At 44.9% G+C, this 144,179-nt stretch overlaps 3 protein-coding genes and 1 pseudogene across 5 annotated transcripts in view; 2 read left to right on the forward strand and 2 right to left on the reverse strand.

Annotated features, from left to right (window-relative positions):
- Nucleotides 1–6,030: 6,030 nt before the first annotated feature.
- Nucleotides 6,031–102,492, forward strand: LOC124234346 (calcipressin-1). The gene is made up of 4 exons (XM_046651680.1): nucleotides 6,031–6,281; nucleotides 95,952–96,125; nucleotides 97,544–97,703; nucleotides 100,734–102,492. The coding sequence occupies exons 1-4, from the start codon at nucleotides 6,039–6,041 to the stop codon at nucleotides 100,904–100,906; spliced, it is 750 nt and encodes a 249-aa protein (XP_046507636.1). The 5' UTR covers nucleotides 6,031–6,038; the 3' UTR covers nucleotides 100,907–102,492.
- A 24,594-nt stretch (nucleotides 102,493–127,086) lies between these two features.
- LOC124234387 (transmembrane protein 106C-like) lies at nucleotides 127,087–127,837 on the reverse strand (annotated as a pseudogene).
- An 11,220-nt stretch (nucleotides 127,838–139,057) lies between these two features.
- LOC124234244 (potassium voltage-gated channel subfamily E member 1-like) overlaps nucleotides 139,058–144,179 on the forward strand; it is an 11,935-nt gene continuing 6,813 nt past the window's right edge. Inside the window, exon 1 of one of the 3 annotated variants that reach the window (XM_046651486.1) lies at nucleotides 139,058–139,099. The gene's annotated coding sequence lies outside the window, so the exon portion shown is untranslated. Of the gene's footprint in view, nucleotides 139,100–139,244; nucleotides 139,649–144,179 lie in introns of those variants that run through there. The other 2 variants (XM_046651487.1, XM_046651488.1) reach the window with 2 other exon arrangements.
- Nucleotides 139,183–140,370, reverse strand: LOC124234388 (uncharacterized). The gene is made up of 2 exons (XM_046651749.1): nucleotides 140,298–140,370; nucleotides 139,183–139,712 (listed from the first exon to the last, which is right to left on the reverse strand). Exons 1-2 carry the CDS (start codon nucleotides 140,368–140,370, stop codon nucleotides 139,183–139,185), a joined length of 603 nt encoding a protein of 200 aa, XP_046507705.1.

The following is a 144,179-nucleotide window of genomic DNA, read 5'->3' on the forward strand; positions in this document are numbered from 1 at the left end:
GCCCCTGCCACACTGGCCTTTGAACCCTTCCTTCAACAGGCTAGGCAGCTGCTGCCTCAGGGCCTTTGCACTTGCTCCTCTGCCTGGAATGCGTTTCCCTAGAAGTGGGCATGGCACTCTCTCCCCTCCTCAGGTCATGGTCTTCCCTGGCTGACCTAGCTGAAATCCTTTCCCCCATACACACATGCACGTGCGCACACACACACACACACATTTCTAATCCCTCTTTCCTGGTTTACTTTTTGTTTCTTCGTACTTATCACCATACATCTATGTGTTATATTTAATTATGACCAACATCTACAAGTTGTATTGGTTTATCTTATCTATTGTCCCCCCATTACCACCACTAGAAAGTACACTTTATGAGGGCAGGGATTTTTGTCTGGTTTTTGAACCGCTATATCCCTACCATCCCAATGAGAATGGGAGTCCCCAAAGTCAAAGTCAGGGAGGGGTCAGTCCTGAATGAAGCTGGCTTAGTGTCGTCACTTTAGCCCTGCTCCTGGTGAGCTCACGAGCGCTAAGTCATCATTATTCAACACACTAGGCACTGTTAGGTGTTATAGGCAAATAAGATCTTACACAAATAACACAATTAGTTAAAACCAAAGAAAGAACCCATCACAGTGGTTTAAAATCATCCCCAAAGAAAGGCACTGGAAGAGGTTCCAATGATGCTCTACCCCAACCCTAAAGTTAAATCTCTCCTGTTGGAATAATGACAATGACATCAGCTGGATCTCAGGACAGGCTACCCCAGCACACACAGGTGGCTTCCAAGGACAGACTGTCAATACAATGGGTACGAGGTGGGACAAGTCATTAATATATCATCCACCTTTCAATCTAAAGAACTCATGACTGGCACAATATCTAACCAGTCCCTAGACCCAGATCCTGCCCTGGTATTCATCCCCTAGAAGCTGGCCAGAGGGGAAGATCTGTTTACCTGCTACCCCACGGTTAAGAGGCTTTAACACAGAAGAGAAGGGAGCCTGCAAGTGGGACATCCAGGACCAAGAGCAGAATTATAATCCTTCCACTCTGGGCCCCTCCTCTGTGACAGGCATAGGTTGGATATGGTTTCTAGTCCCCACAACACTTTTGAAAGGAAGCTATTGACATCACCTTTCTATACACGAGGAGTTAGAGACTGGAAGAGATCAAGTGACTTCCCCAAGGCCACAGAGATAACAAAGGACAGGACCGGAGTTTAGACCAGATCTTCTGAGCTTGTGGAGTGATACAGGAGATGGTGCGATGCTATGACAGGAGCGACAACTTAGCTCAACACCAAGGGAGACATTTTGAGCAGTGAGAACCCCCTGCAAATGCGTGGGCTGCAAACTTTCAGAAGTGGACACCCACTTGCTTATGTGCCCATTCACCACCTCGGATGGTCCCAAGATGGCCCAAAATGACAACCTGGCTTCTGGATAGCCAGTGAGGTTCAGTCTCTAGGACCTTCCCAAAGCCTGGCTGCATTCCTGCCTTTGGCTAACATGAGATGCTCTACAGCCTTAATTTAAATTCCCTCTTGTTTAAACTGGCCCCAGAGGTTTGGGTTACTTGCAACCAGAAGAATCGTAACTCACATAAAAGCCACACAAGTGTCAGCAACTTTGAAAGAGAGCTTAGAGTAATGTAAAAGGCAGTGAACATTCCTTCTAAACTTGGAAAGGCAAAGCAACCAAACTCCAATATTTCCCCCAACACCTAATTTATAACTCGGGCTTTCTGATTTAAAAAGCATCAGAAGATCACAAAAAATAACAGATTTTAAGAGCAGATTTTAAGAATGAATCTTGAGTAGAGAAAAAAGTTCCTTTCTCAGACAAACCAAAGCAACACTAACAACAAAATAGCATATATTTTTATTCATTTTACCGGAGGTAACAAAATAGAAACTTTGAGTTATTTAATGTATCTATGCGTTCCAGCGTCTTTGGAACAGTTCATTCTTTGTGACAGCAAACACTCAGAACATCAGCTATTTGCCTTCTATCTTAAATAAATTTCTTAAATGTCTATAATTTCCCAGAATGTGCAGAAATGGTTCATTTAATAATCATTCAGCGAGTGCCTACTGCACACAGCCCCTTTCAATTTCCAGAACAAAATAGGAAGCAATTGACAGCGTCATACAGTGAAAACTTTCCCACCTGGCAAGTGAATAAGCTAGTTTATCTGCGCACAGGCGTGTTTCCATAACTGGCCTGCATTCAATGTATGAAACAGGTGCTAAGAACCAAAATAACCAAACTTGGCTTTTTAGTGCCTCTTCTCCTTTTATATTCGGTAATTGCCAAGGCTGACATGGAGGAAGTGTAGGGGGAGGAAAATGAATGGGAGGTGGTAGGATATATTAATTAAAATGTGTGCCCCTTTCCCCATTTCAGAGTCAGAATTCACAGAAACACTGAGAGTAGGGTTGGCTCCTGCCCCTTCTGGGTAGCTGAGATCTGGATCAATCTATTCCTGTGAGCCAACAAGAAGGAAAGGCTCTCTAGTGAGACAGATGCCGAAGCTGGAAGCAGAGACAGATCTTAGATTCCCATGCCACAGCTGGAAAAAGAGGGACAGTGAACAATTCCCAGAGACGCTTGAGGAATTTTGTACACGTTCTATGGTGGAACAGCTCTTAAAAGATTACCCTCAAGTTTAATTGATTTTACCTCGGAAATGTCTGCGATCATACGTAAGCAGCATGTTCTGCTTGGTTTCTGCCTGCGCTGTTGACAGCTCACATTTTCTCTGTTTTTTCCCTCCTTGGGAGCCTCCACTGATTGTTGGTGTTCATTGTTAGTGTCAGTGAGGGCATAAGCCAGAGCATCTGCCCTCCTTAAACTTATAAGGCATGACGAAGATGGAACTTACTATAAAGTTTTATTTTCTAAGTGGAAAGAAGCAGCTGACGTTTTATTACTAAATATGTCACCTGCAATAGGGCAAGAACCTTGAGCACCCAGATGTGGAAGGCATGACATTAATCCTATTGATTGGGAGCTTCCATCACTTCGCGCTGATATTTTGAGAGCTGGCTCTCTCTCAGGCATCATGCCCAGCGCTGGCCCTGAGTATCCGAGAGGGGGCCCTGCATGGCAGGCTGTGCTGGGGAGACGCAGCTCTTCCTTAGGACCGTCTCTTTGAACCTCAAGCACCTCCTACCTTCTGCTCTCAAACTCCTTACCTTTCTCTCACCTCTCCATTTCCTCTGCTTTATTGTCTCTCTCCTCTGCTTTTCTCCACCATTTTTCGTTGGTTCCTTCCCATTTTTCTGTTTCCTGTAGCCCCGGGGGCAGAGGCATCTTGGGAATGAGAGCAGGAGGATGGCCTGCTTTGCCATTTGCTGCCTGCTTGCTTATGGGAAGGTCATTCAATCGCTTTGAGCCTCAGTTGTAAGAATCTAGAGTGACAGTACCTTTTTGTGAGGATCATGCGTGCTATTTTATGTGTGTCTTAACTATTTAAGAGCTACCGAGATGAAGTCGGCATTATTACTGGAGTCATACAGACAACTGAGAAATGTCACCGCCTTTCCTTTGCTGCCTGGAGAGTGAGAGGAGAGAGAGAAAGGTGGGAATCCAAAATCACTGCAGGGATGTGTGACTTGGTCTGTCTTGGTGATGACTAACTGCATTCCAAACCCTATTACAGTCATGTCTTGAATAACGACAAGGATTCATTCTGAGAAATGCGTCCTTAGGCGATTTCCTCTCTTAGCTCAGTGGCTAGCCAGCTGTGATGGCCTGCTCTGCGTACATTTCAGGGTTCTGTTTTGCTGGTACTTTCTTTTGCTCTCACACGCTTTGTCCACCAGGCCCACTCTGCATGCTGTAAGCGGCTTAGGGTAAGCCAGGATTGAAAGAGCGTGCTGTCCTAAGGGTGATGACAGCACGGACCCACCCAGCAACGGGGTAGCTGGGAGTTGTTTTTCCAAAACTGGTGCCTCATCCTCTTTGTTACCCTTTCCAGAATGTCTGACTGAGTTCATAGAGAGTTTTCAACTCTGCAATGTCATCCACTCTGCCACAGTTAGTCTAACCCCTCGTGGCCTTTATCACATTCTCTTTTTCGTAAATACCAGCTTTATTAAGATATAATTCACATCCCATAAAATTCACCCTCTGAAGTGCAATTCAGTGAGTTGTGGTATATTCATGGAGCTGTGCAAACATCACCACAATCCAAGTTTTGAACATTTTCTTCACCTTACACCGTTTAGCAGTCACTTCCCTTCCCGCCTCTCCCAGCCAGCCCCTGGCAACCACTAATCTACCTTCTGTCTCTAAGAACTTTCCTATTCTGGACATTTCACAGAAATGCAATCATACAATATGTGCCTTTTGTGACTGGCTTCTTTCACTTAGCGTAATGTTTTTGAGGTTCATCCATGTTGTAGAATTTATCAGTACTTCACTCCTTTTTGTGGTTGCATAATTTCCCATTGTGTGGATAGACATCTGGTTTACCCATTCATCAGTTGATGAACACCTGGGTTATTTCCACTTCTGGGTTATTATGAATAATGATGCTATGAACCTTCATATATACATTTTTGTGTCGACACACATTTTCATTTCTCTTGGGTCTATATCTAGGAGTGGAATTGTTGGGTCATGTGATAACTCTAAGTTTAACTTTTTGAAGAACTGCCAAACTGTTTTTCCAAAACAGCTGCACTGTTTTACACTCCCACCAGCAACATACGATCGTTCCAATTTCTCCAGGTCCTCACATCACATTCCATTTTATGAGTTATCTCTGCATGCATATTACTACTCCCCTTGGATTTAAGCTTGCAGAGGGCACAAAATGCCCTGAGATTGTCATAATAGCAACCATAGCACATGGCATGTTCTGAATTAATCTCAGCTGTCAGTTGACATACTTTTTATTATAATCTCTTACAGTTCCTAACTAGAGGGTAAGCCTATTTTAGGAGAAAATACAAGTCTAATTTCACATCTTTCAAAGAACCCTGCACATAAACAGAACTGTCTTTCATTGGGCCCTTCCTGGATTCTTACCATATATGACCTCATTTTTCAGATGAGGAAACTGAAATTCAGGTTACTTGTCCAAGTAACTAACGTCAAAGCTGAAATTCAGACCCACGTTTTCACTCTCCCACATTGTCTTTTGCAGTGAAAGAATTCTATCTGTTTTGCAGGAAGGGAGAGAGGGAGAGTGAGACGCTTATTTAAGGACCTCTGCTTTCCTTCTATAAACACTCCAAAGGCAAGAACCAATGTTTTACTTCCTTTATCTCCTATTGTACATAGTACAAGGTGGAAATTAAAAAAGTTACTTCTGATTATATAAATTTTGAACAACGATATAATGACTAATACGCTGAAATATAAAAGTAAGGCGTAGTTATGGTCTAGTTCAATTCCCTACTTGCGACTATATCTGATAATATACGGTAAGCATCTAACCACTTGCCAATGGCCACGGAGCCATAGCCAGGACTATATCTCGCTTAAATCCACAGAAGTTGGCCTATGTGCCTCAAAGCGTCACCTCAAGGGAACCACAGAAGCGCTGCCTCTCCAGCCATCATTCCAGCGCCCAAAACACTGCCTGGCGCTTTTCTGCCGGCATCAGCTGTCAGAAGAGCGGAACTGGCTAAAGAGGCCTCTGCCCCTAACCAACATGGCCGCATTGAGGCTTCAGAGTGAGGGCGGCAGAGTGAGGATCACGTGAGGAGAATCCTCTTCTCTTATTGGCTTTTCCTCCTGGAAGGGCGGAACACAATAACCCAGCGGGGGCCGGCCTTAAAGGGCCCACGGCTAAATCCGCCAGAGCTCCGCCCTCGGGGCTGGGCGGGCGGGACGCCGCGCGGAACGGCGGCAGGCGGGACCGGCGCGCGGAGGCCGTCTCTCCGGGAGTCCCGGTGACCGCCGCCGGCTGCGACGCGACCCCGAGGGGGTTAACCGCGGAGTCGGCTGACGGCAGAGCGCGAGGATCCTGCGCGCGAGCCCGGCTCAGCCGACGGGGGCGCACGGGGGCGCGCCCAGGCGGACGCGGGGATGGAGGACGGCGTGGCCGGGACCCGGGTCGGGGCGGCGGCCGAGGCTGCCGAGGCGCGAGCGGGGCCCGGGGTGACGCTGCGGCCCTTCGCGCCTTTCTCGGGGGCGGCCGAGGCCGACGAAGGCGGCGGCGACTGGAGCTTCATCGACTGTGAGATGGAGGAGGTGGACCTGCAGGACCTGCCCAGCGCCACCATCGCCTGCCACCTGGACCCGCGCGTGTTCGTGGACGGCCTGTGCCGGGTGAGGGCCGTGCCGTGGGGCCGTCGGGCGGAGGGCGGACACTTGTTGCCCGGAGGAGGCGGCGCAGGTCGCAGCGCCGAGGTCCTGGCCGGCCCGGGCAGCCGGCGGGGCGGGGAGGCGACCCTCGGGGACGCGGCGATGCCCCCGGCTGCCCGGCCGCGGTCCCCGTCTGTCCCAGCGAGGGTAGGGGCGCGCTCCCCTATAGTCCCGGGTTCCCTGCACCTGCCGGGCCACCCGCGCAGCCCGTCCAAGGGAGTGTCAGGGGTTCGCCTTTGGGGGTAACCGCCTCCCCGCGATGCCCCTGCCCCCGGGTGTTTCCTCGGGCGGGGAGGGGGCGATGGAGTGGGAGATAATCAGGGGATGAATTAGCCCCAAAGTGGCCGAGAGCTTCTACTGTCCCCCTGGGGCTTTAACCGTCGCCGTGCCCTTACTCATTAGAGGAGGGGGTCGCCTCATTCATAGGGAAGCAGACGTTGAGCGGCGACGTGACTCACTGTTCAGAAATAGGACGAGGTCCCTGCGTTCTCAATCTGCACCATTGGAAGGAAATCCAATGTTTGGGTGAGGATCCGTGGTTGCTCATTATCCTGCAGTTGGCCAGTTTTGGTCGAATGGTGTTGGGGGGGAAGGGGTCCATTTGTTAGGCCTTCAGAATATTTAGTGAGGAGTCTTGCTCCCTGAAGGGGTGACATGCCACCATCGGGGACACTCAGTACCTGGGGAGTTGATTTTTTATTTTTCAAATTCACACAGTTTAGACACTTGGAGGGTGAGGGAGCAGATAATGAGTAATCAATGGTGGTGGTGGTGGGGAGGAGGAATTTATTTCAAATCGGCAATTAGCATGCAGAAGAAAATTTGGACAACGTAGGCGTTGCAGAATGAAGCCTGTCTTTGAGAGATATGCTCCATTAGGAGAGCAGCTGTTTAAAAAAGCAATGCTTTCCATGCTTGGCTCTGGGTCTGCACATACTGTCAATGAACTGTAGTCGAAGGCTGCTGCCAAGAGGAACACCACTGTAGAACAGAGAATGGTGCCCTTAATCCCATTTATTTATAATTTATATGCCCGTCTACTTTCAGAAAGGCTTTACAGTGGCTGCGTGCTTAGGTAAGCTTCCGTGCATGCTTTCTAAAGCAACAATTGTCACAAATACAGGGTCTCCCTTATCTTACTCTAAAACCTTTTCTCTGCCTGAGGCAAAGGTCTAACCAGCATTTCAAGTCTTTCTTAGGGGTCCTAGGCTCTCTTTCATGGAGCAAGGTCAGCTTATATAAGAGTGCACTTATTACCTTGATGTCTAGCCATTCATACTGTTGCATTTGTCTCATTCATTCATTTGTTTATTCTTTTGCTGTTTATTGAATGCTTACTTGTTCCAGGCACTGTTTTAGGCCCAGTGGAGACAGTGGTGAACGCCATGAGCTGCCTGTGGTTGAGGGGAAATAGACAATAGAAAAAAGTAAGTGAACAGGGTCACTTCAGATAGTGATAAGTGCAGTGGAGACAATAAAGCAGGATAATGTGATGGAGAGGGACCAAGGAGGAGATGGGGCTGGGTCATATCAATCAGGGCCTAACAGGGACGTTTGGAGGTTCAAGAGGTTTTAATGAAGAACTGATTAATTGGGCCCGGACTGAGGGGATCAGCAAGGGGTGTTGGACCAAGGGGAGGAAGTAGTGTTGCTGGAACCCTAGGAGAGGAGCCGCCTGGCAGGAGCTGCTGATGTGAAGGTGTGGAATTGAGATGCTGAAGCCAGGAGTGGCAGGGAAGAAATACCCTGCTCGACTTGGCCCGGCTTTCTGATCCCGTTGGCAGAACCCAGCTGGCAGCCAGGAGGCAGGGGAGCCCAAGCCATACAGTCCATAGATGGGGTCAGCCTTCCAGGGCCAGGAGAAGGAGGGAGAGAGGCAGAGAATGGCTCTGGGGACAGTGCAGGTCAAGAGGACGTGCAGAGAGGAGTCAACATGGGGCCAATTCAATCTCAGGGGCTGGGAACTGAATGACCCCCGAAGGCCTCTTTGCACAGCTTGGACTTGGCTCACAGGATGAAGCTCCTTGTGTAGATTTTGTGTGGCCGGCGTCCAGGCAGAGGGAATAGCAAACAGGAAAGTTCTGGTGCAGGAATGAACTGAGTGTATTCAGAGGGCACAAAGGGGCCCCCATGGCAGAGTGAGAGGTGGGGGTGGTGGCCCAGCTTGGACGCAGCCAGGGAATGGTTCCATGGAGGACCTTGGAGGCCATGGTAGGGATTCAGATGTTATGCTAATTGCAAAGCTGGGTGGAGAATGTCTTTAGGGAAGGAGGGTGCGTCGGGAAGAAGAGAGGAAGCAAGGAGACCCCCTAGGAGGTTCTTGACATTCGTTGTCCAGGGGAGCCGTTAAGGTGTTTGGACTAGGTTGGTGGCATTGGTGACGGAGCAAAGGAGCCTCTGTTGGAAACTGGCCTCTCCACTAGGAGGGTCAGGGGCTTCCGATGGGGGCAATAGGAGCTTTGCCTGTTGAACCTGTAAAAGGTAAACAATCGGTGAAGAGGGGAAAACCCACTGGGCTAAGGAAGTCAGAGTCCCTGAAGACGACGAGCCCTGTGATGGGCTCAGACAAGGAGATGGGAGCAGATGTGACTGCAGGCCATTGGGAAGCCGTCCTAGAAAGAGATCTTTCTCATCTAGCTGAAGCCATCCCTCTGGGTGGAAAGATGTGGCCTCTGAGGTTTCAGTCTGGCAGCTTTATTATTTTAAAGGCCATTCTTCCTTAAGGCTGGCCTGTCACCTTTGGGTGCTGTTGTGAAAGTGTGATTCTACTTCAGGTTGGTTGTGTCTGACCCTTGCGTAGGCAGACCCTTAACGGCGTTGCTGACAGAAGTCCCTGTGCTGGTGGTCTGGCCATCCCCTCTCCTTAACCAGTCTGTTGGAGGGCCCCCTGGGTGAGTGATGGTGTCTTAGCCTGCTGGGCTCCTCTGACAAAACACCACAACAGACCAAGTGGCTTAGAAACAGCAGAAGTTGAGTGCTCACAGTTGATCGGGTGAGGGCCCTCCTCCGGGTCGCAGCCTTCTCGCTGTGCCCTCACGTGGTGGAAGGGATGAAGGAGCTCTTCCGGGTCTCTTTTATAAAGGGACTAATACCATTCATGAGGATTCCGCCCTCATGACCTCATCACCTCCCACAGGCCACACCTGCTGATACCATAACCTTCAGGGGTTAGAATTTCAGCATATGAATTCGAGGGGGACACAAGCATCCAGACCACGGCAGATGGTGTGAAGGAAAAAGGTTGTGTCAAACCTGTTTACATTTGTTCATACTGTTCTCTAACCTTAGTCTTAGAGGAATGTAAGAAGTTGACCTGAACTCCCAATTTATTAGAGAATTTGCATCCAAAGCTGTTTTCTAACTATAACAGTTGGGTCTGATATGTAAATTTGTTTTTGTTAGCCAGATCATCATCAATATTGTAAATAATTTATACTGAATATGTTCATTAAATGTTTATCTAAAAAATAACTGTATCGTCATTAATTTCAAGTAATATTATTAGAGAGATCCACACTGTTACAAAGGAATGCAAACTTTTATTAAAATAAGATGATTTTCTGTTGTGCAAATATTCCATTACTTTGTTCTTTCTGGGCCTTTTTTCTTTTTACTGAGAAAGCAGAGCACTGCTGCTCTGAACCAGTAATTACATGTGCTTTGGGTTGTTGGCAGTGGTTCGTTGGTTCCCTAGAATAAGAGTTTATTCAGTTGTCACCAAGCTAACCAGACATTTAAGGGTTCTCAAATAATATTGTTAGTTTCCAGGCAGTAAATATAGTTCCATACAGTAATGGAAACGAGTACCATTTTTTCGGTTGTCTGAAACATGGATCTGTATTTGATAGAGCTTTGCATGAATGCCAAGTTGGAAAATGCTAATCCTAGAAAAATTTACTCTCCTCTAGTGAATAAACTCATTTTTCTTAAAGCACATGCCCGCTTAAGATTTTTGCTACTTCCATGACTTTCTTTTAATAACATGAAATATTCTGATAGGCATAAAAGAAGTTTGAGTGACTTCTTTAAATTCTTTGTATCAGTGAAGATGCTGAGCGGTTCACATCTTAGCAGCACTTGGAATCCCTGGGGAGCTTTGCAAAACCCCCATACATTGGGGCTGCACACCAATTCAATCTCAGGGGCTGGGAACCACCTAGAAAGTTCCCCCAGGTGATTCTCATAGGGAGTCAAGGCTGAGGACCATTGTCCTAGCCAGAAGGGGTTTTGCCTGACCAGTGGCATTGTTGTGTCATGAAAAGATCTTTGGGTTCCACTTGTAGCCAGATCTGTGCCTCAGTTTCCTCGAGCTTCAAATGGGAGTCAGGCTCTTCTTGGTCTGGCACCTCCCTTCTCCTGATTGGCATGTGACCTTCTAGCCTGACAGCAGGATGATGGGCCGTCAGCCAGAGAGCTGGAGTCCTTAGACAGGTGACACATGAGATAAGAGCATTTTACTCTATCGTGGGGCTGCCCCCACCCGCCTTTGTATGCATCCTCTTCACAATGCTGCTCGCTCTCCCTCCAAATGTTAGATCCCAGACTCTTTCTCCCAAAATTTGTTTTTTGGTAGACAAGCTATCATTCAGTAGTAATTTGACTATTGACATGTTTTTAAGATCCAACTGCTGATACGCAGTTTCTGCTCAGAAGGTTGTATCTACTTGGCTGTGTTTCTGCCTGTTTCTATTATAAGTCAGTCGGTGGCAGCTTGTTGTAAAATGTGACATTCCATCAGGATAGTAACAGTTGGATCCTATTACAGTGTAAAATCCAGGCGTTTTTAGGCCATTTTCACTTTTCATCCCGGTGTCATAGTCATGTTTCTCGGACTTAAATTAGCACAAAATTTCCCCCTTAAGCCTCCTTAAGAGTGAAGCAATATTAAACTAATATGACATGGTTTAATCTACTTGGGAATGTTCAGAATGTTGTATGTTAAAAAAAACTACATAATATAAACATGCAAAATTTTTAGAAGTTATATGCTATTTCCCTAATTTTAGAATTTCTGACTCTTAAATAAATCAAATTTTTCTTTTACATCCATGAGGTTCTTTTAATCCCTCCTTCCACTCCACTCCCAAGCAAGAGTCTGGGGTTTTTTTCAGCTCAGTGGGCCACCACTATACAAGGCTGAAAGCATGCTTTTCTTCAGTAGCAGTAGCTTTAAATGGTTTCCCCACAACTCCAGGCTTTTCAAGCCCCAAGACGATTACATAAGGGAACAAAAAATTAGGCTTTGTGATAGAACAGAATAGCTAAAGCAGAGGCTGTTTGATTTCAGTGTTTATATTTCAGGCTGTATTCTTTCTTTCTTTCCCTTTTTTAAAAATGTCATCAGACAACACAGCCCGCTCTTTTTCGTACGTGTCACTGAGGGACCTGTTTGCCCTGTTCTGTGACTGCCTCACTCTCGTTACAGTAATAATAATTGTGCACATCAGAGTGTGTGCTGGGGGGAGGTAGAGCCCTCAGTGCGTGTTTTCTATTGTTAGGACTCATTTCAAGGGCCTTGGGGGACTGCTGATCATTTGCAATACAATCTAGTTGTGACAGAGTTTTTTCCTTTGTGAAAATACTAATCACCATCAAAACCTGGGGATGCTGACAGTTAATGAGACGTGAATGACTCTGCCACGTCCTCTGAGCATTGCCAGGCTGTGCCATGGCAATAGGAAGTAAAAAGGGCTCTTCCACCCTTCTTGGGAAAAACAAACATTTTCAAAATATAACATCAGGAAAATATTAATTACCTTAACTCAGACTTTGACGTTGGAGAGAGGGTTGGCATCATGTTATATAGATTTCAATCATGGTCAAAATCCTTTACCTATATTTGATTTGGTTGGTGTAGAGTGTTGTTATTTATTTTTTTAACCTCTAAAGATTTAATTGGGTTTCATATGCTCACATTCCCCCTTGAAGTGTGTACTTGAGGAGGGTGTGGATCTTAAGCATACCTTTACCACTTATGCCTCGTGACTCTGGGGAAGCTATTTATCCTACCTGTGCCTTAGTTTCCCTACCTGTAAAATGGGGTGCTAATAGTACGTAATATCTTAGGATGTAAGTGCTTATCATAAAGTGCTTATCACAGTGACTAAGACATAGTAAACCATAACATAGCTTAAAAATAGTCTAGATGATTGTATTACAGATAAAAACATAGAAATAATATAGATAAATAAAAACAATATAGATTGTTAATTACTGCTGTGTAACTAACTCAAAACAGTGGTTTAGAACAATAAACACTTATCTCACAGTTTCTGTGGGTCAGCAATCCAGGGATAGCTCACCTTCGTGCCTCTGCCTCAAAGTCTGCAATAAAGTATCAGCTGCGGTCTCATCTGAAGGCTCGACTGAAGGAGTATCCACTTCCGGGCTCACGTGGTTGTTGGCAGGATTGCACTTCTGATAGGTTGTTGGACTGAGAGCCTCAGTTCCTTGGTGGCTGTGGGCTGGAGGCCTCCCTCAGTTCCTTGCCACATGGACATCTCCATTGGGCAGCTTACACCATGGCACTTGCTGCCGTGAGAGCAAGCAAGCAAGAGCATGCAAGACGGAATGGAATTCATAGTGTTTGCGTAACTTAATCTCAGAGGGGTATCCACCACCGTGGCTGTGTTGTCCTCGTTAGAAGGGCGTCCATGGTACAGGTCACCCTGAAGGAGGCTCAGGCCAGGGCGTGAATGCCAGGAGGAGGAGATCACTGAGGACCCCACAGCCTGCCTGCCACGGTAGCTGTTTATTAGGACATTGTTTTCTTTGTAAACTTTTCTGACTTCTGTGGAGCAGTGAATGTTCAGAAATGTTTGTTAAGGTGTTTTCTCATCTGATTTTTTTTTAGCTTCAACTATAAAAGAATTCTATAAAAGAATACAGTTTTAGGCTCCACATCTTAGTATAAAATACCTCATTGGTAGGATTATAGCTGGGTTATTAAGTTTCTAAAGTGTCAAGAGCTGTTAGCCACTGCATTTCCGAAAGAAGAGCTCAGGAAACCACACCTGTAACTTGGGCAGGCCCAGTACTTTTCCTCGCATACTAATTTCAGCAGGTGCGCTGTGTACGAAATTCCCATGTGTGATCAGAATTAACACCATAGGAAGAGGAGTTTGAGGCTAGCCTGCATTCAGAATTGAAAGACAAAAACGTTATTTAATTCAGATAGCTAATTTTGGATTTTTTTCACTCCCCATAACAATAGCTTGTTTTACTTTATCACCTTCATATTTTTGGTTAAACTTTCTGCTTTATTTTGAAGATGATAAAGTAATTTCTGTTCATTAATGTGAAGTGCTTTGTGTGTAATACATATATCATTTCATCTTTTTACAAGAACTCCCTGAAGTAAGTACTATTTTCATCCCCATTCTACAGAGTTGGAAAGTGAGGCCAGGGGAGGCCCAGTGACCCATCTCAGGTCACGTAGCCAGTAAGCGTTGGTCCTGTGATTCAAACCTAGTTTTAGCCAACTCGAGAGCCTGTCCTGTAATCAGCTTACAATATGCAGTAAGGTACATGAATTTTTCATATCTTTCACATCTTATTTAAACCCTAGGACAGCTCTGTGAAGAAACTATTTTTAGCCACAGGAAACTCAGGTTCAGATGAGTTACAACTCTTGTTCTTCCAGTTATTTATTTATATTTGATGGGCGTATTTGAATGGCGGCCCTGGTGATGTTCTTGTGTGTAAATGGAAGGCCACGCCTGGGCATTGGAGCCAGACAGATCGGATTTGAATCCTGGCTCCATCACTTCACTGTTTCATTCATTTATTCAACAAATATTTTCTGAGGGCCTGTTGTGTTCTGAGCTCTGTGCTGGTTGCAAGACCAGCTGTGAGACCCCAGGTGAGTCAGTCCGGGTCCCCAAGCCCGGCCTGCTCAGGTGCAGAATGAGGACAGTGTATGGTGAGGTAGGTCAGTGTGAGGGGGGCACAGCCCGGGACAGCCCTGGGTGAATGACGGACACCATCCCTCCCTTTATGGAGCCCACAGGCTAGCAGGGAAGATTTTTAATTTTTTTTGTTGTGTGTTATGTAAATAACCAAAGAGCTTAATGGATCCATACTAAACCACGTGTCCTTGGGCACGTTATTCAGCCCCACCTCAGTTGCTTCACCTGCAAAGTGAGCTGGTCGAACTGTCTCTGTGAGGCCATTTCCGGCTCTCACAGCTGGATGGCTCTGGTTGGACTCTTCCATCAGCGAAACACGGCCTGGCCCCATGGCCCCTTGCTCCCCTGCATCCCCAGAACGTAAGATCAGGCTTTTCCAAGTAGGAATTTGCTCCGGAAGAGAGTTTCTCTAGTGTGATTCTAGTTCTCTTCCATCCAGCCCTTCCAGCCTTGCACCTGGGGGAAGACAGAGCTTGACCTCCACCCTTCCTAGGTTTTCAGCCGCGGATCTTTAACGAAAAGACAGATTAACGAGAGAAAAACAGTTATTAACGCACGCAGTGTACATGGTGCGGGAGAAACCTCAGCGAAATGTAACGCAAAGTGGAGGCTTCAAACTCGGCTTACGTGCCTCTTCAGCAAAGAACAGTAAATTCGTAGAGAAATAACAGGACGGAGCTGAGCAGTTTTAGGCTTCCAAGCGGCAGCAAAGCGTAGGAAGGTAAATATGTGGGAGGAAACCAATAGAACAAAGTTTGCTTGCAGATTCCTCTGGGCTGATAAGAGTCTAGAGTCATCTCCAGCAAAAGGAGAATTTATATCCTACCTTTAGGCAGAGAAGGCAGAGAGGATAGAGCAAGCTGCTGCTTAATTGCCTTCAGCTCAAAATAACTTTATGTCAGGGAGGCATATTTTGGGGTGACATTCGAATTTCCCTCACACCCCCTCTCCAGCCTTGTCCTGCATTGTTCAGTGGGAGGCCTGTCTGCTGGTTTGTGGCTAGAGAGGAGGTAAATTTGTCACTTAAACTTGGTCTTGAATTGGTCTTGGAAATTTACCTAGGACGGGTCTGAGAGGAACCTGTGTCAGAGAGGGTATAACTGAGCCCAGCACAATTCTGTCCAGGCACCATTTGAGGATTTGCCAAAGACACAGCCTCGCAAAGCCACAACGCTTGAGTGAAACGTTTTTTTAACTCTGTCGATTATTGGGAGCTTTTCCAAATCTCCTGATAGCGTTTACTTATTGATAGGGTGACGGTATGTCCCGGTTTGTCCGTCTGGTTTATGCCTGTCATCCGGGGAAAATTATTCGTAGTACCCCCTTTTAAGCATGGATGATAAATTATATGGTTGGTAGTTACACAATTAATCATAAGCACCCTATTGATTTAGCACTTAGCATTTGTGCCACATATTTCATGTCCATCATTTCGTTTAATCCTTCTTACAACCTTCTAAGGGAAATACTATAGTTGCCCATTTTATAGAGGAAGAAACTGCCTTCTCCCTTTGCAAAATTAGTCAGCTCATGGATTCCCGCGGGAGCCAGGTGTCTGACCTGGGGTTTCTGGAACCTCGGCAGGGAGGGCCCTCAGACCCCAGCCTTGCCTTTGTCCGGGGAGGAGTCAAGGTGCGGACAGGTGGTGACGATTTCTCATCGGTGCTCACTAGATAAGGACAGAACTCAAACTTACCCGCCGGTCTGCTTCCTCCCAGCTGGCTGATTTTTATATCACTCATTTAATTCTCTGTGAAATAATGTCCTCCGCTCTTCCACCCCCACCCCACTCAAAAGAACCCAGGGCGTGCAAATAATGAGGAGGGCATCTAGGGTCACGTCGGCTAGAACAGGCAAACTGTAACAACACATGGGATGGCCCGTCCTCGGCGCCACTGGCCCTGGGTCTGTGCGGCCGCTGCTCGAGGAGGGGCGGCGAGCTTCGCCTCGAGAGCGAGTCCGATGCTGTTGAGAACGGCAGCGGTGACCACCAGGGGGCGGTAACCACACGTGTGTCCTGCGATGGAGGCGGGTGGTTGACTTACACTTCTTTCAGGCGTCAAAGACAACGCGCATCTTCAGAAGGCAGGAGCCATGCCCTGTGCTGCACAGGAAGCTACTGTAAAGATAAGTTTGCAGTCGAAACTTGAAAGCGGAGAGACAGCCCCCAGCAGAAAACCAGGGCAGTGAGGGAGCCCACGTCCCTCGCTGGACCCGTCCCTGCTGCTGGGCCGTGGGACCCCCTTTGGTTAAACAGGAAACACAGGGGCGCTGTGTTCGCCTGACGGAGTGACCCTCCTACTCCAACTAAGCGTGGGTACAAGTTTGTGACCTTCTCTGCCGTATGCTCACATTGATTGCAATTTATTTGGACTCTGACTCAAATTATCACCATAAAGAAATACCAAGAGAGAACTCAGAGGAAACAGAAGCTTCATTTCAGGGACAGGGGGAGTTTTCTGAGCCGGCTTCAGATATTAGGGCACCACGTGGATTACTTTTAAAAGGCAAAGGTTGTGGTGGTGGATAGGTCTCCAGACCTGCGTGATGGGGAGTGTTCTCTCCCATGGGAGCCCTGTCCTTGGATGATTCCAGAATTACCTGCTGCTCAGGGCATATAGTGACAGTATTCTTCTGGGCTGGAGGAGGGACTCTGGGGAACCCAGATCTTGGCTCCACCAGCACAACTATCTTTGCATCCTAAGCTGCAGATCGCAGACGGTGATGGAGACCCCCTCAGGCCTGGGTCAGCAGTCTGTAATCTGCTTTGCAGCCCCTAAAAACAGACCACTCATCGGAAAAATTCACTGGGTTGCATACAGGTCAGGAACTGGCCTAAAGACACTTGTAGATGTTTGGCAACTTCAGGGTCGGTTTGTATCTGTACCTCTCTTTCTAGAATTGCTGAATCCAGGATGTGTCTGTCCAGCTCGAGCACCTGCTTTTCCCCTGACACAGTATTTCCAGACTGGTTTTCATTTTCAAAATCAGTGCTGAATTTGTGTAATTCTTTAAAGTGAATCATAAATTTGCAAGGGGCTAACACTCTAATGCACTCTGTTTTGTCAAGTACTCATTTAATCCTCGCAGTGTACTGGGAAATACTGTTAACAGATCATAAGATACTTTGTAACCTCCACATTTAGAGTATTTCGGTTCATTAGAGCACGTTTGGGAAAGTGAGCTGGTCCTCAGCACCGTGAACCTGCCTGAGACTTTGGCATAAGGTGAGGTGGGGTGGGGGGTAGAGAGGTTGTCTGTTGAAGTGGTGACTTCCTGCATTTATTCAGGGGGTGGTTGCGCAGAGGACGGAACGGAGCATTGCGTGCTGTTAGTGGTTCGGAAAGAAGCAGTACCAGCCGGCCGCCTCGAGGGCTGGAGCTGAAATTCTAAGCACCTTCATCTTCTATCTGCAAAAGGAGGGTTGGTGGTGGCTTCACCTTACTAGGATGCTGTGAGAATTAAATACAGCACGACAATGTTTGTGATAGTATCTGAAGGCAGGAGATACTCTGAAAATATTTGTTTAGTCTCTATCAAGGACTCTGTTTTAATGTCAATATATCATTAGAGGTTTTATATTGGGTTGCTGTTTAATTTTTGTTTGTCCATTTATTTCCTTTTCATTTATTTTCTTTTCCTCCTTTATCTACTAGGTAGCACAGGAGCCACGTTGGCAAGATCGTCTGCTTGCAGGTTTTCTTACTGTGGTACTAATCCTATTTTTATGGGTCAGCCGAGAGTGGAAATGTATGCAGTGTGTTTGCATATTACCCCTGAGTGTCCACCCTTCTTTATGGACAGATACCTACCTTAGTTTGGAGTTGTGCATTTTAAAAGGCAGACGATGCAGCAGTTAGGAGGTGGGTCCCAGACCCAAGTGGGCCTGAATTCAAATCCCAGCTCAGACAGCAGCTGGCTGTGTGACCTTGGACAAGTAGCTTAACTTCTCTGTGCTTCAGTCTCTTCTTTTGTAAAATGAGATAAGAAAAGTACCTACCTTACGGGGTTGTTGCGTGATGAAAAGAGAGCATATAAATAAAGGGCTAAGAAGAATACCAGGCTCGTAGTAACTGTTTAATACTATACGTGTTAGCAATTTTATCAAAATGCAAAGATTACAGTGTATATATTGCTCACTGCTATTTATCTTATGCCTAAGACAGTGCCTGCCACATTGTAGGCACGTAATAAATATTTACTCAGCAATGGAAGTAAAACACTGACATAAAAAATGAGAGTATTGCTGTTTAAGTCTGTTAGATATTAAGCCTTATTTTCCCATGAGTAATTTAGGCTCTTCCAGAAGTTGCAAAAATTATTTTAAGCCAGTGGAGTCTTCGCCTTCAAAATTATTGCAGTGATGTCTGTGTGTGTGTGTGTGTGTGTGTGTGTTGCAGGCACACACACTTCTGTGCACGTGTATGAAATTAACAGGCTTTGATATTGCTGAACATTTAGGAAGACTGACATGGCTTGTTATCACTTGTAAATGCTTAGAAAAAGCGTGTTTTAACATGGAATGAGCATGGCTACAAAGTTATAAACAACTCAAGGACCTAAACACTTTTAAAAATAAATAAAAGAATGGATATAAAAACCCCATGAACTCCAAAGCATAAAATCACTATTGCTGATGATAAGACATCCTAGGCTTCCTAGCACAATTTTAAAAAAAAAATATCTTGTAATTGAAAAATAAATACCATGTTTCCCCGACCGGACCAGCCCTTTCTCCCTCCCCTCCCTCCCTCCCTCCCTCCCTCTCTTGCTCTCTTCCTCTTCCCTTCCTCCCTCCCTTCTCTCATTGTTCTTTGGATGCCTTCTAGGAGACACAGGGATCATTCCTTGGCATCTGCTGAATCTCCACCTACTGCACCAGCCAGCCTCTAGCACTCCTGATAGAAGGCAGCTGGTCACCCTTTGCCCAGTCTTGTCCTAAGAGGGCAAAATCAACTTGTGATCTGATCTCTGAATGCCACCCTGGTTTCCATTAGATTGTGCCAGGAAAGATGACCTTCTTTAATGAAATGCATGCTGTCTTCTTGGGAACTCAGTAGCCTGCTGTGCTTTTAATTAAAATGTACCAATCTCCAAAAACTTGATTCTTACCCCCGAAGCGGCATGTCACCCAGCAGTCTGTTCCCAGTTACAGGAATGCAGGATGATTACATCATAGGGCAGCCCCAGTGCGGACTGAAGGTTGGAGCAAGGGGCCTTAGCATGGTGTAACCTGGGCTCATAGTACTTGGGGCCAGTTGTCTGTGCTTAGGTCCAGGATAACTCAACCCCTTATGCAGCCTGCTTGCAAGCTGACTTTAGCAAAAAGTTACCCACTGTTGTATTAGCTCTACACTGTACTGGGTGTAAGGGTGTTTAATGGCATTGGGGAACACAACTCATAATAACTACCATTTGCTGAGTACCAATTTACAGGTCATTACATTTGTCTAGATTGCTGTGTGATTAGAAGAGTAATTCATTATAAAAGTAATATTTGGTTGTAAAAGTCAATAAAAGCCTTTACTAAAAATTCCCCATCCTCTTCTCTCAACCTGTTCTTAGAAATAGCCTTTGTTAAGTTTTATATGTACTCTTTCATGTGTTTCTATGCATGTTTAAACATATATATGGTATATATAAAGAGAGATCAATGCAATTAAATATATACAGTGTATATACATTTATATGATATCATACTATATACACTCTTTTGCTACTTGCTGTTTAAAAATATTGTGAACATCTTCTTTTCTTTTGATAGATTTCATTGTAAGAACGAAACATAATTTAACCAGCAGTTCCTGTTGCTAGCCTTGGGTTGTTCCTAGTTTTTTCCCATTATAAACAATGTTGCAAGCAGCATCCTTATACATATTATCTTTGTTTACTTCTGTAAATATGTTTGTAGAGACACATTCCTAGAAGTGGAATTTCTGAGTCAGAGGCTATGCTTATTTTGCATTTTGATACATACTGCCAATCTGTTCTCCAAAATGTTTTTACTAATTTATATTACTGCCTGCACTGCATAAGAGTTCCTTTCTCCCACGTTCTTGTCAATACTGGGGATTATAAATCATTTTGGATCATTGCCAAGATCCTTGATGGATGAAAATAGTCTCTCTGTGTTTTAATTTGTTCTTCCTTAATTACGAACAAGGCTGGCCATCTTTCATGCTTGTAGGTCATTTGTTGTTGCTTTTTTTGTCCTGTAAATTGATTGTTTATATCTTTTGCTTCTTTTCTGATAAGTTTTTGGTCTGTACTTAGGAATTTGTAAGATTTTTGTACATTAAGGAAATTGTTATTTTATCATGTATATTGCAGATATTTTTCCCACTTTGCCATTTGATTTTATGGTGTTTTTAGCTCACAGAAATGTTTATTCTTTTCGTTTGTAGTTCAGATATAGAATTTTGCCTTCCTGTGTCTCGGCTTGTCTCATACCTAGCGTGTCCTTCCTGGGCCAAGATGTTAGGAGTAAGTTTTTTCTACTACTTTTACATTTAATTTTTGATGTTTGCCTTCAATTCACTGGATGTTTTGGTATAAGGAGTAAGTTAGGTTCCTGGTTTGCTTTTTTCATGTTCCCAGAGTCCCAAATCCTGCAGATTGGAAGTACCACCTAAATCGTCAAATATCCTTGAATCAGGACTTTTCTGTTGATCTTTTTGTCCATTCTGAACCAGGTTCATACTATTTTGAATGCCTGTGACCTTACATTTTCGCCTTATTTGACAATGAATAGGGTGAATCCTCCCCTGTTCTTTTTCAGAATTTATTTCCCTGGCCAGTTTCATTTTTATTCTTCTTCGTGAACTTTAGAATCATTCTGTCATGTTCAAACTATCCTTCACTCCCCTACAAAGAACGAAAACAAAAATACAACAACCAAACCTGTTGGTATTTTGAGTGGAATTACATTGGGTTTATACTTACTTGAGGAGAACTGACATCTTTGACTATTATGTTCCTATAATTTAATGTTCCTATCATTTATTAATATTCTTAATAATTTAAGCCATCTTTTGTGCCACTCAGTTTGACATTTTCTTCACATAGATCCCATTTCTTTAGTTTGTAATTTATGTTTTAGATCCTTCAGTATAAATATTTTTATGTAAACTTAAGAAATGCATTAAATTATGAGATCTCTTTTTCCACTTTACTCACCTTTACTTTCATGTGAAGGGAAGTGATGTTTCTATGTATTAACTTTGTAACGAAACACCATAGTAAAGCCTCTTACTATTTCTAATAGTGTTCCAGTTGATTCTTTTGCGGGTTTTTTTTGCATATAAAATCGTATCCTCTGCAAATAGTGATGATTTTGCCATCTTCTTTACAATATCTGTGTTTTATTCTCTCATTCACATGGCACTTCAACATTAAATTACAGTGGCAACAGATGGCATCCTTGTCTTGTACCCAACTTGTAAGGGAAACGTGCTCGTGTCTCACCACTGACCGTAACCTTGGCGTGGCGCTGTGGTATCGTAACTCACCTCAGGTATCGGACAAACACTTCCCTGTTCTAGACCTGGTCACACACAACAGACACACCCAGCTTTCTCTCCCTGCCTTTTTGTAGGCTCTAACCCAGCATTCAGTTATCCTTTTAAAGAAGTGACTTCCAGAATGTTCTATGAACCATATGTCTCCATCTGCTGTCTCCATGCTGCCTTATGGAACTCTGCATGGATGGAAATGTTCTGGATCTGCACTGCCCAGTGCAGTAGCCACCGAGTGTTTGAAATGTGGCAGATACAACTGAGGAACTGAATTTTTAGTTTTGTTTAAAGTTTAATCGCTTTTAATTGAAAAAGCCACATGTGGTTGGTCACTACAGACTCGGGCATCATGGGTCCCTCATGTCATGAAAGGATAGGATGTGAGCACTAAGAACGACCTAGTGGCCACTCAGTGTGCCCAGAGAGGTTGAGATGAGCCCCAAATCACACAGCAAGTTCCTGACTAAACTGAACCTCGAAGGCCAGGCTCCTTGTTCTCATCCTGAGCTTTCCCACTATGCTTGACCCTCACTTTACTCCTCGCCTCCCATTTTCCTTCTCTAAATGACAGCCAGAGTCCCAGGATGTGCAGCCTATAAGCACTCAGTGAGCGTGCCTCAGCACCGCTGACCCTTCACTGAGTGTGGGCTGACTCCACGACGTGCAGCTGTGAGTTTCCGGCTGTCACCTTCCTCTGCACTCACAGTCCTTTCCCAGTCAGGGCAGGGCAGTGGGCCTGGGAGGCCAGTTCCCGGCTGGTGGTCCAGGTTCTGCGTCTGGCCTCTGCAGCAGGACTGAAAGCACTGTTGGGCCCTGGTCTCATGTTCCAGCATCCGCAGGAAATATTAGTTCTGTACGCTTTTGGTCCACATGTATTTTCTAGTCCTTTTCCTGAAGGATTATAAACATCCGTGCTTCCAACAGGATAGCAGCGTGTTGCTCCTATCCGCTATGACTAAACTAAACCTACAGAGAACTCAGGTCTGCTGAGTCAGGGAGTGGGCTGGGAGAAGAAAGAACGGAGAACCTTCCAGAAGGCCCTCAGCAGGGCTCCAGCATAGAAGTCAGGTCTCAGTGATGAAGATACCACGGCGATGCTCGAGTGTCCCTTTGAAGTCTTCCTCCTTCATCTACCCTGCCTGTCACACCTGGGGGCTCCTGGCTCAGTCACTTGGGGCCACTGCTGGTACATCCTTAGCTTTCCCTTCCAGCCATCAGTCACATGAAGCAGGGTGACCTCCCCTCCAAGGAGCTCTTGGCTTTTTCTGGCCGATAGGAAGACCCTCCCCTTGCATCTGAAGGTCACTGGTCAGAGCGTAGCAGTTAAGACTACCGGCCCACCTGGGTTTCCTTCCAGCTCTGCTGCTCCCTCGCAGTGTGACTCTGGGCAACTCACTCACCCACTCTGATCCCTAGCTTGCTCGCCTGGAAGATGATAACGGCCCCTCACAGGGCTCTGGTGAAGATTACTTGAGTCCATACAGGGAAAGTGCTCCGAGGTCCAGCTCACCAGGATGTCCTGCACAAATGTCTTCACCCAGGTGATGGCTCTGCCTGCTCCGAGGGCAGGGGACCTCCAGGCTCACTCGCCCCGCCCCTCAGTGAGAGTACTCAGTGCAGGCGTATCTGGGGGGCATTGTCTGGGTGTATGCGGATGGCTGCACCAGTGTCCCCAGAGAGTCCACTTTCCTGGCCTGACCACACGTATGTCCCGGCTCGGCAGAGTGGTGGCCAGTTTATCTGACAGTAGGGTCCCAAACCCCTTGGGGACAGCTGGTCCAACCCGAGTGGGCTTGTTCAGAGCTGTCGGGACCCATTGGGTGGCACGTCCCAGCGGCCATGAAGGCGCATCCGTGTCTGAGCCTGTTGCCAGTTCAGAAGTCAGCTCCTCAGGTGGGAAGAGGCCCCGGCCTCCCGGGAGCCTGAGAACCCCCCAGTGTTTCTCTTTCTCAGCACAGGCTTCTGCAGCGGCTTAGACGGAAGCAGCCACCTGCAGGGCCTGGCCTTCAGGACCCCCCTCCCCGGATGCTGGAATCTATGATGAATAGATGGATCGTGTACACTCTTAGCAGAGTCAGTCATTTACTAAAAGGTCAAACTCAGCTTGATCAGAACACAAAATTGCCAGGATTCTGTTCTTTCTGCGGGTGTTGTCCATTTTTTGTTTTATGATGGGGGAAGAGCCTGGGGGTACTTTCTTCGAGCTTAAAAACTAGGTCACTTTGGGGCTGGCCGGTGGCATAGTGGTTAAGTTCACACGCTCGGCTTTGGCAGCCCAGGGTTCACAGGTTGGGATCCTGGGCAGGCAAGTACACACCACTCATCAAGCCATGCTGTGGCAGCGTCCCATGTGCAAAACAGAACAAGATTTCCACTGATGTTAGCTCAGGGACAATCTTCCTCAGGTGAAAAGAGGAAGATTGGCCACAGATGTTAGCTCAGGACCAATCTTCCTCAAGCGAAACGAGGAAGATTGGCATGTCCGTTGCCAATCATCCTCACCAAAAAAGTCAAATTTTTCCTCCCCCTCTGGGGACCCTCTCTTCCTGCCTCCCACCATACCTGCAGAAGGGAAATGGCTATGGTGACTTTCCCCAACCGTTTACTCAGCTCCTACCGTGTGCTGGTTCGGTGGCAATTGGCTCATGTGTGTGCTTAAGTGAACGCTTTTACAGTGTTCGTCCTGTGCGAGGCGCTGTTGTGCACGCTTAGACGTGGATGCATTGAATCCTCACGCAAACCCGGTAAGGGGGATACCACCGTCGTCCCCATTTTAGGGATGGAGTAACTGAGGCAACTGAGGTGGAGTAACCTGCTCCATGTTGCACAGCTCAGTTGTGGGAGGGGCCGGATTTGAACCCAGACTATCTTGTCCCAGAGTCGGCGCTCTTAACCACTACCCCCTGCTGCCTCCGCTCCCTCCCTCATTTAGTTTGTGGCCGCATCCCTGGGAGGTGCGCACTTGTTGCAGGAGCCCTGGAGAGTTCGTGCGCAGACCATAACCTGCCTGGGATTCAGACGCAGCCCCCGAGGCCCTGACTCCCGACACTGCTCTTCCCCGTGTCCCCGGCTGCCCATCCATCATTGCCCCTGAGCCCTGGACTCTGCCTCGCCGCTGCCCCTCCTCAAGTCAAATGCAGCTAACTGACCTTAGGGGGTTCGAGGCTCCCTTAAAGGGGCGCCTCTCCTCTTCCTTTTGTAGAACGTTCTGGGGTTTTTTTTCCGTTAAGTCTCAGGCTGCAAAGTTGTTCTGTCTTCCCACATGCTGTGGACTTGTTCTCTTTCGTCTGGACAGTTCGTATCTTCCGCCTGTCCAGCTATGAGGCTGTTTATTTTAGGTAGGTCCACTTTCCAACTCAAGAGTTGGGACAGAAATTCCTCTGAACTCATCAATTGATACATAACATTTTTGTACCTTTTCTATTTTGCAACAACTCTGAAAATAATCCCTACCCATGATCCTGAATAATAGGATAAGAATGCAGATTTTGTCCACCCCCCAGCCCTCCAGCCTCAGAATACAAACAAGTGTAAACTAGCAGTTTTTTCCCTACATGTAGTATGGAATTATAAGTCTGTCTGGGGCAGCAGTTGCCCAGGGCATAAGCCACTCCTCTAGCCTGTGCACCTGTTCCTTGAGGGCAGGGACCGTATGTGGTTCACCCTGTCCTCCGGCCTGGACCTGGTATGCGGGAACCTTCATTCAGTGACTGTCAAGGGAACGACAGTGGGCAGCTCACATACATTCAATGGGAAGGGACACCCAGGGAAGACAGAAACTAGCCCTGAACTTCCATGCAGAGAATGCCCTCGATTGTTTTCCAGACACTTTCCCATCTGTGTATTTATCAAGCCTATTTCCTATTCTGAAAACTGTGCCCATCCTTTCTCCAGGCTTCAGTTGGCTCAGCAGCCAGAGGGCCCCTGAGCCCACCATATAACTCATCGAGGCCCAGTTCCTTAATCTCTTGGAGGTTCTATGTCTTTGTCTATAAAGCAGACACTGTTGTTCCTATTCAGGCTGCCTCTTTCTTGCTCCCTCCCTTCCCAAGAGAAAGGCCAAGTGGGCTCATGTGTTAGAGCCATTCTCAGTCTTAGTAAATGCAAAAGATCGCAGAAATACCAGCTTGGTTAGCATCCTTTCAGACTTCCCTAAAAGGAAGCTTGCGACTCAAGCTGGCATCTCAGCCCATGTCACAAGCCAGATCTTATTCATAACCATTAATTATTTTATAATTTGTGATGAGGCACTTAGAGGGTTAGCCAAGTGAGGATCAGCTTTGCATATGAGCTTTGCAAAATAGCCTGGTTCTTGAACGGCAGTTCCAGGCACTATGCAAGCAGAGTTGGGTGAGGGCTAATTAGCGTTACGTTGAAACACATGAAATGCCAATATCTGAGCATTTTTGACTTAAAACTACTGGCACTTCACTATTATGCCTCTCTCTGTGATCAGATTTCTCATAGGAGACCATCTCATACAGAGCTGCTTTCATAGCTAAAGCAAGGTTGAGGACACCCTGTGAAGTCCTCGTCTGAATACACCAGGGTCAAATTTTATCGTAATCTAGATGAGGGAAGATTTAGCTCATTTTGGAAAGAGGGCCACCATCATTGATTTGTGATACTGGTCAGTGTTGGCACGTAACTGTGCTCTGGGGTCTTCTGTGGATTGAAGCCCTCGTGACTGCTCGGATCCCAGCGCCCGTCCTCTGTCTTCATGTTCCACGTGCGCTTAAAAGAAACAGCAGTACCGTCCCTTCCCGCGTCCTCCTGTCACTCCAATTAAGTCAAGCTGTTGAGGTTTTCCTGTAATTGTAGATCGATGTCTCCGCATTAATTACTGGAGTACACGGAAGTTATATAGGAAAATCAGGTCAGGGACAAGACGGCCTCAGCCAAGAAATGCTTTTCTTTGGAATCAGAAAATTCAAGTAATAGATGATTGGGATCTGTTCACTTTTTAAGGCTACACGAATTAATGTGGGGCGTTGATAAACAATTCTCTCCTTACTGACTTTGAGTCCCAGTGTAGACTAATGACAGGCACCTAGATGGAAAAGGCGGCTCGGGTGGCAAAGGGGGCCGGGATTTGTGTGGGAGAGTGAGGGAACAAATTGTCCTGTTAGACTGACTTGCCATCTAATCCCAGTGCTGGGAAAATGGGACTTACCCCCCTGCTTGAACTTTAATCACCTCCTGACCAGTGTTTTATTCAGAAGAACAGCAGCCTAAATACTGATCCTTGGGTTTTATCGAATCTTTTTTTAGCCAGTCAATCAGAGGGCAGTGCCAACAGAGTGTGGGCGTGTGCTTGGGTGCCATCCTCCTGAAATCATGAAGATGGTGCCGATGGTAGGGTTGGCCTTAGCCCAGCAGGAGAGCTACCTGCCGATGAGGCCAGAAGAGGGGTCCCGACTCCTCCTGACGTCCAGGTGTGCTGCGAGGCTGGGAGCTTCCCCGACGTCCCCTCCCCCAAGCAGAACTTCTCTACAGATGGAAGTTCAGACATCTGAGTCAGTCTGGGTAGTTTTCTCAGGTTTTCTGGCTCCTCATCATTTGTCTCTCATCTATCTAAGCCCAGACAGAGGAAGGTTTGGTAAAGAGTGTGGGATCTGAAATTCTGGCAGGGGGCAAGGGGCGGGAGCACATCTTCATTACATTTGATGGCGCCCTACAGCTCGGACCCCAGTCATGCTGCTCTTTGCTCCGTGACCCCGTATGTTGTACTGGGGGCAGGGGCCGGGGGAGGACAAGAGAGGATGGGTCAAACGAGGTGATGGCTCATTCTGTGGACTCATGTAAAATAGTGGACATCTGGGTATTAACCTGACAATCATAAAATTCAACTTGTAGGGATCTTGAGCCCTTTAGATCAATTCATGGAATTGGACTTCAGTGGCTCAAGCCCCATGTAATCTTAAAGTCGTTGTGTGGAAGCTCAGCTTTAATTCCGCTCCCCTTTATTCACTCCTTCCAGGTTTTCCCAGGTCTCCCTGGACAGCATAGCCGGCTGGCCCCTCCTCACTGCCTCCTGTCGTTCCTGCCTCAGCCCTTTGTGCCTGCACTGCCCTCCTGCTGAGATAGTTTTTGCCCAGAAAGCCATAGCTGGCTGCCTCACCTCCTTCTGGTGTTGGCTCAAGTGTCACCTTCTCAGGGAGACCGTCCCCAGCTATCCTGTTCCAGTCGTACCTCCCTCCTCTGCATCCTGTCCCCGACCCTACTTTTTATTCCTCCGTGCCACTTCTCACCACACGACACACTGTATGTTTTACTTATTATTTATTGTCCATCTCTTCCTTCCAGACTGTGAACTGCACACTGGAGCTGTGCCTGGTACACAGTAGGTGCCTAAATAAATATTTATCAAATGAGGGAACGAATCCTTCCTGACAGATTTCCACTGGCTCTGGCTGGGTGGCGCCCTGGCAGCGAGGACCGAATCCGGCTTCTCTCTGGCTTCCACGCTCTTCATCAGGACATAGCTTCCGTGGGTCCCGGCAGGTCTCTTGTTTGGAACACTGCACAGGCGTCACCTGTCCTCAGATTATAAGAGAACAGCTTGATTGGTCTTTACTAGATAAATACTTATCATCACCTCCCAGGTCAAGACAGAGAATATAGTTGGGCCCAGAAATGTCTAGACCGTCCCAATCCAGTCTTTCTGATCACTTCATTCTACAGTAATTGGCTAGATAGAGTCTGAGTTTCGACATGGCCATAGTTTTACTTATCCGTGAGATTCCAAGCTTCTCAAGGGTGGGAAACGTGTCTTCTGGTTCTTTTGTAACCTCCCTTCTGTGGCCTTGCACACGGGGACCATCACGGATGTGACAGATCAGCCTTTGTCCCTGGCTTCACCAGCGTAGGCAGAAATGCTGGGTAAAGACACAGCGTCCTGGAATGTCAGCGCCCTGCAGGGTGCTAGGTGCTGGTCGGCGCTGGGATGGGAGGAGGTTTGTTATGTGTCAGGATAATATGGAGAAAATACTCGGTTGAAGAGATGCAGTTCAGAAGGGGAATTCAGGACACTTTCCCCTGTAGGTTTCTGGTCCTTACTCCCTTGTAGATCAGGGTGCTGAAGTTAATATCCTGTGAGGCCTGCTCAGTAAACATTCGCTTATTCATTCACTTGTTCGTCCAACAAATATTTATCGAACCCTTCTGACGGTGTACCCAGACCCAGGGGAAAACAAAGCCATGTCTTTGTCCTCACGGAATGTACCTTCCCACGGGAACGACAGATAATATTTTCTAAGTGTATTGGTTGTAGATGATGATTACTGCTCTGAGTAAAGCCAATGAGGGGCTGCGGTAAACAAGAACAAGAGGCTCCTAATGGGAGCCCAGAAGGTCTCTCTGAGGAAGAGATGTTTAAGCTGAGGTTTGAGGGAGGCAAAGAGCCAGGTAAGGTCCAGGCAAAGGGAATGTGGTGCAGAGGCCTCTGGTAGAAAGAGCATGGTGTGTTCACACATGAAGCCAGTGTGCACAGAAACTAGTGAGCACAGAGAAAATGGGTAAGAATTGAAAAGTGTTTGCTTGACTTCTGTATTAGTCAGGGTTCTCCAGAGAAACAAAACTAAATAGGAGAGAAAGAGGGAGACAGACAGATAGATAGATGAATAGATGGATGGATATAGATATATAGATAGGCAAAACTAATCCCTTATAAGTGTGTATATATATATATATATATATATATATATATGTATGTATAAATATGTACATATGTTTATAGGCTATCCTAGAGACAGAGATTAGTTTTGCTTGTTTGGAACTTTATATAAATGGAAACACATGTTTTTAATTATTTGTGTCTGATTTCTTTTGTCCAACATAATCTTCATAAAATTCATCCGTGTTGCATGTGGTATTAGTCAGAGTTCAGAGCCAGTAGGATGTGTATATATATAGAGAGAGGGATTTATTTTAAGGAACTGGCTCACACAATTATAGAGGCTGGCAAGTCCAAAATTTGCAAGGGGGGCCAGCAGGCTGGAGACCCACGGACAAGCTGATGTCACCATTCAAGTCCAAAGGCCATCAGGCCAGAGACCCAGCAGACACACGATGTTGCAGAATTCACTCTTGCTTCGGGGAGGTCAGCCTTTTTGTTCCACTGAGGCCTTCAACTAATTGGATGAGGCCCACCACATTAGGGACGGCAATCTGCTTACTCAAAGTCCACCAGTTTAAACGTCAGTCTCCAAAAACACCCTCACAGAAGCATCCACAATAACGTTTGACCATATATCTGGGTACTGTGGCGCAGCCAAATTGACACATGAAATTAACCATCACACATAGAGTAATCGTTCATTTTCGTGGTTGTTTCTAATCTATGATGTGAATACATCACAATTTATTTATTGTTCTACTGTGGATGGCCATTTGGATGTTTTCCAGTTTGGGGGTATCATAACAGTGCTGCTGTAGCATTCTCCTACGTGTCTTCTGACATACACATATTGACATTTCCCAGATTGTGGTGCAGTGTTCTTTGTTATAACTCCAGTTTTGCTTTACTATTATTTTCGTTTTGGAATTTTATATCTATATTCATGAGAGACAGAGGTCAATAGTTTTCTTTCTTATATCCTTGTCAGTTTTTAGGATCAAAGTTAGGTTAAAATCATAAAACTAGTGGAAAGACTTCCCCTTTTTATCTCTTCTATTGAAGAATTTCTGTAAGATTGATGTTATTTCTTACTTAAATGTTCGGAAGATTTTACTGATCTTCTGTGAGGGCCTGGGGTCTTCTTGTGAGAAACTTTTTAGTTAGAGATTCAATTTCTTTAATAGATATACACCTAATTGATTTTCTCTTCTGTCAGTTTTGTAACTTGTATTTTTCTAGGAATTTGACCATTTCATTTAAAATTTCAAATATGTTGTCGAAAAATTTTTATTCTATTTTTATAGGCTTTTTAACATCTCTAGGACCTATAGTCATGTCTCCTTTTTCAATCTTGGTGATGGCAGCTTGTTTTTCCTTTCCTTTTTCTTCATCGTCCTGTCAGAGGTTTATTGAATGTGTTAATGTTTTCAAAGAGCCCACGCTTGACTGTTATTTTTTTCCTATTGTATATTTGTTTTTTATTTCAATGTTTTCTACTCTTTTTCTTTTCCTTCTACTTTCTTTGGGCTATGTTTACCATTCTGTTTTCCTGCTTTTTGAGATTAATATGTAAATCGTTGATTTTCAGTCTCTCTTTCCAATATATGCATATAAGGCTACACATTTCCCTCTAAATATGGCTTTGGTTGCATCTTAGAAGTTTGGTATGTCATATCTTCATTATCTCTCACTTCAGATATTTTCTGATTTCCATTGTAATTTCTAAAGTGCACTGCTTTGTTTACTAACATTTGGGGGTTTTCTAGGTATCTTTTATGTTATTGGTTCACAACATAATTCCACTATGTGATCAGAAGATGCTCTATCCCAGTCCCCTGACATTTTTTCAGAATTGCTTTATGGCTCAACAAAGAGCCAGTTTCCTGTGTACTTGAGAAGAATGTGCATTCCACAGTTGTTAGGTGCACTTAACAATTTATAGTCAATTGGGTTAAATTTGATATTTGTGTTGTTCATATCATCCCTTGCCTTACTGAGTTTTGTTTGTTGTATCAGTTGCTGAGAGAAGCGTGTTAAAATTTCCAACTATGATTTGGATTTATTTCTCCTTTCTGATCTGGCAGCTTTATATGTATATTTATTTGAGGCTATATTATCAGGTACATACAAATTTAGAATGGTTATATCTCCCAGGCAGATTGGCCCTTTTATCATTATTAAATGTCTTTCTTTTCTGCTAAAATGCTTCTTGTCTTCAAGTCTGTTTGCATGATATGAGTATACCTATGCCAGCTTTTTCTGATTAGTATTTATATGATACATCTTTTTCCACTCTCCAATTTTCTGTCATCTTACTATTTATCTTCCAGTTGTTCCACTTTCCTTTCTTGCCTTCTTTTGAATTAGTTTTTATTTTTTCATTATTTCACTGTTCCCCCTCTACTAATTTATCTGTTCTTTACTGTTCTTTTAGTGGTTATTCTAAAGGTTCCAATATGCATCCTTGACTTATAAAGGTCTAACATGAATTAAAAAGTAGAATAATATCTTAGCATATGCTGCTTCTGTAGCTAATGCATTATTCAGGGAATGCCTATAAATTTGCTTCTTTTTTTTTTTTTTGGAGGAAGATTAGCCCTGAGCTAACATCCACTGGCAATCCTCCTCTTTTTGCTGAGGAACATTGGCTCTGAGCTAACATTGGTGCCCATCTTCCTCTATGTTACATGTGGGATGCCTGCCACAGCATCGCTTGATAAACAGTGCATAAGTCCACGCCCAGAATCTGAACCTGTGAATCCCAAGCCACTGAAGCAGAGCACACGAACTTAACCGCCACCGGGCTAGCCCCAAATTTGCTTCTTTTTTTTTGTATATCAGTAGGGTTCCTAAAGACCTCTCAGAGGTGTTAATGTTATAAATAATCACCAAAATGAGTTAAAAGAGTGAAGTTGAAATCTTACATAATCTTTAGAAATTATTCAACTTTTTTGAAATTCTGTTACTAATTTTCCTAGAAAAAGGGAATATTTGTTTTAAACAAGGATAATTTATAAATGATTTTTATAATAATCAAAGTACACAGTTTATGTAAAATTTTAAAACACTGCTCTTTCAGCATGCAGAAGTAGTATCTATTCCACGCGTATCAAAGCAGGGTCCTCAGAAAACAGTTCTTCTTTTAGTTGCTAATGCCACACATTTGCATGAAGCTGTGGGGACGAGTGGTCAGTGTGCATTTAATTTTGTCATTTGGATTCACGATGCTCTTAGGAATCCTCCGGTGAAAGTCAGACTTAAAAAACATACAGGTTTATTTTCAAGGAGACTCCGTCACCAGGCAAGCAGGTACACGCTCCTGCACGGCTTGACGACGCCTGGCCTGGGAGCTCTTTTGAATTTGTAACACATGATCCAGAGTTAAAAGCAACTTATGATCTTCTCATTCTTTACCTCCTTTGGACTGATGTCCTCTGCATCCTTTGTAATTTTCCCCTTGCCCGTCCCTAATTACACCGTCTCACCTAGCAATTTGATGAAAACCTTAATAGGTGTTAATATCAACAGGATTATATTTCGCAGAGGAATGTAATTTTCCACTGCAGTCAGCGATGGAAGAAGAGAAGGGGAAAGAAAACCTTTTGCAGGAAGGATATATTTGAGGAGTTATTCACAAGAACGAACTATAATTATGAAGCCTTATTTTTACAAAGTACAAATTTTTTTTAACCTCGGTAATGTCTGTTTTCTTAGATGGGAGAAACATTAGGAAAGAGAGACACTCTGGTGTTAGGTGACTTATTTTTCATTATCATTTTTGCTTTGAAGTTGTCTGGTGAATTCATTCTGAATGAGACATTTTGGGTGTTTCTAGCTAAGTGAGTTTCTGATTTCCCTTTGGATTCTTAGCATCTTCCGAGGGTTAGGGAGGGAGGTTAAGAGAGATTGCTTGAAATAAGGTGTGAGATTTTTTCTGCCTCTAGAATATAGGCAAAAGGTTAAAGTCAACAAATTGTTGTGTGATGACAGTCAGCAGGCTGGGCACTCCAGATGGCTCTTGCAAGCTGTCTTTGGCCAGCCCTGTCCCCGGGAACCTGGACAGGAACAGCAGTGTGCATGCTCTTCAGCAGGAAGTTCAAAGAAAAGTTGTCCTGAGGTAATTGGAAGTAAACAATAGCTGTTAGTTGGATTTCATAATCTATGTGAATTTTGCGTGTGTGTGTGTGTGGGCACGTGTGTGTGTAATTTTTTTTTTTTAATGGTTAGCCTTCAGGTCTCTGCAGTGGCTGATCTGGTCACAGGACCTCTGTAAATTGTGGCTCAGTTTATCAACCTATGCAGATTCAAAGCAAAATAGAGGCTCTTTGTATCAATCCGCTAGGGCTGCCGTGTCAAAGTACCTGGGGCTGGGCGGCTTAAACAACGTACATTTATTTTCTTACAGTTTTGATGGTTGAAGTCCAAGGTCAAGCTGTTGCAGGTTAGGTTTCTCCTGAGGCCTCTCTCCTTGGCTTGCAGAGGGCTGCCTTCCTGCTGTGTCCTCGAGTGCTCTTTCCCCGGTGCATGTGTCTGACGTCCCTCTGTGTATCATCTCTTCTTATGAGGACTCTAGTCAGATTAGATTAGGGCCCACCCTAAGGGCCTCATTTTAACTTCTTTACCTCTTTAAAGGCCCTGTCTTCAAATACAGTCACATTCTGAGATAGTGGGGGTTAGGAATTCAACATATGAATTTGGTGGGGGGCGGGGGGGGGGCGCGGGGTACAATTCAACCCATAATACTATTAGGGTAATCTTAGCTCTCTAGTGGAAATAGAGAGTAGAAGGTGGTTACCGGGGGCCCAGGGGTGTGGGCAAGATGGGGAGACGTTGGTCAAAGGGTACTCACTTTCACTTATAAGATGAATAAGTTCTGGAGACCTAGTATACGGCATGGTGATTACAGTTAATAATACCGTATTGTATACTTGAAATCTGCTGAGAGTAGATCTTAAGTGTCCTCATCACACACAGACACCCCCGACACACACAAAGGGAGTATCTATGTGAGGTGCTGGATATGAGAATTAGCTTGATTGTAGGAATCATTTCACAACGTATTTGTATATCAATTCATCATGTCGTATGCCTTAATTATATACAATTTTCATTTGTCAATCATACCTCAGTATAACTGGTGGGAATAAAAAGAGTCTCTGCAGGAATTTATTAGCACTGTTCTTCCTAAAACCAGCATCAGGTTGTTCTCTCTTTGATACTAAGGACTCCAGACCCAATTCCAACGTGTGTGTGTGGAGGGTTTCCCTATACCACCAATTCTCGGACACCAGGAACTCAATCCTGACACCGTCTACCCAGTGGCTGCGTCAGATTCCACAGGGGAAGGGCTCAAGTCCTATAAGACGGCCCTCCCTCCTCCGCCACACACACATACACTTCAGATGTCAGTTGCAAGTCCAGGTTGTCACCTGTGCTTCTGATTGACCAACTATAGATTGACGTTTCCAACGGCCCCTCCGTGGGTTTGAGTAATTTGCTAGAGTGGCTCACAGAACTCATTTACTTACTAAATCACCGGCTTACTATAAAAGGATATAACTCAGGAACAGACAGATGGAAGAGATGCATAGGGCAAGGTATGGGGAAGGGCGCGGAGCTTCCATGCTCTCTGAGGGTGCCACTCACCGAATGGCCCTATGTTCACCAACCGGAAGCTCTCCACAGCCTGGCCTTTTGGGTTTTTATGGTGGCTTCGTTGCATAGGCACGACTGATTAAATCAGTGGCTCTTGGTGACCCGGCCCCCTCCCCTCCTTGGAGGTCAGGGGGATGGGCTGAAAGTTTCCACCCTCTGATCACCCTGTTGGTTCCCCTGGCAACCATCCCATTGGTCGGAGCTGTGCAGCAGTGGCCTCATTAACATAACAAAAGACACCTTTATGCTCTTATCGCTTTGGAAATTCCAAAGGTTTTAGGAGTTTCACGCCAGAAACAGGACTAAGGCCAAATACATATTTCTTATTATAAATCACATGATCACAGATACACTTTAAAATGGCACCAACCTCCATCTGGCAGCCACTTGGCTCCTTTCTCTGCACCCCACATCCAGCGCAGGTGCAAGACTAAATGATTCGTCTGGCTTGGAAGAGAGCAGCCCTGTTGGCATTTGGATAAGAAATTCAGAGCCGGGAGGTCACTGAAGAGGCTGGTCCCTGATTCTGTGACCTAGATGGACACGCACCTGCTTCACAAGAATGCCGCTGAGCCCCTGGGAGACGCCCTCTCACCGTGCACGCTCAAACAACACCTAGGCCACTTCCTGATCTTGCTGGTTTTTTTTTTAAGATTTTTCTTTCTTGTTAAACTCTATTGAAACTGTCATGCTAGGTATCCTGATTGTGTTTAATATTTTTTAGGGCCGATATGCAAGAGAGGCTTTTCAATTTTAGTGATTTTTTTTTTTCGTTAGCAATGGCACTGATGTCTGGGGATGACTGCTATTTTTCTTTTGGGCTTCTTGCGACGTCCATGGTCAGAATCCAGCAAATGGAGAGAGGAGAGTTGGGGCCTTCGAGGGCTGGGAATTTCCTCTTCCTCCTCCTCTTTCTTCCTCTTCTTCCATTTAGGAAAACTTTCCAAGTAAAGGGAAAGATGGGGTATGAATAATACTTTCTCAGATTGAAAAGATCTTTAAGCAGCAGTATCAATTCATTCTTTGACTCTGGGAAATAATCGCTTTTCTTTTGTTCTGTTTTGTTTTGTTTTGTTTTGAGGAAGATCAGCCCTGAGCTAACTACTCCCAATCCTCCTCTTTTTGCTGAGGAAGACTGGCCCTGAGCTAACATCCGTGCCCATCTTCCTCTACTTTGTATGTGGGACGCCTACCACAGCATGGCTTGACAAGCTGTGCCATGTCCGCACCCAGGATCCAAACCGGCGAACCTCGGATTGCCGAGAAGCGGAACGTGCAACCTTAACCGCCGTGCCACCGGGCCGGCCCCTCGTTCTGTTTTTTAATAAACCTTTTCTCCTTGCCTTCCTTGCTCTGCTCAGTCCTGGAACTAACTGTGCAGGGTCAGTCAGGACCCTAGAAGCAGCACCTTCATTTGATTGAGATGTTAGAATAGGTATTTTTCAATTCTAAGACACTCTTGGAAAAAAATTAGGAGGTAAGTTCAAGCGTGTTGGTTACTTAAACTTTCCAGCTTGAACACGTTTCCAGCTGCTCTTTCCCACAGAGACTAAGACATCTGTGGAGCAGCTCTGGGCCTGTCTGTAGAAGGGCCTAGAACTTCCAACTCGCTGCTCAGTGCTTTTGTTTTTCCGGGTGCTTCTCCTAGTGCTTGTCTAAAAGACATTTTTGAAGCTTTAGCCTAAAATTCTCCTCTCCCTCCTCCTCACCAGTTTGGCTCACAAACGTCCCCTGTTGTCACTTGCCTTTCTATGCTTTTCCTTTACTTACAACAACTTTTATATGTAAGTGAATGGAACACAGGCAGCGTCACGGAAAGTTCACAGGTCTCAGGTTTAGACTCACAGGTCTCGGGTTTGGATCCCTGCTCCCTGCAACCTTGGGCAGGTCATTAAACCTCTCTGGGGTTGGATTTCCTCATCTGTGAAGTGGGGAGAATACTGCACACCTCTCAGGATCACACACGGAGATGAGGGGCCAAGAAGCATCCAGAGAGAGCTCTGCTGGACGCTTGGTGGGCAATTAGCACCGGCAGTCACCACACCCATCCCTCCTCCCCGCTTCGGTTCTCAGGAGAACGCCCCATCCCGTGCCTGTTTTTGCAAGCACTGTCTTCTTCAGCTGCTTCGGGTTGCAGCATATAATTCCTGCAGCCCAAAGGACGTGCCTGGATAACAGCCTAAGTGAGCTGCAGTGATATGTGAACACGAGCCCCGATCTGATTATTCTGCAGTCATTCAACCCCAGGCAAGAATGGATTCATACTTTCCACTGCCGCCTGCGCCAGCCGGTTTCCATATCAGCCGGAGCCTCAGGAAGATGGAAGGACACACTGTCATTCTTTCCATTCACACTGACCCTGCTCGCTATCAGGCCTGAATACCAGCACGTTCAGCCAAAGGAAGTGGCAAGTGCTGACCAGGCTGTGCAGACATCTGTTTCCAGCACACTTGAGGATAGATAAGATGCCTCTTGATGCTCTAAAGCTGGACTCGCCTTCCCTATGAAAGCAGAACCAATAGAGCCCCTTTCTCCTTGGGAATCCTTGGTCAGGTTCTCTTATTCTGAGCTGTTGAAGTAATTACAGTGCAGACGCTTTGAGTCTGAAAGTAATGCAATGTGACATTCTCCCCTCTGTTCCCTGGCGCCTGGTGTTAGCTGTAAAGAGTCAGATTGATGGCAAATTCCATATGAGTTCTTCCCAACAGCCCGGGGAGACAGATTGGTGGTTGTTCGTTCTATTTTACAGAGTAGAAAGGCAATTTAAAAGAAAAAAACAAAAATTCTTCTGCTCAGGGTCGTCATGACAAACCAGTGGTCCAGATGGAATGAGAGCACGTGGCCCTCGACCTGCCAAGCCACCACCTCCCGCCTCTCACCTCAGGGATGTTGCTGACACTCTGTTTCAGTTTGAAAAAATTCATCCAAGGGAAACGAGAGACAGGGCTATTTTAGGACCCCTGACTAATTCATTTTATTCTGTTTTCTGTAAAGCAAAGAGCTATTCATCAGCGAGTATAAGCAATGTCTGTGTAAGGTAACCACACTGTTGGGTTTAGGGTCATGGTTATGGAACTGGTCATGAGCATTTATTAAATACATGCATTGAATCATCTAGTGTTAGAGCTGGGAGAGACTTGAGTAATCATTTCATTCAGTGGCTCCCAAATCTGACTATTTATCAGAGTCACCCAGAGAGCTTATTAAAAATTCGGATACCCCAGTGCTATCCCAGGCCCAGGGTCAACGTTAGCACTGCATTTGTAACAAGCTCCCCAAGTGGTTCCTAAACAGCCAGGCTAAAAATCTCCGAAGTTCCCACATTTGAGAATCATTGAACACAAATCCTTCTTTTTTTTCATTCGCTCATTTTGTGTTTGTTTGCTTGCTGTTTTTGTTGTTTCTCAGGTGAGGAACCTTGGACCCAAGTGCCAGGTGAGCTTGCCTGGGGTCACCCAACTAGTCAGTGTTAGAGTTGGGACCAGAAGCCCAGCTCTGCTCTTGCTAGGGCATCAGTGTGAACAGAGCCTGAGAGGGTGGCCAGCGGAGGCTGATGACCAAAGCACTGTGTGCAGGGCCATGCAGACCACTCCTGGGAACGTTCTGTAACATGCCCAAGGCTCCTGCAAAGTCTCTGGTCAGGAAGGACCCACTAGGCTCAGGAGATTCTCGGGCCATCTACAAAGCCGTCTCTCCCGCTCTGGGCAGACCCATCTCCCCAGGGCCCAGGCAGGGCCCAAGAAGACCAGAGCGGATGCTAGGGCTTAGCCCTGAAATAGAGCTGACCTGTCCAGTCTACCTGCCGCCCAGTGACAGCAACGTGCCTGGGAGTCCTGCTCTCAGACAACCAGTTCACTTGCCCTCACCAATGATCTTTACTTGTCAGTGGCATCAGTTAAATGGCCCACTTTTAAATGATTGTCCAATAGGCTTTGGATGGGGCACAAGCTATCTGATTACTTATTTGGCTCAGTTGAGACATGATAAGAACACGTCATCTGGTTTGTCTCAGATTTCTAGGTGGTCTGGATAATTGTTACTCACAGCAGGAGACCTACTAACCTATGATGTAATCCATTTCTTCATTTCCTCCTGCAAGATAATTCTGATGTCTTTCCTCCATCCTTCCCCTTCCTGGAATTTCTCATATTCTGACTTATTTCCAGATCAAATAGGTAGAAACGTATTTTTCCAGATTGTGCCTATCCCTGGTACTCCTTTAACATGAAGTGCAGTATGATATCCTCATTTGTTTACCCAAATCATATATTTTGGGGGGAAAAATCATGAAGTATGTAGTCAGATACAAGGGTCAAGGACAATATAAAATCTATTCCCGTAGCACACTTCTTGCTCTTTCACAATTTTGAATTATCACTTCCACAGTTGCTTGTCCTCAGGACTCTGACCTTGGCTGGCTGGGCTTCCTTATCCTATTCAACCACTTTTAACAGTGTGCTGACACACCCAGACCCCTCTGCCGGGCTCCACACCCAGCTAGCCCCTTCTCAGCGGACCTTCCACTTGGACGCTCTGCGGGCATTTCAAACTCCATGTATCCAAACCTAGGCCATCGTCTTCACTCCTGGACTTCCTGTTCTTCTTTTGTGCTCTCCCATCCACTCAGTTGTTCATGCCCAAAACAGAGGAGACGTTGCTGACACCTTCTCTCTCATCCTCATTTATTCAGCCAAAAGTTCTGTCGATTTCACATCTAACCCTGCTTTCCATCTGTTTCTACTTTCCTGTCCCCACTACAAGGGCCGTAATTCAGTCTCTTAGACTGCCTCTTGCCTGGGTTCCTGCAAAGCCTCCCTCCTAGCTTGCCTGCTGTGCTCTGGCCACGTCCGATCTACCTGTGGTCTGCTCCCTGAGACCTCTCTGAAGAACTATTTACTTATCTCACTACCCTGCTTTGAACAACTCTTCCACACTGAACCATTTTCTATAAGCTAAAGTTCAAAGTCCTTACTTTGCAAAAAAGGCCTTTCCTTTGGCAACTGCTTCTATCTCTGCCCCATTCCCTAATACGGGATGTTAATGGAGGGGTGCAGAACCACTTGGGGTCCCCAGACACAGCGGAGGGCTGTGTGATGGAATGCGGCCTGCTGTTGGCTCTGCCTGGGATGCCTCCCCCAACTTCTGCATCTAATTGACCCCTGCCGTTCCTTTGGATAGCTTTTTAAAATCGTTTTTAAAATCAACTTCATATTTTAGAGCAGTTTTATGTTCACAGCAAAATTGAGCAGAAGGTGCAGAGATTTCCCATATACCCCCTACGCCCACACAGGCACAACCTCCCCCACTATCAACATCCCACACCAGAGTGGCACCTTTGCTACCATCAATGAACCTACACTGACACATCATAATCCCCCAAAGTCTGTAGTTTACATTAGGGCCCATTCTTAGTGTGGTGGTGTGCATTCTATGGGTCTGGACAAATGACATGTGTCCACCCTTATAGTGTCGGACAGAGTATTTTCACTGCCCTAAAAATCCTCTGTGCTCAGTCTGTTCATCCCAGATAGCCTTTTCTCAGTAGAGGTCATCTCTCTTCCCAACTAACTTCTGATCTTCTCCAATGAAGAAACTCTCTTAGTCCTGCCAGCTCCTAGCCCAGTTGCTTGCCATGTTATGTTATTAATAAGTGTTTGATCAATGAATGAATGAGTTAGCAAGTTGTTTAAAAACCAAGTCATATACTTGAACCAAAGGGGAAAACAGAATTCATTAGGTCTCCTCGGGTCTTCTCCGTCCCCCAACCATTTGTATTATAAAATTCATTTGACTGCGATAGATTTCCTGCCAAGCAGCAATTAGGCCCCCTGGAAATCTGCCCAGTTTAGACTTTAAAACATTCATGTGTATTTACCAAAATATGCAGACTTCCAGGGCTAGTACATTATTCTCAATCAAAAGCAATTTATTCCTTCTAAAGACCATACTTGCTGGCTGGTTTTGGTTTTGTTTTTAATAAAATTCATCATTCTTCCTTAAAAAGAAAGGCTGAGTTTAAGAGCACACAGGACAGTCATAGACGGATTTGAAGTAAAAGGAGAGGTCCGTTGAGCCTGTAACCCCTAACAGCCGCCCACCCCACACTTCGCTTGTGTCTGAGTTGGATGGTGTCCCAGAGGCCCTTTTCTCCTTGTCACAGGCTCCTCTGGAAGCTGTCCAGAGCCCTGCCCTCCGAGAGGCCCCAGTTCTCATTGCTGGAAACAACAAGTCAGGGAGAGGACATGGCCCCCAGGCTGGAGCAGCGCAGGTGCGAACCTGCAGAGCTCCCAGACTTGATTATCACACTGATATGACAAAGACAGGGCAAAACCCTTCATGGTGTTGGGAAACAGAAGGAAGAACTAGGAGGCCAATTACGGAGTCATGGAAGTTTATCATTGGGTGGCACTGAGGGAGCATCTAAGGTGCGCCTCATTGTTGAGCTCTTGGACTCGAATCAGAATCTTCCTCGAGCTCTCTGACACGTTATACTTCTTCTCCAGCCATCACATCTGGGGTGCAGCATTTAGAGACTTTTGTAGGACCCTGGCTCTCTCGCTCACTCACAGTAACCAAGAGTTAACGATCCCAGACAGTGTGATGGAAAGAACCCAAACTCTGGTGCTACCCAGGCCTGGATTGGGCCAACTCAAGTTCTTTGAGTTTGTTTCCTCATCCTTAAAATGACGCCTACCTCAAAGAGTTGATGTGAGGATTACATGAGATGATGAGTTGGAGGGTCCCTCAGCAAAATGCTGTCTCATCTACTCTTCTGTATTTCTGCAGGCGGATTTCTTGCACAGTCCTTCTGGTTAGTGGAATTATGCTTAGGAAGTCCTAATCTCTGATCTTTCTATGTTAAACGCCTTTTAGAAAATACTTTTATGGCACATGTTCTCTGTCACCTCCAGGCATAGATTCTTGGGGCCTTAGGTCTGACCTTGTTTAAGATGGGCTCACCTCAAGAGCAAGCCATGATGTTTGGCATGTACAAGAAGCTTCATAATTGGGAAAGAAGAGAGGGAGGGAGGAAGAGAAGGAGGAGAGTCAGGAAGAGGGAAATGCTATGACTAGCAGGTTGAGTGTGGCAGTTCCAGGCAGGGACAAGGAGAAGAACTGTGCATTTTCCTGTGGAGTGTCGCTGTCCATGCTGAGGGTGGGCCCGGGCCATTTGGGGCCACCCAGGCAAGGATGGCAATGGTGGCCGGGGAGCTGTTGCAGAGAGAGGCTCACTCTGACCACCTCTCTGAAAAGCCCAGGACCAGTTTTCATGGAGTGACCCACGATGCTGTTCGAAAAGTCACTTGATATAAATGGACCAGTTGGAGCAGATCCCCTCAGATTCTGGAATCGAGAGTTTCCATCTTCCTTTTCCTGTCATTTCTTCTTGACTCCCTTCCGCCTATCCAGTTCCACCTTCCAGCAGCCATCATTTTTCATTTAGGTGGTTAACATTAACATTCTATGCTGTAACCGTTATCTATGTTTTACTCATAAGTTGATTCTAATACCTGAGAATCAGGAAGTAGGGTTTATGCTATTATAGCTATAAAAATATTCTTCAATGCTGGGTCAAGCTATTGGTTGGGATCATGTTTCCTTCTAAGTAGGTCCAATTTCACGACCCAGGAGGCACTTGAAGAGAATGTATTTAGCATCAAAGGCAAATGGATACTCCTTTTACACACTCAGAAAGCTGTCAGCTTAAAACTGTGTCCTGTTATGCTTTACTTCATATTTAGACCTGACGTTTTTGAATAGCATTTTAATTTTTCTTCGGGTTTCTGGGGTTTTTTTTCCCCATGTGTCATGTGATTTAATATAGTCTTGAGTTTTTGTATCTTCTCAATTATGGGAAACATGCTGTTATTCACATTTCCCATTCTGGAAAGAGAGGACAAAAAGTAAACTGTCTGATTTCTTGAAAATATCTTAAAATATATGTATTTCACCTTCACACTTGAGCCCTAATTTCTCTGCATGAGGAATTCTATCGTGAGCACTGTTTCCTCTCAAACTTGGAGGGAAAGCTCATGGTCTTCCAGGGTCTGGTTTTGCTGATGTGAAGATTGATGTCAGTGTGATTTGCACACTTCTGTAGGTGACTCACTTTTTTCTCTCCTAAAACATCTCTCTTCCTCTTTGATATTCTGAAACGCTTTGTAGGTGTGCCTACGTTGGGTCTCTATTCATGTTAGTCTTCCTTTGGTGAGTTCTCTCCCATCTGAAGACTCATCCTTTTAGACTCCAAGAATGCTTTTTTTAGCATCTCCAATCTCTTGCCCTTCATTTACTTCTCTTCTTTCTGGAACCCTAGTAATTGAATGTTGAGCCTCCTAAATTGGTACTCTATAACCCTTATCTTTTCTATCTTTATGTGTTTTCACGATGCAGATAATTTTGGCAATTTTCTACGAATCAGAGAAGCAATGTATATTGCAACAGCAATAACAAAAATTATAAGTAGGAGTCATTATAAGATGGAATAAGGCCTTGGAGGAGGCAGGAGGGACCAGAACTGACGGAACAAATGAAGGCTTTAAGTTTGGGAAGGAGGAAGGATGCTTCTCATTGACATGATAGAGAAAGAGCCAAGAATGAGTCAAGATTCAGAAAAATGTTGTAGTACACAGGGGAGAAATGAATTCAAGTTCCTTGGCCTTGATAGTCTTATAAAGTAGAAGTTGAGGTTGTCTGCTTTGACTGAAGACTCGGGACGTAAAACGGCATGAAATGTCTGCAGAGGCAACAAATAAGTGAATGGAAGTTTGACCCAGAAGCCTTGAAGACTCATCTGAAGTTATATAGGATTTTTTTCTGTAGTGGGACCAGTTGGCCTGGTTTTGTAACCTCCAATAATTAGAACCTGTGAACAGGAGTGGGACTGAAATTTGGCAAGGCAAGCATGGTAACAGGACAATGAGGAGGGAGTTCAACCAAGGCAAAATATTTTTATCAGTGATATTAATATGAGACGTGAGCTAAATGATCTTGACTTTATCCAAGTCCGTGACTTAATGTTCTCTCTGTGGCCCTCCCCCAATCACCATCATCATGCCAAAGTTTGTCCCAGGAAGAAGTGAAACAAGGAAGTTGGAAACTTTTGGTCCCAAAATTTGACGATCTCTGCTAAAATCTTTCCATTTACATCAAGTCCATTTTCACACAGCATCCTTGGATCGTTGTTGTGAAGCCAAAGTCTCACCCGAAAGTAATTTCCTCTTTTATGCAGACTTTCCAGCTGACGTTTGCTTGTACCTAGGGGCAGAATCCAGATAAGCCAAATTCACCCACTTTCATGCACTTTAGAATGTTGAACCTGGAAGAAACGTTAGAGATCAAGCTCAGTGGTTTTGAAATGGTCTCATTTTGGGGTTTTGTTTTTGTTTTTAGTGAAATATCTTTTCAAAATGAACTCTTCCGCTGAACTCGACACATACACAGAGCAAATTGGAGCTGCCCCGTTGTGCAGTAGGGTCTGCCCTGGAGCCCCACGCTGAGTCCCCTTCACTTCCTGTACCATCTCCATAGCCTCCTAGGACGTCCCCCTGTTTTATGATGAATGAAAGTGAGCCCAGAAGAGGGTAAGTGGGGTCAGAACTGCACCCTGGCCTCCTCTGTTCTGTTCACTGTGCTCTTCTCCCTGCCATCTGAGAAGCAGTGGGTCCTGGACCCAAAAGGCATGTGGATGAATCCAGACCTTTGATATTCTAGCTCCTCATGGGGATGGAAGGAGCTTTCTCAGGAGAGCTTTAATCCGAGGCTTTTTTACTGGAGGCTCTTGTGAAATCTCTCGGTCAGAAGGGAGTTAACTGCTTGTGTTCTCACCCCACACATGCCCATGTGCCCTTTAGATAAAGTGCAGGTTAATTCTGTGGATTTTCCAGGCTACCATCCAAGGAACCGCTGGGTACTGTGTTCCCTCATCACAAAGAGGGCTCTTCTTGCAAGAGGATGATCATTCTCTGCCTTTTCCTGGTCCCCAATTATGTTAGTGATCATTAAATTAGGTCTTGACAGGCACGCAAGTAAAAGCAGTTTGCTGTAATTTACCAAATTAAATAAATTGTCTGAATGATCAATTGTGAAGTCATTTAAGATTTTGATCTGTATTCTCTGCATAGTTTTAATTTAAAATGAACTCATTGGCATTCTTAGGGAAATGTGAATTCTTTAATTAAAAGTACATTCATGTTTTAACATAATACTTATTTTTAAGAGGTAGGTGTAAGTTTAATTCTTCTCTTTTATTTTTTGGTGAGGAAGATTGTCCCTGAGCTAACATCTGTGCCAGTCTTCCTCTATTTTGTATGTGGGATGCCACCATAGCACAGCTTGATGGGCAATGTGTAGGTCCACGCCTGGGATCCGAACCTGTGAACCCCAAGCCACTGGAGTGGAGGGAAAGAACTTAACCACTGCACCACAGCTGGCCCTAAGTTTAATTTTTATAGAATACATTTAATCAAATTTTAAGTGGTGATTTATTTTTATTTTTTCAGGAGAAGTTTGTCAGAAAACCGACATATGTTTTGACATATTTAAATATGTTCCATTCATTTATAAAGCAACTTCCCTCTGAGAACTCTCCATAATCAAGATTAGTTTGTGTGGGTCTTTGTTAAAGTTTGCAACTTGCTTGAATCTGTGACTGGGGAAAGGATTTTTTAAAAATATATATCATTTATACAAAGTCATGTAAATCTCTATAAACAAAGCATATTCTAGCACTGTACCAAAAGCAATTTGCAGCTCTTCTTTTCAAATTATATTTGGAGAAGGTTCACTAAGTACATGAGAAAATTAGATGGAGGGTTATGGTCATGTTCTATTTTTGGTTTATAATAGTGTTACTAGGTTGATCACGCACTTCATATACCAAAGTTTGGTTTCAAGTGTTAAAAAAAAAAAAAAGAAACCAAATTCACCATCATCAAAGGGCAGAGATGCATCATCAGAAAAATGTGTTATAAAGGCAATATATAGAGATTGTGACTCCTAAAAGAGTTTTAAGCCATGTAGCATAGAGTACGTGGACAACATGCTTTATATATTTTAGTGGTGGAGTGCTCGTTCAAGATGTCCGCCATGTTGCTCGATAGTCTAAACGCCTATTGCCTAAGAAGTTGTCGTTTACATCTTGTTCTTAGGACTTCTTTCCATATTTACTAGACCTCTTACACTGCTGGTACTTTAACGGAAGTTATGTGCTGAAGCAAATCATCTAGTTTTTTTGAAAATTCTTGTGCCAAAAAAGCTTCCTTCTTTCTGTCTTTCTCTCTCTCTCTTTCCTTCCTTCCTTTCTTCCTTCTTTTCTTTTTCTCTCTCTCTTTCCTTCCTTCCTTCTTTCTCTCTTGCTTTCCTTCCTTCTTTTTATCTTCTTTTTAAAATGATTATTCCCTTACTTGATTTGTTCTCTTTTATTTTCTCCAGAGCATATTTTACCTCTAACAATTTTTTACTCTGAATTTTTAGAAATGGACTTTTTCATTGTCTAGGATCTTCCAGATGGACTGGTTATCTTTAAAATCTCTACAAGCACCACGCTATTGAAAACCCAACCGTGCTCATATGGGGCCCCAGTGGTCAGGGGCATCGACCCGCCCCTTCCGTGTCCTCTGTCACTCAGCTTCAGTCTGTGGTTGGACAATGCTACAGGCTTCCCAGGGGAAGCAATGGGAGTACCACCATCTTCACACTGGTGCTTCCTCCAGCCCCTCTTGCCTCCAACCGAGGCCCCTAGACCTTGCCCAGTGGTCTTTGGCTCCAGAAAGGAATTAACTGATGACCTCAGGCAAGGCCTTTCACCTGTGTGAGATTGTTTCCTCCTCCGCAAATGGAAATAACATGTATCTCATAACCAAGATGAGAAATTGTAAAAGGTAGTATATTTGAACACCTACACACGGTTGCTGGCACATAGGATGCGCTGACATTGTTAGTTGCTTTCCCTTCTGTTTCTTTCCTCTTCTCTCCGGTTATCTGTCCATCCCCACCCCCTCACTGGCCCCATCCCAGCAGCTCTGCCGGTGGCTTCCCCACCTTAAGCAGTGCCTGGAGGGTGCACCCGCAGCAGGAGCTGCTCCACCTTTTTCTAAAGGTGCAGAGAGGAGAGACCTTCCATCCACAGCTCTGGGTATTCCTTCCCATGGGACAGTGCTCAAAAATGGGTTTCTAATCTAAGATATGTAACTACGCAAAGAACCACCACAGAATAAAGGTAACATTAATTTGTTACTATTTGTATTAAATTATTTTTTAAAAACTTAAAGGAAATAGGCTCTTATTTGAGGTTCAGTCTTTCAGGATTTATGGCAAGTCCTACACAGCAGTTGTCCCGACTTCAAAAATAAATTTTGTTCCCAAAAAACCTTTCTGCAAACCTGCCATTTAGAGTTTGTTAGGCATTTTCCCACCTGCCCCTGAAAAGGCAGGTCCAAACACACCCTGTTTAGTTGGTTCCGCCCCACTTGTCCCTGAGCGCTGTTCCTTAGAGAAACAACACTCTTTTCTGCTTAGAGCCCCTCACCCTTCACATACAATCAATATGAGATTCCTCCGACTGAGGCAAGGAGACCCATCTAAGCAGCACAGTCAGCTGCAAATGTCAAGGAATTAAGCTGGCGCCAATACACCTATGCTCCCTGGCATTGCTGCCATCTCTTACCAGCAAACACACTTCTTACACTCAGTTACAACTTCACCTTGTTGCTGTAGGGGAGGAAGACATTTCCTCTACCCGCTCTGGGTCCTTCTGCTGGACAACGAATTACATTCACATGAGACAGAATAATAGGAGACAATTAAACAAAGCTTTATAGCATGTGTACACAGGAGAGGCTCAGGCAAACTGAGCAACTCAGCCAAGTGGCCAAGGCTGCGTGTTTAAGGATCTCCAGCTACAGACAAGGAGGACGTATGGGGTAGTGGTTTGGGTCTTCAAAAGGGAGGAAGGCAACTCACCTGGAAGCGGAAAAGCAAATGTTTGGTAAATAGAACTTTGATAAGAGTGGGCTTAGCAAGGATCCTCCCAGTCTACCGGGACCCAAAGTTATCAATGGTGATGGCTTGCCCTGGGGACAGGCCTTTAATTTAAATTTCTTTTAGGCAGTTAGAGGGGAAAGGGCTAATGTTCTTGCTGAGTCTGAGCCTTTATTGTCTTCAGCTGGAAATAATCCGCATACCACAGTGGCACATGTTGGGGCAGCCTGCCCTGGACCCCATCATTGCAAAGTTGGAAAAGTGGATTCTCAAAGTTAACCGAAAGGTTAAAAGACGCTTGAGGTCAAACTCTTAACAGAAAATCTAATGAAATCGCAAGATCTTTTGATGGGTTTGATGGGGGGAGAGGTTGTGCCAAATATAGAGCGCCCTTCTCTCGCCTAACGTGAGCACAGAAAAGCGTGTAGGTTTCAAGACGGAATTCCGACTACTGGGGCCTCAGTAGCCAGCTGAAGTGCTGGATGAAGCAGGTGGTGGGCTTTCAGTCTCCATATCAAACTTGCTCTTAGTGGGACCTTGGTGTACTTTCAAAGTTGGAGCTCCGGTCGTCAGTGGAAGACTCATGTCCTGGTGGAAGGTGTTTTAAGTGCCTTGCCACACAGATCTCCCAACACCTCCCCTATTCTCAGAGCTAAGCCCTTTCTACACAGTTATCCATCAAGTGGAATTTGGTCTGAGATCGACCCACCAAATGCATGAGAGGCATAGGATCAGCTCTATTTCACTCTGATTATTTCCACCCACATAGCAGGCGGACCTCTGGACTATAAAAGGCAAAAGGGAGGTACATGATTCCTCCCCTTTTTTTCCTCTTATGTTCCTATTTCATTACACCAGCAATGCAGGGACAAGTAGAAAATTCCGATGAAGCCCGTGGATGCTACAGACTTCTTTGGTTGTAGGTTAAAACTTACAGAGATTTCCCCAAGCATTTTCCCTGTCAGTACCTAGGCTGAAGTTCTGAGTTTCAAAGTGGATTTGAGAGTATTCTGAATGGCTGTCTTTTTCTACACACGGATGCCTCTTAGAGCTTGGGTTCTCAATCTTTTAAGCATTCAGAATTTCTTTCTAGTGGAAATGACCTGACCTTTTCTAACTTTAAAGCATTTGTTTCGTGCCTACATAAAAGCTCAAACTGCAGAAACATGTAGAACCATCATGCGGTTTGCTGGTGGAGGCGTGGGTAGAAGGCAAAGCAATACCATTTATCAGATTTTTAGTTTAAAGCCGCAGAGAACACTGAAGCGAGGGTGCTAAGTGTGATTCTCACCTCTCTCAACCCCCACCTCAGGTGAGGTCTGAGTCTCTCGCTGGTCCCCTGTGTCTCCTCCAGGTCAGATGCGCTCTGACCGTATCCTGTTCTACCCTGGGGAACATGTGATTAGTCCATAACGGCATATGTGCGCATGTGCACCCAGGAAAACACGCATGCATGTGTGTGTGTGTGCGCGTGTCTGCACGCACTGAGAAGGGAGATCGGAAAAGGAGCTGAGAAGAAAAAGCAAGGAGAGTCTGGTTCATTGTAACTGAGAAGCTACAGGACAAAGAAACCATGTTCTTTTGGGGAGTAGGGAGCATGGCGGTGCTTGTCTTATAACCAAGACCTCCTGTAGACCCAGCACTGGGCGCTAGCCAGAGCTTCCCCACTGGAGCCCTCCTCTGTCCACACCCCTGTGTCGTTAAGGGGACATGCCACCCATTCCCTACACCCCGTCCATTTACACCACATCCTGGGTACTGGGGACCCTGGAGTTCCTTCCTAGAATGGCCCAAATCCACTTCCAAGGTCTGAATGGACCTCTTCCCCAAATCTGTGGACCAAGCCACAGGTGATGCCCTTTAGGCCAAAGAGTGCTGAGGAGCAGCTGTCTCCTGGGGCTGTGGGCAGAGCTTCAACGTCTCATCAGGGGTGCCGACCTGGAGTGGACAAGGCCCCTTGGGGAGTGACCCCAGGGCGTGGGGTGCAGGCGTGCTAGGGAGAGAAGGGGTCAGTTCTCTCTCCCCTGTCACATTCCATGGAGGGGCTCCAAGGAGTTTGAGAGTCTTGGAAGGCCATGAGCCTGGCCTTCCAGGTTACCATGACTGTCTTTGTCAACTTGAGCTGCCATAGCAAAATGCCATGGACCAAGTGACTTATAAACAACAGAAATGTATTTGTCACTGTCCTGGAGGCTGGAAGTCTGAGATGAGGGTGCCAGCATGGTGGGATTCTGGTGAGGCCCTCTTCCGGATTGCAGAGGACCAACCTCTCCTTGTGTCCTCACATGGCAGAAGGAGCGAGCTAGCTCTCAGACCTCTTCTTGTAAGGGCGCTAATCCCGTTCATCACGGCTCCACCCTTATGACCTAGTCACCTCCTAAAGGCCTCACCTCCAAACACCATCACATTGGGATTAGGGCTTCAGCATATGAATGTGGTGGGATCATAAACATTCAGTCCATTGCAATGCCCATCTTTTTTTTTCCAGATAGGAAGATAACGACATATTTTATTCAAAATTTATTATTGATGTATAACTTTTAACCATTTAGGCACCTGGTACATGGGCCTACATTTGTTCAGCCTGCTATAAACCCAAGTGCTGTAAGATTGAGCAGGTCTGGAGTTCTTCACACAGAATTTGGAGACCCGCGGTTGGGAAAAGACTTTCCACGTCCAGAAGCCATCTGCGCTGAGCCGCCTGGACATGCCCATGTCCACACCGCATAGTTGCCCAGCCTCCGCACCCAGAAAAGGGCAGCTTCCTCTGTCCTACGGAGCCCATTTCATCTTTGCATGGCTCTGAAATAGTTCCCCCTTCTCTTAAGCCAAAAATATCCCCATTTCCACCGTGGCATTATCTAGTACATTCCAGAAAGATGGCAGGTCAGGGGAGAAGTCCAAAGTGTTTCTGGATGAGCTTAGTAACCAGTCCTCCCCATCTAGCAGACAGGGTGCGGCTCCACTGAGGCGATAAGCATGGAAAGGCTTTAAACCATATCGTGCCATTCAAACAGGAGGTGGTAGCACTCTTTCTGTGGGCCCGCTTGGTGGTCTGCACGCGCACGTGCTCATATGTATGATGGTGACATGAACCTCACCCTTATGGAGCTTCAGTGAAATGCATAAAGAAGTCATTGTTGAGGAAACACGACAAAGCCCTTTGAATCGAAAGGCATGTCATCTCTCTGTGGCTGTAGCTCTTATTAAATGTAAGTTGCAAAATTTTTGGAGAGCACATAGAAGGAAGGCCATTGGATTCATCTAACGGTGCCTTTTAAAAATGACAAAAGATAGAGGTGTCGGTCAGGAGGAGGTTCTAGTGCTATTTAATGGTACCCTTTCTTGTGTCGGCAGTGTTTCTAATCTCTTGTAGTGTGTGACACATGTATGCTCATCTCAGCGATCTTCCCCCAGTTATGGCTGTCTGATTGTACAATATGGCCGTTTCCCAGCTGCTGAACCCTCGCCATCCCAATTACCATGTCAATGGAGCAGCAGCCCAGGCTTGGGGGTGGGGGTGGGCTAAGAGACGCTGGTGCTAAGCCGCGAGTTGGAGCAGGCGGCCCTGTGTGGACCATGCCAGCCTCTGAGAGCCTGGCAGCTGTGTCGAGTTTTCAATCAGAGCTTCTCCAACAATCTGTGAGGATGACCTGCTTTGTTTTAATTTCCAATCTCTTGCCAACTAATAAATACGGTATAATAGAAATAAATTACTAGAAGAATGAAGTAGAACAGAAAGACGTAAAAAACAGAAGCATTAACTTTTTATGATTAGATGCAACAGACATGAAATTTTTCTGATAAATTGCTTTAAAAGTTTCTAAATGCTTACTCCCGGTTTCCGTTCTTACCTCACTACAGACTGGCCTCTGTCCACAGACCACACTTGGGTAGCACTCTCCTAAAGGACAAGTAGAGGTCAAAGCCGGAATTTGAAATGATAAGTATGTATATTTATAATTATAACGTTTTCATAAACTTTTCAGGGGAAAAAAAAAGAAAATCAATGCACACCATATTCGACTTGCATTACTTTTAATTTATTTTTAAACCTTTTCTGGTGAACAAGGACACGTTTTACATCATTGTAATCCCTAACTGTGTTTATATTCTGCTTTTTTTGACTGCCCTTTTCTCACACCTACATCCCCAGAGCCGCTGCCTGGGTCCTGATCCTCTTCACCTGCCACCTGGGCGCTGTCCTGGCTTCCACGCTGTTCTCCCCTCTCCCCTCTGCTCTCTGTTCAGGTCAAGCCCCGAGAGGTGCTCAGCGTGGTCTTCCCGAGTCACAGACCTAGTCTCATTCCTTCCAATGGTCTCTCAGTTCTTACAGGACGGTGTCTGCGTTCCTCCACAGTCTGATCTGGCCCCTGATTGCCTCTCTGGCTTCATTTCTCATTTATTTCTTGTGCTATAATCCTTCCTACCCTACCCCAACCCAGCCACACTGAACTCCTTGCAGGCCTGGAAGATCCCTGCCTTTTCATGCCTCCCTGCCCGTGGCAGTGATAAACCACGAGTGCCCAGCACTCAGTCAATGCTAGCTGTTTGTTCTTATGGAGAATTCCCCGTTCTGCTGCATTTCCCGGGATATTTTTCTATCATAAACAGCACTGGCTTAAGCATCTTTATCCAATCTATTTTTTAATACAAGAATTAATTCCCCCAAATGGAATTAGAGAGTCCAAGATTATGGACCCTATGTAAACATTGTTGCATGTTGCCAATTTGTTTTCCAGAGAGGATGAGCCACTTTTCAGCATCAACATCAAGAAATCATGAATTTTAACTCAGAAATATTGTGCCAATATTGGCCCCAATTAAGTTTTGCACTAGAGTATATGATGTCTTCTTCAGTTTGTAATAGCTAATGTCACCCTATTGGTTTTCTGCTTTGGATGTTAGTTCTGCAAAGGCAAGGGCCTTATCTTCCAATGTTCTTTCACCCTGAAAACAATGGACACATAATCAATACATGATGGCAATGATGTTGATGACGCCAAGTCTTCTGCTGAGGTGAGAAGAAGTTAAGATAAAAGGTTCGTTGATGGAAAATGTCTTCCCTATGTGTCCAGCAAAGGTGGAAATGAAGAGTATCAAAAATAGCCAGCTCAGTACATAAGATATGCCTGGACGTGGTGGCGGCAGAAGGTTGACATGGATGCGCCGTCAACATGGTTTTATTTGGGGTGAGAATATCCTAACACTTGCACTTATTGCAGGATTGTTGGCACTGTGAGCACGTCACATGTACACTGAATCCTCACGACAGCTGTACGAGCTAGGACCAGAGTGCTGTTAGCCCTTTTTATGGATGAGAAAGCTAAAGCCCAGAGACATTAAATAACTTGCCCAAGGTGGCAAGTACTCAGCACGGGACAATGAAGCCAGGATTCGATCCTGGGTGGCCCAGAGCCCCAACATCAGCCTGGGACAATGCTGTGTTTAACCTCTGCATTTACCCGACTTGATGTGTAAGTTCTCTCTGTGGCAGTTATCATTATGGGTATTGTTGTTGTTATTATTACACAAAAGTTGCAAGTTCAATTCAAGTAAATTTTTTTCTGAGACTTTTGAAAGTCGTTGCCAACCTGATGCTGCAGCATCCCTGAATACAGTAGAATATCTCCTTAAGACAAAGCCATGCTTCTAGGTCATCATAATAAAACTGTCAGGGTCCGTACTTAACACTGACACAGTACTGCCACCCAGCCCTGAGACTCCGTGTAAACTTCCCCGTTTGACCCAGTCATGTCCTTTGTAGCAACAGGATCCAGTTGCACATTGTCAATAGCTGCCTCATCTCTTGAGTCTCCTTCAGCCTAGAACAGCTCCTGTCTTTCCTGGGCTTCATGACCTGGACGCTTTTGGAGGGTACAGGCCCGTCATTTTCTGGAATGCTCTCAGTCTGGGTTGGTCTGACGTTTCCTTGCGACTAGATTCAGGGCATGCATCTGGTTTTTTTTTTCAATTGTGGCAAAATACATATAACAGAAAACTTACCATCTTAACCATTTTTAAATGAGCGGTTCAGTAGTGTTAAGTATATTCACGTTGTTGTGCAAAAGTGTTCTTTCGTATGCGTCCTAGGCGTCTCAGGTAGGTAAGAGCCCCCTGGGAGGACGAAGGCTCTGCTGGCATTGCCACCACTCCCTCCAGTTCTCCCACTGCTGTCATCCCGAGGCCGTTTGCGAGTGCTTCCCCAGGGCATTTGTCACATGGCTTTCTTCACTTGCTGCCCTTTCTTCTGGCTCTGCTGGAAAATACACTTTCTTGGGAATGCCTGGTACGTAGTAGTTATCCAATCAGTGATGACCAAGTGGAACAGAATATACATGGGAAATTATCAAAGGTAGCGTGATTTGATTTTCCGGGAGCATAAGAAGGTCCCCCAACTGATGTCACTGCAGAGTGAATCAGTGCTCCATAAAGTCTTTTATTGATTTTTAGCCAAAATGTGACCTTAGGAGATGACCCATGAGGGAAATGGAGCGAGATGATTGTTTTATGTGCCTTCATAATGAAATTCACAGAGCGTGTGGCCAGATGTTCTTAAAGTGCTTGTTCTGCATGACCTCACAGAAACTATGAGACCGGTCTGGGAGTGCCCGACTCAGTCAACGCAGTCACATTTAAGAAACTGTAATGGAGTGCTGCACTAGAGTACTGGAGTGATAAACAATCTGGAATTTTCTGGGTAGATCCCTGAATTGGAAAAGATAGGATCTTGAGCCTTTTAAGGAGCCAAATTCCTGAATCCTATGTACCTGTGGAAAACGCAGTCGGGCAGGAGCTGATGCTGTGTGCTGCTTCTCTTCTGAGCACAGAACTGTGGCGGCCCCCTGACAGGGGCCAATATTGACAGAATATTTCTGAGGGAAAATTCAGGTTTTATTGGCATTGACACTGTGTATTAACTTCTCTTCTTTTCGTAAACAGATTACTTAGGTAACTAACTTTTGTGTAAAATAGTCCAGGAAGAGGTAAACGTTTTCCAGAAATTGCTAGTTGTTGCAATTCTGCCTTCAGGTTTTTGAACGAGCCAGGTAAAACTAGCACAATATTTTTAACTCTTGGAGGAAAATAAGACTATTCAGATGTATTTTTGTTTACCTACAGATCCTTAGACTAGTATTTAAAATCCATAGGATATGCAGGCAGATCGCTATTTCTGACATCAGAAATAATCCAACCATGGCTTACAAATATAGTTCGGGGTTTATTTTTCTTTGTACTAAAAATAAAAGTTTTAAAGTAACCACTTGCCAAAAAGAGTTTCCTGGTGCTTGAGTAAATGGCATAGATTGGGAACTTTTATCCTGTGTTTATACCGATTATGATTTCAACATATGTTTGTTTGTAACTATAGTCAGAGCGGCTTTGCTACACGTCGCTCTTTTTCCTTTCTTTATTTCACTGCTAATTCTTCCTTTAGCTTTCCCCACACTCTGTTTGTGCTTCCTAGCTGATGTATCATTCTTCTGATGTCTTTGTGAAATCACGTCGATATTTCCAATTTTTAACACATTATTTTCTTTTTGTTGTCACTCCAACCAAATTTTCTTCTGGCACATTTCAAAGTGTTATATTCAGTATTAAAATTATTAAAGAATTGCAAAATAGTTTCCATTATAAAACCCCATTTTCATCGTTAGAAACTTCACAACAATCCTCCTTTTGTTAAGATGTTTTCCAGTCGATGGCTGTCCCACAAAAATCAATGACCTTGAGATGAATATCAATGTGGATATTCATTGTTTGCTTCTCTTCTTTTTCCTCAATTTTTATTCTTATTCTCTATTACCTGTTTGTAAAAGATGGAGAAACAATAAAGAAAGACCCTGCTTTTAAATTCTTACAGAAGTCTAGGTTGGTATCCTTATGTGGAGCAGTTCACTGAGGGAGCCTTCTTGCAGAAACTTCCAGTGTGGGAGTCTTCCTTACTAGCACCTTCATGTGCTGCCTGCCTCTGTGCCAGTAGGTGCCTTTCATCAGCTACACCTCCAGACTAAAGCGTGCTTGTTCGAGTCATAAATCCTGCAACTTCTATAAGCTTAAGCAGGTTCTGGGTTTGTCTTAGGGCTCTAGAAAATGCCTAGAACCTAACTTCTTGTATTAGAAGATAAATTTGGGGGAAAGATTTTTTTTTAGTTATCTTAACCCCTTCTCAGTTCAGAGCCTGAGCCCTGAATGAGCTCTCCAATGATCCCTTTGAATAGTGTTTACTGACTCACCACCCACAGGGGCGCCCACATTTCCTTGGCGTTTGGTGATTGCGACATCACAGACCCGCGCTCGTGTGGTTTGGACCCACACATCATGCAGCAGAAGGCAGTGGTAAACCACTACTGTATTTTCCCTTTTTGTTTTTCTTTTGAAATATGAGATAGTGGTGGAAGATGAGGTGGCCCAGGTTGGAAGGCATTCACTTCCTTAGGAAGAACAATGAATAAGCACGAATAGCACTGTTGCTGATGATGCAGCCAGTCTCAAGCCCAAAGGACGTCTAGCAGCTGAAGCGCACGAAGGTGAAAGCAAGGTCCGACGCTGTACCACACACACGGTTGGAACAAGGACCCTGAGAAGCATGAACCAAAGTAAACTGGAAACGGTACAGCAGGAAAGGGAATATTTAAATATCACAGTGCTTGGTGTTGCGAATGCAAATGGACTGGAATGGGACATGTTCAGTGAGACAACTACACAGTGTTCTGCTCTGGAAATGACAAACGCAAAAGAAACAGAGTGGCTCTAATACTGAGGCAGGAGGGAACACAGGCAATTAGCGGCTCTAATGCAGGGTCAGACCAAATAATATATCCATCAGACTTCAGGGAAAACCTTCTAACATAACCATCATCCACGTCTGTGCTCCAACTACGGAAGCTGAGGAAGATGAAAGTTTTTATGCAAGTATCCAAGAAGAAATTGATCATACACCCAAACAAGGTACCCTGATGCTTATAGGTGACTGAATGCATAGGTAGGAAAGAAAGCAGAATCAAACATCGGTGGAAAATTTGGACAAGGGGTCAGAAACAAAGCAGGAGACCGGCTTGTGTATTTCTGCGAAGCCAACTCCCTGTCCATCGCAAATACATGGTTGGAGCAACAGAACAGACAACTGTCTGCACGGACATCACCAGATGGCTGATATAGAAATCAAACAGGCAGGAGATGGAGAAGCTGTATTCTCTCTGCCAGAACAAGACCAGGAGCAAATTGTGGTACTGGCCCTGAACTGTTAATATCAAATATCAGAGCAAAGCTGGAGAAGAGCACAAAAAGAATCGCGGCGCCAAAGCATAACATAAACCACATTCCCGATGAATTTAAAGTCCACGGAAAAACCAGATTTGCATGGGTAAACTTAATGGACCAAGAACCAGAGGAACTAGGCACTGAAATCAGAAATATTATTAAGGAAGAATGCGAAAAGACAACGCCTGAGTAAAAAGAAAGCAAAAATTGAGATGAATGACAGAAGAAACTCTAAAAATCATACAGGAGAGGTGAAAAGCAAAAGTAAAAAGTGACAAAAGCAGCATTAGAATCCTGAATGCAGTTTTTCAGGCTGTCACACACAGATAAAGAGAACCACCACGATGGCCAATGCAAAAAGATAGAAGAGAACAACGAAAAAGGAAGAACAAGAGGTCTCTTCCAGAACATTCAAGAAATCAAAGGGAAATGGCAACCTAGATTAGGGATGCTGAACAGCCAACAGGGAAGCTCACTCTCAGGTCAAGAGAAATTAGAGAGAAGGTGGAACAGTCTACTGATGGTCTATACAGAAGAGACAAAAGGATGACAGATGCCTTTACAGAAGATTCCACTGATGAAGAACTAGGAATTCTAGAAAGCGAAGTGAAAGTTGTGCTGAAAGTACTGGGAAGAAATGTCACCGGGGTGGATGGGACATTGATAGAATTATTTCAAGCTACAGAGGCTGAATCTGTCAAAATCCTAACAAGAATAAGCCAATAAATCTGGAAAACAAAACAATGACCTACAGCCTGGAAACACTCCACATACATCCCAATCCCCAAGAAAGGAGATGCCAAGGATTGCCGTAACTATGGGACCATTTCCCGTGCAAGTAAAATGAGGCTCAAGGTGCTGCCACGAAGGCTTTGACCTTATATGGAACAAGAAATGCCTGATGTCCAAGCTGGGTTTTGAAAAGGGAGAGGCACGTGAGATCTAATTGTGATTATTCATTGGCTGCTGGAGTGCCCAGAGAATTTCAGAAGAAGGTTGGTCTCTGTTTTACAGACGACAGTAAAGCCTTTGACTGCGTGGATCATGAAAAGCTATGGGCTGCTCTGAAAGAAATGAGCATGCTCAGTACTTGATTGTCCTGATGCGTAATTTGATGGTGGACAAGGAGCCACCGTCAGGACAGAATAGGGACAGACAGAATGATTTGCTTTACGCAAAAGTGTCAGACAGGGGTGCATTTTCTCTCCCTGTTTAATATGTACACAGAACATATCGTATGAAAAACTGGGCTAGACTCAGAGGAAGGAGGAGTGAAAATTGGTGGAAGAAATATCAACAATCTAAGGTATGCAGATGACACCATCTCTCCGGCAGAAAGCAGCAATGTCTTGAAATGACTTCTGACAAAAGTAAAACAAGAAAGTGCCCAAGCAGGACTACATTTGAACATCAAGAAGACAAAAATCATGACTATAGAAGAGCTACACAACTTTAACGTGGACCAAGAAGACATTGAAATGGTTGAAGATTTTGTTTACCTTGGTTCAGTCATCAATTTAAAGGGAGACTGCAGCCAAGAAATCAAGAGAAGACAGAGACTCACGAGGGCAGCAATGAAAGAATTAGGAAAGGCCATCAGGTGTAAGGAAGTGTCCTTAGAGACCAAGGCCAAGATTATCCACACCCTCATACTCCCAATTACTACATACAGGTGTGAAAACTGAGCAGTGAAGAAGGCTGGTAGGAAAAAAATTGATTTATTTGAAATATGGTATGAGAGGAGAGCTCTACCCTGGTCTTCCCGAAAGCTGAACAAGTGGGTCCTAGAGCAATTTAAGCCTGAACTATTGCTGGATGCAAAAATGATAAACTGGGAAAGAATAAACAAATGGGACTTCAACAGACTAAAGAGCTTCTTCAAGGCAAGGGAAAACAGGATTGAAACAAAAAAACAGCCCATTAATTGGGAAAAAATATTCACAAGTTATTTATCCGACAAAGGGTTAATCTCCATAATATACAAAGAACTCACACAACTCAACAATAAAAAAATCAAACAACCCAATTACAAAATGGGCAGAGGACATGAACAGACATTTCTCCAAAGAAGATATACGGATGGCCAATAGACACATGAAAAGATGCTCATCATCACTAATCATCAGGGAAATGCAAATCAAAACTACACTAAGATATCACCTTACACCGGTTAGAATGGCAAAAATACCCAAAACCAAGAGTGACAAATGTTGGAGAGTCTGTGGAGAAAAGGGAACCCTCATACACTGTTGGTGGGAATGCAAACTGGTGCAGCCACTATGGAAAACAGTATGGAGATTCCTCAAAAAGTTAAGACTAGAAATACCTTATGACCCAGCCATCCCACTACTGGGTATCTATCCTAAGAACCTGAAACCAGCAATCCCAAAAGTTCCATGCACCCCTATGTTCATCGCAGCATTATTCACAATAGCCAAGTCATGGAACCAACCTAAGTGCCCAGTAACTGATGATTGGATAAAGAAGATGTGGTATATATATACAATGGAATACTACTCAGCCATAAAAAAGGACAAAGTCATCCCATTCACACCAACATGGATAGACCTTGAGGGTATTATGTTGAGTGAAATAAGCCAGACAGAGAAAGACGAACTCTGTATGACTCCACTCATAGGTGGAAGTTAACATATAGACAAGGAGAACTGATCGGTGGTTGCCAGGGGAAGCGGGGGGGAGGGCACTAGGGGTGAAGTGGTGTACCTACAACATGACTAATAATGATGTACAACTGTAATTTCACAAGGATGTTAACTGTCATAACTTTAATAAAAAAAATTACTCCTTGAAAAAAAAAATGATAAACTGAGGCTGTCCTACTTTGGGCACATCAAGAGAAGGCAGGATTCCTTGGAAAAGGCAGTGAGGCTGGGAAAAGTAGAAGGCAGCAGGAGAAGAGGAAGACCGAATATAAGATGGATTGACTCCATGTAGGAAGCCATAGGCAGGAGTCTACAGGAGCTGAGCAGGGCTGTTGAGGACAAGACATTGCTGACATCACTCATTCATTGGGTCACCAGGAATTGGAGCTGACTTGACGGCATATAACAACAACTGAGTCACCACGGAAATCTGAGGATGTCCTCTACCTCAACTGTGCCTTTTTTGGTTCTATCTTAAGTGTTTACAGCAAGGCGTGTTTGGGTACAGCCATCCTGGGTGACAGTCAGAGGCATGACTGTGCATGTTGATGTTGTCAGTTATGAGCTGTATGACCTTGGGCAAGAAATCTAAGCTCACCGAGCCTCATTTCTGCAAAGGTGGGGTTAAGAATGCCTTCCCTATGTCCTCTCAAGGGTTTAGGGCAACTTAAATGAGTTAATACATGTGAAAAGACCTTGTAAACTGCAAAGTGTAAGTTGAATGTAACTTAGAATTATCATCACTCAGAGCCTGCATAATAAACTGGAAAATGTGAGCTACACTCTCAGAAGAACATCAGGGCCTTTGTGGGATCCAGTGCTGGATATTTTGACTGACCGAATCCACTGGAACAAGGGGATATTCAGAGCATGGCATTTAAAGCATTAGGCTGATTAGAGTATTACCAGGAGGACATTGGTGCACCTTACAAACGAATTCTCCATCCTCTCCCTTGCCCAGGAAAGTTATGGAAACGCCTGTGTAATAGGATTCATCACGGAGCTCTCCGTTAACTTGCACTTGTCTGAACTCATTCATGAGCATGTCAGCCATGATCCAGAAAAAACAGAGTCTGATGAGAGTTCTTACAGAAAGAATCCTGTGCTGTAAATCAAACAGATTGTATTAAACTTCCTGACACTACTTAATTGTCAGGCTAGTTTTCTTTTCTTCTTTTTTCCCCTAACCCTGGCCTTATTCCGAATTTTCCACTGATTCCTGGCATAAGCAGGCTACATTTATCCGTCTTTGCATTCTCACAGTTTCCAGTGACTCCAATGGGAATTTCATGCAGCTAGGATGACAGCAATTTATGATCTTTTTTTACTATTATGATGATTACTTGGAAGCCTATTTTTAGTATTCAGGTGAAACGTTTTTATAGTGCTCCATTAGCGTAGATATTAATACACTCGAGTATTAATAACTCTGCCTGCTTTCCCACACTTCGTTCCGTTATATGAGCTGAATTATGTTATACATATTATGATCTTTCCCGTCCCTGCTGTCATGCTTTTGGATTCCCTGGACTGAGAGCAGTGGAGCTGAAGGAGCCCTTACCACTGATTTTGCAACAGATGAGACTGAGACCCAGGGAGGTGAAATATTCTGCCCAGTGCAACACAAGTTGTTTGTTTGTTTGTTTTTTCCTCTCCCCAAAGCCCGAGTACCTAGTTGTATATCTTGGTTGTAAGTCATTCTAATTCCTCTATGTGGGTTGCCGCCTCAGCTTGACTTGGTGAGCAGTGCTAGGTCCTAGGTCCGTGCCCAAGATCCTAACCTGCGAACCCCAGGCCACCTAAGCGGCAGTGCACGAACTTAACCACTCGGCCGAAGGGCCGGCCCCAAGCAACACAACTTGTTTTTGCCCAATCTTGGGCTAGAAACCAAAACTGACTCCCGGACCGGCATCCTCTCCACCAGAGTCGAACTCGGCTATTCAAAATCCTTAGATAGCCAGGTTTTCTGAAGAGAAGTGTCTACAGTATTTTGATCGTTAGAAGTTTAATGTTTAACCATTTGGGGTTTGATGTCTAAAATGGACAGTCCAACCCTGCCTTCTTAAATAGGGATGAAAGGGGTTTTTTCTTGATAATTTCCTTTCTTGATAATTCTTGATGATGCCTTTTCTAGATCATTCCAGGTTATCAATCACCCTGAGCCTCAGTCACTGTGTTTTGCTATTGGTGGAGATGGTGTGGTGTATAAGATGGAAAAACAGGGCCTGAGCTCTCTTAGAAAAGGTCACGGGCCTTGAAGACATTTTGATCTTTGTCTTCCTCGAACATATTTCTTTGTTAGTTTGTCAGTGCAGGACGCCTGTGCGAGGTAACATCTTCCATAGAGTGGCCAAATGTCTCTGGAACTGTCAGCAGCATTGAAAGCATTATGCTTTTTCCATTGGTAGTACATGGGGCCACAGGCACCTCCTTGACAGCTTGAACTTGTCATCGTAGTTTGCCACCGGGTGTGATGGATCATTCTTCACTATTGTAAGAATTTGTGTTAGGCTGGGTACAATTTCATCATCACTTTGCTTCAGATTCTGAGGCCAAGTCAAACATCCAAGAGAATTAGGCATGACATGTGGTCTTAGTTCTTCATGTGCAGAAAAAAGTATAGTGCATATCTCATAGAGTAGTTTGAGGATGAAAAGAGAATGTTTGCTGCATACCTGCCTCAGTACCTGGCAGAGAGTAAGCTGTCAATTTATGATAGCTGCTGTTGCCCATTATCTTCATCAGCATCCGTATCACCATTTGCTACTAAATCTGTTAATGTCATCTTCTGTGAAAATTGGACACCACTTTTCTCATTTTTTAAGTACATTAAATGTGAAAGTTGTCTTAGTGTTTATTTTTTAAAATTATCTGGAAATTTAAAAACCCACCACCGGATACTTGCTAATATGCATCTTAGTGTGTCATTCAGTTTAGCATCTTCGCCAGGCTTGGAAAAGGTACATTGTAATGGTTAAAGCTGTGTGCTGGGATGTCCAAGTTGGGTTGGGTTCCATTTCTGGCCTTCCCCTTGAGTTACTCCCTGACTTGAGCAATCACATTGGTCATTTCATAGATGAAATAACATACCAATTGCCACCTCCATGCCTCCTTGGATTGTTGTGGGAGTTGGGCGTTAGTCCTTCTGAAATGGGTGGAATGAGCCGTGCAAGCATGAGGTGGCTGAGTGGCGGATCTGGTCGAAGGGGCGTTACCTTTACAGATACTGTAATGGCTCCCGTGTGGTCTTCCCAGCTGTGAATATTTCATCAACAGTGCGGTATGGGCACCCTTCTCTTCATGGCCCTTAGACCTCTAGGTCATGTGACTGATAGAGGTCTGTTACACAGTAAGAAAGAAAAGCTACATAGTACTTGGTCTTCACCTGAAACGTGGGCTGAGACGTTTCTCTGCTGATATTGTCCAGCAATTTGAAAATTGTTCTAAATACTTTCCCTACTATCTGTATTACCATGATTGTAAAAATAATCTCAATATTTTCCCTACTGACTGTATTGTCATAGTTGCAAAAATAACTCATGTCCAAGAGAGTTCTGTTGTATACTTTTACTGTCAGAGTAGGAAATTTTTCATCAGAGACCTGGCTTTCTTGAAAAATTGTTAAAACTCAAATTATAGATTTTCAACTTGTGCGAATTATACATTTTATTATGAAAGCCATCTTAGACCATATATGTCGATTTAGAATTAGTATGGGTAGTGCTGACCTTATTTTAAATCCTTTATCAACTCTTCACTACTTTTGTTTTTGCCTTTTAACTTTTTGTAAATACTTTATTATGGAGGCTTGTAAACGCGTACAGAAGGAGAGAGGGCAGTCTAATGAACCCCAAGTACTCAGCACCCAGCTTCAACAGTGACCAACACATGGAACTCCCCCCCCATCCTCATACCATGGGGTAATTTTAAACATACCCCCAGGCATCATATTATTTCAACTGTATGCATCTCTAAGAGGTAAGGATTTTTTTTTCTTAAAAAAAAGATAAAAGTCCTTTCTCAATATCAAATACCCATTCTGTGTTCAAATTTCCTCAGTTGCCTCATGAAGCTATTTTTGTAATTAGCGTGTCTGAAGCAGAATCCATCAAATGCGCCCGGTGAATTTGGTTATATATCTCTTCTGTCTCTTAATATCTGGGTTCCCCATCCATAGTCGTTTGCATTTGAAGACACTGGATCCTTTGTCTGATAGAACATCCCACAATCTGGAGGCAGTGATTGCATCCCTTTAGCATCCTTTAGCACATCCTTTCCTCCTTCTGTTTACTGTAATCTCATAAGTCTGGGAGACTGGTCAAAATCAGAGTGTTTTGTTCATTTTGGTTTTGTTTATCTGAGATGTCGTGTTACTGACTGCTGTTGCACCTCGAGAGGCACACAATGACTGGTTGTCTCTCCTTTGGTGTGTCAGATGGATCCATTCCAGGATCACAGTGTGATCAGTCTGATCCAGCTTATAAAATTCCCTATTAACTTTTCCGCTGATGGTTTCAGCAGCCATTGCTGACCCTTGCCTCCAGACCCTTCATTTCACTAGAGTTTCAGCACTTGAAACCTAACTTTCAGCACCCAATGCATGATTCATTTTGAAAGATTTTCCAAAAATATTCCTCAGTGGGTATTAGAAACACTGAGTGATTCTAATAAAATAGATTTTTTTTGGTAAAAGCAATTCAAAATGTTTTCACATCTTTATATAGAAACATGCTTTTCAAGAAGCTAATTAGAAAAACAATAACAATTCTGTCTCAAAGAAAGAAGGTATGAGAAATAATTAGTAAAAGGTTGACTTGTGTACTCTCTTCCCATAAGCTCCAACTAAAGATTTGAAATGTGCATTGTTTCCAAGAGTTTGTTTATTTTATGTTTGGGTTTTTTTTTGGGGGGTGGGGAGAAGATTAGCCCTGAGCTAACTACTGCCAATCGTCCTCTTTTTGCTGAGGAAGACTGCCCCTGAGCTAACATCCATGCCCATCTTCCTCTACTTTATATGTGGGACACCTACCACAGCATGGCTTTTGCCAAGAGGTGCCATGTCTGCACCCGGGATCCGAACTGGTGAACCCTGGGCTGCTGAGAAGCGGAACATGCAAACTTAACCGCTGCGCCACCGGGCCGGCCCCTATGTTTGTTTTTATTTAGGGAATAGAGAACACAGTAATTTTAAAGCATTTGTCTCCCTTAAAACACAGGCAAATCTAGGCAATTTAAAATACTTGATGTTCCTTTTGCTAATAATGTAAAAAAGAAAAATCAGTGATTAAATATTGAAATGACCCTTTAAATAAAGCCTAACGGTGTGCAACCTTATAGAGCAGGAACACCTGTGCTGCTTCTAATTCCCTTTGCGCCTCATCCTGCTTCTAGACTTCAGATCTCTCTTTGGTCTGGAAGGATTTCTGCTTTATAGCTTCTTTGTTGCATTACCAGGAGATCTGATTCTGGAACTGACGTCGGTAAGTTTTGGTCATGAGCCCCGCACTGTGCTACAGGCCCATCTACTAGAGTATATGATGTCCCAGAGAACCCAGAAACGGTGGTCTATCTTATAAATTAATGGCCAAAAGTTTATTTGGGACATAGGGTTAAGAATTTAAAATTGTACCTAGGTTTCTGGGTTTTATATATCGTTTCAATTTTTATATGGCATAGCCTTCATCAGAATCATTTCAGGAAATGAGAAAAGTAGGATAGGGTTATGAGTCAGCCATGGAAAACTGCAGCATGGAATGAATTAGTCAGAAGAAGGGTTTCGGTGGCCAGCGTGAGCTGTGTGCTATCAGGAAGTGGCGTGACTTTCCATGATTTTACATACTGTAAATCATGTGGCCTAATGCTCCAGACACCTGGAGTTTCTTCTTTTCTTTTTTAATCATAAGTTTTGAAATAAAATTGAGAGGTACTATGGAGCAAAAGCGCCACAGCCCTCTCAGTAGTCGGCAATCCCTACTGTCAGCTCCAATGGATCTCCCCCACTCCTCCCACTCCATCCCGGATAGGGGCACTCACACGAAAGACCCTGGAGCTGCCAGGTCAAGTCCGATCAACGACTGGCCTTGACAGTCTCTGCTACAAAGGGCGGCATCTGGCTCTTTCTTTGATTTCTAACACTTTTTGTCATACCCTGGTCTTGCTGCTTATAAAACCAGGCCATTTCTGGTCCGCAGGAGAGTTGCTTCTCCCTGTGTTATGCTGTGTTTTAGAAAGGGACTCTGAAATGCAGATGCAGGCCGTGTGTTCCTATCTTCCATCAGCCTGTTAAAGAGAAAAGAAAAACTTGTGGAAATGGGTGGATTAAGAGTTTTAGTCGTGTGATGTCTGTAAAATGAAATCTCTAGAGGAAAATGCCGGAAATATATAGACAACCACTAAAACTGGAGAGAAATACGTTTGTTGTATTATTGGCAATGCAAGTCAATTAAAATATAATCAAGTAATCAAGTCACCTCTTCTCTGTCTGTTATGCTTGATAGGTACATACAACATTTAAGAATTATGGCTTGGGAGATATATATGTATGTGTATATAATTATTTATATACGTATATATGATAATGTAGTCATTTATTTATATATAAAAAATATATACATATTTTTAACCAGCATATCTAATGGAATAATTCACATTTTTTAACCACCATATCTAATGGAATAATTCAGTTAAGAATGGAGCCTGCATGTGAGTACTGACATTCCCCATTGAACATCAGTGAAATTTCCAGTTGACTCTGATGCGCTTGGCAACCTGGTAAACATTTTCTCTGGAAGAATCCTGTAAACCGCGTTTGCCTGGTTTGCCATTTGTGGCAATCTGGCAGGATTCCTGTGGAGAAGTGTTGGTGCACGGTTAACCCAGGACAGTTTAATATTCTTGTCACATGGTATCGCTGAACAATCAAGGCAGCCATGCTTGGCACGTTCTGTCTCCCCTCTGCCTTAGACCAGTGCTTCTCAAACCTTACCTTGTGCCGTCGACTGAATATCCAGGTCCCCTGAAATTCGTATGTTGAAATCCTAATGCCCAACATGCTGGTGTTAGGAAGTGGGGCCTTTGAGGGGTGATGAGGTCATGAAGGTGGAGCCCTCATGAGTGGGATTAGTGCCCTCATAAAAGAGACCCCACAGAGCTCCCTAGCCCCTTCCGCCGTGTGAGGACACAGTGAGAAGATGGCACTCTATGAACCAGGAAGCAGACCCTCACCAGACACCAAATCTGCCGGTGCCTTGATGTTGGAATCTAGCCTCTAGAACTGTGAGAAAGAAACATCTATTGTTTATAAGTGGCCCAGTCTACGGTAGTCTGTTACAGCAGCCAAACAGACTAGGACAGTGTGCATAGGCATCACCTGGGCATCTTGTTCAAATGCAGACTCTGCTTCAGTAGATCTCAGGTGGGGCCTGGTGCTCTGCATTTCTCACAAGCTCACAGGTGATGCCTGTGCTGCTGGCTCAGGGCCACCCTGTGCGTATCCAGGCCAGAGCTAGATAAAGGAACTATGTCTGCAGAGTTAGCAAGATGCCAAACCCTAAAAGGTGTCGCTGCCTGATACAGAGCCCTTCTTTGTTCACAACCTCAAGTCTCTTTACATCATGTTAACCCTCCCCCACCCAGCAGGACTGGGAAACACCCCAGGATGGAGGGACCCTCATAGCAGCATAGCGTGAGTCCCCTGCCTCCCTTCCCACCCAGCATCTCAAACCGCACTGCGTGCAGCACATGACCGTCTGCCCCAAACTCTGCCAAAGCCTCATAAAGGTCTGGCGGTTCCTTCCCTTTCTCCATTGACTGGCCCCTTTCTAGTATGAAGACGATTTCTAGAACTGCTGGTCATCTAAGTCTTCTCGTGGGACCCATGGGCCCTACTCTTAAGTATTAATTCTAAGATTTTTTTACACAGCCCACTTGTCTTCATCCTCCGACATACAGAGAAAGGGCTCAGAAAGTGCAGAAAGGCAAGAAGGGATTTCAACATGAGTGACCAAGGAGTCATTGCAAGAAGTTCTATGAATAAAGGTTGAAGAGGTTTAAGAATTCTTTAAGGCTGATTTAAAGAAAGAATGTTCACCAGGAGTGGATCCCAGCCTAGAAACTTCAGCAGTTCCTGTATTTCAGAACCACTCATTGTCAGAACGTGGGTTTTAGACTAGCTGAAGAATTATTAAGCTAAAGTGACAGAGCCACTTTCTGCCACCTCCTTTCCCTTGATTTCCCTGATGGAAATAGGTTAAATCTTTAGTTGGTTATTTTATTACCATGGAATTTTCAAGTAAACCAGCAAATCAGGATCATTATTTTAAGATCCTAGGAAATGTGATTCAGGATTTGTCATTATTTTTTCCAAGGAAGAAACCGTTATAGATATTTTCTACAAGGATAAATTTCTGTGACTTTTCCATTAGAAGCCAGCCAGCAGACCTTTCATCCCCCTAGTTTGAAAAGAAACACTGTTCAGCATGTAGGAGTAAAAATAGTTACTACTGGCGTGCATACATCCTCAATAGTTTCCCTTCGTGCAATGGGTGCCTTTGAAAGCCTTTGCGCTGTTCTTCTTGAGTCTTTGTTTAGGAAGGAAAAAAAAAGCCCATCCCAAATGATTGCCAAGAATGTGGCATTTGAGGGGTCAGTCCTGTGGCCAAGTGGTTAAGTTCGTGCACTCTGCTTCGGTGGCCCAGTGTTCGTTGGTTTGGATCCTGGGCAAGGACCTACACACCGCTCATTAAGCCATGCTGTGGTGGCATCCCACATAGAAGAACTAGAACAACCTACAACTAGGATATGCCACTATGTACTGGGGCTTTGGGGAGGAAAAAAAGGAAAAGAGGAAGATGGGCAACAGATGTTAGCTCAGGGCCAGTCTTCCTTGCACACACACACAAAAACAATGTGGCATTGAGTTTGATCATTGTCATAGACTTGCTCGTCTCACTTTAGCAACATCAGAGTTCTGTGGTTTTGCGTATCTGAGTGACTGATTTCCAGCGTGGAGTCGGATGATGGCAGAATACGAATTCCAGTGGATACGTGATAAAGCCCTGCACACTCCACTAAACCTGTGTGAAGGCAGCTGGGTGTGTGTTCCAGTGGTGGGCTGGAGATGTCATTACATTCCTGTCTATCATTTCCTTCCAGAGACTTTTCCCTTGAAAACATGAAGGCAAACCAGATAGGAACTGGTGCTTCTGCAGGCCCCTTATGCCGGGATGTTTAGTAGGAGTAGCAGTTCAAGATGGGCACATTGTATGTTGTTACAGACTCTTAAATTGGAGGTGTGTTAGTTTCCTAGGGCTACTGTAACAAAATACCACCGGCTGGGGGGCTTAAATAACAGAATTAATTTTCTTGTAGTTCAAGGGGCTGGAAGTTCAAGATCAGGGTGTCAGCAGGGCTGGTTGCTTCTAAGGCCTCACTCCTTGGTTTGATGGCTGCTTTCTCGCTGTGCCCTCATACGGTCTTTCCTCTGTGTGTACACAACCCTGGTGTTCTTGTGTGTCCATATTTCCTCTTCTTATAAGGCCACACTCCTGTAGGACTAGAGCCCACCCTAACAGCCTCATTTAACTGTAATTACCTCTTTAAAGGTCACAGTCACAATTTGAAGGGTGGGGGGTTAGGACGTCAACATACGAATTTTGCGGGGACACAATTCAGCTCATAACAAAGGTCAGAGAAACCCCTTTGAATCTGCAAAACTATTTGTCAGACTCAGGTCACTTTGCATTTCTTCCATTTCTTTTCAATAACGGTCCTGTCTTCATCTTAGTAAGGAGAAGGCAGATCTGGAATATTGTTGCGGAAGTCAAAACTGCAACAACAATAACGTGATTCTCTAATTGGTATTCAGGCCACTGAAGAGGGTTTCCTCTGTAAGAATAAACTGTGGGACTGTCTGCTCCTCAAGGAACCATACGGGAGTTATTTCTTGGCCCCGGCACCTGGCTTAGTCGGTGCCTGCCCCACAGTAGATATTCAATGAATGGATGAATAAAAGAATGAATTAATTGATGACAATGGCAAACCACTTCACAGCTGCCTCCACTCAGAAGTATTTCAGAAGAGTCAACCATTGAAGCTACCAACCTCCTCCTGCTCCTCCATCATGACCTCCACCCCGTGCAGCTCTTGCGGGATGGCTGCTGTAGATGCCACAAGTGGCACTAGGCCTCGTTTTGCTTTAGGGACATAGAAAACAGGCAGTATTGTGCAGTCCTGTTTTAACCTGGACAGGAGGGGCACCAGCACCACCCTGTCTGTGAAAGAGGACTAATTTCCCAAGTTTACGTCCATGATTCGTCCTTTTGGGGTCATAGGCACACACTGCTTGTGCTGATTCTGAGCAACCACAGCGAGTCATCTGGTAGATCCATGTTCAGGCTCAAAAGCAGATTAGAACGTCACTAAACCACAACCAGGTTAGAAAATGAGCATTGCGATGAAGAAATAAAAATAATAATTATATAAAGTCATACGCACTCCTAGAAATTGCCTTCGTGGCAGAGTTCACCTTTCTGAATGCAGGCTGCCACAACTGTGGCTACTGGCTGGCTGACTCTCTTCTTTCGCCCGGTAACTTTGAGGCCCACTGAGAGCATAAGGCGGAACACTCCGGGACCCAAACCAAGCATGCAGGGGCACGGCGCCTTAGTCATTGGCCAGAGACGCTGGGTTTTCTTGCGTCAGATAGGATGGAGGCAGTAAAGAGCATGAGTAACCGAAGGCAGATGAAGGAGAACTTCAGACATGACTATTTGGTCATTGTCCAGCATCCGGCAACGAAATCGCATCATCTCTCTCCTGGGTGTTTGACCACAAAAAGCCAGTTTGTTGGCAGTGCAAGTTAGAAAATCTACACAAAACAAGAAGTGAGCACACAAAATCAGGGCAGAGGGAAAGCATGTGTCTCTTCGTAATTGCTTCATACTCTGTTACATCCTTTACTTGAGTTTACACTATAAACTTAGAAGAAATTAGGTTTTATTTAGGTGGCACAAAGACAGAACCTAACCTTCTTCTGCCAGCCCATTTTGCCCTAGACATTAGTAGATTTACTGACAGGTCTAGAACTTCTTAACAGCTTTTTAAATTCTCATGAATAATGTTTTTCAGTTAAAACAATATTTCTCATGATGTTAAGCGAAATATCAGTTTTATCACAATATAGTTAAAGGTGAAGATTTTTTAAATACCCTAGTGGAGTTTAAATTGTATCTCCATACAGCTGTTTAAAAAGGTACTGTGCTCAAATTTCAAAAATTGTAATGTTGCAGAAGTTTTAAATCCTGAGCATGTACTGATTTAGCCGTTTTGATGATTTTTACCCTTTTGAGAACTACACTTTTTCAGTTTAAATCTGAAAACTCAGCTTTCCCAGTTTAAGTCATTAAAAAGCTTTTGCAGAAATCAGAGAAATATCTTTTTATTGAGAACTCATTTGATTATTGATATGTTGTTGTTTTCCAAATTCTTAATCATCCAGCACGTGCCTAACCATACAAAACAAATTTCCTGTTTAGCTTTGAAAGCAAAAAGTACATTGTAATTAAAACACATCAAATGTCTTAATTCAGGGCTTCTCGAAAAGTGGTAAAGTGCAGTTGTTGAGAACATGCACTTAGAATCCATAGACTTTGGTTCAGAGTCCTCGTTTCAAAGCTGAGTGGGTGCCTTGGCTCAGGCTGTTGTAACAAATACTGTACTCTGGGCAGCTTAAACAACAGATATTTATTTCTCATGGTTCTGGAGTTGGGGAGTCAGAGCTCAAGCTGCCAGCGTGGTGTGGGTTCTGGTGAGAGCTGTCTTCCTGGCTCAAAGGTGGCCACCTTGTTGTGTCCTCACATGGCGGAGAGAGAGCGAGAGAGCCCTGGTGTCTCTTCCTCATTTGGCAAGGACACTAATCCCATCATGGGGGTCCCATCTTCATGGTCCCGTTAGTACCTTCCAAAGGCCTCAGTTGGAACACTGGAAGTTTGGGAAATTAGTCCTCTTTCACAGACAGGGCGGTGCTGGTGCCCCTCCTGTCCAGGTTAAAACAGGACTGCACAATACTGCCTGTTTTCTATGTCCCTAAAGCAAAACAAGGCTTAGTGCCACTTGTGGCATCTACAGCAGCCATCCCGCAAGAGCTGCACGGGGTGGAGGCCATGATGGAGGAGCAGGAGGAGGTTGGTAGCTTCAATGGTTGACTCTTCTGAAATACTTCTGAGTGGAGGCAGCTGTGAAGTGGTTTGCCATTGAATTTTGGGTGGGGACACAATTCAGTCCATAAACTGGGCAAGATACTTAATTTATCTCATCCTCCTGGCCTCTTCAGGACAGATTTTTACTTTTTCTTTTGGGACTATTTTTTTCCAAATTTTCTGTCGTAGGAATATTTACCTACATGGCAGGAAGCAGAGGCGGGGAGGGAGTCCTGTGGTGGACAGAGAGCAGTAGGCCTAAGTGACAAACTGGTCGCCCATGAAAAGTCTTCTTGACTCCATTGGAAGTGCCCCATTCTCTCGGCGTGCTGGGAAAGTCCCCGGGCCTGAGCCCATGCTCCTGAGACATCTGGACACTGGGGGCCTGAGCGCTTCACTGGCTTCACTGCTCCTGGGTTCTGGGGGTGGCATGGCTGCAATGTGGTGGGAGTCCTTCTGTGACTCTGAGTTCCAAGGAAAACACAACCCACAAAATCCACCTGTCTTGCCCACTGTACAGACCTTTTAGAAGAATGGATCCCAAAATAGAGGTTTGGAGAAATGTTCATTCACGTAGTCCCGTCCCTGTTATCCAGAAAGTCATACACTTATGACTAACCATTCTCTCCACCTTTTATATTTTCCAGCTAGGACACAGTAATAGGTCAAGCTACATATACCTTTCCTGTTTCCCCTTCTAATGGGAAAAACACACTATCTTTCCATATCTGAAATGGAATTGAACATTTCTTGTAAAACATCTATCTCAGGGGAAAACCCGTTGCTATTCTAAACCTGCTTCCTCCTATTCTTCAGTTCCTGGTATGGTGGACGTTGTCTGTGACCTCTGACTTCTACTTTCTGAGTTGGAGAGTTATAATAACTTGTTTGCTTATTAATATTTGAGAGTGCTGTGTTTATCTTCAAACTGCAAAGACAGTTTTGCTTTTAAGCTGCACTGATTTTTCCTTTCACCTTCAAGATTGTGGTATCTTCTTGGTATCAGCTTCTAAAATAAATAGTAGTTACACACCTGTTGAGAGTATAGTAACAGCATTATTGGGATTTTTCAAATAATTTAATGCTGAGTTATACCAGTAAATGATTTTAAGTTAAAGCCCATTTAGTTTGAAACCAAGAAAATGGTTTCTACGTTAAAAATAATAATAATAATGATAAGAAAGAAACGGCAAACAAGTACCTAGAGTCAATATTTCTATGTCATTTCCTCTTAGAGGCGAAGTTTAGTAAGTTCTCAGCCTGCTGGCCATTGTTTGGAGCAGGAGGTTGCTATCAAGCAGGGACTTTTTTTCTTTCTTTTTTTAATGGAAAAAAGTGAACTTTTGCCTAATGTGATTTGTGGCCATTTTCTGAGTCACTGCAATGTTTGTTATTCATTTTATTTCTGTAAATCACTTTCTTTTACTATCCCTCAGATGATCCAAGAGCCTTGTTGCATCTCTGAGGGATTTCTTTTTATTCAAGACGGACTGAAATCTTTCAACATTTCTACATGTGTGTTTCAATGGACCGGTTGAAATGCAAACAGTATCTCCTCCGGACCCGTTTGAAACGACACGTTTCAAAGGAGCTCCATATTAAAAGACGTCATTCTTTCCTGTTGCACAAGAAATTAAATGAATGCGTTTGGCGTGCTGGGGCTATTCTTAGGATGCTTGAACAAACCTGCTTAATTTTAGATCCGAGAGTTATTATCCCCCTGGGGACCTCTGAAAATCCGTGGGAGACAGTCGGGTTGCAACCATGATGGAGGGAGAGCTGCTGGCCTTTTGGGAGGGGGGAAGGGAAACCTGCAGGGTGCAGAACAGTCTAGAATGCAAAGGACAAGTCTGCACGAGGAAGAACTGTTTTGTCTAAAATGTCATTGGTGTAACTGTTGAGAAACACAAACAAAGAGAAATCATAGGCTCATCGAATATTAAGACATAAAGGATCTTCCCATCTGGTCAGACTCCTTCGTTCTGCAGAAGAGCAAGCAGAGGGCACACATCTCTTTTTCAGCGTTTTCCTCCACCCCAGCCCCACATTGCAGAAGTTTTCATCAGAAACCACAGGGAGCCCAAGAGACACTTCCTCATTTCTAAACTGACTTTCTTAGTCATGGCTCAGATAAGCTTTCTGTGGGGGACCGCGGCTTATGTACTCCGCCAGCACAATCTTCAGTTAGAAAACTTCAAGCCGGGGTTTCGGGAGTGTGGGTCATACACATGGACAGGCCCCCACTGCCCATTGTGCAACGCTGTGATCTCCCCGGGAGAGCAGGAAGCAAACTTGAGGTGACACTGACACGAGGCATTGGAGGGGGCCTGCCTCGGTGACTTAGCGTTGCTTTTGCCTTCCGGTTCGGTTTCTCTGAGGGATCATGTCCTGCTGAGAAATATATGGGGCTGCCAAACCGGAGGCCCGTCCAGCCTGCCCCCGATGGCAGGCATGGGGCTCAGGAGAGGTGGTCCCAGCCGCCCTCCCACCACTGACACTGGGCCAGAGAATTCTGTTGAGCTTGTCAACATAAAGTCGCATATAAAAGGCCTCCATCTCTCTAGGTGCTTCCTGGCCTTCAAGGATAGATCCTGCAGCTCAGGTCCCACAGCCTGTAACAGGCGCCCCTCCCTGCACCAGGGGCACTGACTGCTCCCTTTGCTTTGACATGCCTCGCTGATCCTGCTGTTTGCTAAGACTTTAAGGATAGTTCCATGAACTCGCCTTTCACTCTGACCTGAAATGGGTGCTTCCTGAGAGCAGGGCCCTGGCTCCTTCACCTCATCTCTCTCTCAGGGACCAGCCTGGCTCCTCAGACAGGGAAGATGCTCAGAAAATGCTTGTTGAATGAATGGGGAAAGGCAGGCTAGGGGACTGAAAATCGGATTTTCCCCCACTCATTTACAAGTTTTAAAAGGTGCCAATTACCTGTTTTCTATTTTTTTCTAAATTCCTCTTTTTTAGATCAGTATTTTGGAGTTTACAGAGAGCATGATCATTAATTCATTCAGTCATTCAGTTAACAGATGGTCGCTGAGCTGTCTCCTGGGTGGCCAGCTTGGGACTAGATGTGGAAATATGGCCGGCCACAGGAAGGTCACTTTCCAGCCCTAAACCCGGGACCAGTTGCACTTGTCATATGTGCCAGCAAGGAAAAAGTGCTCTTAATGGAGGACTTAACCTCATCTGGGGGGGCCAGGGGCTACTTCTCTGAGGGGGGATATTTAAATATTCAAGAGGGAATCAACCAGGAACGGACGCAGGAAGTGCTCCTGGCAGAGAAACCAGTTTGGATAAAGACCCTGCAACCTGAGATGGGCCTGGGGAGCACAGATTAACCAGGATAGTGTGGCCAGTGCCGGACTGTGGCAAGGACGAGGGTGGGACCTGCCCGGGAGGTAGCAGGAGCCGCTTGTCAAGATGCTGGATTTTCTCCTGAGAGCAAATGGAGGCCACAGAAGGGCTGACAAGAGGAGAGGGGTGAGCGATATTTTGACGCTCGCATTGGGGATGTCTCAGCTGGCTGAGGTAGTACATTTTCTGAGGCTTACCTTCCAGAATGCCTCCCAAGACACGTCTTCTTCCTTGTATGCCAGGGCCTGTAGCTGTTGAGTAGCATGCAGAGAACTGAGTGGGGCTGCCAGCCATCCTTTCCAATAAACAGGCTGCCCTAAGCTTATCTGAAGGCACCGGTGGCCATCCATGGGACATGACCTCCCCAGGACCCTCTGGGTGACCCCAGCGAAGGAAGCCTCATAGGAGCGAAAGGGGAGTTGGAGGATGACTCAGGAACCAACCAGAGAGCTGGAAAGAGGGATGGGGGTTTGAAAAAGAGTCAGAAATCACAACAAATATCATAGATATTAATCTGACTAAATCAGTAATCTCTTTGAACATCAGTAGTCTAAATGCACCAATGAAAAGATGGAGAATATGAGAGTGGATCAAAAAGTAAGACCCAACCATATGTCGTCTATAAGAAACCCACTGTAAATGTAAAGACACATATAGGTTAAAAGTAAATGGATGGAGAAAGATAAACCATGCCAACACTAATCAAAAAAGCGTGGGAAAAAGCTGGAAGGAATGAGAGATGTGCAGAAAGAAATGGAGGGAGACAGAAAAGGGGTCCACCATGACTGCCCGTCTGCAGAGTGCCAGGCCCTGGCACTGGCTGAACCGTAGGTGTGGGTCATCTCATTGTATCCTCACAACCACCCTACAGGGAGGTCCTGCTCTTATAGTTTTAGTGACTTGGGTCCGCCCCTCCTGCTTGCAGCCTCTCCGAATACGGGCTGTGATCCCACCCGCCCTGGCCCACTTCAGTTAGAAATCTTCTGCAGCTCCTTTAGCGGGATTACCTCTAGCTGCCCTTGACCCTTCGGCTGAAGGGGAAAAAGGGACTTTCTCATGGTCCCCTTTTCTGCTGTTTGCAGAATGTCCAGTGCTCACTCTGATCTTACACCTGAAAGGGAAAGTCTAGAAGATTCTTTTGTTTTGTGCTTTTTAAAACTTTTTCAAATGCAACAAAAGAACCAGAGGATTCTCAGAAAATATAACGATCGTCCAGCCGCGGCTGCCTTCACTCCCTGCTTGCAGTGAGCTCTGTGCTGGGTGCGCCCTTTGTGTACACCAGAGGTGCTCAAACTTGAGCGCGCATCCTAGTCACCTGAAGGACAAAACACAGAGCTTGTGATTCAGTAAATATATTCTGTAGCTGCGTAAGGAATTACCACAAATTTAGTGGCTTAACAACACCCGTTTATTAGCTGACAGGTCTGTAGTCAGAAGTCCAGGCATGGCTGGGCTCTCTGCTCAAGGTCATGTAAGGCCAGAATCAAGTCATCGGAGCCAGCTCTGTTTCTGCCTGGAGAAGTGGGGAAGAATCTGCTTCCAGGAGCATTCAGGTCCGCCTTTCCTTGTGGGGAGAGGCCACTTGCATTCCTTGCCACCTTGCACCCTCCATTTTCAAGCCAGCAACAGAGGATCTCTCTCACGGCAGATCTCTGGCTTCAGAAAGCCCTGGACCCTTTTATGGGCTCGCCGTGGATGGTCTTCCTTCCACAAGCTGCGCTGTATAACCAACCTGATCACGGGGTACAATCTATCATGGCCACAGTCCTGGAGATTATGCAGGACGTGTCCACCAGGGAGCGGACCATGGAGCCATTTTAGAATTCTGGCTTGTACAGTAGGTGCAGGAAAAATCTCCACCTCTCACAAGTTCCCAGGTAAAGAGATGCAGCTGCTCTGGGAATCAGCGTTTGAGAACTACTTACCCACACCAATTCCACAACTTTTGACTTAGATTGTGCCTAATTTACAGACGAGGAAACTCAGAGTTTTAAGTCTAGAGGAAACACTCAAAATATACAACAACTAGTACCTCGTGGGCACCGACCAACCAGAAGGGACATCGAGCCAATCAGGACAGGTTCTGGCTGTGAATAATGACTGTGGCCCTGCTGACCGGCACCAGTTGACCCAGCAAGTACGGACCGGAGCCAGTGCTCATGCCTGAGCTGGGGCTTTGCCTACTCCACCACGCTAAGAGTCAAGAGCAAATGTCATCCCACCAAGGCCAAGTCAGGAGAAGGGGAAATAGAGCAGTTTATTGATTCCAAATCCATCTTCTTTTCATCATTCTATCTGCTCTATGTTCTGTAAAGCCACCTTTCTCAAGGTTAAAATCTGAATTAGTTTCCTATCACTGCTATAACACATTATCACAGATTTAGTGGCTGAGGGGCCGGACCCGTGGCCAAGTGGTTAAGTTCACGTGCTCCGCTTCGGTGGCCCAGGGTTTCGCCAGTTCGGATCCTGGGTGTGGACGTGGCACCGCTCATCAGGCCATGCTGAGGCAGCGTCCCACACAGCACAGCCAGAGGCACTCACAACTAGAATATACAACTATGTACTGGGGGCTTTGGGGAGAAGAAGAAGAAGAAGAAAAAAAAAGATTGGTAACAGATGAACAGATGTTAGCTCAGGTGCCAATCTGTAAAAAAAAAAAAAAAAAATTAGTGGCCAAAAACAACACAGACTTATTATCTTAAAGCTCCAGAGGTCAGAAGTCTAAAATCACTCTGAATGGACTAAAATCAAGATGTTGGCAGGACTGCGTTCCTTCCAGGAAGGAATCTGTTTCCTTGCCTTTTTCCAGGTTCTAGAGGCTACGGCATGCCTTGGCTCCCTGCCCGGCATCGCTACAATCTCTGCTTCCATCATCACGTCTCGGTCTCTGACCCTGACCCTCCCCCTCCTTCTTATGAGGACCCTGAAATCACATTGAGCCCTGCCCTAGACAATCCAGGGTCGTCTCCCATCTCAGGATGCTTAACTCAATCACATATGCAAAGGGCCGTCTGCCATATAATATAACGTGCTCACAGGTTCCAGGGACTAGCACGGGGATGTCTTTTGAGAGGCTATTCTTCAGCCTACATCACCATCTAAGGCTCGCATTTGTGTGGCTCCCAAGAGCAGACACGTTCCTAGAACCTGCCACATGCCAAGCCCTTTGTAGTCGTTAGGTCAGTTAGTGCCGCAACCACCAGATGAGGTAGCTTCTGCTATTGTCCTTCCTTTGCAGACAAAGAAGCTGAAGTCCGTGGGAGCTGAGAAACTCACCCAAGGTCACACAGCTCAGAAATGGCAACGCCAGTGTTCAAACCCAGGTGTTCTGGCTCTGGAGTCCATGGTCTTTACCACTGTGTTGGGTGCCTCTCATAGATGTGCAGGTGAAAAGCAGGCCACTTCATATAAATGGCAAGAAACCAAAGTCACCAACCCTGCCTCAACCCCTCACCCGCCCTTCCTCATAGTCCGCTGTCCCTGGTAAGAATTCTACGCTCCTCTGGTGTCTCAAGTGGGAAAGCAGTTAAAAACTTTGGTCTCTCCTTTCTTCCTTTCTATGTCTAACCAGTAACAAGGCCTTGTCACTTCTGCCCATGTCTGAAATGTTGTTCCAGTTACTCTTGCTGTGAAACAAACCACCCAAAATTTAGTGACTTAAAACCGCAAGAAGCATTTATTTTGCTCATGAATCTGCAATCTGTGTAGAGATGTTCCTTCTCTCCTCCACGCGGCGTCTGCTGGGTTTGCTTGGCTGGGGACCAGAGAACTCACTCTCAAGATGTCACATTCACATAGCTGACAAGTTGTGCCGACTCTCACTTGGCAGCTCAGCCAGGGCTTTGGGCCAGGGGCCTCAGTTCCTCTTCACGTGGGCCTCTCCACAGGCTGCTTGGGCTTCCTGACAGCATGGTGACTGGGTTTGAAGAGAACGAGGTGGAAATGCATGGCTTTTTATGACCTAGTGTCACTTCCACCATCTAGATTGGGTTGAGGCACTCACAAAGGCCCTCCCACGTTCAAGAGCAGGAGACATACACCCCTCCCTCTGCTAAGAGAATGGCAAGTTCTACAAGAGCATGTGGATGGGAGATGACGTGGCAGCCATCTTCAGAATATTCAGTCTGCCAGACCTGTCATCACTGTAGCTCCCTGCGTCCTCCTCACCCCGCTGACCCTTATCAGTACATTATTCTCCAAGCCCAAATTTGGGTACATGAGCTAACAGAAGATTTTGTCCAATATATTCATTTATTTTGATATCCTTATCAAAATATTAAATATGTAGCCACATATACTGCATGAATTGTCTTTATTTTAGAAATAAATCAAAGTATGCCAAGGTAAATTTGTCCTGAACTCCAGTACATCAGATTAACAAATATCAGCACTTAACCAATGCTACGTAAAAACGCACTCAATCAAAGAAATTTGTTCAAAGTGAGTAAAGTTTTTATGTCCTTTAATAAAAGCAGCTCCTTATTTGATTCTGCATGATAATGGAGGAAGAAAATGTTAACTTTCCTAATCCTTTCCCCATCCCCTCCCCCCCATTAGGAATGAGGAAATACAGAGATATATCTTTTTCCCACGCATTTAAAAATCTAACCCTATTTTCAAGGCCTTTGTCCAGAGGACTTTCCGTAACTAGACTAATTAGGTAGAAAGATGGGATCATTAAATACTAGACTAGCCTTCACTCATCACCACCCTCCACCTCCTATATCTTGACCCTTATTGCCTGCAACACACAATGGACATGATTCATCTTGCCCCTGGAGTTGCAGTCTTGTCTCCCAGGGTTCAATGTTAAGCCCCTGGAGGGACAGGAACTGTGTCTTGGGCTTTGAATCCCCTAGTAGAGTACTGAGCACCTGGTACTGGCTTAGGATGTGTTTCCTGGTTGATTTGGCGAAGAGCTTTTTGAAGGAATGGTCATGACTTACTCTTTGTATCCCCATGAAGAATCACGTACTTGGCTGCATGCGTTCATTCAACAGATATTTGTGGAGAATCCTAAATGTTCCAGGATCCATGGCGTGGTCTATCCTTAGTTTAGCAGAGGAAACCAGTTAAAATGTGGTAAATGCTAAGAACCAGAGGTTCCCGGTGTTATGAGAATATGTAATAGGTGTAGTTTGACCCAATCATGGAGTTTGAGAAGGCACATAGCAGATCCTTGTTAAATGGTGGTTGAATGAATGAATGAGTGGTTTTCCTTTAGACTTGGAAGTCTGTTCTTAACTCCAAACAGCCTGTGCAAGAATCTGCTCAATGAAGGTACCTGAAAAATATGTGTCTCATCTCCAGGTAGGCAGCACCCAGCCCCAGAAGAGCTCACCGGTCCAGGGAATTTCTCCTATAACTGACTTGCTGCCTGGAATTTTCCCCTTAATGATGCATTCTTTTGGGGCTAAGACTTTGATCTCCACAATTTGCTGATTAAATTGGTCGTATACATTAAACAGCTGTCATTGTTAATGCCGTAATGGGAAGTTATTAGGGAACATGCCAGTCTTATTAGAAGGGAGCTGCAGAGGGCAGGACAATGCCAGGGAGAATGGAAAAGACCTGGATGTGATTCTGGAACAGCAAGAAGAATGGAGAAAATAACACAGAAGAGGAAGTAGTAAATGTGGGGACAGGACAGTGATGAGAAAGAATTTCATAGTTTTGCTCAGAGAAGGCATCCTGCTGGGGGACATTTGCAAGGCCTGAGTAGGAGATTTTCCAAAAAACATTGCATATCCTCTGGGGCTTGCAGAATGTGCTGCGTGAGCTCTGTTCACACTAATGCAGAGCTCCGCCCAGCTACCCGTGCTGGAGCAGGACAGAGTGACAGCACTGCTTTCTGGCATGCGTCGGGCCTTTACTCCAGGGAGATGACTCTGTCAACACAACTGATTAGCTGGGCAATTCACCCGATAAAGACGGTTGGCAGGAGAGGTTATCAAAGAAAAGCAAAATAAATATTTTCTGGTGAAATCCCTGTTTCTAAAGATATTTAAGTAAGAAACAGAATTCTTTCAACACTTGGCACTCCAAAATATTAATGGGCTAAAAATACCAGGTTTGGGAATTGTGCATTACAAATACTCCCAGTGCAAAGAAATTAAAGCCGTAATACCACAGCACTATGCGAAGAGGGGTAGATTTCTTGTCCGACTAAGCTTTACCCTTATGTCTGTTAAGCATGGTTAACCATGGTTTTCATGACCATTGACGTATAATATATAGCGGAGGGAGGGGAAAAAGGCAAGCTTATTTGTTATTACAAAAGAAAGTAATGTTCATTGTGGAAATTCTAGTAAGTCCAAGTAGGCAAAAAAGGAAAACATTGCAATTTTCTTTAATACTAACATGCATTTTCTTTTCCCACCAAAATGGAGTCACAACAATAAACATTGCTTTGTCACTTGCTTTTTTCTTAACAGCAAGTTGTGGACATCTTTTTAGGTCCTTAGATAGTTTTCCCCTCCTCCGTGTGAGTAGCTCTATAGCCTGTTGAATGGATTCAGCATGTTTATTAACTGGTCACTGATTGGATGTTTAGGTTGTTTCTAGTGTGTTATTTGCATAAACAGCATTGCAGGGAATGTATTTGCATCTAAATCTTTGCCCACAGCCATGAGGATTTCCTTAGAATAAATTCCTAGGATGGAAACTGTTGGGTCAGTATTCAGAGTTTTAGTTGACCTGGTTTATATGACAAGCTTAAACCAATGAGTTTGCTGCTTATTTTACCATATTCCTTTAGAAGTCCCTCACAAGGATAGATGAGCTAATGATCTGGAGTGGAATCAGTAATATTTTCATGGTGTCCAGTTTAAAGTCTGCCATATCTGTGAGAAATCTCAGATGATTAACTTAGGGTACAAATCTTTGACCTTGGGTCTTGTTGGTTCTTTGACCTTGGGTCTTGTTGGTTCCTTGACCTTGGGTCTTGTTGGTTCCTTGACTTGGGTCTTGGTTCTTTGACCTTGGGTCTAGTTTGCTGGTTGGTTGGTTGATTGGTTGGGGGACATAATGACACACCCCAGGTTCCTTCAGGAATAAAAGATTTGTCCCCCGGTTGCCCTTGGCAGTCGCCCCCTTTGGGGATTACTTTAGCTGAGGAGAACCACCTCCCTAAGTCCCCTCCTTTCTCAAGGTAGCCCCTATCCCAGAGCTGACCAATGTGGGGGTATCAAGGCCCAGCCCCTCTGCTCCAACGAGGGCTGTCCCATCTTCAGAACTTCCCACAGGGTCAGCGAGGCTTCCATTGGGAGCACACTGTAGCTCTACTCTCCCTCTGCCTAGTCCCAATTTCTCCCCTCCCTTCCCCTCCCTTGCCCTTCCCTGGGCGTTGATCCCAGGAACACTCCCTAATAAACCTCCTGACTCAGATTCTGGAAGCAGCCAGTGACTGTTGAGTTTTTCTTGGTTGGTTGGTTGGTTGGGTCAGGGGGCAGAAGTGGGGGCTGAACAGACCCCAGCTGTTGATCACTGTATGTGACTCATAATTTCACCCTTACAGAGGGCAGTACTGCCACTGTGACCTCCCTCAGGATGGAAGAGCCCAGGGCAACTCCCACTCATGGGGAGGGTTTCTTACAAGTATAAAGTCAGGCGTGATCTTCCTAAGAGTTCTTTCAACATAAGAAGATTGATCAAATCAAGTTGTATCCTAGATTTTTACAAGAGCTGTTTAAAAGGCTGTCTTCTCAGAAAGGTCTTTTAAAAACCTGTGTTGAAAACCTCACCCTGAACATACCTGGGTCTCAATCTACTTTCAGATAATCTTTCTGACTGCGTCTTCTATTGCTGGTCATGACAAAACATTTATGCCTCCATTGGTCGTAAGCTAGGTCTGTAGAAATCTGTAAGAGTGTTAAGGTTCTGATCCACAGCCATGCTGGTCACCTCCCTGGTATGGCCAAATCACGTATAACTAACAATTGCTAAAGAAACCAACTGTGGTTTGTAAACATTTGAGCAGAATCTAGGCCATCTCCATAATGATGTCTCCACTGTTCACTTGTGTTACGGTATAATTTCGGGCATGGGGGAGAACATTCTACAAATCCCTAGGGACTCACCCATGGGAATCTATTGTGCTAGTGAATGGATCAGAAAAAAACACAGAATTGCTGTGTAAGGGGTGAGGGACACGCTCTCTAAATGTATTATTTGGAGTAGATTATTTGACAGAACATTTGGGGCCCTGGGGATGGATGGTAAGCTGCCGTACGTGTATTCTTACTTCTCACAGTGTCTGGCTTATAGCAGGTGACTAATCTATTTTTGATGACTTACTAAATTAAACCAGAGGCCAAAAATTCAGATGCCTTTGGAGTCGAGAGCAATGGGGCCATTGATATTTGGAGAGCATAGGTTTGGCCAAAGTTTCAGCCATGGTCACGTGGGCCTCTGGGCCCCAGATCGCAACATCTTCCTTTTTTCTATCCTCCGGAGGCCAGGAATTCTGTTTCTGTGTGAAACCTCCCAACTTTTCAATATTGACAGCTAATTTTTTAAATATTAAGCTGCCAGTTCACAACCAGTGAACGAAGCCAGCCATTCTAGACCCCTGGTGGAAAGAGGGCAGCGCTTACATCTCAGACGCTCTGGTGCAAAGGCCTGTGCCCCACTTTTAGTCACTTGACATGAGCACCCATATTTTTCTAATGAACAAAGTTGGCATAATCGTTCCCTTCTTTGATGGTGTGTGTTAATATCCAAGTGTGGTGGTGTCTTGTTTGTTCTGTGCTTTTTAAGTATGTTTTGAATCATTGTGTTACCCCTATGAAGAGGACATGGCATCTTTCCTCATGCGACGTATTGCCAGACTTTTAAATAATCAGCGAAGAAGGCAATGTAAGTGTAAAAAGACAGCGTGTGCCACGGCCTATTAGTAACTTCTCAACCACAGTCGCGGGAACAGGGCCTGTGGGTAATGGAAAGACTAAGAACACTTAACACACTTTTCTCTTCTCCCACACTTGGCAAAAAACAATTTCTGAGCTGACTCCTGAGTTTTAAAGCTGGGTGTGGATACAGACTCCGCGTAGCAGGGTTACTGAAAACCGTTTTATATGTGGTATTAAAGATTCACAGATTTCAATTTTACCCCATTTCCCCCTCCCTCTCTTTCGGTCTTCAGTGTAGCCAGTCACTCACCGAGCATCAATAGGCTATTTGCATTGCGCCCACCACTATGCCAGGTTCCCTGGGAGAACCTACCAGACTGAGATCCGGCCTCTGCCTCGTGGCAGCACACAGCCTGGCCAGGCTTTAGTTGTGTCAGTTGTTCCGAGGTGAGTCTGGAGTATGGCAAGGAAAGGAAGAAGGCTTTTCCATCAGCATTAACACTAAGCGTAGAACCCACACTTGGCGTGTAAAGGGTTTTATTGATGGGAATGAACCAGTCTAGGGCTGGGAAAGCTGTTTCGCACTAGAATGAAAGATCATCAGGTCCTGGTGGTTGATGAACGGTGCAGTGGCCGCCCGTCACCAGCCCACCCCGGCACAGCTGTTCCTGCCCAGGTTTTTGTCACCGCAGGTTTGTGCCCTTGCCTGAGAACGGCTTCAAAGCAGAAGTTAAAATCAGTAATTGAAGCAAGGTGGGTCTGGAAGGGAATAGACTACAGAGAACAAATCAGGAATGATTAATGAGAGTGGCTTTGGCCCCTGTCATCTCTAAATAAACGTTACCTCCCTGAATCGTGCGGCCGCTGGTCTCCAAGTTATTAAGTATAGTTTTGATTTGCCTGTGGCTATTTCCCCATCTTAAGCATTGCAAGCAGTGCGTTTCCAAGAAGTTACAGAAGGGTGGTTAACCTTTATGTACTAAGGAAAGATTGAGGTAATCAGGAAACAAGAGTTAATGGGATTTCGAGTCACATGGAATTTACCAAACAAGACGAAATCTTGTACAAACTGTGACCTCTCTCTTAAGGCATAAATTTGAACACGCTCTTCCTCCCTAATTTCTCCCAATCAATTGGCTGTTTTATTTTATCTTATTTCTTTTCTTTTCTTTCTTTGTTTTTTTTTTTCAATGATGGCAATTTTCCTTTATTTCCACCATGAGCTTTAATGGATCGTGATTACCATTCTGCTAAAATACGCATTTAGCATTTTCATCATTGCATCCATCCTTTTTGGCACTGGCATCAATAAGCCACTTTTCTTTTTTATTTAAGTGATTGAGAGTTCTGTGTTATCTCAGAAATACAAATTATTTGTACCCTATCTTGTACTAACCTGTGCAAAGTATCAAACGATATTTCAGGCTTTTCTGTTTTTTTCAAAGCGTCAGGAATGTGCCAGGCTGAAGTTTAGTATTAATATCATTTCTTGTGTGTTATCCTGCAGATTCAGAAGATTAATGCTTATCAAACTTAAAGGAGATTTCCATTTAAGATGGTTTTCTCATTTCAGATTTAGAATTCCAGGGGGCGTCATCCTCTGTAGTGGGAGAAACAGCGCTTGACTGTTTTCTCGAGGGGGTTCTGAAAAAAGCTTATCTGCTTTGTTTTACATTTTCCTTGAAATGGAGGCCCCTCTCCGTGGCAGAGCAGATTTTACCAGTAATAAAGCAAATACTAAGAGCAATAAATTCCTGAGCCCAAATCTGGCCTCCTGACCCCATTCCCCGATTACCCCTAAAAGTGAACAAAACTGGAAATTCCTTTTGAGATGCAAAAGAAGAAGAGTTTTCCTGTTCTCTTTCTTACCCTGGATCATTACGAAGAAGCCTAAAGAAAGTTGGGAATTCAATCTCATCGCTGCTTCTTGGATAAATGGTCTCCAAATGTTTTTGATCATGAACTTCATTGGTGGGAGATTTTTGAGTACCGCCGCCAGTAAAAGCATTTTATTTGTAAATTCTGTACAATCTCTGCTCTCCACTGGGCACCTTATAAAACACACCCTAAAAATAAGCCCTTAAAAAAGACAAGGGGAACATATATTCAGTTGACTGTGTTCTTCCCACATGCAAAGTATCGTGGAGACCGCTGCTGTAGATGCATGAGAATCATAAGGCTCTGGTAGTGCCGCCTGGGGTGGGGCCTCAGAGTCTGGAGCTGATGGTGCAGTCCCATGCCCCGGCACCCTGTGAGCCCCCACACAGCAAGGGCAGAGAAAGGACACCAGGAATGTGATGGCACCCGCTGAGCAAACACCTTAAGCAATGCTGTACCACATCCTATGACAAACAGGAATGGCGTGGCCTTTGCTCAAAGACACAGACTGCCCTGCAGTCAGGAGCATGAAGGGCCATAGCTCTTCGATGCCTGGTGAGTTCCAGCTCCTCACCTGCTTCAGATGGGCCCTCCCCAGTTCAGCCCCTGAACTCCACAAGCATTCATCCGCATCTTGGGGGAGTGCCCTCATGCAGCTTTCACTGTGGTGGGGAGATGACCAAGTTAAGAACAGCACCAGAATGCCAGGCAGACTATGGTGAGAGCCGGGGGCCACCAGGGTTCAAGGATGGAGAGAACATTTAGTTGAGAGGGGCGCCTCCTAGAGAAGTGGCCTTTGTGATGGGCTTTGAAAGATGAATAGGAGTTTGACAGACAGAGAAGAGACAAGGGAGGAGCTGGCTGAGGGATCTGAGGAGAGTAGGTGCGGCTGAGGGCATGTCTGAGAGCCATGGGCTCCATGGCAGAAGAAGGCCCCATGCCTCACTGGGCATCTTGCCTCCACCCTGCCCTCTCCCACTGTTCTGAACCCAGACATTGGAGTGATTCTGGTCTACAGAAGTCAGACCATGCCCCTCCTCTGCTCAAAACCCTCCAGCAGCTCCAACCTCAGTCAGCACACAAGCCAGAGGCCTTCCAGTGCTAAAGGTCTCATACAGCCTCGTTTCCAGCCACTTTCTCCAAGTCCCTCCTTTACAGGCACCCTGAGCCTCCGGCTGGGCCTTCAACATGCCTTGGGTCTCTGTGTCTTCTGTTCCCTGGGCCTGGAATGCTGTTCCCCAACACCCCGCAGTTCACTCCCCCGCTTCCTTCAGGTCTTGATGCATCCTTATGTCCTCTCAGAATGCCTTCCCTGGCTAGTCTTTCAACATCTCTTTTTCCCAACTTTTCTAGCCCTCCTCTCTGCCTTATTCTCAGCACTTATCACTATTCCAACCTACTGTATATTTCTCCCCATCTAGGATGTAAGCTCCGTGAGGGCAGGAGTGTTGTCTGTTTTGTTCACTTGAACCCCCAACATCTAGAACAGTGCTTGGGTGAAAGAATGGATGGATGAATGGATAAATGAGTGGATGCATGCCTGGATGGACGCATGGATGGACAAACAGAGAAATACTAAGCGAAAGGCTTCCCCTTCAACCTAAGGAGCAATGGGAAGTCACTGAGCTTTTATAGTAGAAGAGGACTCTTTTATGTTGTAGGAATTACACGCTATATTGGAGCAATAAGAAATTGGCCACAGTGAGGCCAGTTAGGAGGGCACTGTGGGTGCAGAGGGCTGCCTGCAGTGATGTGCTGGGGGAGCAAAGGGGTACAGAGAACCTACAGAGCTTGCCATTGGCCTGTGGGGAACAGGGCATCCAAGGTGCCCTGGATGGTCCAGCGGAGCGACTAAGAACAGAGATGGGGAAATGAGCTCCAGTACCAAAGGGCACTGTGCCAGGTGTGTGGAGTCCATGGAACAAGCATGGAATCTGTAATTAAAAGACCACGGTGAGTCCTGGCTCTCCACTTGTGTCTCAGGCACAGTGCCTACGTCAGCTTGTTCAATCCTCACCACAACGGTGAATCTGATATTAACCCACTTTGCAAGTTGAGGACAAGAACACCTATCAGTTAATAACACCTCTCAGACTGGGAAGTGATCGAGATGAGTAAGGGGGTGAGCCGCTCTGTTTTTCTTTGGTATGGTGACTTAGGTTGGGGAAACAATGTTCCACATTAGAGAGAGAAGGGCTGCAAATACTCAATAAAAAGGAGGCTATTCCATTATCTCAGAAACTAAAAACTCCACTACAAAGTAAGTTTCATTCAATTCCAGATAAATGCTCTGACACCTTTTATCATTTTCCTTCCCAAGAGACCTTTTGCAAATTGCCCCATTCTTTGCTCTGCTTTGGTTTGCACATCAAAGTCAGAACTCAGTTTCCCTCCCTGGTCATTTTGTAGAAAGTTCCACCCAAGGCACATTCTTGGTGTAGTTGTAAACTCCTTGGGGTTTGTAATGGATGTGCTGAGGTCATCCTAACTATGTTTTAGGAATGCTGTAATGGAGTTGATGGAATTCAACATAAACCTCAAATTTTCCTCACTGAAAATAGAAACTTCTTAATGAAAATATGCTCTTACTATTTGGAGCCAGAGAATGCAGGTTAAAAAAAACTCATTTAAGATTTTTATGGTGTGAATGGAAGAAATGCAAAGCATCTAAAGCTTTCAGTTGACTAAAGCATTTCATTTCTTCAACTTCTGGTTTCAGTTTTACTATTTTAAGTGCAATTCTTAGTATGCTTTTCAAAAGTTCTAATGAGACATTAGGCACTGCTTCCTTCAAATCTCTTACATCCGACCAGCAAACAAGAATCGAGAATGTACCTGTCTCCCAAACCACCAGGGGTATAGAAGTAGGAAAGTGAACATTTTAATTTATTTATTTAATTTTTTTCTTTCTGCTGTTTCTCTCCAAATCCCCCCAGTACATAGTTGTATATTTTAGTTGTGGGTCCTTCTAATTGTGGCATGTGGGATGCCACCTCAGCCTGGCCTCATGAGCAGTGCTATTGTCTGCACCCAGGATCCGAAACCCTGGGCTGCCTCAGTGGAGCTCTCGAACTTAACCACTTGGCAACAGGGCCAGCCCCAAAAGTCAACTTTTTGTATACTTGCTGTCAACGAAGATAATCCATAACCAATCTATAAATGAAGATTTGGGTGAGTTTATTCTAAGCTAAAATGTGACGACCATGGCCCTGGGCCTTTCTTCCCAAAGGAAGAAAGGGCACCAAAGAAGTGAGGTGTACAGAGTGGTTATATACCCCCAAAGAGGATGTTTCACATATGATTGAAATGTCCCTTTTACAATAGTCACGAGACTGCTCTGTCAGCACGGTGATTGATGGACACAGCAGGTAGGTCTGCTGTCTCGGTGGACACAGCAGGGTGGCAGGTCTGTTGTCTCTAGCTGGGTGGTCACAGGTGGGCTGGGTGGTCAAAGGTGAGCGCAGCAATCAGTTACTAGCCTAAGGAAAGATGCTTATCCTTAAGGAGTTGCCAATGTGGGGGAAGTTGCACCTTTATCTTAAGGGCATTTGTTCTGGCCATAGTGAGTGTTTAAAGCAGATAAACAATGCATGCTCAATGGCCACGTCAGGCCCTTTTGGAAAAAACAAAGGCTGAATTAGGTTTACACCAAATGGCTTCCTCATATACTCCAATATATCCTACTGCTTGCCATTTCTATTTGTCATTTGCTTTGGATCAGTTTTTATTTTCAGTGGGGAAAATTGCTATTTACAAACTGAATTCTCGCATAGGATGTTTAGAAACCCAAGTTTGTGGATAATAGGCATGCAGTCAAAGAGCGGACATTCCTAGCAAGAACTGTCAGCTTAGCAGATGAAGGGAAATCGAGATGAGTGTAAAGCAGTGTTCCCTCTGGATACAGGGACAGGTGTCTGTCCCCTTGGCCAGCCAGGGTGTTGGAGCACCATAAAGGAGCCACACTACTCAGAGTGACACGATGGAAACACAAATCTACTCCACACCTCTCACACAGCTGTGGAAGCCTGCACCGGTGGACCCTGGGTGCCCTCTCTCCTGGTCCAGGGTGCTGGTATACTTTGTGACTCAGTGATTTTTGCCAGATAGCGAGCGTCCAATCCAGCCTCCCTACAGTTGGCCACGATTTTGAGCCCCTTTCTCTGATCTGAAAATGGAAGCACTCAAGTTCACTAAATTTGGTTCAGATGAAGCTTAAAATCAGTTCAAAGACAGGTGCAGAGTTATACATTTTGTGAGGGTTTTGGGGCAGCCTAGTGAAAGATTGATCGTTGATCATTTCTTTCTTTTTTTTTTTTTTAAAGAGAGATGATCTTTCTTTTCACTTTTTTTTTTTTTTTAAAGATTGGCACCTGGGCTAACAACTGTTGCCAATCTTTTTTGGTTTTTTCCTGCTTTTTATCTCCCTAAACCCCCTGTGTACACAGTTGTATATCTTAGTTGCACGTCCTTCTAGTTGTGGGATGTGGGACGCCGCCTCAACGTGGCCTGGCGAGTGGCGCCATGTCCGCACCCAGGATCCGAACCCTGGGCCGCCACAGCAGAGCGCGCGAACTTAACCACTCGGCCACGGAGCCGGCCCCTGATCGTTTATTTCTATGAGCAAAGATGCTTGAGCAATCTTCAAATACCTCACGATTCTTTCTTTCTTTTCATCCCTATAATGAAACCAAAATTGTACATTTGGGTGACTGTACTGTTGTCTCAGACAAACAGAAATGTTCCAGATTTGTCTGCACGACTGAACTGGAGCTTCATGTCGCGATTTTTAAAAGAAGAAGGAGACAGAGGAGGAGAAGAAGACAGTGAAATTAGCCTCTTCTTCCTCCTCTGATCACCTATGAACTCTGTTTGCCAAAGTGGACCCCAGGAGAAAGAGAAAGGAGGGGGCAAGAGGTTGGAGCTCAGGGACGGAGTGTACTTCAGAGAAGATCCCGGGCTCCCTGGAGAAGAGGAACGCCGTTCTGTGTCTCCTGCCTCCCCGTCCCCTTCCCGTTAGCCTCCCCACCAACATCTCCCGTACTCACTCCACCAGCACCAAAGTCTGCATGTGCCTCCAGAACACACTGCAGACTGCACGGAAAATGCAGCTCGTCCATGCGCACACTCCCCATCGCCAGGCACCATCAATGTGGCAATTTCCCCAGGGTGATTGATGTATACCAAACTATTGACAGCGTTCCAAACTTTTTTAGAATCTATGCGTTTAGATCTTTTCAGGTTGGGAGTTATGGGTAATTTGGCAAAGCAAACACCATAACTGGTTTCTTACATAACTCTACAGTTGGCAGCAAATTAAGCAATGCGCCTTCATACAAGAAGACTCTGCTTCTCCTTTTTTGGAGGGACATGCTCTGGTTTGTTTTTTCCCCATTGCATATATTCTTTTTATTATTGACTGACTTCAATGATTCTTTGAAGTCAATTTTTTTAAGTGTGAATGGCAGGGTTCCATTTAACTTTCAGAAGCTTGAGAGGTGTATCTGTGTGCCTCCAGACTAGAGAAAGCTTTTATAAATAACGTGAGTGCTTTTAGGTGATAATGAAATTGGGGAGTTTGAGAAGGCCTTTGGACCCAGACTGCCATAGGGATCTAAACTGGTAAAGTGCTTAAAAGTTCAAAGAGGGGCCAGCCTGGTGGTGGCACAGTGGTTAAGTTCGCATGCTCTGCTTCAGCAGCCTGGGGTTCACTGGTTCGGATCCCAGGGGCAGACCTAGCACTGCTTATCAAGCCATGCGGTGGCAGCATCCCACATGCGAAATAGAAGATTGGCACAGGTGTTAGCTCAGGGCCAATCTTCCTCACCAGAAAAAAAAAAAGTTCAAAGAGTTGCAGCCTTTTGAAAGAACTGGCCTCCTGCCATCCCAGTATGTTTCTCCAAACCAGACGTGTACCTGAAGAAAGGCCAGCTGAATTAACTTTTCAATTGTAGTGTACATTCTTTCTATTTCTTCTTCCTTTCCTACTTAAAAAAAAAAAAATCAGTTTGTGAGTATCAAAGCAGGGCAACCTCTTACTGTTTCTTTTCTCAACTTCAGAGACTAGATTCTCTAAACTGTTTCTGTATCTTTTTCTGAATTCAGTAGCTGTTAGAAAATGATCAAAGTGTTGCATATTCCTAGTTCTCAAATTACAATAATAAAGTTTTCCAATGAAAATCCTAGGATGACTTGAGGATCTCTTCCCACATTTTCACTGTGGAATACAAGTGGGAATTAGGACCTTCATCCAATAAAGTTAAACTGGGGGGGAAAAAAGCCCCGTATTTCGCAATGAATTCCACTTTTCTTCTTTAGAAACAGAGTTCATTGACCAAGACAGATTTCAAAATGTTTTCTCTAACACCCCAATATGAAACTTTGATTGAGGCTTTCAGGAAATGACAGGGATCAAAGAACTCACCAAGACTTTGGTTTCCAGGTTTCCCAAAGCCTTGAAACTTCCCTGGAGGCTAATTGCTGTTTACTGCTGTAGATCTTCCTCCTTTTTCTTCCGTAACATTTTCCATCTTAAGACGGTTGTCCCATTCAGCTGAGCGGCGTGGTGTCTGAGTGGCTGAATGGAATTACTACCAGTGGAAACTATGCTGCAACAGGGGTCGATAAAGCAGCTGCAGAGCAAACCTTGGCTGTTTTTTCCATCCTCCCCAAGCAAAGTTAATTAGCATAGGGAAAATGACTAAGGTGTTGACGTCATCTCTTTCCAGTAGAAACTTACACTCCGTCCCTGTCTGCCAGCAAGCATGCAGGACTTGACTCAGGAATTTGCTGTCCAAACAGGATGCTCTAGAAGCTGCGCTTTTGTTCCCAGGGGGCTGGACCTCGGTGCTTTATAAGCGCTGGCTCCAGAAAGAACCCACAGCCTCTTGTACAGGAACCCCACTTGGAGCTCGGCTGTGTGCGTCTCTAGGGCTTTCACTGTAAAGAAAGCAAGATGCATTTTAGAAACTTTAACTACAGTTTTAGCTCCCTGATTGCCTGTGTGGCAAACAGTGATATCTTCAGCGAAAGTGAAACCAGGGTAAGGCTTCTAATATAATGTGATTTCTGAGAGTTTTCAAAGCATTATGTTAATTGGGACTATTAACTGAAATATTTGGGGGGGTGGTTTTTGGCTCTCTTGTGGGTTTAGGGGTGTTGAAATAAATCCAAATTACTTTGAGCCTTAAAAATCAAAAGCTGTCGCCTGAGGAATTAACTAGGAAGGAATTTTTAAAGCTCTCAATATTTGAAAACATCCAGGTCCCCTGACCAACTAGGAAGGCAGAGTTTGGGCATCGTGTGTTTTTCATTCTGTGCAGGTTTGTAAGTAAATTTCTTGGAGGGAGGTCTTTTCTGGTGATGAACAGGATGTTTCACTTTGACGTCTAGAATTCGGAATATTTGATTTTATCTTAGGAAATAAATATTGTAAAGACATTTATATGTTTGCAGTAATTACAAGGGTCTGTCCTCGAGTTTCCAGATTTCTCTAGCTAGAGAAAATGCAGTCGTGGCAAATAACAAAACTGCATAAATAACTTAAGTGTGGGGTAAGCATACCTCCTGGAAAGCAGCTCTCATTGATGGTAATTAATGTAATTAGTAATTTTAATTATTATGCTTTGCTTCTCCATTTGATTAAAATGCAAGATTTTCATCAATAGCTACCCAGCTATCTAAATGATCTTTAACAATATTGTATATGGATGAATTCTGTATGTTCTGTTGGGGGGTGTGGTGTTTGTGTTACGTGCTTTATACCCAAAGCTGTATTGGGACGTATGAAGTTTTCTTCTTTTTTTTTTTTTTAAGTCCAATTTAACTCCGTAATTGTGTACTATGCTTGTGAGCCAGGACTGCAGTTTTTGAACTAAATATTAGAGCACATTCTATATGTAGAAGTATAAAGTCTGTGTATTTAGTATTAGCCTTATGTGAGTAAAATCACTATTTTGTTTATTTAATTAAGTAGAGATTCTATCCAACAACTGTAATAACTAGATATCAGTTATCAGAACAAATTAGATTATTTTGTAAGAGAATGGTATAATAGTATCATGGCCTTAACAGATAACGTGAGTTCTGTTGTGTTCTTGTCCTAAGCCTTGATTTGTATTCTAAAAATATTCACGAAAGTCATCTCACCTAAATTATGAATCATAGCTTCAAAACTACACAGTTGGTCACAATGCCCATCGATGAGGTCATGCGAAATTCCAAATTTACACAGACATCCATATGCCAGAAATTTGCCCATGCACAGAGAGGTGGGGAAAAAAGTCAGAGGCAGCCAGATGAAATCCCATGTGAAGCATCTGCTCTGCTTTCTTTCTCATTCTTTGCCTCTGTGAAACCCCTCATGGGAAAGTCACAGAAATTTCTAGAAACTAAAGAAAAGCCAAGGAATTTGCAGAGAGAAAGTTGTGGGTTGTTCCCACTCCCCGTTAACAACCTGCCTCTTGGAGACACCACCAGACCTGCTGGCAGCCCTGCCATGTGGAGCGAGCACGTGGTCCAGGGTGGCCCCTTCGCTCCTCCTCTTTCTATCGCTGAGTATTCTTGAAGACGTTCTCATCTCTATTCAGAATCCTCTCTCTCCTCTGCAGAAGTCCTGTGCTTTCCATCAGTTTCTATGTTACTTTGTGGGCCCTGCCTCCTCTTCTGCACCAGTCCCCTGTGTAAATGGCATGCTGCCCCATCCCGACTCTCAGCCACCCCCTTCTGCCTTTCACAGGGGTTCCCGAACTTTCCTCAGTGTTTAGTCTGGAATAAAAGACTCGTAAAACACAGCAACTAAGTCCATGTAATCTTCCTCAGTTTCAACTGCCCATTGCTCTCTGGTTGGAATGCTGAAGGATTGCAGCGGCCTCCCAGCTCCCCCCACCGACACCTCCACCCCTGGACCCACCAAGGGGGCGTCCCCCAGAGCTTTTCCCAGGAGGCTGATGAGCTCTTTCCTGAATCTAAGCTAGTAACCATTGACCTCGGGCATTTCAATTCTAAGAGCTCCTGCTGTTTCAGAATTTTCACCAGCCCTTATAACATTAGAGCTAGAGATGTATATATGTTCAAGCCAGCCTGCAGAAACGGCTCCATTGGCAGTCCTCTCATCTTTTTAAACCAGTATTATTTTTAGAGAGTTAAAAAGTAACAGATTGAGTGGGAAAACAATAGTGGGAATTTTTTTTAAACCCACTTCCTTTACGTTAAGAATGTAAGGCTTTTTATTAACTTCTTTTCCAGTTCAATAAAAATGGGTTTTTCAAATTAGTTCTAGCGCTTTTAAGCCCTAAAGAAGTATTTGATGCACACAGCAAAGCCCTCAGCTGAGTGGGGGATGGCCAAAGGTCACCAGATACAGGAACTGTCAGGCCAGAGGGGTGGCAAATTACCAAGCTGGTCCTCTTTCGAAAATGCTCATTCTACTTTAAAAGGAAGGTTTCTGTGACTATAACAAGTATTTAAGTATTAGTAAGTGTTCTGCTGAATAAATGAAGTTAGTAAATCGTATACATCCTTACTTTCGTATAAAATCACCTGTATTAGAATTAAAAGGGCACAATCGCTCAGAGGAGAAAGTTGAGTTTTGTCTTCTGGAAGAAAGAAGTTAGGAGTTCTTGAAATGATACTAATAATTATCGGTATTATAATTACTAGTAATTACTAATTCCATTGCTCAATAAGAAATGTAATCGGTTGTCTAATCAAGGGTCATATGCTGGTAAATTTTAACTCCTTTCATTTTATTTTTCAGGCCAAATTTGAATCCCTCTTCAAGACATATGACAAGGATATCACCTTTCAATATTTTAAGAGCTTCAAACGAGTCCGAATAAACTTCAGCAACCCCTTATCTGCAGCCGACGCGAGACTCCAGCTACATAAGACTGAATTTCTCGGGAAGGAAATGAAATTATATTTTGCTCAGGTCAGTCGAGTTCATCAATCCTCCCACTCACTCCTTCTAAAAATAGCTTGTACATCAATTGAGTTGATTTAAGACTCCAAGAGTTCATCTTAAGAAGGGCAAAGTTCATACTCCAAATTTTCCTTGTCTGCCCTATTTTAAGAAAACATCAGTGTGTATTTGAAAGCTCTCTCAGAAATGGTTCCTGACCTCCTTGGGTTGAGTGATGATGGAAGGAAGAACGAGCTGGTAGAGAGCAGTGTTGTGGGCACGGCTTCCCCAGAACCCCAGAATCTGTGTAGCAAGTTTTTATGAATTGGCTCAAGGATCAGGGCTAATGACTTGCTCCAGGCCCAGAGCAGACCAGACTGGCTCCTGGCTCTGTGCAGGTTCTCAGCAGCCTCCTCTCTAAGTGGAGAACTTGTAGTCTGCCAGCAGGATACACATCAACACAGGGCTGCCAGGCCCGGCTTGAAGGAAAAAAATGAGTTGACCAGACATGTACCCAAGACTAAGACTTCCTCCTGGTAGAGGGGTCCCAGCCCCAGGGCACTCAGGCGGTGCTGTGAGTGGGTTTGCTTTTTCTCTTGCTCACCACCCTTCCAGCTCTCCCCCTGGGGACCCTCCATGATAGGTGGCCCACCTTCCAGGCAGCTCACAAAGTTCCATTTGATGATGTAACAGGGGTCGAACAGGTTGGCAGTGGGGAGGGGGAAGAAGCTTCTCTCAGATTCTGCTCCCTGGTTAATGTGAACCCCAGTCCCCTGTGGGGGCTCTGAGTTCCACACCAGTTTGGAAGCAGACCCTGCAGAAAGGCTCCAGCCCGAGAAGACGAACTTGCCCGCCCTGCCCCCTGGTAGTGGATGTGAGGCAAAGCCTTGGCCTTGGATCCTTAGTGCTGAGCTCACTCCTTTGTGCATTTCTGGGGTTCCATGTAAGTAAAGACTTGGTCCCTCCATGACTTTTTCTGATTATTAAAGTAAATGCCTGTTCATTCTGAAAATCCCCTAAACAACTGTATAATCCTAGAGACGTTGCTTAGCCTGTTGGAGCTTCAGCTGCACTTTTGTGATATGAGGAGCTAGAAGAAATAGATTCTGAGATCCCTCCTGACCTGGACGACAGTGGCTTTATTTTTTCCATTTCTAGGAAAACCATTTCTGTTGATCTTCCCTCAGTCTGGGTCAAGCATAGTTACTTGCAGTCCCCGTGCTTGGAGTCCCAGGCTGGGAGGGGCTTCTAATCACGTTTGCACTAAAACCAGAGTTCTTCCCTCCCCCTCCGCTCATGGACCCTGTTACCATTCGTCCCTGAACTGCCCGGTCCTGCTGCCCCCACGTGGCTCGTCCCCTCCCGCCTGTCTTCGGTCGTTCAGTGCTGCTGCATTTCTTCAGTTCTTCCCTCGAGAAACATCCGCCTGTATTTATTTCTCTCCTCAGACTTTACACATAGGAAGTTCACACCTGGCTCCACCGAATCCAGACAAGCAGTTTCTGATCTCTCCTCCTGCCTCTCCCCCGGTCGGTTGGAAACAAGTGGAAGACGCCACTCCTGTCATAAATTATGATCTTTTATACGCTATCTCCAAGCTAGGGCCAGGTAAGTGGTGCTCTCCGTGGGGAGCGGGGCAAGGAGATGTGGAGAGATTGCGCTCCGGGTCCGAGACACAGATGCTCCCCCGCAGCAGGGAGCAGTGGCGGCCCCATTGCCTTTTCAACTTTCCGTGTGATGGATGCCAGTGGCGTTGTGAATCTTCTCTATTTGCATTCTTCCTCATCACTGTAACTCACGCTGGGAGCCTGCGTGCCTGCCTCGGGCCTCATTCCTTGGGAAGGTGTATAAGAGGGACTGTAGCTGGCCATGGGGACCAAGCACCGTGACCCTCCCACTCGGCGTCACCTGAATCCGTCCCCTCACCCACTGAGCACACCTCATCTGGGTGGCTCAAGACCTGGCCCCACGTCCTGTTGCTCCAAGTGGGGATGAGCAGGTGGACTTTGGAGAGGCAAAACAGACCCCTCCCTTTTAGGAATTTCATTGTAGTGGAAGGTAATTTTGACCGTTCATCTCATTCTCGCCTGCCCTTTTGAATGTGTGAGGGAACAGAGAACCATCAGTTGTCGTAAGAAAGAGCCCCAGTCTTGCATGCCCTGACTTGGCCCCATACGGGTGCTCCCCCGGCAGGGGGAGGCTCCAGTCCTTTGCAGGGATGAAGGGAGACAGGTACTCTGGCTCAGGCTCCTCATCTGTAAAATGGGTGTTACCCAGTGGAGTGACCGGGAGAGGAGACCATTGTGGAGAATGCACTTTAAACAGTATCTGGCTCATAGGCAGCACTCAATGCATGTTTTTTGAAAACAATAAAATGTTAGTGACCCCTGTCCTCTCTGATAGCGTTTGGATGAGAGGTGGGTACAAGAGGGTCTTGGGGTACAGATGTTTGAGCCCCACTCCTGCCCCATCTTTGGAGCAAACGCAGTAAGTGCTGAGACCATCAGCTTTCTCCTTGACCAGCAGTCCGATGTTCCTTTGGGTTGAGAGTTTTATTTTCTTGGACCATCAGCAGTTTCGTATTGAAAAGATCACATTTCTGAAAACATGGCCCGACGGAAATCCCCCGTGTGGTAGGAAGCAAGGATCACGTTACTTACTGCTCATCCTGGCGTGAAGGTCAGGATGGAAAATGGCTGGTCTGAGGAAGCGTGTGCTTCTCCGGGCAGCTCCTGGCCCAGGCGCATCCCCACAGCTGAGGGTTGGAACCTGCTGTGATGTTAGAGGAGGGAGAAACAAAATCTCCACCTGCAGAGAGGTGTCACACTGCTCCAGAGGCAAGGAGAGATGCTAAAGAGAATTCCTCACTCTCCAGAATGTACCACTCCCTTCCAGAAGGCTTATTTGAGAAGGCTTTATAGAAAATGGACATAATGTCCATTGGCCCCTTAGTTTACTTAACAATGAGCTTGAACAATATTTCTTATCTCAGCTTTACTTTGCCCCCAACAAGATTGCACATACAGTCCTACGCCAAGCTTTCCAGACTATGATTGATGGGGAGCTAGATAAGGATTTGTCAAGAGCCTCCTGACCCAGGGGGACTCTGACCCTCCACCTTAATTCTTGCCAGGAGAGAGCAGAGGCGCCTTCACCTTCTCAAAGGCAATCATGATGACAGTCCAGTCTCCCCTGTGGGATAGAGGGAAGGGAACCACCTTTTTTATGAGTCACAGCGCATTCTGTGTTCAGAGGAGTCGCCAGAGCAGGGTGAGGCAGGAAGCCCTGCTTAGCTGCCCTTCTAATCCAGTCAGGCAGGAAGAGAACTTGGAGGAAAACCCACCCCAGGCTCCCCCGCAACTGAGAGGTAGAGCAAACTGAAGCAAGCTACCTCCCTCCCCACCGCACCCCTATCTGAAATCCCCAGCATTTCTACTACTCCCAGCTTTCCACCAGTAACCATTCACGTTCCATTTTTCAACATAATGAAACGAGGTGACACTTATGGGGAATGGGTACCGTGTACCAGGTACCAGTGCTTTGCCTGCATTCACTCATGTAATCAGCTCCCTGAGATCAATGCCTTTATTATCCCATTTTACAGAGGAGGAGTCTGAGGTGCACAGGGGGGTGAAGGGACATGCCCATGAACACCGGGTGCTAAGCGGCAGCACTCACAGGCCAAGTGCTGGCCTCTGTGCTGCGCTGCCTTCCTCAGCTCCCAAGATGCAGACTCTTCTGTGGCCAGACCGGTGCCATAGAGCGCTGCCAGGGCTTGGCTGCTGCAGAAAACTCCCCCAGCCCTTGCTGGACCAGAGTGGCCTGAACTTGACTGAACTGGAAAACTAAGGCTGACCCAGAGCAGCAGGACACTCCTGGTTCCAGGGGGTTGATAGCTGTCGTTTGAAAAAGGATGCCGTGGTCCAAAATGTTTTGGGAGCCCCTGGTTCAACCAGCCACCCTTGTGTCTTCATGCAGGCCCTCCTTGTGCCTCCTGTCCCCCGGGGTGCTCTGTGGAGGAAGGCTCACTCTGTCCTGTCCTGACACATTTATTCATGTGGCATCTTTTCCTGAACAGATACTCCTCACACCACGCTGGTTGGGGGGGGGGGGGGGGTCGTCTGGGTGTTTCAGGAGACCTGGTGGACATGTTAAGTGTAATTGGAAAACACATTCTTTCTGTACCTTTCATCTTCCTGGACTCAGAGTATTTGACTGAAAGCAGAGTAATATGCAATGATGATATTGTATATTACAGTCATATGTCACTTAATGATGGAGACACATTCTGAGAAATGCAACCTTAGACAATCTCGTTGTGGTGTGAACATCATAGAGTGCACTTACACAAACCTACTACACACCTAGGCCATATGGTACTGATCCTACGGGACCACCGTCATGTATGCGGTCTGTCATTGATCGAAATGTCATTAGGCGGTGCGTGACTGTGTGTGTGTGTGTATATATATATTTTTCCTGGATGAACCAGCAAAGAAACACTAATCCAGAGCATACCGGCCATGTCCCTCAGTCCCCACTGAATGTCCACAGACCCCTACTGCTATTCCAGTTACTGTTGCCCATTGGCTGTCAGTGACTTCCCTGAGTTACCCCGCAATCGTTTTCTTTCCCCAGGGGAAAAGTATGAATTGCACGCAGCGACCGACACCACTCCCAGCGTGGTCGTCCACGTATGCGAGAGCGACCAGGAGAACGAGGAAGAAGACGAGATGGAAAGAATGAAGAGACCCAAACCAAAAATTATCCAGACCCGAAGGCCGGAGTACACGCCCATCCACTTAAGCTGAACAGGCACCGGGACGCAGAAGTAATCCAAGTCATACTCAATGGGGAGGAATCTTTTACTGTGGAAGTGGCCGGTCACAACTTTGGAGGTGGCAGCCGTGATCACGGTGGCAGAAATTCCAGTTCATGTTGCTCAGGAGAGAGGCAAGGCTTTGTCTCCTGGTTCTAGTGCTGCGCGTCAGTCAGTGTTCATGGCTCCCAGGAATGTCCTGGGCCAATCACTGAGTCTGGGGTGATCGCACAAGGACATTTGGGAACGTCTCGAGAAAACTGATAACGATAGTGTTTTGTACTTGTTCTTTTCTAGTAGGTTCTGTTTTTGCCAAGGGCAGGTTGATAATGGGTCCGGGGAGAGCCTTCTGTTTCTAACCAGCCCACGGGGTAGACTATCTCTACTGGTAGGACAAGGCACTGCGTGAAGCCACGGAGTGTCTGGTGCGGAAAGGTTGCGAAAACAACAACCATACAATGTGGGAATTGTAGTGTTTCCTTTCTTCCTCTCATGTTCTAATGTTTGTGCATGTATATTACTGATTTTCATGACTAACCTTTGTTCGTATATAGAGTTCCGCCATTGTTGTTTTACATCTTTTGGGAAGCTAGGAAAGCATTTGAAAAATCTGTCACCTCTCCAGATTCGTGACTCTCTTTGCAACAGCGCTCACACGTGGAATTCTACGGAACTCACTCACTCAGCACCCTGTCCGAAGCAAGCTACAACTCAGTGCTTTGGCAAAAGAAGTCGATCTGAAATTCCTGTGTAGAGTTTCGCTTATAATATTCAGAGAACCGCAGTTTCACTGCCAATTTTTTGTGGATAAGAAATTTTAGTTTAGGTGTTTTGGGTAGGACATCGGTTTCATTGATTTCTTTCATGTGGTGGTTTATCTCCATGAGTCATAGCCAAAAGCCTTTTAGGAGAGCTGTCGGGTGACATAGTTGATTTTTTACCCCACTAAAACATCAAGATAAACTTGTAAATACAGCTGATAGCATATATTCATACCTGTTGTGCACTTGGGTGAAGAATCTGGGAGTGGGAAAACAGTGTAAGACGTATTAACCCACTGTGAATTGTATGTTGTAGAAAATGCTGTCACAGCATTGGGCAGGACTCGAATTCAAGGCGTGTGAAGTGGGTAGCCGATGTGTGGTGACATGAGAGAGATGCAGTGCCTTTTCCCATTAATTCCTGATGGAATTGTTACACTAGGTTAACGTTTGTAATGTTTTTCTAGTTGTAATGTGTATGTCTGGTAAATAGGTATTATATTTTGGCCTTATGATACCATAACAAAATTTGTCCTTTGGAAATACCTAATGCCGAGCTAACAGTGCATGCTTTGGAAATTCCGAAGATGGTTTTCTTTAAGAAGCAAATACATTTGGTGGTTCATGTCAAGAAATTGACAGAATGTTCTCAGAACCCTGTTTACAGAACTCGGCAGGTTGGGTGGGGCAGGTGAGGGAGAGACCATTGCATAGCTGTCAAGTGTTCCTAGTGAAGTGCTTTTAAACTGGAGAGGCTAACCTCAAAATATTTTTTTTTAACCGCATTCTATAATAAATCGACACGATATGCTCTTTACGGAAAAGTTATGTTTGTCATTTTATTTCTAATGATCGGTCTGCGAGCCCTTTGAATTCTGCTCTATCAGAAGGACACATCCCGTCTTCAGTTTGAGCATAGAAACTGCTGATCCTTTGTTATGGTTCACGGAGGGTCAGCCACACTAACAGTACGTCACCTCATAAAGGGGAAAAAGGATGAAATTGGAAGTTTGAGTATTTCCTTTGTCTAGGGAGATGATACTATGATGAAAACTAACTGCTCCACTAAACAGTGTTTATGATTGTTAATTTGAGGAGTTCTCCTTCCTGTTAGGAAAGCTGTCCACAGAAGGTACGAAATCCCAAAGGCCAGTTATGTTCAGAAAGTCCATCTCGAGCCTTCTGGTTGAATCTCAGGCAGCCTTTTCCCTGGAATTCTTGTTACAAAGGGTCATCAGCTTCCTGTGTGCAAGGTGTAAACAACCAAGTATGTATTTGCTGAACACTAGCAAATGACATTCATCTGGATCAAGATTAACATTCGGCATTTTTCCATGAAAATTCACATGCTTCTCTTGTTTCCTTTTATGAATAGCCTCATCCAGTCATTTCCCAAGAGCATTTACATATTTCAAAGCCATATATGTTTGAAATTGAAACCTGTTGGGAATCCACATTTCCGTCAGGTTGGTTGAATCTGATTAGTGAGCAGATTCACTAATTGACCACTTAGTGGGGGAGGGGAGCTGTCATTTATCATTTGGAATCTCTAGGAGCCCACGGATGAACAGAGCTGGGTTGAGACATGCGCCAGCCCAGGATCCTGCTTCATAAATAACGCTGGAGCGAAGCCAAAATGTGTTGTCAGTTAACTCAGACGTCCAGCAGGTCCGCTTACACAACTGGGGAAATGTAAGTGGATGGTCCCACTGCCGGGGAAGCCAAGAGATCCTGGAGCAGAATTCGCAAGTCAGCCAACATCCTCACTCATGAAGGATGATGTCTGATGAGTAGTTCTGTGGCAGGTACGTGGGGCAGCCTCAACTGAAATTCTGAAACCAATAATGCCTGCGGTTGCTGGTTACCAGGCTGATGGATATGAAGGGCCCCCAATCATGAATGTGCCCAGGACTCCGCATTTCTTTGTCTGGCCCTGCTTGTGTGAAGACTCGGTAAAATGCAAACTGACAGACGCAAAGTGGGTGGCATCCCGCAAAACACACGCTTTGTCATTGATTGACTGCGTTCCTTAAATAGATTTGATAGTCTGTATTTCTGATCTGATGGTAAGTAGCTTAGGGCCATCCAAGAAAAGAAAATCAGCCCCTCCGAAATGTATGCTACATCCTAGTGAAGGGTAGTAAACGATGAAAGAAGCATAACATTTCACGCAGCTGTTAATACTTGGGTTATTAACATTGATTTGCAGTCAGCGACCATTTAAGATTTTGCATTTCCAGAACACTGTGTGAATTAGTGCCCACAGAAGACTTGGGTTTTCAGAAAGCTTTAACTTTAGGTAGAATATACAGAACTCACTACAAAGTAAATAGGTTTTATCAAATACCAAATTGCAAAGGATTCAATACACTATATGGACATGTTATCATCAAAAATGAATCGGCAGCTGGGGTCTGTCATCCTTTACGGCTTTTGCAGAACCCCAGGGAATGTTTGCCTCAATATAAGTGCCTATCAAGTAACATTCACCTAAAAAGCAGCAATTCGGAGGGAAACTGCATAAATAATTTCCTTAAAATTATTTGGGAAGAAGTTAGAACATAAGGAAAAAATATATTCTTTCTTCCCCAATTCTCTGGTATTTTGATTCTAAAGTAGGACATGTCAGGAATTTTTTCCAGCATGCCACCACTCTTGGCAATCTTTAATTCACATCTGAAATTCTCACTCTTGTGACTCACCAAAAGTTACATAGCAATCAGGTAGATGGATTTTGTTCTCGCATACCTCATTTTCTCCAGCAGTCCCTCCCTGCTGTTCGTGAAAGGTCATTTTAATCATGGCTATGTTTATGAGAGACAGAAGGAAATTATTTGCAAGTGATTGAGATGTGGTATCTATATTCGACATTTCTTTTTCTTGTGAGATTCTGATTAGGGCTTCATGACGATGCTACACAGCAAATGGGAGCCAAGGATTGCTATAGCCCCAGGTCACAGCTCGCTCTTTCAAGGCCATCAGGCCACCGCTCCTGGCTGACATTGATACTCTGATCAGTGGAATTTTCAGACAACTCACCATGTTGTCTTCCCTATGCACCATTATGCATGTTCTCTCTGTCTAGAACATTATCCCACTGCCCCAGCCCAGCCTAGGCTAACTCCACAATGATATGCACTCCATGAAAGCAGTCCCACATCTATCCTACTCAGATTTGTCTGGATCACTTGCAGCCACCACTGTGCCCAGCCTGCTGCCTTCAATAAATGTTACTGAAATAATTAACTGACTCATTGATATTTGTCAGACAGGTCTCCATCATTAATGTCTCTTTTCCCTAAGAATCATTCTTAGCTAGTCCTGCTGAATCTCCCATTGTATCCCATACTTCCCCATTGCCTTTTTATTGACTTATTTTTTTTATATTATTGCCTTTTTAGCATAATTGTTAAATTGTTTGTGTTCCCTGTTAGAACATAAGTCAAGTGAAGGCAGGATTCCTGTGGCCTGTGGCTCATTGTAGAAATCAACAAAAGATGGAGGGATGGATGATGGACAGATGGGTGGATGGATAGATGGGTGGGTAGTTGGATGGATGGATGGGTGGGTGGGAGGATGGGGATTTCAGAGGCAGAGCAGTGAGAGGTCACTAAGAGAGAATAGAAAATAATGAGGCATGTTGCCCTCTCCCTAGTCAGTAGAGCCGATAAGCAGCTCAGTGCTTTAACCCAACAAATTGCCAGGCTGCTGAAACAACAAGAACGGGAGAAAGAGAGAAAGAGACATAATTGTGTTGGAGCAGGGCAATAGAAGAGGAAAGAAAAGAAAACTTTTTAAAATTTTCTTCTCAAAACGGAGCAATTGGCTAGAAGATGAGTGACTGGGAAGGGGCGGGAAAGAAACTTTCAGGTAGATGGAAGTGTTCTGTATCTTGACTGAGCAATGCAATAGTAACAACACAGTCACAGTAAAACAAAGTCTATACATTTGCCCAAAACTCATCAAATTGCACACTCAAAATGGGTGCATTTTGTTACGTGTAAAGTATGCCTCAATAAAGTTGATTTAATTTTTAAAAGTCAGCATAAAAGAAAAAATTTCAAATCTTGGGACAATGGGCAACAGTTGGGGGAAGGTGTCAATTCTCATTATATCCTGGAAAAAACATTTTCAAGTGTCTAATGCTTTAATAGCATTCTTTTTTTTTTTTAGTTGGTGCCTAAGCTAACATCTCTTGCCAATGTTCCTCTTTTTTTTTTTTCTTCTTTTTCTCCCCAAAGCCCCCCAGTATATAGTTGTATATTCTAGTTGTAGATTCTTCTGGTTGTGCTATGTGGGATGCCACCTCAGCATGGCCTGATGAGTGGTGCTAGGTCTGCGCCCAGGATTTGAACCGGTGAAACCCCGGGCCGCCAAAGCAGAGCACACGAACTTAACCACTCCACCACGGGGCTGGTCCTAATAACATCCTTAAAACACAATATTATACAGCAAGGCAAAGCAGCACCCCAAATTAGTGTGAGCACTCTAATTAAGTTTTTCTAGAAAAGCTTGATATGTCCATGACAATGTTAACTTTAAAAATCAACTTTTTGATATTTATTTCCTTAAAGAATAATATACACCCTCAAATAATCAGTGGTAAATAAAATTGACTTTAATGTGTCTTTAATGTCAACCCACCCTCTCCTGAGACCTCGAGCAGCAGTGACATATTGGACCAGGAAAATACATCTGTAGTGATACATTTGAAATGAATGAACTATTGGGAAAAGAAACAAACAAACAAAAGAACCCACTATGTTTCTACAAGGTCAATTTTATTTCTGAAGCTTCTAAAACATTTTTCCTGCAAACTATACAAAATCCATATCATTCTTTTTATTACAAAAATAAAAAAATTTTAAGCACCATGAATATTGGAGAAATAACTTTTAAATGTTATATAGGATCATGAATAACCATTATAAATAGTGGCTCATATCAAATACGCATGTCGATACCTTCCAACATCTAATATTCTTCATTGGGTTTTATTACAGGCTCAGTTGCCAAATAACCTCTTTTAACTGAGTTCATTTGAATTCATGATTTGGATAAGGTAAAAATAGGCCCAGCTTCAGTTTTTGGTCTTCATGGCAGGTCTTTGGTGAAAAAGCAAAAAATTTGCTTTTGTAGAGGTACTGTTAAATAAGTGGGTATGTAGAAGTTTCTTAAAATATCTTCATATTGAATAATCAAGAATGGAGGGATTCACATAGATTAAATTGGCTACGGCATGGTATGCCTTGTTTTTATTAAATTGTTGCACACCCATAAACACATCAACATGAAATGCTACCATGGAAACAAACGTGATGGTGGGAAAAAAGTGCCCACAGCCTTCTCCCCACCACCCAGATTTGCTGCCTGGCTCCTTGGCTGGTACTGGGAACTAAGGAAGCTGAGCTCCTAGGAAGCCCAAGGGACCACTTGCATCTGGGAAAATAGGAGCTCCCATGGGAAAAGAAAGAATCAGGGTAGACCTTCAGAGAAAACGGGGAGCTGATCCTGCCCACACCAGCTTTGGTCTGATTCTTCAGGGAGCTTTCATTTGTGGCCAGTGAGAGACTCAGAGCAACTGCTGAGCTCAGGAGCTCGAGAGACAGACAGACAGATAAAAGAGCTTGAAAACCACACTGAGGCGGGACTTGTTTTCATTTAATATCTGGCTGGCCATCTGCTGTTTCTTAAACCCAACTGCAATGCTCAGGCACTGAACTGCCTCGGCTTTGAGTCAGCTGGTTTTCTCTGCTGAATTTCTGGGCTGAATTTCACTTCCAAAATGGTTTTTCTTCTTGTTTGGTTGAGAGCCACCCTGTTCCAGATTCTTGGTGGATATATTCTTTAACCCTCCCGGTATTGTGGCTTCATCAGGACACGTGGTGTTCTTCTCCCTGAGGTTACTCACCATCTCTGAGCCGAGTCTAATGTTGTAACCTATTGAGAAGTTATTCTTTGTATGGATGGTTTTCTTGTTTTTTGGTTTTTTTTTAACCCTTGTAGGCCCATTAGGAAAAGAATGGAAAAAGTTTCCCCTTGCAAGATGTTTAACTAGGATAATATGCTACTAAGTCTGGGCTCCTTTAGTCCCCAGAGGATCTCTCAGGTCCTAGTGTCTGGGGCTCCTCTCTCTGAAAGATCAATGTCTTCCTGGTGAGTGGTCGAGCTTCCCGTGTCTGAGAAAGCAGTCAAAGGAAGAATCTGTGTTCAGAGTTGGGAGAGGAGAGGCCAGAGGTCAGGAGAGGTTAGGGTTGGGGTGGGAGAAACAGAAAGGGGATGAAAGGAGAGAACTGAGCCTGTAAGCAGCCGGGGCCTCCCAGGAGGGAAGACTGGGGAGAGCCTGACTCTGTCTTTGTGGGTGAGATTCAGCGCCAAGGACAAAGCCTCCTCCAAGGTCCCCCATGGCCAAGCTTGGCGAGGACGCAGTTGATGGCTTCCCCTGCGAAGGATGCTCCTCTTTGTCCAGGCCATGCAGGCCTGAGCAAGGAGCAGAGGAAGGGCTGGGCCCTCTCCATGGTGTGGGAAGGCAGAGTCCTAGACTCCCTGTGTTCATGGAAAGAGCCCCCGAAATTGACCTCCACTGAACTGCCTGCCAATCTCAGAAGGTGGGTTCCTGGGCCAAATTTCATTTCATCCTATGCTCAGGGTGGCTTTTTTTGTTATTTTGCTTTTCATTTATTCAGACAAAATGTGCCCAAGTCCAAACTTTCTTTTGTCTTAATTTCCAAGCAGGACCCTTAAACCTATCCCTTCTCTAGTGTTCCTTGTCCCCATCAGTGGCGACACCATTCACCCAGCTCAGCTGAGAAATGCTGGGGTCATCCCTGACTGTCCTCTTCGTCACTCCTCACGTCCACTCCACTCGCAAGTGTTCTCACCTGTTTTCAAATGCATCCGGAGTCCCCCTCCTTCAGATCGCCTGGTCTAAGCCATCAAGGTCTCCGCCCCGGGGTGCTGCAGGAGCTTCTTGTGTGGTCGCCCTGCATTGCTCTGCTCTTTCCCACTCCAGTCACTTCTCCACAGCAGCCAGAGGGACCTTCCTTACCCCAGGTCAGATCCTGCCACACCTTTGCTCATCACCCCCCAGTGACTTTCCGTGCGTGACCACCTGGATGATGGATCCAAAGATATCCAGGTTCTAATCCCTGGGACGTGTGGATGTGATCTTATAGGGCAACGGCACTTTGCAGGTATGATTAAGATAAGGATTTGAGTTGGGGACGTGATCCAGGTGGGCCCAAGATGTAATCACAAGGGACCTTAAAAGAGGGAAGTAGGGAGAGATCTGACGACAGAAAAGAGATCTGAAGATGCTCCACCACTGACTTTGAAGACAGAGGAAGGGGCCACGAGCCCAGGGATGCAAGGAACACAGCTCTTGAGACTGGAACAAGCAAGGAAAAGGATTCCTCCCAGAGCCTCCGGAGGGAGCACGGCTTTGCCCCCACCTTCACTTCGCCCAGTGAAACTGATGTTTGGCTCTGGCCTCCAGAACAGACAGGGAAGAAATATGCACTGTGTTAAGCCACGAGTGTGGTACTTTGACGCAGCAGCAGTAAGAAGCTAATACACTCCCGACTTAGAAGGGAATTTAACATCCTTACTGGGCTCTGAGGCCCTCTCCCTCCTGGCCTCTGTCCTTCATGTCTGACCTCCTCTTCTACACTCTCTGCTGGCTCAGCACTGCCCAGTTACACCTGAGCACATGCTAAGCACCCTCCTTCGTATCTGAGTTTGCCACAGATATTAACTTCCGTGCAGTTTCCAGGACAATGCTGAAAGAGGTGTGGATGGGGATTTTTAGGCCTCTGCCTTGGGCTCTGAACACTGGAAACTACTAAATTTCTTCTAGAGGAGGAAATTACACCATCGACCCATGTTGCCAGCTGCCCAGGGCATGCGATGACCCATGTTGCTCCAGCCTTGTCGGGCCACATAGACTAGGCAGTGGGTGGACCACTGAACCAGTGGTGTGAATTAGGAATGACCAAGAATTCAGAATACTTTCTGGAAATAAAGCTTCCTCCCCAGGGAGTGAGGGTTGTGGATCTTGACTGGGATACGCTGCAGGGACCCTCCAAGGATGGTGGTTCAAAGGAGGCAGAGGCAAGTGACTAACAGATGGCCTTAAGGACTCAGGACATTTCTATTGCTAATGCCCAATCTTGGGTTATCTCAGCGGAGAGCCCAAGTCCTTCGAAGCAAGTATTTGGGGGTGGGAGGGAGCTATACAAGGTCATACAGACAGTTTCACGGTGATGGGCTGTCCACCTGATTGGGAGAGTCCTGGACTCAGGCCATGGGTCAAGGGTACCCTGAGGGACAGACTTTGCTCTATCTAAGCTCAGAGCAAGCGAGTTTGAGCCCCACTCACGGCTTCTTCCAAGTACAGAGGCTGATGGAGAGGGGTGGAGGAGAAAGCGAGGGGAGCATGATGCAGAAGGAGAATCATGGCGCCAGGCAAGGGCCGCGTGCAGAGGGGGCAGTGCTGAGCCAGCAGTTCACAGCTCAAATGACCACCTTGCAGGATTCCCGCGGCCTCACCAGCAGGTCTTTGCAAGCTGGCTGCCATGCTCTGGGATACAGCCCCTGGGCCTGTTGTGAAAGACGCAGAATGGTGTGGCCAGACCTCACACAGGGCAACTGTGCTCAGGAGGAAGAGACTAGAAAGAGTTCTGCCAAGTTCCTGAGACTGCCCTAAGGACAAGTACCTACTGCCAATGATGTGAACGCTACAGTGCACTTAGGGGGCCTTCAGAGACGAGAAAGGGATAAGAGAAGGGGCAGTACTGGCCCCTCTTCCATTAGGGACCCCTGTGCCCCTGCCTCCATCCTCACCCCAACTCCCAGATGATGGACAGAATGGGAGGCGTTTCATCTGCTGACAGGGGCCTGGCTGTGGGAGCCCCCCACTGATGTACTCTGCCACCCACCCGGGCAGGGCCTGCCTCCCCTGCAGAGAAGCAGGCTTCGAAAGAGGAGACCTCAGGCATAAGCAGAGCCTACCTCCTCCCAGGGCCATGGTCCTGACAACCGGGAGGGAGCTGGGAACCTAAGAAGATGAGCTGGGCCTGGGAGGTGGCTGAGCTTCAGCTTCTGTGACCGCTCACCAGCCAAGGCCACCAGCGCCCCCTGCTGCCAGTATTGAGCTGTGCACACTCAGAGAGCGGTGAGGGGAGAAATACAGCACCTTGGGACAGGAAGTTCGGATGGAGGCAGAGGCCAGCGTTACATCTGGCATGGAAGGGGAGGCAGAGAGGTGACCTAGGCAGGCCATGCAGGGCCGTGTAGGAGAAGGTAAGGGGGCTCAGCAGCGGGCACCCCCCGTCTGAAGAAATACTTCCTTTATCCCCGGCCTCCAGAGAGTTCCCCGGACGCAGCAGAAATCTGGCGGGAGGCTGTGCCCCCCGGGGTTGGAGAGAACGAGAGTGGGATTGATAAGGATGCCTTGTGAGTTGGGGCCGAGCGCTTGCGGTAGGCAGAACGGCCAAGATGCCCCCACAATTCCCACCCCCACCCCAGGTGAACAAGCCCTACGTGAACCCCTCCTTGGGTGTGGGCAGGAGTTGTGACTATGATGGGGTATCACTCTCATGATTATATCGCTTTATATGTCCTGAGTTCTACAGGTAGAACTCAGTGCCCTACTCAAGTGACTATGAGTTAGTCAGAGGAAAGATTATCCTGGGTGGGTCTGACCTAGTCAGGTGAGCCCTTGAAGGAGACAAGAAGCCAGGAGGGCTCTCCTCCTGGCTGGGAAGAAGTGAGCTGCCAGGTTGTGGGAGGAGGGTCATGTGCCAGGGACCTGATGGAAACTTCTAGAAGCTGAGAGCAGTCCCTGGCCAATAGCCAGCTAGAAAAAAGGGAAGTCAGTTCTACAAATACAAGAAAACGAGCTCTGCTAACAGCTGCATGAGCTTGGAAGAGGCCTCTGAGCCTCAGGGGAGACTGCAGCTCTGGTTAACACCTTGATTTCCAGATGGTCTTGCCTGGTGAGAGGCCCTGAGCAGAGGACCCAGCCAAGCCATACCAGGACTCCTGACCCATGGAAACTGTGAAGTACAAATGTGTGCTGTTTTAAACTTCCAAGTTGGTGGCAATTAGTTGTGCAGAGAGAAAACTATACAAAGGTGTGAGGTGTGACCTCAAATGACAGGTGTGAACTCTTCATCAGGGCCAGGCTCACAGGACCATAAGGCCAGCACATCTGGGCCAGGCTGTGCACCGCTGTGAGCCGCCAGCCCCCAGTGGACCTGAGCTCTCCTCCCCCAGGCCTGTACTGCAGCCTTCAAGCCATGTTGATGTAAATGTTAGTTTCTTGTCTCCTTTTTTGATGAATGCATAAGATATTTTAGTAAGCTCTTTCCTAGGCAATTTTACAAAAAGATGCATCTATGAATTTGGATGGGTTTAATTTGTGGTTTTTTTCAAGGGTATGATACTCTTGGTACAAAGTATTCCTGTAAAATATGCAAAGTACAGTTACTATGATTAAAAAAATCAGGCTTCTCATGACTATTTGAACTAATGGAAGACTAGAAGCACAGATAATACCATACACAGGTTAATATTGCAACGTTTCATTCAATGCTCATTTAAAAAGTATTCATGGAGGATGCAGAAATGCCAGACACTGTTGGCAGAGCTAGAGATGAGGGGAATAGAAAGGACCAACACGGTACCCACTCTCACAGAGCTTAGTAAGAGGAATCAGACTGGAAACATGTGAACAAATCCATTAAATCATTTCAGGTAGTAAGAGATGCCATGAAGAAGATAAATAAGATGCATCTGTTTCCTATGGGTGCTGTAACAAATTACCCCAAACTTAGTGCCTTATCTTCTGGATAATAAGTTCTGGAGGTGAGATAATAAGTTCTGGAGGTGAGAAGTCTACAATCAAGATGTCAGCAGGGCTGTGTTCCTTCCGGAGGCTCTAGGGGAGAAGCTGTTTCCTTACCTTTTTCCAGAGGATACTTACATTCCTGGGCTCGTGGCCCCTGCCTTGCATCCCTCCAAACCTCGCTTGTTTCTGTCACCTATTTTAATCACCTCCTCTTCACCCTGCTGGTGAGGAAGGGAGTCCTGCCCCAGGGTTATGGGATGCAGAACACTCGACCACAGATACATGAGATCAACTGCAGTTTATTAGTCTCGTACACTCACAGCCAGAGGAGAAGGACATTGCACACCAGGCAGGGCCATACGAGATGGCACTCAGGAACAGAGTGAACAACGAGGGGCTGTGGGAGGAAAGCTTTGTAGTAACAGTAGGGTGGGGTGACCCTTGGTTCTCACAGGAGGGTAGCATGGGCCTGCTTGAATAATTCCACTAGCTGGGTGGGAACTGAGTCCTGCTACTCAGGAATAAGCAAGAACTGAGCCTGGTCCCCTTGATAAGGAGGGTCGTTTGGCTGGGGGACCTCACCCGTGGGAGCAGAGTCCAGAGGGGAACTTGCAGTTAAGCCATTTGAAGTCCTCTGAATTCCACCAGATGTCAAGGCAGCACATGTCGAGTCTGATTTTATGTCTTATACCACATTGTCACCACTCCTCTTCCTGGCAGAAAGTGGTTGAGGCAAAATTTCCACCCATGTTTGTCTGACTCCAGGGCTGTTGCTCTAACCACCACATCACACAGCCTCTCTAGTGCTGTGGGTTGTGGTGGCCAGTGTGTAAAGATGGCCCCCAAGGAGCCATGCCTGCCAGCATTCATGCCCTTGTGAGGTCTGCTCCCACACTGAGTCTCGACTGGCCGTAAGACTCAATTTAACCAACAGACCGTGGTAGACATGACATTGTGTCTGTTCTGGGCCTATGAAGGCCTGGCAGCTTAGAGGGTGAGACCCTCTAGGGAGAGAAAGGGTACAGTGGGGAGTACCAAGATACCAGTCACGTAAGCAAAGAAGCCATCTTGGAACATTCTAGCAAAACAGAGTCTCAGAGACTATAGCCCCAGCCAACCTCATGGAGCAGAGGAATGGCCTGCTGAAGCCAGGTGATCCACAGTGTAGTCAGAGAGAATACACTCGGGGCTGTTTTAAGCTGCTAAGTTTTGAGGTGATTTATTACTCCGATAGATAATGAAAACTCCAGTTTAAATCTTCTCTCAGTGAATTTTGCACCATTAGTGAAGCAGAACCACTTCCGCCTAGTGCTACAGTAAAGAAAGCAACCTGATTCTCTCTTGTACGAGAAGAACCCTTGGGTAAAGAGACTTGTGTATCAATAAAAAAGGATGATGGAAGCCCTCCAGCTGTCCTACACTTTTTATCATTTATATTCACTTCTGTGGATATTTTAATAAAGCTTCCTCACTCTTTGCAGATTCCCCGTGTTTAAAAAAGAAATATTCTGTCACAATGCTTGATTGTTCTGAAGCCTTTCGAGAGAGTTACTGCATCCATGTTCTTCCAGAAACACCGAAAGCATGACTTCAACCCATTAGCTAACCTAGCCCCGAGGTAACGTGTTAGGTTCTTTGTATGGCTCCAAAGAAAGATGGTGTGTAATTCCAGGTGGTGGTGTCATTAGGCACAGCCGCTGTTCTAAAAAAACATTCTAAAAGCCAGAGGAGGTGTCTTTAAAATTTTTCAGACTCATGCCAAAGCTGCTAAGTCAGTGGTGGCCTCCCACCAGGCCCTCCCACCTCTCCCGTGGTTTATGATGCAGCAGAGTTTTGAGGGAAGGCATTGTATTAAGCTAAATATGATCTGCTCAAAATTTCCCTGCCACCGTTGACTTAGGTGTTCTCCTGAGCAAGGGAGATTCCAGAACACCCCATCCCAGGGTCATCATTTAATTCCCCCAAGAAAGATGTTTGAGGCTGACATGCCGACATGTGTTTATTTCTGTCACCATTAGAGATGTACTTTTCTTTCAGAAAGAAGTCTCCACGTGCCTAGGAGGGCCCAGGCCCTGGTTCTCATCACAGTCTTCCACCCAGCCCTCTCTCAGCAACTCCAGAATTACCCATATCTAGCTGGGTACATTGATTTCCCCTCAATGTTTCCAGATCTCAGTCCACCCAGTGACTTGAGCTAGGGCCGTGGAAGGGACCCCCTGTTTCCTTGTCCCCCACTTCACTCACTTCTCAAGTCCTGCTCATTCTCTCTTCTTTCTTTGGAACATGAGCCCTGCGCTCCAATCCCAGAACTCCCCACCCTCCACCCCACGCCGAGCCCTATGCAACCACTAATCTCCTTTCTATTTCTATAGATTTCACTGCTCTAGACTCCCATATAAATGGGATCATATAATATGTGATCTTTTGTGACTGGCTTTCTTCACTTAGCAAAACATTTGTGAGGTTCATACACCTTGTAACATGTGTCAGTACATCATTCTTTTTTATGGCTGAGTAATATTCCACTGTATAGATATACCACATTTCAATTATCCATTCATCAGTTGATGGACGTTAGGATTGTTTCTACTTTTTCACTATTATGAATAATGTTGCTACGAACATTTGCATAAAAGTTTCTGTGTGGGCATACTGTTTTTATTTCTCTTGGGTGTATACCCAGGAAGTAGAATTGCTGGGTCATATGGTAACTCTATGTTTAATCATTTGAGGAACTGCCAGACTGTTTTCCAAATCTGCTGAACCATTGCACTCGCCCACCGGGAGTGTGTGAGGGTTCCAATTTCTCCACGTCCTCTCTGACACTTAACCGCTCTCTGACTTTGTGGGTATGAAGTGGTGTCTTGCTGTGGTGTGCATTTGCATTTCCCTGACGATTAGTGATGTTGAGCATCTTTTCCTGTGCCCAGCTGGCCACTTGCTTTGGTTTGAGAGGAGGGGCTTCATTTTGCAGAACATCCTACCATTCTCTCTCGCTCTCCTCCTTCCCCTCTGCCCTCCTAAATCCCACCCACCCCAAATGCACACCCAGGTCCAAACTCTTCTCCCTCCATTACATAGGGTGGCTCCCCTCTTTCTCTGAAGGCCCCGTGCCTGTCAACACAAGGGCCCAGGGCGCTCCGGGTCTGCCACAAGTGGGCTTACCTGACAGAGGCAGGACATCTCGCACCAGCTGCTTAGATGAAAATTTCTCCATCTTCCTACATCTGTGTAACTGGCACATGGGAGGGGCTTACTAGTGGATAGCTGTTAGTATTTATATGTGTTTGAATGTATGTGTTTACTTCTTGGAAGTGCTACAGATTCACAAGATGAGGAGCTCCTCCAAAAATTCAGAAGGAAGAAAAGGGTTTGGTGGCATATGTTGAAATTTTGGACCCCCAAAGAGCCCACTTTTCATAAGGATCTACTTTCAGTAAAGTAAAACAGATAGTTTTCTAAAGAAGAAAGAGCCTTAGAAAGATGAGAAACTCACTCATGCCTGATGGTAGCCATGGCAAGATTTATATGTAAAGCTCAGAAATTCTAGAGTCCTGCTTCTTAAGGGAAACTACTGGGGCTGAATAAGGAGCAGTGTGACTTCTGATTGTGTGTCATTACCAGCCTTGGCTGAATTCCAGTCTCAGGCCAGTGCCCTGAGCATCTCTTTGTACTTCACATGTGTCAAGAAAGAACAATCGACAGTAGGTCCTCAATGCACTCTTGTTGACTGTTGGAGGGACCGGTAGGTCAAGTCAACAGGTGGGGTCAGGTAAAAGAGGGCAGGGGGTGTGGGTGGGGAAGGAGGATGGGCTTTCCTAATCATAGCACAAGGGGCGCTCCATCCAGGTAGGCACTAGAGATGACTAGGAGTGACTGACAACAAGAACTCCAAGGTAAGTCTACACCCATATAAAGGACAGGACACGTCCTGGGATGAAAAAAATCAACCTGGGTTTTGGTCTTTATTCCTGGTTGGTGCAAAGACATGAGAAACTAACAAGCTGGGTGACTTTGTCAAATGGGGAAATCACCCTCAGGCCAGTTTCTCCGTCTGTTGAATTCATTTATTCTCTGAACAGTTATTGAGTACCTGCCAGGTACCCAATACAGTGCTGAATGTTGGGGATAGCAATGAATCAAAGTCCTGATAATCCAGCCAGGATCGAGTGCAAGAGGAAGGATTGGGCCTTTCTACCTGAGGAAGCCCAAGAAAGGTTACTACAGCAAGGTGGTATTAATGTTGATTCTTGACAGATGGGAAGGACTCTGCCACATGGACCAAAAAAGGAAAGGTGTTTTAGACGATGTTGTTGGTACAACAGCAAACACCTGCAGAAGGGGAGTGTTCATCTAGTCGAGGTATGGGACCTCTAGATGCACACTCCCCCGGTTGATGATAACACTAAGCTCAAGGCCCACCTTGGGATCTAGTGACCCCCAGGGCTTAAGAGGTTATGATGGAGTTCACTGTTTCTGGAATCCAGAGAGTAGCCGAGGTGTACCTTGACCAGAGATTAACAGATGCCATCTTTAGCCTGCAGAAGTCATGGACACTCCACCCGCAGACTGGGGGCCTGCCAGGGATGAGATCATAGTTCAGGGGTGGGTTCTCGAGTCTGGGCTTGTTCCTGGGGCACTGGCATGGGGCCCACATGCTTAGAGGTTTCTTCTGTCTACCAACGCTTACACCTCTAGGCTCTGCTGGCTAATATTCCCATATACTCACCAACCATGCCTCTTGGACCCAGAGACGAAACCTTCTCATCCACCTCCATCCTGCCCTCAGGGTCCAATAATTCTATTTGTAGGCCCTGAAACCAATAGGATGATCTCATCCTTTTTCGCAGACAGTTGGGTATCTACCTCTAGGACAAGAACAAGAGTTGAGACCTGGGGATGGGAGTGTCCTCCCAGACCAATAGGTCCCTGTCCCTACTTCCTGCTAGAAACCCTTTCCCCACTCCCACTGGAGCTTTGAGCAGTAGTCCCCAAGCTCTACAGGGGGAGTTGCTCTCATCTTCTGTCTGGAGCAGACTGTTCTGTGTTTAAGAGTGTGGGGGCCCTTTTTCTATCACTTTTTCTCTGGGCAGTAACTTATTACAGTGAATAACCTTGACTTGCTTTGTCCTACTCTCTGCTGTGATATGTACATAAGTAGAGTTCTTGATCCTTCTTCACGAGACTTGAGATGACCTTCCATCTTCTACTCTTCTGAGCTCTTTTGTGCTTGTGGCGCAGTCCAACTTCCACAGGAGGGCAGCTTCTCACCTGGCATCTACACTTGCTTAATCTCACCCTTGCTAAAGCAGGAGACCGCAGTGGCAGGCCAGAACAAGTCCTGTAGCCTTGGGCTAAGGGTGGATGACACTTGAGTGATGTCCCCCAAAGTCCCACCTCCCTCATCCACCCCACAGCAGAAGTTGGCGGACAGTTGAAACACCTAATAGTAAGGATAACTAAAATCCTCATATCTTTTCTATATGTAGGAGGTTACAGCTTGGAGCCAGGCACCTTTGCTAACCTCTTGGAGAGACAGGGAGACAGGGCGCCATCCACCTTGATGGTCACATTTCAAAGACTTGACTCCAAGGTCCCTAAGAAAGACATTCCTAGAAAGCAAGAATGATAAGGGACTTATTCAGATTTTTGGAAGATTGGCAAACATCCCAAAGAGAAAGAGAAAGAATTCTAAAATAAGAACTCAAAAACAAGAGAGGGAGGCGTTCTCTTTCCCTTTTGGGACCAGGGAAAATGCTATTTCTTGTTATTTGTATTTACCCTTATACTGCCTAGGAAATTAGGGAGCAACTGAAGACCACTGAAGGGCAGAGTGCCTGGGAGAATGGTCCCCCAAGCCCAGGGGTGGAAGAGCTTCTGTCGTCCAGGCAGACTGGCCCTCCTTTTCCTGTTCGCTGGCTGCTCCACTTCCCAGGCCACCGGCCAGTCCTGGAGCTGCTGTCTCCTGAGGTCTCACAAGCACCCTCCCAGATCCAGCTTCCCTCGTTTTCCTGTCCTCATTCCCACCCCCATTTCTCTGTCTAAAACCTGCTGTCTGCTGCAGTGGACTGACCTTGAGAACACAAAAGTCCTTCTTGCTTTTGAGCCACCGGAATCGGCAAGTAGTTCAGAAAGGCGTCCCCAGGACCTGGGGAACCGAACTAAAAATCCAGATACCTGGGGCACTCCCCAGACTAATTAAACCAGGACCACCGAGCAGTTTTGAAAGCTCCCCCGGATTCTAAAGTGTGACCAAGGGTGGAAACCTCTGGCAGGCGGCAGAACATGGAGCCATCTTTTGTGTATTACTGGGGAGTCCAGACTGGAACCTGTGAGCGAGAGGAGCCTGTGAAACTTTGTTGGGAGAGGAAGAGTAAGATTGGGGAGTTTGAAAGATCCTCTGGTGGCCATGAGGAGGGTGGACAGGAGAGAAGAAAGGCTGGAGACCACAGAGGAGATTGTTGGGTGATCAGGTGAGAGCCGTCTGGGCCTGGGCTTGGCAGGGGCAAGAGGGCTAGAGAGAAGGGGCAGAGTCTGAGAAGGGTTAAAGAAGCACTTCGACCTTGCTCACCATCGCTCAAGGTCCTCCTTTTCCCCTTCTCTCTGTTCTTAGGTTTCTGCAGTCTTTAAGTCAGTTCCCAGAAGAACAGGAGTTAGCGTTCACACTGGGAAGTCTGGCAAATGTCCCCTCATGAGGAGGCAGGAACATCTGCTTACATCACTCGTCAGAGATGAATTCAAGGGGGAGGTCATTCTACCAGGGCTGTGGGAGGGGAGGGAGATTCTGGATAACTTTTCTCTCTTCTCGATTTTATAAATTTTTCTAGCATGGTTACATTACTTTAAAGGAAAACCAAATTCATGATAATAAAAAGCATCATTAAACAATTTCTGCTTGTGGTTAATATTCTCATGGCTGATTCCAAGTTCCTAAGATGCAATACTGGGATGAAACCCAGGGGTTACTTTCTTCAGTTTTCTTCCTAACTGTCTATGAAGGAGAATGAACCATTTCCCCATATACTCAATGACAGAATTCCCTAAAATGGAATATTACAGCCTTTAGTGTGTGGCTAAAGTCCTGGGCCGGGGTTTCAGGTTAATTGCAATTTCAGATGGTGCCGTCTCACCAATCACAGAATCCAAAGCTAGGCTGGAAATTGCTTCTTCCCAGTAGGGGACAGTATTTCCTGTTCAGTCCTTAACTGTGATGTAACATGCCCCCTACAGGGACTGAAAGTTTCTCCTCTTCTTAACTCGCCCTGTTACTTCCTGTTTCCGCCATGGCCACAGGAAAGGGTTTCTCATATTTGAGAATTCAGCAAGAATGCTGGTTGCATCTCTTTTTTATCTGGAAAACCTTGACCTACTTTGCATCCTCATCTTGTCAGACATTTTAGCAACATTGGCCAGAGGGAACCACCCCCTCCTTTTCGAGACACCTTATTTTCCTGACTTCCAGGATGATGTTCTCTCTGGCTGTTGCTTCTCGCTCTCCTTTCCTGCTTTATTCTCCTGAGAGACTGAATAAACAAATGGACAAGGCCAGGTCAGACATAAAAATAGAACTCTGACTCACAACCTGCAGCAACCTGCCCCCGAAAACAACATCTTATCTCTAGTAAGCAGCCCAGGAAGCCAGACGGCTATCAGCCAGGCTTGTCCGAAGCCAGCGTGCTATCTCGAATAACATTATGGAAGCTAACCAGTAACTTCTATAACAATCAGCCTCAAATAGCCAGGACTTGACTGATAACTGACAGCTTCCCCAGTTTTTCCCCCCTCCCAACTTGGAACCAACCAGAGAAAGACAAATATGCTGCCTAAAACAATCATAGAGGATGCCCCCCTTCTAGTTAGCTGCCTGCATCTTCCCCAGGCCCGCAGCCTCCAATCAGGACACCTGAAGTCTTCTCTTTTTTCCACTATGAAGCTTTCCCGTTTCTCTGCCTGTCTTTGAGTCTCTAATAAAATGGCAGTGTTGGTGGCCGACTCCCTGGCTGCAACACGCTCTGAATAAATAGCCTTTGGGTTTCTCATTTAGTTAGTCTTTATTTATTTGCACACTTGTCTATGAAACTCTAACCCCTGGAGTGTCTCAGGACGGATCCTCAGAACTCTCTTCTCTAAGGACCCTTTCTCCAGGGGGATTTTATCAAGTCCCCTGGCATTAAGTACCATCAATATGCTGATGACACCCGAATGTGTGTCTCCAACCTGAGTCCTCTCTGAGCTCCAGATTCAACATACAACTGCTCACTTCTAGACACGGACTTTGAAAAGCACCCCAACCTTCACATGTGCAAAAGACAAACTTCTAGATCTTTCCCCCCTCCTCCTCAATTCAGTTAATGACACCAGCCTCCACACAGCTGTTCAGGTCAAACCCAGCTGACTTCCTTGAGTCTTATTCTCACTTCTTGGGCTCTGCCACATTATTCAGAGCCATTCGGGGACTTCTGACACCTCTGCTTCAAGATGGTTCTCAGATCTGTACGTTTCTCGCTCTCTTCTCTGCAACCAGCCTAGTTCAAGCCCCGTAATATCTCACATGGACCACATGGAGGCTCACTTCACGCCTCGGAGCGAATGAGTGAGCAGCTGGGTTGATTTCTCACTGACCTCCAATATCTAGCTGCTCTCAGTGGTTCTAAAGAGCCTTTTCAGCAGATGGAATTTATCTTCCAGGAAACTTTGAGATTACATTTCATGAAAGATATGATCTTAACAAGGAACTGATGAAACGCAAAGGTCATTAGTCTTTGAGTTAGAACTCCTCTTGATAAAAAAGAAGCCAACGATTTCCATATTGCAAAGGATCTGTAGATCCACTCATCCTCAGCAACATGGAGGCCAAGGATTGATCACATAATACTTGTCAATTCTCCTAGGCTGTCATTGTATATAGTTTATGTATATACACATATAGTATTTGTTACATGTTCTTACAGATCTGTGTGTTTGTGTATGTATCTCTATATATATATGTACATACAAATATATATGCATATGTATATTTCAAAACTAGGAAAAAGAATAGAGAATAACATGGTGATTACCCAAGTAGCTGAACCTAACTGTATCACAACTTCTCATTCTGCAATACATGCTCCATATATAGACAAAACATTATAGGTAGAAGTGAGACCCTCTGTCCCCTGTTTCTTGATTTTCTCCCCCTTCCTCCCTCTGCAGAGGTAACTGCTATCATGAATTTGGTATTTATAATCTCATATGTGTTTTTATATTTACACTAAATTTTGTAAGTCCATAAGCAAGGTATAGTTTGTTTTACCAATGGCAAATTTTTAAAATTTGCCTATTTTAGGTATTATTTGGCAAATTAATTTTAAAATTTTAACATTGTTATATATATATATTTTTTTAATTGAAGTATAATTGACATACAATATTAAATTAGTTTCAGGTGTACAACATAGTGATTTGATATTTTGATGCACTATGAAATGATCACCCTGCCAAGTTTAGTTACCATCTGTCAACAAACAACGTTATTACCATGTTATTGACTATACTCCCTATGGTGTACATTACATCCTCGTGACATTTATTTTATAGCTGGAAGTTTTTACCTCTTGATCCTCTTTATCCATATGGATACACATTCTGATTCATTCTTCATGCATTCTTGCTTTCTTTCCATCATTGAAACTTATTAAAATATATAGAAAAGTACAGAAATAATGAATGCCGGCTAGGTTAATTTTCATTAAGTGAACATGCCCATGGAACCACGAACTGGATCAAGAAATAGAGCGTTGATTGCAAAGCAGAAGCCCCTCACATGATGTCATCCAGTCAGCATCTGCCCCACTCTCCCAAAGGAAACACTTTCCTGCCTTCTCACACCACAGTTATCAGTCTGAAAACTCTATAGAAGGAATCACAGAGTTTGTAGACTTGTGGCTGGCTTCTTTTGCTCAACTTTATATCCGAGAGATTCATCTATTTTTTTGCATAGAAGTAGTTTGTTATTTAAAATTTTTTAAAATAGACTTTATTTTTTAAAACAGTTTTAGACTTTCAGAAAAATTGAGAAGATAGGACAGAGAGCTCCCGTATATGTCACATCCAGTCTCTCCTATTATTGACCTCTTACGTTAATATGGCACATTTGTTACAAGGAATAAACCAATGTTGACATGTTATTAACAAAAGTTCATAATTCATTTCAATTTTCCTTCTCTTTACCTAGGGTCCTTTTTTTCTGTTCCAGGATCCCGCATTACGTGTAGTTGTCATGTCTCAGACTTGCCCTTTTTTGATACTCTCGAGGATTTTGAGGACGGGTCAGGTATTTTGTAGAATGCCCCTCTATTGAGATTTGTCTAATGTTTTTCTGGTGATGAGACTGAGTTATAGGTTGTTGGGAGGAGGACCACAGAGGGGAAATGCCATTCTCATCACATCATAGCAAACGTGCATGCAGCACGATTTATGACTGTCGATAGTGGCCTTGGTCACTCATCTGAGGTGTTTGTCAGGTTTTTCTGCTGTAAAGTTACTCTTTTTCTCTCCCCTTCCATACTGCACACTTTGGAAGGAAGTCATTATGCACAGCACTCACTTACCGAGTGGTGGGGAGTTTTACTCCCGCTCCTTGCAGGCAGAGTATCTATACAAATTATTTGGAATTTCTCCACATGCGAGATTTGTCTCTTCTTCCTCATTTATTAATTTATTCAGTCATTTTTATATCAGCTTGTACTCATGGATATTTACTTTATACTTTGCGTTATAATCCAATACTACTTTGTTTTGTTGCTCAGAGGTTCTGGCTTTGACAGTTGGGAATTCTCTCAATTGGCTCTTGGGTTTCTTTGACATACACCCCATCAATGTTTAGTTTAGTTTAGTTTTGAGCACTTCCTTGCTTTTGAGGACTACCAGACGCTCTAGGCTCCTGTTGTATATTTCCTGCCCCAGTCTTAGGATGAGCCGTTTCTCCAAGGAGCACTGATTTCCTTTTATTGGAGAATAGTATTGAAAACCAAGATCCGGGTGCTAGGCTTGCTTGTTGTTACTGGGATGTCGTTTCCCATAGGCTCTCTCAGATGACAGAGCAAAAAGGATGTATGTTTGTACTAAATCGTCTATATATACTCATCTGTACATACTTGTATGTATAACCATCTGTATCTACATTAAGCTAAATGTGAAGTCATACTGATATCTCCAACTCAAATCCATCACTACATAGATCATTCTGGCTTCCTTCCCTTGCTTATTGATGAACTCCCACTCCAGTGGTGAGAAACCTGGTTCCCACCATCCACCATCCATTCACATACTTGTTCCATTCCAGTATAAATTATATATAGCAGTATTGGAATTGTTCACCAGGACCCCTGTGGGAAATAACTTTATCAACTAGAGTACAGTGCTCATACGCAGTTTCTCTTGCCTTTAGTCTTGTAGATCTCACTCATTTCCAAAGATACTTAGGTCAACATCTCTCCCTGTGCCTCTTCACCCCCTTAGTGAGGTTGTTTCATACATTTGTAACACAGTTAAATTCTCTTGTCACAGTCTGCCTTCCTTCCTGGGATCTCCAACCTTCTAAATAATTTTTTAAAACTTGCATTCATTAAAATTCATTCTTTGTTCTGTAGGTTTTGACAAATGCATATCTTGTATCCACCATACGGTAATTTTACTGCCCTAAGAATTTACATTGCAATAACTTTACTGCCCTGGGGCTGGCCCCGTGGCTGAGTGGTTAAGTTCACGCGTTCTGCTTCAGTGGCCCAGGGTTTCACTGGTTTAGATTCTGGGTGCAAACCTAACACCACTCATCAAGCCGTGCTGAGGTGGCGTCCCACATAGCACATCTAGAAGGACCCAGATCTAGAATATACAACTATGTACTGGGGGCTTTGGGGAGAAGAAGAAGAAGGAAAAGATTGGCAACAGATGTTAGCTCAGGTGTCAGTCTTTAAAAAAAAAACCAAACCAATAACTTTACTGCCCTAAAAATCCCCCGTGCTCACCTATTCATTCTTCCCTTCTCCCCCTGAACCCTGGCAACTGCTGATCACTTTACTGTGTCTATAGTTTTGCATTTTTCAGAATGTCAAGTAATTGGAATCATACTATAAGTACTCTTTTCATACTGGCTTCTTTCAGTTAGTAATAGGCACTTATGTTTCCTCCATATCTTTTCACGGCTTGATACTCGTTCCTTTTATTGCTGAATAACATTTCATTTACGGAGGTACCACAATTCATTTATCTGTTTAATTAGTTCCTGAGAGAAGTGTGTTAAAATTCCACTCTGTTTATAATTTGTCTTTTTCTCTTTTTCATTCTATAGTTTTTGCTTTATATATTGATGATATAAGTATATACAAATCTAGAATTTTTATATCTCGCTGATGAATTGTCTTTTATCATTATAAAATGCTCCTTCGTATGTCTAATATGCTTCTTAGTCTATTTTGTCAGGTATTAGTGTACTTACACCAACTTTCTTTTGTTTAGTGTTTGCGTGGTGCATTGTTTTCTGTTCTTTTACTTTCAACATTTCTGCATCCTTATATTTAAAAGGTGTTTCTTATGAAGCACATATAGCAAGTTTTGTGCTTTTATCTTGTCTGATAATCTTTGTCTTTTCCTTGGAGTATTCTGTCTTTTATACATACTGTAATTATTCATGTGTTTGGGTTTAAATCTACTATCTAAATAATTGTTTTCTATTAGTTCCACCTGTCTATCTTCCTTTTCTTTCTTTCCTTTTTTGGACTAATGAAGCTACTTTATTTCATATTTCCTCATCATTAATTTATTATCACTATGTTCTTTCATTATTATTTCAGTAACAACAGCAGAGATTACAACATGCTCACTGAATTATTAAAAATCTTTATTTTGCCTTCAATTTTAAAGGATGTGTTCACTGGGTATAGAATTCTAGGTTGGCAGTTATTTTATTTCAGCACTTTGAAGATGTCGTTCCATTCTCTTTTGGATTCTATCATTCCTTTTGAGAAATAAGATATGTATCTTATTGAAGATTCTTTGAAGTTATGCATCTTTCTTTTCCTCTGTCTGATTTTAAGATTTTCTCTGTTGTTTTCTGCATTTTTATTATGATGTGCCTATGTGTGACTTTCTTTGAAGTAATTTTGCCTGACGTTTTTAACACCTCTTTAAGCTGTGCCTTGACTTTTTAAAATCAGTTTAGGGAAATTCTCAATCCCTATCTCTTCAAATATTGCTTCTGCTCCATCTACTTCTTCTCTACTTCTGGGGCTCCAACTGCATGTGTTTTTGTCCCTTTTCCTATATCTCTTATACTCTTTTTTGTATTTTCCAGTATTTTTTCTCTTGTGCATCACTCTACATACTTTTAAGTGACATCTTCTAATTCATTAATCTTTTTTTCAGCTGTAACTAATCAGGTAGTAAATCCATCCACTGAATACTCTTTATAAATTCTAGCTTTCTGCTGAAATTCTATTTATTCATGAATTAACTCTGGAAATTTATTTTTTCTGGAAAAAATATATATATTTCATCCAAATATTCAAATTATGTTTCTTGAGTGGCTTTTCATTTAGTTGATCTTTTTCAATTTTCTTTGTCTTCTTTTTTGTTAATTTCTGTTCTTAGTTTAAAATTTAATTCTTTGTTTGGTTTATCTCATAGTTCTTTTGTTTTTTGAGTTTATTTTCTGTCATTTTTCTATTTAAAAATGTATTTAATGCTATAAACTAACCTCTATAAGCCACTTTATGAACCCAGAGGTTTTCATATATAACACTTTCCGATGTCATTTAATATCTTATTATTTCTACAATGTTTTCTTCTTTAACTAGTGAGTTAGGTAGACATGAATTTGGTTTCTGGTTTTCAGATATATGAATGTTTATTGACTATATGTATTTATTATTGATTTATAACTTTTTAAAACTCAAAAGCAGGATTTATTTTTCTATCAAATCATTAGTCCGTGTTCCAGCCAATGGATGAGGGCACATCAAACCCCATAGAAGCTCTTGGTAAAAATAATTGTAATTTTCTATAGGAAAAAAACACATTTTTTTCTTTTTAAAAAGATCCTACATATTTGTGAGCAGGAGAAAAAAAATCACATGTTGAATGGGTCTGTGCTTTCTTCTTTTGCGTATTCAGAGGCTCCCTTCCTGCTGTCACTTCTGCACAGATGAGGCACCAATAACAGGTCTGCAGCTGCCGTCACAGTCCTATCTCTGTGCCACTCGGTGGTTTGATAACCTAGAACTGTGGTGTGATTTCAATTTATAATGCCCCAAGAACACTGAAAGGATCTAAATTAAATTCTTCAAATTCTATTGAGTGTCTACTATTTGCTGGGCACAGGCTAGATACTGGGTAGTTCTGAGAAACATAAACGGTACTTAGAGATTTTCCCTCCCAAGTGGCAGGAGGATGTTTGCTGGGGATTAAGACAACCAGTTTCTCTGCTTACACTACCCAAGGTAAGCATGGAACTCAGGCCTTGGCGAAAGATGCTGTGCTCTCGCCTGACAGGTGCTGCCATGGAAGAGCCAAGGTCAGTCTCTAAACAGATATGGAATTTGCTCCACAATCCACATAGTGATGTGTCTCCAAGGATCTCCAGGTCATGTGGCCAATGAATGAAAGCTTCACGGAAGTTCACATGAAGATCACTATGTTGTGGTCCAGGACATCAGGTACTATGCAGAAAAAGCACGCATAGGAAAATGGTACTCCCATCTCAGCCTTTGTGGTAACATTCACCAGTTGCTCACTCCAAGGTCAAATGAAGGAAGCATTAGTTGTCGTATATGTCCCAAACATTGTGTTCATGTACTGAACATGACTGGACAGACTGGCTCCTCCCATAGGATAGAAGTTGGAGTTCCTGATTTTCAGGGTGGCCACGTTGGCAAGGATTACAGGGGAGTTCTGCTTATTAAACGTGACTTTCACTACTTTGATGCTATAATCATCCGCAAGGACTGAATGCAGAAGCAGGAAGAATACCCCCACTCAGATGCCAGGAGACAGAACAGGGTGGACAGGAGGACACACTGCTTAGTTCTCTGAGGGCACAATCTCTGATCTCTGTGTGGGATTGAACCCACCTACTCATTCGCTTCCTCTTTTGGAAGGTAACCTGTCCCTTGACACATGAGACTGTAATGCTATCTCACCCCATGAACTCCACATGTGGGAACTGGGCAATGGCTCCTTCCTGCTCTTGTTCAGGCTGCAAATCCTCCCTGTCATCTTCTCTCTTTCCCTTTCAGGAAGAGGAGAGGGGGCAAGCATGGGACCCAATGGCCATGGTGTGCCACTTGTGTCACATCCTGCCTCTTTGGTTTTCAGAGCTGCACATACCGATTTATAACTTAATCGCATTTTGGTCGTAGAACCCAGTCTGTATAAAACTGATGTTTAAAAATTTGTTGAGACTTCTTTTGTGACCTCGTTCACAGCCAATTTTTGAGAGCGTTCCAGGGGCACTAATAAAGAATGTATATTCTCTGTTAGTTGGGTGCAGGGTTCTATGTATCTACTCAATAAAGCTTGTTCATTCTGTTACTCAAATATTCTTTATGCTTACTATTTTTTTGAGGTGGGGAGATCTATTAGTTTCTGAGAGAAGGATGTTAAACCTCTCTCCACAACCCAATTCCTCTTAATGTAGATACCCCAATTTCTTGTAAATCTGCCACTATTGTTTTATGTTTTTGAGCCTGTGTACTTAGGTGCATACAAACCTATAATTTTAATATCTTCCTGGCAGATTGTTTCCTTTTATTAAATTGTGGTGGCCTTTGTATCCTATTAATTACCTGAATTTTTACTTTTTTCTTGTGTTAATATTGCTGCCTTAGGTTTCTGTCATTTATCCCTGGCTTAGCATGTTTTCTCATGACTTAATTTTCAACTTTTTGATTTGGTTTTATTTCAGATATGTGTCTTGTAAGCAGTATATAGTTAGATTTTACTTTATTATTCAACGTGAAAATCCTAGGCTTTTCATGTGTGTTTATACTGTTTAAAGATATTATGATTATTGATATATTTGGATATATTTCTATCATCTTATTTTTTATTTCTGTTTAAGAACTTTTTTCTTAAAGTGTTTTTCCCTCCTGTTTTCCATTGGTTTGGTAAAGCATGCTATATTCACTTTTATTTTAAAAAGGGAATTTAGTTTGTTGCTTGCAACTTACAGATTTTTTTCTATTCTTTTCATAATTACCTATAAATCTTTAGCATACTTAGTGAACTATGAATTTAATAATTTTCCTATGAAGTTTCTAGTTATTCAATATTTCTATCTTCTTCCTGATCACATCAAGGATCCCAGAAAACTTCACTTATCCATTGAACTTTCATCCATGTAATTAATCTTACCCTTTTTAAGACCTCTAAATTAATCATTATCATTTTATTAATTTAATAGATATTAAACCTATTAAGATACTTTATCAATTTCAGTGATTACCCTTTTATCTTGAATTTCACACATTCCTTCTTGTCCTCTTTTCTTCTGGCTGAAGTACAACCATTTATAGTTCTTTTAGTGAATGTGAATTCTTTTCATTTTTGAAATTCTGAAAACCACTTTAGTTTGCCTTATTCCAAAATGGTAGTCTAGCTGGTTGTGATAGTCTAAGCCCATGTAATTCAATGGAGAAAGATCAGTCTTTTCAACAAATGCTAATGGAACATGACAGTGGGATATTGCCAGACAAAAACAATCCTCAACCTTTCCTCCACTCATAAAAAATTCAGCTCAGGTGGATCATAAGCTAAACGTACAACCAAAAACTATAAAACTTCTAAAAGAAAACATAGAAGAAAATCTTAGTGATCTTCGGTTAGACAAACACATTCCTAAGATTAAAAAAGCATTAATCAAAATTAAATTTAATAAATTAGACTTCATAATTTGCTCTTTGAAAGACATTGTCAATGAAATGAAAGACAAGCTTCACACTGGGAGAAAATATTTGCAAAATGCCTATCAGATAAAGACGTCAATCCAGAGATATGGAGAACCAAGCAACATATGAAAAGATATACAATATCATTAGTCATTTAGAAAATTCAAACTAAAACCACAGTGAGAGACCACTACACACCTACTAGAATGACTAAAATTTTTAAAACTGACCATTCTGAATGCTGGCAAGGACGGGGAGCAACTGGAAATCTCGCATGCTATAGGTAGGAATGCAAAATGGTACAATCAATTCAAAAAAATATTTGAAAGTTTCTTATAAAGTTAAGCATACAACTACTTCTCCTAAGTATTTACCCAAGAGAAATAAAAACATAGGTGCAACATAAAGACCTGTAAGTGGATGTTCTTAGCAATTTTTCTCATAAGAACCCTAAAGTAGAAACAACCTTAATGTCTATTAACTAGTGATGGATAAATTGTGGTATATCTATAATGAAATACGAAACAGCAATATAAAGGAACAAACTTCTGACACCTGAAACAACATGGATGAATCTCCAAATCATTGTAACCGAAGCCAGACATGAAGGTTACAATCTGTGTGATTCCATTTATATGACATTCTGGAAAAGGTGAAACTGTGTGGACAGAAATCAGATCGGTGGTTGCCAAGGTCTAGGAGAAAGGATTGCTACAAAGGGACACACTGGGACTTTTCGGGAGAGGGAAACATTCTATACCTTTATTGTGATGGTGAATCTATGACTATATATTTGTTAAAATTCCTCAAATTTTATACCTCAAAGTGATAAATTTTATTGAATGTAAATTATACCTCAATAAATGTGACTTTAAATAAGTAATGAATATAATCCAGAATCTGATCAATTCATGCCATTTTCTTTGCTACCTTCTTGGTCCAAGCCACCTCCATCTCTATTTACCTTCCTGAACAGTCTTCAGCATCTTCAGTCATTTCTCAACAAGGCAGTCAGAGTGAGCACACCAAAATGTAAGTCAAAGCATATCTTTCCTGTGTTCAGAAACGTACAATTTTTTCCCATCTTACAAAGGGTTATAAAATCTCTACAAAATCTTTCCCCCATCTCTCTCAGGGCCTCTCTTCCCTTCCCTCCACCTTTTGGTTCCCTCTTTCCAGCCACTCTAACGTACTTATTTTTCCTAGAATCAGACCTTTACCATCTTAAGGACATCACATTTACTGCTCTCTCTGCCTCCTCCCAGGTGCCTGAGGTCATGCAGGGGCCTGAGGTCATGCAGGTGCCTGAGGTCTCCCAGGTCCCAGAACAACTTGCTCCCTTCCTTCCTTAAGACCTTTCTTCAAATGTCACTTTTTCAATGAGGTCTTCCCTTGCCATCCTTCTCAAATTACAACCTCCCCCCACCCCTGGTCAGCACTCCCTACTCCCCTTCTCTGCTTTATTTTTTCTATAGCACTTCTAAATTTTTAACATACTATCAATTTTATTTATTTATTTGTTTATTGTTGCTCTTTCCCCCACTCCTCCCACCAAATTGAGCATAAGCCTCCTGGGAAAAGAGATTTTTTTTTGTCTGCTTTGTTGGTCCCTGCCGTGCAGTGCCTGAAACAGTGCCTGGCACATCATAGATGCTTGATACATGGATGTTAATTAAATAAAGAAATGAATGCTCATGCGGTTTTTCTCATTTAATAAGTTACTTAAAAAATTTGATGATAATACCATATACATCAGCCAGAGTTCTCCTGAAAAATGGAAACAATCAGAGATTTTACACACACGCACATACACACACACATATATATAATGTGTACATATTATATATACATATACAAAGAGACTTATTTCAAGGAATTGACTCCCACTGTGATGGAGGATGCAAGTCTAAAATCTGCAGAGCCCGCGTCCCAGTTTGAGTCTGAAGGCTGGCAGGCTGCAGTAGAACCAGGAAGAGCCTGTGTTCCAGTTGAAGGCTGTCAGGTAGGAGAATTCTCTCTTACTCAGGGGAGAGTCAGCCTTTTGTTTTAATCAGGTCTTCAACTGATTGAGTAAGGCCCACCCACACTGGGGAGAGCAATCTGCTTTACTCAGTGTATAGATTTAAATGTTAATCTCATCCAAAAATATCCTCACAGTAACACCCAGAATAATGTTGGAACAAATACCTGACTCTGTGTGGCCCAGTGAAGTTGCCACATAAAATTAACCATCACATCATAATATTAATATTAATACTGCTAATATGTTAACTGCATCCATCAGTTTTCTTATATTATACCGTGTTAAACCAATCTGACATTCCTGGAATAAATTACCTCTGTTGTGATATAGTGTTTATTTTAGAATTGCTAAATTCAGTTTGCTGATATTTTATCTAGCATCTTTGCATTCATTTTCGGGATTGGTGTTGACTAGTGATTTTTCTTTTTCATCCTGTCCTCGTGTGGTTTGGTATTAGAGTGTCCTAGCTGCATTAAATGAGTCAAGTCTGTCCTTACTATTAGATTTCCTCACGTGTTTTAGAATTGTGACTTTTGGGCTCATTTTGAGTGGGTTTTGTCTTTCTGTTTCTTTTCATTTTTCTGCCCACCTGCCTCCACCCCGCCTAGCCAGCCACTCCCTGACCAGCATTATTGTAATAGCTTCCACCTGGCCTCTGGAATTTCATCCTGGACCAGATTTTATAATGGCAGTTTGGGGTTTCTGTCCCATAGTGATCCTGGGACATTCATGCCATCATGAGGCCAGTATGTGACTAGGTTCAGTTTGGGCTGGGGGTTGGGTTTCCATCCTGGCATTCTAGAGCCTCATTCTTCTAAAATCTCTAGGCAATGGAAAGCCATCCTGTCTTTCTTTCAGGGCTCCCACCCCAGTTCCAGACATCCACAATGTAGGTGCCCGTCTGCCGTCTTGGGTTTTCCCCACAGGAGCCAAACTCCTTGCTGATTTTAAACAAAGAGCCCAGTGGGTCAGAGGCTTCCAGCAGTTTTTCTTCGGCCTCTGTTGAGCCAGACATCTCTTTTTAGCTTTCTATTTTTATACCTTATCTGTCATTGCTTTGTGTTCGGAGCTGAAGGATGGATCAAAGCAGGAACTCATTGGGCTGTCTTGTCCAGAACACTCTCCCCTATCTTTCTCATTTTCAGTTCACTGCCTTGTTGAACAGAGATTTTAAGAAGCTATTTTTCTTCATCACACCGACACGATGAGTCAAATAGAACAGGTATTCTTACCACCCGAGTGATGAACAAAACGAGAAACGGGGAGTTCAAGTGCCTGAGCTCAGGTTTAGTGAATGGATGGCGACCTTCAGAGCCTGGGCCCCACACGTGGCTCCAGAGCCCGACCCATGTTCGTCTCCAGGTCACGCACTACCCAGAGAAATAGAACACTGAACAATCATGGCGTTTGTTAAAGACGATTCCTTCCCGCAATGGTCCAAAGCTTATGATACCTTGGGCATTTTGCAATTTCCAGAAGATCAATATCAGAGGAGAAAAGGTTGGATCTGCTCTCACAGAGATGGGTTTTAATTTTGATAATATCATTCACACTTATTCCTTCTATTTACCTCTCTAGTCCAAATTTCCATGCTCCCACATTCCGTTAAATTCAACTCAACTCAGCGAATGTTCACTGAGGTTCTGTTACGTTCAGGCACACCAGGTGGTACAGTCTGGTCCAGGAAGGGGTGCCCTCTAAATCACGGATAGAAGAGTAACTGGTTATCCACTCCAGAGATATCCATGAATCCCTTTCTGTGTGCCAGGCTTCTTGGTGGTCACACTGGAGGACTAGAGAAAAAACCAGTTGGTAGACCGTGTCCTCTGGGAGCTTACAGCTCATGAGGAGATCCAACGTCATCACTGATTACTGACGTGTGAGGTGGAAGACGGTAAAATGGACCACACCAGGACAGATGAAGAGGGCCAGACTTGGCCAGGAGATCAGCCTGGAAGCTCTTGTTAGATTCCTGGAAAAAGCTGATATGGGCTTTGATGGGGGCTTCAGAAAAGAACAGAGAAGAACGGTCCTGAGAACAGAAGGGTACAGAGGGCTGAGATGAAAGGTGACACCTGGGTGCTGTTGCAACCTGTGCAGTGGTCCCCAGCAGGGAGAGAAGACCACTTCTTCCAGAAAGTCTTTGTGTGTGTTGGGGGAGGGGTCAGGTTGGTGAGAGAAGGGGCATTTGAGCTCTACTCTTGCAAGGTGGGCGAATTGGACATCAGATTGTGTGCCCTACATACTGCCCATGTGGGAACTCGATAAACACTGAATTGAACTGACCAGTCATCAAAGGAGAAATTTATTTATTGAGAAAAATCTTAAGGAAAGAGGTCTGAGTTCAATTAGGTCTGAGTTAATTAGGACATTAATTAGAACAAGGATGAATCCGAAGATCAAGGTTGTCATCAACATCTTTTGACTGTTTACAAATTTTGCCCATAAGGGTATTTTGGGATTGGCTTTTCTAAAGATTTCTTTAGAATATACTTCCTTTCATCCTCCTTTGAGGCATACCAGACACCAGCTCTGATTTCTTCTCTTGGTCCTTCAATCCCCATGGAGGATCTGCAGCAACACATGTTAATCCAGACTACCAGGCTCAGGGTCCTGGTTGAAACATCACAGAGGCCACGACCATGGTGGTGAACAGTCTTGTTTCTAAAAAGTGACCTTCGCACACCTTCCCAGAAAGGCTGCTTGCACTGGTTTTACATTCAGGCTTGCCAATGTCCTTCCATTTCTGGCCCTTTGGCTACGACAGTGCTTCTATGTTATCAGGAATTGGAGGTACACCAAAATAATATCAGACTTGCAAGCTACTGAAAAGATGCTAATCTCATTCCTGTGTCACCTTGTTCTTTAGCTAAAACATCCAGTGTACTGTTACCTCTGTGTTTTAAATCCACAGCATTTAAAAGGATTATACATACGTCTGCATAAACTAGACTGATTGGTTTTTTTAAAAAAAAACAGAAGGGCAATATTTGTGTTCAAACGTCAAACATTGTATGTGTAGCTTTAGTGTTCTTTCTTAGCCATAAATAACATTCCAGAGTGTAATTAATTTATCCATGTTCCTATCAGCACAGCATTATTGCAGGACAAAAAGGGGCGGAGGGAGGCAAAGGGGCGGGGGTGAAAAAAACAACTCTGGTATTTCTTTTGGAAAAGCTTTCTCAATTGGATATGTACTCTTTTCATAGTAAGGTTAAGGTTGTGGTTATTTGCCAAATGCAAGGGCAGATGTAATGCCTGAATTGATGGGTCCATAGTTAGTGGCATCCTCTTCCATGGGTGACTCAAGGGTGCCGAGAATTAGTGCAGACGTCTCCCAAGGCCTGGCCAGAGGCAGCTTAAATAACCTTTTTTTTTTTGGTAGAAGTTTTTTTTTTTCCCTAAGATTGGCACCTGCACTAACATCTATTACCAATCTTTTTTTCCCTTCTTCTTCTTCTCCCCAAAGCCCCCTGGTACATGAGTGTATATTCTAGCTGTGAGTGCCTCTGGTTGTGCTATGTGGGATGCTGCCTCAGCGTGGCCTGACGATTGGTGCTATGTCCGCGCCCAGGATCCGAACCAGCGAAACCCTGGGCCACTAAAGCGGAGTGCACAAACGTAACCACTTGGCCACGGGGCTGGCCCCTTAATGACTATTTTAATGGGCAATCTTGCGGACTCCCCCCGTCAGGAAACATTGAGTGGCATTTGTTGAGCACAATACACAGTGGAGACCCATAGAATCCACACTACAGACTTGAGTTTAATGGAAAAGATAGTCTTTGCCCTAAATCAACAGCTTCTAACGTGACAGCCACGAATCACCTGGCACATCAGGGGTTCATCAATCTCCTGAATTGTAGGTAAAATGTTGCACATGTGTGCATTTGGGGTGGGGATGGGGGAACTATAGCATTTCTCAGATTCCCAAGAAGCAACTGAGAAAATTAAGAATCATTACTCTAAAAGGATAAACAGAACACACGTCTGACCCAGCCGAAAAGTACTTGTAACACAACAAATTAGCCAGGACAAAAACACTTCAATGAGGAAATGAGTTCTCAGGTTTGCAAAGTGAGGGAACAGCCAGATAAGGGGCTTTGCAGAAAGTTTGTCAGGGAAAGGAATGGCCTCAGATGGAAGTGGCCAACTCAATCCCTACAGAACCAGGCAAGACATTCAGTCAGTGGGGCTGCCACATGTCCCTGTGGAGGACAATGTAGAGTGGTGGGGCCTGTGGCAAACTCTCTAGTTTGCCTTTTGGTAGAAAGGGGCTGAAGCCATTTGTTGCTCTGTCAAAGGTGGATGTGAAGTTTCTAGATCCCTCAAGTTTTGTAAGAGAAGCCAGAAATCTATGTGTTTCATCAAAGAGCTCTCAAGTTTTTAATCTTAACTAATTCAAAATTAAAGCAAACAAATGGACCCTCTGCCTGGAGGCTCAGAGCCCAGTGTCCCCTTGTCTTCGATCTCTGCTGAAGATCTAGGATTCAAGAGAGTCTAAGGCCCAAGCTGAAGGATGATTATCAACCTGTGGTTTGTAAAGCTGGAAATGAGGGCAGAGCCCTGGGAGAAGGGTCTGGAGCAGGTGAAAGGCGGGGTGTACACAGCGAATGGAGCGCCTCTTCTGCTGGTCTGGAAGCTTGGAGGAGCAGAGCTGTGGGAAATGAGGTCGAGGAGCTGGAATGGCCTGCAAGGCCCTGAGCAGGCTGTGGGTGGTTCTCTTTGGAACAGGAGCAATCCTCAAGGCGATTTTAGGGGAATGCCAGGAGACTGCAAAGTTTGGGAAGGATGCCTCTTGTGTGAAGGACTCCCAGCCAAAGAGGAGTCCTGGGAGGAAACTGAGGCAGAGCTCCTGCGACCAAGTGAATCAGACGGGGAGATGTTGGCCAAGGAAGGGGGAAAGAAGAGACTTGAGAAAGCCCAATGGCCATCAGAGAAGACACAGGCAGCTCAAGCCATTGGCGTGGGATGCTGATGGAGCTGTGAACAGCAGTGGGGGGACAACGCCCCACGTGGCAGAGTGGGGCTCTCTTCCATCATTCTGCACCTCCTCACCTGTCACCAGGGAGGCAGGATGAGGACTTCAGTGCCCTTCCTCCTCTTTGTCCTTCTCAGGGGAAGGAAGTATTATAATGTTAGCATACTACTGTGCCCAGGTTAGTCTCTGCTGCTACTAGCGAAAGTTTGCTTGCCTTCCAGGTGTTTCTCAGTAAGAAGTGAGAGTTGCCCATTGGTATAGTAGAAGCCATGGGGGTAGAGCGGTTAAAAAGCAATAATGAAGGGGGCCAAAGGGCAGGGAAGGTCCCCAGACTAATGTAGGGGCATCTAGACACCAACTGAACGGCAGCCAGAGGGAAGAGCAAAGAACTGTCTGCATGATCCTGGCCTCCGTAAGTGCATCCTGGGTGGGTTACACTGAAGATCCATCCTTTCTGGTGACGCGGCCTTTCCATCTCCAGCAGCATGTGAGCAGGGTTAGGAGCACAAGCAAAGCATCCAAGTTGCGAGCTGAGATTTGAGATTTTCCTGAGAATGAGAAGCGGCTGGAGCTCTGGCTTTGGATGTCACCTGCACTGAGGTGGGATGTCACCTGCATTGAGGTGGGAGCTCATGGAAGAGGAAGATAAACCCACTGAGAGGAGTAGCAGGCCACGTTTGCCACCCCTCTCCCATGGGACAGACCCCAGTGAAGGGACCAAGAAAAATGGAGAAGGTAGAGGAACCACAGAAAAATGACCCACGGGCTCTGTGGGCTGTGGCCCTGTTGATGTTGCGATTATTTTAGGATCAGTCTCACCTGTATGATGGGAAGAGGTGAGATTGAGAGAGGGGAAGGAGAAGGAAGAGCAAGAGAAAAGAAGAAACCATTTCAAGTTCACCGAGAGTAACAGAATCCACTTGTTCTCACCTGCAAATCTGTCTTACTGTTACAGTAGGAAATGACAACGGCAGTATCATCGTAATAAAATAATGCATCATATGTGGGATGGAGAGAACCTGGAAGAGAAATAAGAACACCACCACTCCCATAACATTTTACCTTTTTGAAAACACTTCCATACACACTGTCTTCACAATAACTGGGTGACAGGTGCGTAGGCATTGTTCCACCCAGAACAGGGGAGATGGTGACCTCCACAGCTGGTCTGGGCGTCCCATGCCTGTTTATCTGGTCCAAGAGTTGTCACTGAAAAGGCTACACATACGTTTGATAGGACAAACATTTTTGCTTCAATCCATCATCCATTTTTCCTTCCTGGTGGAGTCCTTTGTGGAAAGATGGGCAAAAAGGGACAGCATACATCCAGCACGACCTTGAGAAGGCAGCATCTAGGGAATTTTCAGGTAAAGTTTATGTATTTTTTCCCAAATATTAAAGTATGTAGAGTTATTGCAAAGAAAAAAAAAGGAAAAGGAAAACAGAATCATATAAATAAGAAAATAAATGCCATGTTAGCCCACCACTAACACGATATTAACACAGTGGCATGTTTTCTTACAGTCTTTTGAAATAGTGCATAACATCCTGTGTGTACAACTTAGGGCCTTGTATTTTTCATTTAACATTATAAGGCTCTCTCATGTTGTTGTAAACTATTTGTAGACGTTATCTTTTTTTTTTAAGATTTTATTTTTCCTTTTTCTCCCAAAGCCCCCCAGTACATACTTGTGTATTTTTAGTTGTGGGTCCTTCTAGTTGTGGCATGTGGGATGCGGCCTCAGCATGGCTTGATGAGCGGCGCCATGTCCGTGCCCGGGATTCGAACTTGCGAAACCCTGGGCCGCCAGAGCAGGGCGCGCGAACTCAACCACTCGGCCCCGGGCCCGTCCCTGTAGACGTTATCTTAATGACTGCAGATCATATTGCACCAAGTAGAAAAATATCCTACCACATGTACCATAATTTAACCATTTTTCTGTTTTAAAACAATTAGATTCTCGTTGTCATCAGTAAAACTACCAAGAACCTTTCTATGCTTAAAGGTTTTCTATGGTTCAGATCCTTTCTATGGAATAGATTTCACACATCAAAGCTGTGGACGTTTTAGGGCTTCCCAAAGTGGCTGTGTGGGTTTATACCGGCACCCATGGTGAAGAGGAATGCCAGCTCTGCTTTTGCCAGTGTCACTAAGAATCCTAGAATGCCACACCTAGTGGACTCGTCTGAGAACTTCCAATGGCGTCCTTCCCTTGAGAATACCGAGGTCGAGGTCCCAGGAGAAGCGAAGAGCCAAGGAAGACGGTGAGGGCAGTGACGCTAGAGAATGTCACCTTGCTCTAGGTCAGGAACCTTCCTCTTGGGCTACCAGCCTGCAGAGTGCGAACTCTGGCTCTCATTCCCCGGAGCTTTCCTGGGACTGTCGTTTGGGAATCGCGCCTTCTCATGCTGGCCTCCCACGCCGGTGGGCAGCAGCTGCGAAATTTGCCTGGAGGTCACGCAGGCCATCGCGCGGTTCGCCCCTGGCGGCCGGAAAGGCCATTCCTACCGCCCCGAGGGCCTTGGCGCGCGGGTGCCGAGGCGTGGGTGGCTCCAGCGACTGACTCCTGCGCGCTGTCACCCAGCCTGTCTGGTCCACAGCTACAGCCCCAGCTCGGGGCCGGAGAGCCAGTCAGCAAGTGCTGTGTAAGTTCTGCCGAATAGATGGCATGGCCACAACTAGAGTGCGGGATGCAGCCAAAAGGAGTCTGCTGGGGTTTGGAGCGTCTTTAAGCTACTGTTTGGAGCTGTTTGAAGGGATGTTTGTCCCGGCGCTTGGCCGAGGGTGAGGGTGTCTTCCGGATGGGCCCCAGCTTCTTGCCTGCCAGCCCCAAACTCCTGCAGGAAGGCAGATCTGTCTGTCCGGCTGGCTGGCCGTTCCAATACGGACTTTCTGGGGGCCTGCCTACCCGGCGTGATCCAAGGCGCTTGGCCCGGGGCTCAGGGTGCGGAGGGCCTGGGTGGGTCCCGGTGGGCCGGGGTGCGCCAGGGCTGGACTGAGGTCTCCCCGGGGGCCCGATCCTGGCGGGGAAGCGCGGGGACGGGGCGGGGCGCCAAGAGCTTCGGGAGGCCCCGCCCGCCCCGCGCCGCGCACTGGCCCGCGGAGCGCACCGCCCCGGGGCTCGGCTGTCGGTGCCCTGCGCTCGGCCAGCGCGGACCTCGCTGCACTGCCGCTCTCTCAGCGCCCCAAACCCGGTAAGTCGAGGGCTCCTGCCTCCGGCCTCCTCGTCCGGCACGCGAGTGCCCCAGTCGGGAGACCCTGAGGGGACTCCAGGGACCAGGTCTCAGCCCCCGGGCGCGCAGCGGGCGCCCCAGGCAGGAGGCGCCGGGATCCCTGCAGTGAGAGATGGCTCAGCCTCCCGCCTCCTTCCCCTCCGCCTGTCTTCACTTATAGAACGCATGCATGGAAAAACATCTCACCATCAAGTAATAACAACATTTTCCATTATTATTAGATTACAGGCATTCTTGTAGGAAATTTGAAAAATACCTAAAAGCATCCAAAGAAAACTAAAACCGCCTCCGACCCCGGTCTCCACTTAGTTTCAAAGATCTCCAGCTCAGGCAATACTCGCATACACACCCGCCCTCAAAGGGAACTTTTTGTGACCAGGAAGATCCTCGGGCCTTGGCATCTCCCAGGGGAAATGGCATGGGACACGGAGAACATTATTGGTATCTGATCTTGAGTGTAGAAACTGGGGAAAACGTGGAAGTTTTAGAAGAAATCTGACGGAGTAGCAGCCATGTGTGTGTGCTCAGTCTATCCCGTTGTGTAACCCCGGGCCCCAGGTTTTCAGTCTGCTGCCTGTGAACTGACAGTTTCTTTTGAGCCCACGTTTACAGACTCTCCCAGCTCCGTTAACAAGGGCCTTGTCAGTAACCACAGCTGTCATCATGGTCACGGCTGTCATCATGGTCGTGGTTGTGGGGACCTTTGCTGCCCTCCCACCGTTGATTTAACTCCCGTGGGATGAGTGAGTTGTCAGAAAGCCCTTGACTCCGATCTCCGGGTTTCTAACGCGGGGGCAAAGCCTTCTGCCACCTCTGCTGTTCCAGGCTGCTCGCCCGAGGTGAGCTGAGGATGGATCTGAGAACCGCCTTCTCAGTTTCCAGAATATTCAGAGATGTCTTGCTTTGGACAGGCTATTAGAAAGTGCCTTGTTTTGAAAATAAAGTTCACTTTGAAGACATCAGAGGGATCACCTCCGTCATCTTAAGTCTCTGAAGGCAGAGCTGGGGAGACAGTTTCTGTGTGGTTTCGGGCCATTGTGGTGGTTAATGTAACGTTTGTTCAGTCACACACGAGTGACTGCATCCTGAGAATGTTTCCTGTGCTCCTACCATGAGCCAGACACTGTTCTAGTCCTTGAGCTACGTGGGAACAACACACACAAAGATGCCTGCCCTCCAAAGCTTACATTTTGGTGGGAAAGACAGACGATAAGCAATGACCGCAATTGATAAGAAAACTATACCATATCAGGAGGTGATGAAAGGAAAACAGAGTAAAGGTTCCGGGAAGCGGGGGAGAAGGATGAAAAATATGCTGTCTTATTAAAAATTGCTGACCGCCTGCAATCTTTCTAAGAATAGGGTGGCTTGCAGATACCTACATAACTGTATTAATGTAAATTTTAATATACAAAATAAATAGTACTGATAAAGCAAATAAAAATAGTTTACATTTTATTATATCAAAACATAATATGTTGAAAGAGGTTTTCATCTGGTTACTCAGCAATTTATTTCCAGCGTGTTGTACTTTATGGATTACTTGCTCTCATTGTAGTCATATTGAATCTAATTCTTTGCATTTCCATTTAATTCGGCAAACCCGTATGGAAGCATTCTGGGTCCTGAGTGGGGACAAGATGAGGACATGTCTCTGACTTTCCTGAGATTCTAGAAGGAAATGCCCAGACCAGTCTACAAATTATTACAATACAAGTTAGAATGAGAGGTATAGACAGGCACTATGAGGGGTAAAGAGGGGAGGGGATGTCCAGATGAGGGCTCACACAAGGGTTCGCGTAGCAGTGGGCTTTGGAAGACCAGCAGGATTTTGACAAGCAGATATGGTGGTCATGCCTCTCTCACAAAGAGAATAGCAAAAGCAGGAGACGGGAAAGCTGTGGGCTTGTCCCACGCCTCACAAAATCCTGTGGCACACTCAGGGTAGATGCCAGTAGTCCGTTTGCAGATGGGGAAACTGAGGTTCCTTGAATTAATTTCATTTGCTGGAGGTGAGAATCCATCTGCCCTCCGTCTGTGTGACTTCAGCTGCCCTCCCAGCGTCCGAGAATCCTGCCATCTTCTGTTCTCCGCGCCAAAATGCTCATCCTTTTTCCCATATTGAGTTCGACGGGGTTTCTTTCACCAGCTCACTGGTTTGCATTTCCAAATTTGCACCCCGAAGCCCCACTCTATCACCCACAGAGAGGTCTGGGAAGCTTCTGGTCCTATGACCAGACTCGAGAGCCACACCCCATGTCCAGCAGGGAGGTGGCAGAAAGCCCTTTCATATCTCCAGGGACAGTCAGATGTGCCTCTGTACAGGGTTCACCCTGACTCCTTGAGACCCTGGCCACCTTAGTGACTCGCTGCCTCCCGGTAGAGGGGAAGGTGAGAAGACCCAGCTAACTGTCTGGAAGGGTCTGCGGGCCCCTGCTGGCTGCTTTTCTGCCAGGAGGTAAATATATCTCCCAAATTTGGACACCATATTGTGATAAAGATGAAAACAGTTGACACTTGCTTCCAATGAAAGTTGGCTAATGGAATTCTTGACTTGATAAGATCATATTCACCTAAATTAAGCTTATCCATGATTGTTTTTACCCTAATCCTGTTTCCTAATGATCATTTCAAGACTGGATGCTCTTTCGAGGAAATGAGTAAAGAATGCTGTTAGGAATGACAGGAATGTGATCCCCATCCTGCCCAGATAAGGAGCCAAGGCCTGGGGGAGCCTGGGGTTTGTCTCAGACTGGGTCCAAAGCTGACATTCCCCTCTCCCTCGCTCACCCCCAGAACCTATCCCTCTTACAAGAAAGCTTCGCATCAGCCATAAGCTTCGCATCACCTTCAGTGAATACTTAAGAAAGAAAGAAATGTGCAGCGCTGAGAAATTGTTCTAAAAGCTTCAGACTATTATCAGTGCTGACAGGTGACGTAGCTGGAACATGTGGGAGAGATGCAGAAGGCGGTGTGTGCCAGGAACAGCGTGACGTCCCCACTGCCCCCCTCTCCCCTGGGCGCAGCCAGGGTCTTACAGAACCCCGGGTGGTGGGGGCCCAGCTGGTCCCCATTTGCAGCTGGTCAGCTCAGCTCCACTGCCCAGAGCCCCGCATCCTGAGTGATTTCCAGCAGACCAGCAGCTCTGGGTTGAAGCTTTGAAGAAAACAATTGCACTAGCCTTCAGTGGGGGCAGTGTCTATGCCTTGTGAATAGTCTCAAATCCAGGCAGAAGCAGAAACTTCTAGAACACTCCCCCACTCCCCTGCTATCTGAGCCTAACAAGGCCAGAGTTTGAGAATGTTCGGCACAAGGCTGAGCGTCAAAGTGGGTGTGTTTGGCATTGGACCTCCCTGGTTCCTGTTGCCTCGGCCTCCCCCAGGCCCCTCTTCACTGTGCATGCTACAGGAGGCTGTGGTTCTCCCTGGGTTGGCGGGGGGCACCTTTGATGGCATACTTGGGTCAGAAGCTGGTGCCCAATAGGGTAGACCCAGTTTCACCTGACACAAGTGGCTGTTTCCTCAGTTCCTTTGAGCCTAAATACAGAACCCAGCTCTATTCTGCACAACCCGTTCTCTCTGAGAACTGCCTTTTCTGTACTAATAAAATGTGAGTCCCGGGTGAGAAGATTAAATCGTAGATGTGTTTCTGATAGGAGACATGACCTTGGGCATGTCAGCTCAGCTCTATGGAGCCCAGTTTTCTGTAAGCCCAGACTGTGGGGTCACTTGATGCTCAAATCCACTGGAGCCCAAGAGTCTAAAACCATGGCCACGGGGCAGCACTTGGCATAATAATGGAAGTGAACTTGGAGAATGGGATATAAACCGCCGGCTGACCTGAAGTCTGGGTTCTGTGACGTTTACACCAGGCTGACTATTAAGAGAACATTGCCAAACTCATTTTGAGACTCATTACATGGAAACCCCATGTGACCCGGCATGCAGGCCTTGGGGGCACAGAGGGCAGTTAGCAAAAGCAATACAATAAATTAAGTATAAAGGAAGAAAAAGATTTTTTTTTAAAGATTCAGAATTGTTATTTGAAAGGCGGTAATTGACTTTTCTGGTCTGGCATGAAGCTCTGACAGGCTCATTATAATTTAAGGTGCCAGCGTGAGTTAGAACCGGGGCAGCTGAGGTTCCAGTGAAGACTTGTTAATTTCTCCCTGCAACTTTTCTTCAGATCACATTAGCGACAAGTAAGACCAAAAAAAAAAAAAAAAACCCAAAATCTTAAAAACAAACTAGATTGAAATTTATGCCATTAAATCATGTTTCTCTTCTTATAAATTCTTCCTGTTACCTTGCACTACAAAAGACTAGTTGGTCAGTTTCCTAAGGTCCCACGCCATAGCCAGTGGTCCTCAATCTTGGCTACAAGTTAGGATCACGTGGGAAGCTTTCAAAAGTCCCAATGCCAGATAGGAACCTAGAGCAAGAACACCACAATCTTTGGAGGAGAGATCTAGGCAGTGGTATTTTTTTATTGT

The sequence above is a fragment of the Equus quagga genome, unplaced genomic scaffold, assembly GCF_021613505.1.
Source record: "Equus quagga isolate Etosha38 unplaced genomic scaffold, UCLA_HA_Equagga_1.0 73442_RagTag, whole genome shotgun sequence".
NCBI lineage: Eukaryota > Metazoa > Chordata > Mammalia > Perissodactyla > Equidae > Equus > Equus quagga.

Excerpts from the sequence above, each read along its gene's own strand:
- LOC124234346 (XM_046651680.1), top strand. The coding sequence starts at position 6,039 with ATGGAGGACGGCGTGGCCGGGACCCGGGTCGGGGCGGCGGCCGAGGCT. Across the intron at positions 96,126-97,543 it reads TGAAATTATATTTTGCTCAG|ACTTTACACATAGGAAGTTC; the intron begins GTCAGTCGAGTT and ends TTCTCTCCTCAG. Across the intron at positions 97,704-100,733 it reads TATCTCCAAGCTAGGGCCAG|GGGAAAAGTATGAATTGCAC; the intron begins GTAAGTGGTGCT and ends TTCTTTCCCCAG.
- LOC124234388 (XM_046651749.1), bottom strand. The coding sequence starts at position 140,370 with ATGATGACAGCCGTGACCATGATGACAGCTGTGGTTACTGACAAGGCC. Across the intron at positions 139,713-140,297 it reads TAACGGAGCTGGGAGAGTCT|GGTCTCCCGACTGGGGCACT; the intron begins GTAAACGTGGGC and ends GAGTCCCCTCAG.